Genomic DNA, 144,179 nt, shown 5'->3' on the forward strand with positions numbered 1-144,179 from the left:
TAAGAAGTTAACACCAAGCGTGGTTCTCCCATGTTTCACCTGAGTATGTCCCACACTTAGACATACTGCTGGGGAATTCAGATTGTGAGTAGTGATTGGGTCAGTAGGGATAATGTCTGTACAGCGCTGGGGAATATGATGGCGCTATATAGCCAAAGCATAACAAATTGGTTGCTATTGGCAATAAAGACAGGTTTTACTTTCTTGCCCATAGCAACCAATCAAAGCTCAGCTCTCATTTCTTAAACTACTCTGGGAAAATGGAAGCAGAGTTCTGATTGGTTGCTATGGGCAATGGTGACAATTTAACTGTTAGGCCTCATTTATCAAAACATATGGAATAAAGATTTGTTAAGTTTTTTGGGCCAGTTTTAAGGTACTGTCACACTTAGCGATGTACCAGCGATCCCGACCAGCGATATGACGCGGTCAGGATCGCTGGTGCATCGCTAAGTGGTCGCTAGTGAGCTGCCACACAGGCAGATCTCACCAGCGACATCGCAGGGGTCGGGGATCGCTACTTACCTGTCAGACGAGGCGATCCTGACGTCCTCCCGCCCGCGTCCACGCGTCGCTCGTCTCTCCACAAGAAGCTGACGACGAGAAACGGTCCATGACCTCGCGCGATCAGCGATAACCAGCGGGGGAGCCGGTCGTAGGTAAGTATCAGACACAGGGATATCGCTAGCAATATCGCTGCAACGTCACAAGTTATAGCGATATTGCTAGCGATGTCGCTTAGTGTGACAGTACCTTTACAAAGTGGGCAAGACCCCACAGTGGGTGCTATCAGGCCTGACACATTTATGTCAAAAATTGACCTAAATTTGGGTGGAAATGTGTACATCTTGGTATGTGATGCACGGTCACCTCAAGTTTTTTGCTTAATGAGACGCTACAAGGCCCCTCAGTGGCCCTGGATCCGCACGTTCGCCATCATTAGAGTTGGCAGGAGCTATTGTTTATGGAGGCTCTTCACTATAGTAACCTCCCTGAGGAGATCAACCCCTGGAGCATCATATAACTGAGTTGTTTGAGGCCTGTACGCCCATTTTTATTTATTTTTTTTTTTCTGGTAGAACCTGCAGTTATTTTGACCATGGTTGATGCCATTTTATATAATCTTGGCTCCCTTGCCTTATGTATGACACTAATGCCATAATTTTAGGCCTGGAAAAATGCTACGAGCCAGGTAGTCAATGCGACTAGCAAATCCCATATTTATATTAATGTCAAATGGGCTCCTCGGGGGTATGACTGGCTCCAAAAGTTTAACTGAATGCCTATGAAAACTGATAGGTCTTTGAAACCTGAACTGTAAAGACACCTAGTATGATGTTTAAGGAGGTTCTCCAGGCTTGGTGTCCTCAGCTTAGGCCATCAATGTCCGATTGGGGGGTCTAACACCCGACACCCTCAGCGATCAGCTGTTTTTGGCTCGACCAGTGGCTGTATGTGAATGGAGCCAGAGCAGCACAGCTCTGCACACTGTGTAGTGGTCACTGCCGAGATACTACAGATCAGCTCCTGTGCACTTCAATAGGAGTTGATCTGTAGTATCTGGGAACATCCACTACACAGTGTACAGAGCGGTGCTGTTCTGGCTCCGTTCACCATTTACATCCAGCCGCTGGTGGAGCTGATCACAGCAGATCAGTATACATGTCGAGCAGGGGTGGCTCCAGGTTTATCCTGTTGTTTTTGGTGACCGTTGTCCCTCTTCACTTTAGATTTTGACTCTTCACTAGATTTTTACTTTTTCACTAGTGATGAGCAAGTATACTCGTTGCTCGGGTTTTCCCGAGCATGCTCAGGTGTCCTTGGAGATTCAGTTTCTGTCACCGCAGCTGCATGATTTGCGGCTACTTGACAGCCTGAATAGATGTGGGGATTGCCTGTTTGTTAGGGAATTCCCACATGTATTCAGGCTGTCAAGTAGCTGTAAATCATGCAGCTGCGGTGACAGAAACTGAATCTCAAAGCACTTCCAAATACTCGGAGATCACTAGTTCGAGAACTAGTGTGGTATAATTCTTTTTTTTTTTTTTTTTTTTTTTAATTTATCCCCTATTGGATTTGAAGCTGCGATGACTTGATCTCTTGTATGTTACACCTCAATCCTGTAATGTTAACTATATCCTATGAAGATCAACCACAATCTGGGATACCTAGGTTTACAAACATGGAGGGGACAAAGACCCTGCAATCATGTTATCGGAAAGAACACTTGACCCCCAATTCCTACCTCTTAGATTCTGCTTTCTTGATTTATAGCGGCATCTAACAGGTTAACATCATAAGTCTGGATGACCCCTTTAAGCCTGTTCATTTTACATTGAGTCGTAGAGCTAAAGTCACATTGCAGATGCTTGTTGGGTACGTGGCCTGCTAGGACTATGGCTACAGCTAACTCGCCTCCTCCTATATTGGTAGTAGTAATGGAAATATCTTTGTAATTTTAGTTGTAGTTCAAAAGTTTCCAAAAATGTTCTTAAATGCTCATATCGCACTTTATCTAACCTCGCTCATGTGTTTTTGTTTTTTTTTGTTTTTTTTCCAGTGCATGACCCCTCCACACAGTCCAGAATTTGCTGAACCGTGCACCACACTCCCTCCCGCATCCCAAGTGACCTATTCCAAACCGGTGACCGCAATGGCTAGCGATTCCCATTGTTTGGTGTCCTCCTCAGCTGTGTCCAAGTCATTTGCGCAAGGGATCCACAGCCTGCAGTCTTCTCAAGAGTTGGCCGTTTCTCCAAAGTCTCAGCCTTGCAGGGCAATGGTCACAAGTGTCATACGACACACGGCCGACACTTCTGCCTTTCATCACGTTCCCCAACTACCCTCCATGGGAAGCGTACTGGCTGGTGAAAACTTATCCCATAAGATATGTGAAGTCAAACATTCCAAGCTCACCAAAGAGACAAATGCCCATGAGGATGGGTCACAAAGTTCCTCACCGCTGTACCTTCTTCCACAGACTGATATGCCCTGTCCACACGCAGAAATGGGCAGCCAGAAAGTAGCTAATGCTCCGACAGACATGCCGACGAAATATGAAAATGAACACTTAACTGAGACCAACCCCATGGCTCCTGTCCCCGTTTCGAGCCCCCCTGTCCTTTGCCAGATGATTCCAGTTGCTGCACAAGCTGGTGTTCTTTCCGCTTTCATAAAGCCTTCTCCGCAACCGATGTGCAATACCGTCAAGCCAATCCTACCCCAAACCACCCCGCTTGCACAGCCAGTCCTTATGGGCACGCCTATATCTCAGGGGACCGTAATGTTCGTCCTTCCCCAAGCACCCATTGCACAGCCACCTCCACAATGTTCACAGACTCTAATGACAGTCGGGAGCACAAAGTTACTTCCCCTCGCCCCAGCCCCTGTGTTTATAACTTCCGGCCAATGCAGCCCCCCACTATTGGACTTCTGCCGAAGACGCAATTATGTGTGCAGTTTTACTGGCTGTAAAAAGACTTATTTCAAAAGTTCACATCTTAAAGCACACCTTCGAACCCACACAGGTGAGCTGTGCATTTGCTTCATGACTATGCCAGGCCTCATAGGCCCCGATTTTATAAGTCTGTTGTCTCGTAATGAGGGTTATGCAGAAATAAGATGCTACAAATTCATGAAGAGGTGCATCTTATCAGTGACGTGTTCCTCCCCAGAAATGTTACTGGAGGAACACATCTGGTGAATGCATTGCTGCCACTTTTGATGATTTTGATGGGTGGGTATGGTCACACCCTTTCCCGCTCTGACTTGACTTTGCGTATTTCCAGCCACATTTCAACTAGACGTGTCTGGTCTCCATTGAGGGAGTCTGTGCATGTCTAGTCGGCATGTGACCGCTTTCCCTGGGACCAGTGCTGCAGAATTCTGACAGCGCGCTGTGAGGGTTCACAAGTCTGCAGAATCACAGGGTGACCGTAGACTTGTACCCTAAGGCCAGACAAACCCCTTGGGGTACTGAACGATCCTATTCATTGTACTGAGTCATGTTTGGCCAAGTCACCATTGAAACTGAAGACTTGGTGATAGAGGAGGGAATGTACGTGTTCCAGTTGGATCCCCGCCAACCTCACTTTTTATAGCTTTTTCTAAATTGTCATGTCGTAAACATGTTTTCCGGGACCACCAAATATTTTATCGTTTACTAATTGATGTCTTTTTAACTTGCAGGTGAAAAACCTTTCAGCTGTAACTGGGAAGGATGTGATAAAAAATTTGCCAGATCAGATGAACTTTCTCGACACCGTCGTACACACACAGGGGAAAAGAAGTTTGCCTGCCCCGTGTGTGATCGCCGGTTCATGCGCAGCGACCACCTGACCAAGCACGCCCGGCGGCACATGACGACCAAGAAGGTGCCCACTTGGCAGGCAGAGGTCGGAAAGCTAAACAGAATAACGACGCCAGATCAATCAAGATGCACTGCGCCCCCGCTAGGCATGCTGGTCTCCATGCCTGCACCAGTGTAAATGGGACGGATCAAGCAGGCAAATTCCAACTTTTTACCTTTTAAGCAGCAGAGACTGGACACACATAAAACAATCCTCACTTCTCGGTTGACTTTACCTGTTGCAATTTTGCTTTGAAGTATATTCGCTTTCCACGTGATGCGACTTTTTATCAACCTTCGTTCCCGGCCTTTTATATAGGAGAATAAATCCTGATATTGTGGCAATAAGCATATTATGCATTTGTGTATGATTCCGAGCAGACCACAATTTTGCAAAACAAATTTATAAAAAAAAATTTTTGTGTTTTAAATATTTGAAAAATGTTTCCAACTGTGATTGAGTTACCATATAGGATGTCCGCACTTTGGTTGATTCTTATTAGCATAAGACATGTTTGATACAACAGATCCCCGCGTGGCTTTCACCGCTTGGTATATCATAGCGTTTATCTATATATTTTTTTGCAATGTCTGGACAATCTAAAAATTCCTTTTTATTTGTTTTTGATCAGTCTGTTGTTTACAGTTGCACTGTAGTTGGGATTTGGCATCACCCCTTCCATTTTTTTAGAGGTGTGAGTATGCTTACTAGGGTTCTCCGATGCAGGGCGGCGGTGCGTCAGAAGATGTCTACCAGGACGTTGTCACGATAGGATATAGGTGCAAAATATTTCCAATGTGCACCGGATGCATGCCTGATACTTGTCAATTGTGCAAGTGTCACCTTCCAATGTGGAAGTGAGTGACACTTGGAGACCCCCCACCCCCCATTAAGAGGGAATTGGCCCTTTTTTTTTTTAATCAACATAAAAACAACTTATCCTATTGTGTCATCACAAATTCCAGTATCGCCAGGCGGCCCATGGATCAACGGCGCACCCTCAGCGCTTGGTGGCGGCAGCTACGTGACTGCCCCCTCCTCCGCACGGGAGGTTCTGCCGCTTGTGCAAAAAAGGAAAGGGCAGAGACACGGCCACTCGGTCGTCCATATGGCCACCACCTGCTTTAGTTCTTGGCGGCCACCTCTAATGCTCGGGCAATAGATGATCCTGAAACGCAGCGTCAGGGGGAAGCGATGGGGTATTTACTTACGTCTGCACAACAGTTTAAGGGGTTTTTGTTTTTTTTTGTTTTAGAAATTTGACAAGAAAGTGTCCCAATGCATCTCTTGGAGCATAGTTCACCATTGTGTAGGCTCAGCCAGGTTTACCTAAAGGGATTTTCCTGCTTTGGGGAAGTTGGGATATATGGACAGGAAGTGTTGTCATAGGGACAGGAAGATGAAGTAATTTTAATTTAAGACCTCAAATATTGACACGTCCTGTAAATATGACACCTGTGAAAGCTTGTGATGACATTTTAAGGGGGAATCCTCAAGAACAGTGGATTAGAAGTCACCTGTGGGTGGTCTGGAAGAGCAATTCCAAAATGGACAATCCCTTTAAGATTGCTTCTTATTAATTTCTTGAAGGAATCTTCTGGTTTTAATAAACTTAATGGATGTCATTCATTTTCACTTGATGAGTTTAGTAGCAAGCAACGTCCTCTTTGTACAAATTGACTACACCCCGTATGGTGCATCTGGGAATGGGCTCCAGGCGTCAGATGTCGCTATTGTCTATAAACCCCCCCCCCCCCCCCCCCCGCGCATGCTTATTAAAGGGAATTTGATACTTTGTGTCTATAGCTATTGCACTATACATTGTATGTTATTACGTTTATTTTATTTTAGCTGCATTTTAACAATTGATCTCAAGGCTGGAGAGAGGGGTGACTGTCACATATATGGCGATATAATGGATAGGGTTAACTAGATAAGGCGTAGTTCAGACATGTAGAAAAGTTATCCACTTGTATATGTGCTTGACTGTGTTCATAGTGTGGCTGCTTGTCCACTGTCGCCCCCTGGTGGTCCAATGTGTGAAGTGACACATCCATCTTTTCCACAGTCTTTCCCTTCTGGGTTCACTCAGTATTATTACCTCGTACACTGATTATTATTATTTTTATTTTTTTTTTATCTCAGATGTGTTTTTTTTTTTTTTGTTTTTTTTTCTCGTAATCTATTTTTACTTTGTGTTTCTTATACCTCCATTCAGCCACATAGATAACTTTACTTCCCTTTGGTTTTAGTTGGATAAGTGCAAATCTATTGAATATTTAGCTTCAGTCCCCTACTATAATGGCGATATTACACCTCCACATCAAGAAGGAATTCTTAAACTTTTCTATCCCCAAAATAGTAGATCCACGTTAGATTTTCACCTTTAAAAAGGACCGGTCACCGCTGCTGCCATGTCTGTTTTGATGTGTATTCCCCATGATATAATAGTTCTGGAGCGCCTCCTCTCAGCACTGTGCATTACGCAGTCCCTAGTGTTACTCCTCCTGGAAATATTCTGCCACTTTCCATCTCCAAAAGGGGCGCCGTCCAACGGTCTAATACTTTGAGCACTGATTGGACAGTGCAGGGACGGGCTTCTTGGATGCCAACTCCCAGTTGCCAATTTACTTATACGTTTTCAGGAGGAGTAACAGAGTATAATGGGTCACATAACTTTAATAAAACAGTCCTATGTGTCAGATCCTGTCCATTTTTGAAGTGCAAACATTCTAGAAAGTGACCCCCTGACCTAAGGTATGCAGCTCTTCTGCAAAACATTGTGCCTCCATGCAATCTATCAGGACTTTGTTTTGATTTGCCTCCCTTTTGTAACGATCGTAGGTCAGGTAAAAGAGATGTGATCACAGGATCAGATTGCACAAGATTCTTTTGTATGTAGTCATGGTGACACATAGATTTACACAGGAGCTGCATACACAAAATGTTAGGATTTAAAAAAAAAAAAAAAAATTTTTTTTTTTTTTTGCAAAATTGCTGGGACCTCCACCGATGTGCAGAACTGGGCATTTTTAGAATGGAACGTCAGCGCTCGACCATTACCTCCATTAATGGGGCTGTTGTAAAAAGCCGAGTGCAGCAATAGTTAGTCCCATAGAAGATGAATGCACTGGCAGTCGGTTAAGCGCACCACCGCTCCATTCTAAAAATGAAAGAAAATGTCCCTTTCTGGTGATCAGTGGGGTCCCATTGGTTTGTATCCCCACAATCTGTAATCTTTTGTATCAGTGACAACTTCTTTCCACCAGACTATCCCTCTTAAGACCATTTAATCTTAAAAGGCAACCATAGCATTCTGACATATGGCATCCTACTTTATTTTAATAGAAAAAAATATAGATATAATTTTCAATTGTAATTTTATGATGGCGCCTCCTCCAGCTGCAGACTCAGGAAGCCCCACACCCCTTCTCATCACTCGCCTCTTCCCTCCCCTGTTCAGAGCTTTGGTGACGTCCATGTAAAACTTAGTACAGAAATCTCAGCTTCCATGAGAGCAGACTGTGTGCAGCATGCTCAGAAATGCGATGTTGGCAGGCTATTCTGATTTTTTTTATTTTTTTTTGTACTTTGAGCCTATGGGTATTTCCTTTTTTGTTAAGTATTTCATAACTTTGCTTTTAACAGATATTAAATCCATATGTTTCATAGAAATGTAACATTGTCACTTTTTTTTTTTTTTTTTTTGGAGAATCATAAAAATTTAACATGTTTGCATAGCGATTGGTGTTTTGATTTAATTATTCTTAATGCGTCAACATAGTCCACAGAACCGCTCACGAACCATATCCACTTTTCATAGCTGGGTCCATGCACACATGACAATCGGTGCAGATGGCTGCATCTTATTACTATAGCTGAAAGTGCATGAGACATGAACAGATTTCCTACCCGCTGCAAAAGATTTCTGTGCAGATTTTTTAATTATAGGGAATCTGTCAGAAGGATTGCACACCCAAAACTAAATATCTGTGCATGTAGCTCTTTTAAAGACAAGTCCAGCAACAGCTTTACATGACCATTCCGTTCCTCCATTACTGAGATATCAGCGTTTTAAATGATATGCAAATGATGCTGAAGAGCTATGGTAGATCTGAAACCTCTGTCACTCCAGCTCTATTCCATGCCCATTGCCGCCGTCACCGCCTCCTATTTGACAGCCTCTATACTGTGGGTATTCAGACAAAGGAGTCACGTCACAGATGTTGTGGCCCTTTAAATTGACAGGAATGAAATATATACATTGTCAGACTGTATTTATACGCAGGTGGCATTCACACTGTGTAACATCTGAAGTTGCACCATGTTCCCCACTACAGAAAAGCAACTTTTGTGCAACACTATGATCTGATTATTAACACTCCATAAAACCACAGGAAGAGTAGTAAACTTTCCAATGAATTTGATGTAGGGAAAAGTAATCTCCTGTTTATACATTGAACACCTGACTGGGTGTAGCCCATGTGTCATTCTGTTTATCATGTGTCACTTAATGGTATATAGACATTTACAGCACAGGAACCTTGAAGTGCTATACTCCCTGTTATGACCTCTAGGTAGTGTGCCATTTCTTTTGTTTCCTCCCTCTGCTCTGACCACTAGGGAGTGTGCCGTTTCCTTTGTCTCCTCCCTCTGCTCTGACCACTAGGGAGTGTGCCGTTTCCTTTGTCTCCTCACTCTGCTCTAACTACTAGGGAGTGTGCCGATTCCTTTGTCTCCTCCCCCTGCTCTGAACACTAGGGAGTGTGCCGTTTGCTTTGCCTCCTCCCTCTGCTGTAACTACTAGGGAGTGTGCCGTGTTATGAATGGGTCACCGAGCAGGAAAAAACAAAAAGCTAAGTCACAGAAAACCAGAGAGGTTGGTAGCTATGCAGATTCCTGATCCTAACCACACAACTAGCAGCAGCCGTGGAGCGTTCCTACGATGAACCTAGACGCTTCATCACAGCTGGAGGACTAAATAAGCCTAAAGCAAGAAAAGGGGAAAACTGCCCCAGAGCAGACCCCAAAGGAATAGACAGCCCACACACATGTATTGACAGTGAAACAAGATGAAAACACAAACACAGGCGGGAAAATAGGCTGAGCAAACAATGGGGCCCTACAAAAATAATGTTCAACATTTCTGATAACAAAATTAACCTTGAAGTCACTAGACTTTTCCCACTATATCAGCACTCTGAAATAGTCTAAAGGGGGTTTTACACTAAGCAATATCGCTAGCAATATCGCTAAAACGTCACTGGTTTTGTGACGTTATAGCGATATTGCTAGCGATATCGCTATGTGTGATACTTACCAACGACCGGCTCCCCCGCTGCTCATCGCTGATCGCGCGAGAATGTCCAGCTCCATTTCTCGTCGGGCGCTTCCTGCTGAGACTTCCTGCTGTGACGTCCAGCGACGCGTGGACGCGGGCGGGAGGACGCAGGATCGCTGTGTGTGAATGGTAAGTATCGTGCGCTGCGTCGCTGCTGCATCGCTGTGAGATCTTTCTGTATGAAAGCTCACTAGCGATCATTTAGCGATGCACCAGCGATCCTGACCGGGTCGGATCGCTGGTTGGATCGCTGGTGCATCGCTAAATGTAAAAGGGCCTTAAGACAGAGCAAAAAGAGGCCAATCTAATAAGGGACAAAAAGCAAATTGGCAAATACAGATAAGAGTGGAAATTCAGCACAGCCCCAGCTGGGGCTGGCTGACCACTCAAAAAACTGACTAGACCAACAAAATCAAGTGTGAACATTATCAGAAAAACTTAGCTTGAGCTGACTGGAACAGAGCTGAGAACCAAGACCTGACAAGCCAGAAGGAATCACCAGCACCAGAATAGGGCGTCAGCTGTCTTAAATCCAGTCTGAGATTCCTGAGATCCAATCGTCATCCTCCTTATCATGTGGCAGATCTCTACTGATTAAATCAGCCTCACTACCTCCTGTTACCACCAGAGGGAGCCTGGAAGGAAAAATCACAACTGGTAGACCAGAAAATGAACTCACAACAGTACCCCCCCCCCCTTGAGGAGGGGTTACCGAACTCTCATCCACGCCACCAAGCCAATCAGGATGGGCCCGGTGAAAAGCACGAACCAATCTATTGGCATGAATATCAGAGGCAGAGACCCAAGAATTATCCTCCTGGTCATAACCCTTCCATTTGACCAAATACTGGAGTCTCCGTCTAACCAAACGAGAATCCAATATTTTCTCTACCTCATATTCCACATTGCCTTCAACCAACACAGGGTCAGGAGGTGCTGCCATAGGAAACACTGGCTCAACAAACCTCTTCAACAGAGATTTGTGAAATACGTTATGGATCTTGAACGTAACTGGAAGAGCCAATCGAAAAGAAACAGGATTAAGAATTTCCAAAATCTTATAAGGTCTAATAAATCTTGGCTTAAATTTTGGAGATGCACCCTTCATAGGAATATTCTTAGATGACAACCAAACCATATCACCCACTTTAAACCGGGGACCAATGGTCCTATGCCGGTTGGAAAATCGCTGGGCCTTTTCCTGAGAGAGTGACAACTTATCCACCACTTGGTCCCATATCTGCTGCATTCTCTTGACCACAGTGTCCACACCTGGGCAGGACGAAGATTCCATTTGCCCTGAAGAGAATCGAGGATGAAACCCAAAATTACAGAAAAAGGGTGACATCAAAGTGGCAGAACTAGCTCTATTGTTCAGCGCGAATTCGGCCAAGGGCAAAAATGAGACCCAATCATCCTGATCAGCAGATATAAAACATCTTAAATAAGACTCCAAGGTCTTGTTTGTTCTTTCAGTTTGTCCATTGGTCTGGGGATGAAACGCAGAGGAGAAGGATAACTGAATTCCCAGATGGGAACAAAAGGCTTTCCAGAATCTGGAAACAAACTGGACTCCTCTGTCGGACACACTGTTCTCAGGAATCCCATGTAACCAAACCACCTGTTGTAAAAACAAGGGTACCAACTCAGAGGAAGATGGCAACTTTGGGAGTGGTACAAGATGGACCATCTTCGAAAATCTATCACAAATCACCCAGATAAGTCATTCTCTGAGAGACAGGAAGATCAGAAATAAAATCCATTGAGATATGGGTCCATGGCCTCTAGGGCACCGGCAGGGGCATCAGCAACCTACTAGAACGAGAACAGGGTTTAGACCGAGAACAAGTCCCACAGGACTGCACAAAATTCCTGACATCACGAGATAAGGCAGGCCACCAAAAAGACCGGCTCACCAAATCTCTGGTACCAAAAATACCTGGATGGCCAGACAATGTGGAGCAATGAGTTTCAGACATCACTCTCTTTCTCCACTGGTCAGGGACATACAATTTTCCCATAGGGCAACGCTCAGGTTTATCCTCCTGAAATTCCTCCAGGGCGCGTCTCAAATTGGGCGAAATGGCAGAAAGAACTACCCCCTCACCTAGGATGGTAGTAGGCTCGGTCACATTAAGAGAATTGGCAAAGAAACTCCTAGAAAGGGCGTCTGCCTTAACATTCTTAGTGCCCGGAAGAAAAGAGACCACAAAATTAAAACGCGTGAAAAACAAGGCTCATCTAGCCTGTCTAGGATTCAAGCGTTTGGCCGACTCCAGATAAATCAAATTCTTGTCATCGGTGAGGACCACAACTTGATGTGTAACTCCCTTCAACCAATGTCTCCACTCCTCAAATGCCCATTTCATGGCCAACAATTCCCGATTCCCCACGTCATAGTTGCGTTCAGATGGGGAGAACTTTCGAGAAAAGAAGGCACAGGGATTCATCTTAGAAGTCACAGGGTCTTTTTGGGACAAAACAGCTCCTGCACCAATCTCAGAAGCATCTACCTCCACCTGAAATGGAAGTGAGACATCAGGTTGCTGCAAAACCGGAGCTGAAGTAAATCTCCGCTTAAGCTCCTGAAACGCCGAGACAGCCTCAGGAGACCAATTCAGCACATCAGCGCCCTTCTTGGTCAGATCAGTCAGTGGTTTGACAATACCAGAAAAATTACCTATAAATTTACGATAGAAATTAGCAGAACCCAAAAACTTCTGGAGGGCCTTCAAAGAAGTAGGCTGAACCCAATCATAAATGGCCGGTACCTTGGCCGGGTCCATTTCAATAGTCGACGGAGACAAGATAAATCCCAAAAATGAAATCCTCTGTACACCAAAGAGGCATTTCGATCCCTTAACAAGCAGGGAATTCTCCCTCAAAATCCGGAACACAGTCCGGACGTGTTCCACATGAGAATCCCAATCACTAGAAAAGATCAAAATATCATCCAGATAGATGATCAAAAACTTATCCACAAAGTCACGGAAAATATCATTCATAAAGGACTGGAAGACAGAAGGGGCATTAGTGAGCTCAAAAGGCATCACCAGGTACTCAAAATGTCCCTCCGCAGTTTTAAACGCTGTCTTCCATTCATCCCCGTGCTTGATGCGAATAAGATTATACGCCCCCCTGAGGTCAAGCTTAGTAAACCAGCAGGCACTCTTAACTCTGGAGAATAAATCAGACATCACAGGTAACGGGTACTGATATTTAACCGTCATCTTGTTAAGGGAACGATAATCAATACACGGTCTTAATGAACCATCTTTTTTGGCCACAAAAAAATCCCCAGCACCTAAAGGTGACGAGGATGGTCTAATATGACCCTTCTCCAACGACTCCTTAATATAGGATCGCATAGCATCATGTTCGGGTACTGATAAGTTGAAAAGCCGACCCTTGGGAAATTTACACCCAGGCATCAACTCAATTGCATAGTCATAACTCCTATGAGGAGGCAAAGACGCAGACTTACTCTCACTAAATACATCAGAAAAATCGGCCAGATAATCAGGAATATCATGAGACTGAGGAGAGGTGGAGAAAACAGGAGCGTCCCTAAGAACACAATGACAACCCCAACTCACCACAGACCCAGATTTCCAATCCAAAACTGGATTATGAGTTTGCAATCAGGGAAAACCCAGAACAATAGTATCATGCAAATTATGCAGCACCAAAAATTTACAATTTTCTTGGTGGTCTGGGGAAACTCGCATTATCACCTGGGTCCAAAACTGAGGTTTATTCTCCACCAAAGGAGTAGCATCAATACCCCTCAAAGGAATAGGTGTCCGCAGAGGCGTCATAGAAAAACCACAACGTTTAGCAAAGTCCAAATCCATCAGATTCAACGCTGCTCCTGAATCCACAAAAGCCTTAGTGGAAAACGTGGATAAGGAGCAGATCAGAGTAATTGCCAAATGGAACTTAGTTTGTACACTGCCCACAGCAAATGTGTGTGCAAAACGTTTCTCTCATTTAGGGCAGACAGAATAGTATGAGAGGCATCTCCACAGAAAAAACACAGCTTATTACGCCTTCTAAACTCCTGACATTGCACCCTAGACAAAACCCCATCACATTGCATAGGTTCAGACGTTCGTTCAAAAGGTGGCAGCGCCTCCCGTGTAGTTTTACGTTCACGTAAACGCCAATCAACTTGAATGGCTAATGACATAGAATCATCCAGACCAGAGGGAACAGGAAATCCCACCATAACATCTTTTAAGGTCTCTGATAAACCCGAAAGAGAGCTGCCAATGCACTATCATTCCATGTAGTAAGGACCGCCCACTTTCGGAATTTTTGACAGTATAACTCTGCAGAATCCTGACCCTGGTTTAATGCCAACAGGGTTCTCTCAACTTGATCAACAGCATTAGGTTCATCATACAACAACCCCAAGGCTTGAAAAAATGCTTCCACATTAGTCAGAATAGGATTTTCAGGTGTCAGAGAAAAAGCCCAATCCTGGGGATCGCCGCGCAGCAAGGAGATGACAATTTTAACCTGCTGCACAGAGCTCCCCGATGAATTAGGCTTCAAGGCAAGAAATAATTTACAATTATTCTTAAAATTCAGAAATTTAGACCGATCCCCAGAAAACACATCAGGAGTAGGGATCTTAGGTTCAGCAGCATGTGACTGAATGAGGTAGGTGGAAATTCCCTGCACTTCAGCAGCAAGTTGCTCCACACGATCAGACAATTGCTTAATCTCCATTAGGAAAAAATCCTACGGAGGAAAAAATACATTAAAAAAAAAAAATTCTGACTCTTTTTTTCTTCTTTTTTAACAACTTTTCCCTGCTTTTGAGTACCCTAGAATAAGCGGTATGGTGATTCTGTTATGAATGGGTCACTGAGGAGGAAAAAACAAAAAAGCTAAGTCACAGAAAACCAGAGAGGTTGGTAACTATGCAGATTGCAGATTCCTGATCCTAACCACACAACTAGCAGCAGCCGTGGAGCGTTCCTACGATAAACCTAGACGCTTCGTCACAGCCAGAGGACTAAATAAGCCTTAAGCAAGAAAAGGGGAAAACTAACTGCCCCAGAGCAGACCTCAAAGGAATAGACAGCCCCCACACATGTATTGACGGTGAAACAAGATGAAAACACAAACACAGGCAGGAAAATAGGCTGAGCAAACGATGGGGCCCAAACTAACTAGAAAGGATAAGAAAGGAAAGACACTGTCCTAACCACACAACTAGCAGCAGCCGTGGAGCGTTCCTACGATAAACCTAGACGCTTCGTCACAGCCGGAGGACTAAATAAGCCTTAAGCAAGAAAAGGGGAAAACTAACTGCCCCAGAGCAGACCCCAAAGGAATAGACAGCCCCCACACATGTATTGACGGTGAAACAAGATGAAAACACAAACACAGGCAGGAAAATAGGCTGAGCAAACGATGGGGCCCAAACTAACTAGAAAGGATAGGAAAGGAAAGACACTGTCTGCAATCTGCCAAAACCCTACAAACATAATGTCCAACACTTCTGATAACAAAATTAACCCTGAAGTAACTAGACTTCTCCCACCATATCAGCACTCTGAAATATTCTGAGACAGAGCAAAAAGAGGACAATCTAATAAGGGACAAAAAGCAAATTGGCAAATATAGATAAGTAAGAGTGGAAATTCAGCACAGCCCCAGCCGGGGCTGGCTGACCACGCAAAAAACTGAATAGACCAACAAAATCTAGTGTGAACATTAGCAGAAAAACTTAGCTTGAGCTGACTGGAACAGAGCTGAGAACCAAGACCTGACAAGCCAGAAGGAATCACCAGCACCAGAATAGGGCGTCGGCTGTCTTAAATCCAGTCTGAGATTCCTGAGATCCAATCGTCATCCTCCTTATCATGTGGAAGATCTGTACTGATTAAATCAGCCTCACTACCTCCTGTTACCACCAGAGGGAGCCTGGAAGGTGAACTCACAACTGGTAGACCAGAAAATGAACTCACAACAGTGCCGTTTCCTTTGCTTCCTCCCTCTGCTCTGACCACTAGGGAGTGTGCCGATTCCTTTGTCTCCTCCCTCTGCTCTAACTACTAGGGTGTGTGCCGTTTCCTGTGTCTCCTCCCTCTGCTCTACTAGGGAATGTGCCGTTTCCTTGGTCTCCTCCCTCTGCTCTGAACACTAGGGAGTGTGCCGTTTGCTTTGTCGCCTCCCTCTGCTCTAACTACTAGGGAATGTGCCGTTTCCTTTGTCGCCTCCCTCTGCTCTAACTACTAGGGAGTGTGCCGGTTCCTTTGTCTCCTCCCTCTGCTTTGAACACTAGGGAGTGTGCCGTTTGCTTTGCCTCCTCCCTCTGCTGTAACTACTAGGGAGTGTGCCGTTTCCTTTGTCTCCTCCCTCTGCTCTGACCACTAGGGAGTGTGCTGATTCCTTTGTCTCCTCCCTCTGCTCTAACTACTAGGGAGTGTGCCATTTCATTTGCCTCCTCCCTCTGCTCTGACCACTAGGGAGTGTGCCATTTCCTTTGTCGCCTCCCTCTGCTCTAACTACTAGGGAGTGTGCCGTTTCCTATGTCTCTTCCCTCTGCTCTAACTACTAGGGAGTGTGCCGTTTCCTTTATCGCCTCCCTCTGCTATAACAACTAGGGAGTGTGCTGTTTCTTTTGTCTCCTCCCTCTGCTCTGAACACTAGGGAGTGTGCCGTTTGCTTTGCCTCCTCCCTCTGCTCTAACTACTAGGTAGTGTGCCATTTCATTTGCCTCCTCCCTCTGCTCTGACCACTAGGGAGTGTGCTGTTTCCTTTGCCTCCTCACTCTGCTCTTACTACTAGGGAGTGTGCCGTTTCCTTTGTCGCCTCCCTCTGCTCTAACAACTAGGGAGTGTGCCATTTCCTTTGTCTCCTCCCTCTGCGGTAACTACTAGGGAGTGTGCTGCTTTCTTTATCTCCTCCCTCTGCTTTGACCACTAGGAAGTGTGCTGTTTTCTTTGCCTCCTCACCCTACTCTAACTATTAGGGAGTGTGCCATTTCCTATGTCTCCTCCCTCTGCTGTAACTACTAGGGAGTGTGCCATTTCCTTTGTCTCCTCCCTCTGCGGTAACTACTAGGGAGTGTGCTGCTTTCTTTATCTCCTCCCTCTGCTTTGACCACTAGGAAGTGTGCTGTTTTCTTTGCCTCCTCACCCTACTCTAACTATTAGGGAGTGTGCCATTTCCTATGTCTCCTCCCTCTGCTCTAACTACTAGGGTGTGTGCCGTTTCCTGTGTCTCCTCCCTCTGCTCTACTAGGGAATGTGCCGTTTCCTTGGTCTCCTCCCTCTGCTCTGAACACTAGGGAGTGTGCCGTTTGCTTTGTCGCCTCCCTCTGCTCTAACTACTAGGGAATGTGCCGTTTCCTTTGTCGCCTCCCTCTGCTCTAACTACTAGGGAGTGTGCCGGTTCCTTTGTCTCCTCCCTCTGCTTTGAACACTAGGGAGTGTGCCGTTTGCTTTGCCTCCTCCCTCTGCTGTAACTACTAGGGAGTGTGCCGTTTCCTTTGTCTCCTCCCTCTGCTCTGACCACTAGGGAGTGTGCTGATTCCTTTGTCTCCTCCCTCTGCTCTAACTACTAGGGAGTGTGCCATTTCATTTGCCTCCTCCCTCTGCTCTGACCACTAGGGAGTGTGCCATTTCCTTTGTCGCCTCCCTCTGCTCTAACTACTAGGGAGTGTGCCGTTTCCTATGTCTCTTCCCTCTGCTCTAACTACTAGGGAGTGTGCCGTTTCCTTTATCGCCTCCCTCTGCTATAACAACTAGGGAGTGTGCTGTTTCTTTTGTCTCCTCCCTCTGCTCTGAACACTAGGGAGTGTGCCGTTTGCTTTGCCTCCTCCCTCTGCTCTAACTACTAGGTAGTGTGCCATTTCATTTGCCTCCTCCCTCTGCTCTGACCACTAGGGAGTGTGCTGTTTCCTTTGCCTCCTCACTCTGCTCTTACTACTAGGGAGTGTGCCGTTTCCTTTGTCGCCTCCCTCTGCTCTAACAACTAGGGAGTGTGCCATTTCCTTTGTCTCCTCCCTCTGCGGTAACTACTAGGGAGTGTGCTGCTTTCTTTATCTCCTCCCTCTGCTTTGACCACTAGGAAGTGTGCTGTTTTCTTTGCCTCCTCACCCTACTCTAACTATTAGGGAGTGTGCCATTTCCTATGTCTCCTCCCTCTGCTGTAACTACTAGGGAGTGTGCCGCTTCCTTTATCTCCTCCCTCTGCTCTGACCACTAGGAAGTGTGCTGTTTTCTTTGCCTCCTCACCCTGCTCTGACCACTAGGGAGTGTGCCGTTTCCTTTGTCGCCTCCCTCTGCTCTAACTACTAGGGAGTGTGCCGTTTCCTTTATCTCCTCCCTCTGCTCTGACCACTAGGGAGTGAGCCGTTTCCTTTATCTCCTCCCTCTGCTCTGACCACTAGGGAGTGTGCCGTTTGCTTTGCCTCCTCCCTCTGCTCTTACTACTAGGGAGTGTGCCATTTCCTATGTCTCCTCCCTCTGCTGTAACTACTAGGGAGTGTGCCGTTTCCTTTATCTCCTCCCTCTGCTCTGACCACTAGGGAGTGTGCCGTTTGCTTTGCCTCCTCCCTCTGCTCTAACTACTAGGGAGTGTGCCATTTCCTATGTCTCCTCCCTCTGCTGTAACTACTAGGGAGTGTGCCGTTTCCTTTATCTCCTCCCTCTGCTCTGACTAATAGGAAGTGTGCTGTTTTCTTTGCCTCCTCACCCTGCTCTGACCACTAGGGAGTGTGTCGTTTCATTTGTCGCCTCCCTCTGCTCTAACTACTAGGGAGTGTGCCGTTTCCTTTATCTCCTCCCTCTGCTCTGACCACTAGGGAGTGTGCCGTTTCCTGTCACCTCCCTCTGCGCTAACTACTAGTGAGTGTGCTGTTTTCTTTGCCTCCTCACCCTACTCTGACCACTAGAATGTAGTGATGGGCAAACCCGAATGGTAAAGTTTGGGGTCTATACCAAACACCTAGTGTCCGTGCATGGCCCTGAACACGGACTTCTCCAGGAAGTCCATGTTACTGTTCATGTTTGGAAGCCGTATAAATGAAACCCCCCAAAATGATGGCGGTATTGTAGTTTTTTTTTTTTTCACAATTTCATCACACTTCAAATTTTTTTTCTCCCATTTTCAGTATGTTATATGGTAAAGGAATGGAGGCATTAAACTACAACCTGTCCTGCAAAAGACAAGCCTTTGTACAGCTATTTAGATAGAAGAATATAATAAGCTTATGGGTATTGTAAGGAGGGGAGAATCCAAAATGAAAAATCACACAAGCAAAAATTGGCTGTGGTGGGAAGAGGTTAATTGCATTACTGCATCTCGAACTAAAGGGAATCATTGCAAGAAGCCTTAAAAGGGTTCTCTAGGTTTGGGATGAAAGTCTGCATTCACTCTAGGCCGAGCATGTCTAGTTGGAATGTGGCTGGAATTTTGGAAATCACATAGTTGCAGTCACATCACCACCCTCTCTCAACGTCACTGGTGATTCATGACGGCGTGAGATTCTCCATCCTAATCCTGGACAACCCCTTTAAAGAATCTCTTACCATTTTATGTGCGTTACTCTTATGCAGACTTATGTGACTTCATGCCAAAAAAGCCTATAAACCAGGGGTCTCAAACTTGGTAGGGTAAATGGGCCACAAATGCAAAAAAAATGTGAAATTGATGGGCCGCATTCCTTGCAGGACTAGAAGGTGTTTACTCTAAATACGGTGCAGACACCAGGCAATGCTAACTGCATCTTTGTCAATGTGGTAATATTTTTCTTGGTAATTTTTTATAAAATCACAATGACCAGATAAATTGAATGAGGCGTTAAATAGAGCGAGTGCCTTTTGCGGCTCAAATGGAAGACCTTTATTAAAAAAGTGTAAGGGAAAAGTGGAGCAGTTGCTCATAACATCGATTCAGACTCCACCTTTTTTTTCAGAGGTGTTTTGTGGAGGTAAAATAGTGACCACATACAGAACGTGGCCTTAGAGCTCCATGATTTCACTGCACCAATCTTGATAAATCTAAACCAAATGTTAGGAAAATAAAATCAAATTGTAGATTGAAACTTTTCCATGAAATCACACTGTATGATTACTACAAAATTAATTTGCATTTTATTGCATGGAATAAGTATTTGATACAACAGATAAACAGAACTTAATATTTGGTACAGAAACCTTTGTTTGCAATTACAGAGGTCAGACGTTTCCTGTAGTTCTTGACCAAGTTTGCACACACTGCAGCTGGGATTTTGGCCCCCCTCCTCCATACAGATCTTCTCCAGATCTTTCAGGTTTCGGGGCTTTTGCTGGGCAACATTGAGTTTCAGTTCCCTCCAAAGATTTTCTATTGGGCTCAGGTCTGGAGACTGGCTAGGCCACTCCAGGACCTTAAAATGATTCTTTAAGAGCCACTCCTTAGTTGCCCTGTGTGTGTTTCGGGTCATTGTCATGCTGGAAGGCCCAGCTACGACCCATCTTCAGTGCTCAAATTGAGGGAAGGAGGTTGTTGGTCAAAATCATAGAATCGTAGAGTTGGAAGGGAGTTGTCTGTCCAGCCTCTGTTTGAAGACTTCTATTGAAGGAGAACTCACCACTTCTCATGGCAGCCTGTTCCACTCATTGATCACTCTAACTGTCAAAAAGTTTTTTCTAATGTCTAATCTGTGTCTCCTCCCATTCAGTTTCATCCCATTGCTTCTAGTCTTTCCTTGTGCAAATGAGAATAAAGATGATCCTTCTACAATGTGACAGCCCTTGAGATATTTTTAGACAGCTATTAAGTCTCCTCTCAGTCTTCTCTTTTGCATGCTAAACATTTCCAAATACTGCAACCTTTCCTCATAAATTTCCTCATAAATTCTTGCTGGTTGGTTGATGATCAAATACTTCATGCAATAAAATGCAATTTAATTATGTAAAAATCATACAATGTGATTTTGTGGATTTTTTTAGATTCTTTTATGGTTGAAGTGTACCTACGATAAAAATTACAGGCCTCTACATTCTTTGTAGGTGGGAAAACCTGCAAAATCATCAGTGTATCAAATATTTATTTTTCCACTGTATGAGGATATCCAACATGCCTGATCCTTCTTTCTCTTGATATCTAACAGCAGACTTTCGTTCACATTAGATTGTTAATATTTGAGGATTTCTATGACTTTTATCCAATGTTTATAGATAGATGAACGTCTGATTTTTTTTTAATACATCCATCTTTATTTTTTGGTGGAAAACTGTTTTATTAGACTCCATTGTTCATGGTCTCCTTCATTTGTCTTATCATTTCTTGGTCCGCATTGATGAATCTTGACAAAGTCACAACAGTCCAGAAAAGGAATGCATCGTACAATAGTCTGAATAGCAAATTACATAAATGATTGTCTAGAACGAGACATGTTTAACAAGTTTAATACATATGGAAGGCGAGTACTCACACAATGAGGTCATTTATTAATTGTCAACATCCATCCTGTGGAGAAGGGCTTGTCGAGCGTGAAAAAAATAAAAAAAACACACTGGCACATTCGTAAAAGTCCAATCTAGCAAAATATAAAGGAAATTAATCTGATCGGTAAATGGCATAAGGAGACAAAAAAATCAAAGTGCCAGAATTACGTTTTTTTGGCAGCTGCACCATTGCAATAACATGCAATAACGGGCGATCAAAACAATGTGTTTACCCCAAAATGGTATCAGTAAAAATACAGCTCATGGCGCAAAAAATAAGCCCTCATCCTGCCCTAGATCCTGCAAACTGAAAATGTTATGGGTCTTGAAAAATGGGGACACAAGCAGAAATGTTTTATAAAAATTTCTGATTTTTTTTCAGCAATTTAATTAAAAAAAATATATATATGGTGTATATATATGATATATATATACCGTATATATATATATATACAGTATATATATATTTATTTATATATATATATAATATATATACGGTATACATATATAACAAACTCTATATGTAACAAACTCTCCTTCACTCATGACTTCTTCCTTTCTAATTCTCTTAACTTTCTGGCTCTTACTGAAACCTGGATCCAGCAGTCAGACACTACCGCTGTTGCTGCTCTTTCATATGGTGGACTATACTTTTCTCATACTCCAAGATCAGACAGTAGAGCTGGTGGAGGCATTGGTCTGCTCCTATCACCAAAATGTACCTATAAGGTAATCCCTCAAGTACCCTCACTTGTCTTCCCTTCTTTTGAGGTCCATGCCGTCAGACTCTACACCCACTTCTCCATGCGAGTGGTGGTGGTATATCGTCCTCCCGGCCCCTCCCATCAGTTCCTGGATCATTTTGCCACTTGGCTTCCACATTTTCTCTCCTGTGACATCCCTACCCTCATCATGGGAGATTTCAACATCCCCATTGCTCTTCCCCTCTCCCCATCTGCTACTCACCTTTTATCTCTAACCTCCTCGTTTGGCCTTTCGCAGCTTACTCATTCTCCAACGCATGAAGATGGAAACTCCCTCGTCTTGGTCTTCTCTCGGCTTTGTGCAGTGGATGATTTTGCAAACTCCCCTCTCCCGCTCTCTGACCACAATCTTCTTTCATTCTCTATCAAAAACTGCCAGGCTGCTCAGGTCACTCCCACTGTCCATACTTATAGAAACATACAGGCCATTAACACCCAGAAACTTATGAAGAACTTGCAGTCTTCATTGGCCCCTATCTCCTCCCTCTCATGTCCTGATTCTGCATTGAAGCATTACAATGAAACACTTCAAAGTGCCCTGGATGAATTTGCACCTCCTATACATAGAACACCACAACACAGACGGCGACAACCCTGGCACACCCTGCAAACACGTTTCCTGCAGCGGTGCTCCAGGTGCGCCGAACGTCTGTGGAGAAAATCCAATCTACATGAACATTTCACCCATTATGAGTTAATGCTTAGAACATACAACACTGCCCTTCACTAACAGCTAAATCAAATGGTCATTACTCCATGCTAATTCTCTTAGATCTCTCTGCAGCAATACACACTGTGGATCATCAGCTGCTCCTCACTATGCTCCGTTCCATTGGCCTCAAGGACACAGTTCTCTCCTGGTTCTCCTCCTAGCTCTCTGACCGCTCCTTTACTGTATCTTTTGTTGGTTCCTCCTCTCATCTTCCCCTTACTGTTGGGGTTCCTCAAGGATCAGTCCTAGGCCCCCTCCTCTTCTCTTTGTATACTGCCCCTATTGGTCAAACAATCAGTAGGTTTGGTTTCCAGTACCATCTCTATGCTGATGACACCCAATTATACGTTTCTTCTCCTGATATCACGCCAGCCATTCTAGTAAACACCAGCGATTGTCTAAACGCTGTGTCTAACATCATGTCCTCACTATATCTGAGACTGAACCTGTCAAAGACTGAACTCCTTGTGTTTCCTCCCGCTACTAATGTACTTATACCCGACATTGCCATTTCCGTGTGTGGATCTACTATTACTTCCCAGCAACATGCCCGCTGTCTTGGGGTCATACTTGACTCCGAGCTTTCCTTTGACCCCCACATACGATCACTGGCTCACTCTTGTCATCTGCACCTCAAAAACATTTCTAGAATTCGACCTTTTCCTACTTTTGACTCCGCAAAAACTCTTTCTGTTTCTCTTATTCATTCTCATCTCGACTATTGTAACTCTCTTCTAATTGGTCTCCCTCTTGCCAAACTTTCCCCTCTCCAATCTGTCTTGAATGCTGCAGCCAGGATCATATTCCTCGCCAATCGTTATACCGATGCCTCTACCTTGTGCCAGTCATTACACTGGCTACCCATCCACTCCAGAATCCAGTACAAACTTATTACCCTCACCCACAAAGCCCTCCACGGCTCAGCACCACCCTACATCTCCTCCCTTGTTTCAGTCTACCACCCTACCCGCGCCCTCTGTTCTGCTGATGACCTGAGGTTAGCATCCTCAATAATCAGAACCTCCCACTCCCGTTTCCAAGACTATACACGTGCTGCGCCAATTCTTTGGAATGCACTTTCCAGGTCAAAACGATTAGTCCCCAATTCCCACAATTTTAAGCGTGCCCTGAAAACGCATTTATTCAGACTGGCCTTTCGCCTCAACACATTAACCTAATCTATCCCTGTGTGGCACAGCCAAAAGTTTTACCATAGCCAGGTTCCCCGCATCATGTTCCCACATGCTTTATGCATCCATTAGCCCTCTGTGTACGTACAGTTACACACTTATTATGACTGGTCCAAACAATCAGGGCAACTGTAATCACCCACCTTTCGTGTCTACCTCTTTCCTCATAGATTGTAAGCTTGCGAGCAGGGCCCTCATTCCTCTTGGTATCTGTTATGATCTATGTGATTATTGTTATGCTGTAATGTCTATTGTCTGTACAAATCCCCTCTGATACACATTTGGTATCTGCATAGTTGTTCTGACCTGGAGAATCATATTGCCAGGTTAGTTTTTTTCCCATAAAGTGAACATGGTAAATAAAAAAAAAACTAAAAAAAATTGTGAAATTGAACTTTTTTATTTTTTTTTTTCAATTTCAACACACTTGGAATTGTTTGTCCAGTCTCCAGTGGATCACGTGATAAAATTAACAATGTCATTCAAAAGTACAACTTTCCCTGCAAAAAACAAACCCTCATACGGCTATGGGGGAGGAAACATAGTTACATAGTTATGGCTCTTGGAAGAAGTGGAGGAAAAAAACAAAAATGGAAAATTGCCCAGAGTGAAGGGATTAAAAAATAAATAAATAACCATTTAGTTACTTTTTAACTCCTCCACAAACACACGTTTGGCTGCATTGCTTACATTTTTCCTTATATTTTTCATTCCACATTTACATTAGATTATCGTCATACTTGATCAACAGTACATGGGCAACTAAAAGAGGTTGTCCACCTTTGGGGAGATTTTTTTATTTAAGTGCATGTAAAATCATGTTTTAATTGGGTTTCATTGAATATTTTGCACCATTTGCTTTCTATAGCCTTTATGTTGCACTGTTTATTATTGGCTGCAGAATGAGTTAGCTAAGAATCCATCAGTGAGCTCGTTCTGACTAGAGAGTTTGTATTTTTTTTGTCTTTTTCCGAGCTCCTCTCAGCCGATTTATCTTCAGCTCTCCGTTAGTGTGGTTTGTGATCATAATTCAGCTTTCCCACAAAGTCTTTGTTAACATTTTACTGCCAACAATAGACAATGCAACATAGAGGCTATAAGAAGCAATCGGTGGTACATTTTTAATGAAACACAATTGCAAAACTTATATTTAGTCCAAAATATATGCACTTCAATAAAAAAATAAGAAAAAAATTGCCCCCGAACTCTCCAAATGACCACTTGTTTATGAGGCCAGATTTCCTTTAAGAGGCTTTTCAGTTCTATCATACACTATGCTGGCCTCTTCCTTGAGAGGATCACTCCGCAAAAACACCATCTTTCATTTCTATTTGGGCGGCTGTTTCTAACAGATTTAACCATCCAGAGTAAAAATTAATAATTTTACTTCAGGCAACTTCTGGTGTTTTTGGGTGGTTTCGGTGTCGTTTGGGCTAATATCACTGACTACTCAACCTGGGATTAGTGCTAAATTGGAAGTATTTTTGTACACGTCTGGAATCTGATCTGTTTGAGAATGCAGATCATTGGCCTGCCAGAAGCGGAAGAAGTATTTTCAGTCTATTGCACTACTTCCTCCTGTCCTGCGGGGGCAGCATATAAATATCACGGTCTCTTGCTATTTTCACTCTCACATTTTTCCACAGCACACAGGTGGGACAGGATGGAGTTGTGTGTATTCTTGTTCAATGCTGTCCATCAGGGCTTCCTCTGTGTCATCATATGCTATAGGGGTCGGTGCTTCCGTATGAGCCAGACAAGAGTGTGACTGCCTGAGAATAAACAGGAAAATGCAGAATTTAAGTCACAGTTAAAAAGCACATGGACATGCAGCTTTCCACATTCTCATTGTAAACGTCCTTCATAAAAAGTTTTTTTTTGTTTAAGAATTAAGTATTTATTATAACTTTTTTTGGTGGTGTTTTTCCTGAGCATAACAAATGCTTATGGGAAAACAGCCAGAAAAATGCTGCACCCAAAACATCTGTGTTTAAATAATAATGCCACTGACCTGGAGTGGTCCTTTTATATAGACTTTAAAGAGGGAGGTCATCATCAGTGCTTGACAGCCTTTGTTGTATGATACAAAGATGTCAGTCCTGATTAGAACCACCCACTGGACTCCTGAGCCCAGAATTAGCAGGAATATTAGTAAATAAAATATAAGATGTACGGAGTCTTTTTTCACCAACCTACTGTTGTGCTCAAAAGTTTACACACCCTGGCAGAATTTTTGCTTTCTTGGCCTTTTTTCAGAGAAAATTAACGATAATACCAAAACCTTTTCTCCACTCATGGTTAGTGGTTGGGTGAAGCCATTTATTGTCAAACTACTGTGTCTTTACTTTTTAAGTCATAATGACAACCCAAAACACCCACATGACTCTGATCAAAAGTTCACATACCCCATTTCTTAATACCGTGTATTGCCCCCTCTAACATCAATGACAGCTTGAAGTCTTTTGTGGTACTTGTGGATGAGGTTCTTTATTTTCTCAGATGGTAAAGCTGCCCATTCTTCTTGGCAAAAAGCCTCCAGTTCCTGTAAATTCCTGTAGTACAGTAGTTTTAAAATAAATGGCTTCACCCAACCACTAACCATGAGTGGAGAAAACGTTTTGGTGTTATCATTCATATTTTCTGAAAAAGGCCAAGAAAGCAAAAATTCTTCCGGGGTATGTAAACTTTTGAGCACAATTGTATATATCGTCTCAGCTCTGCAGCATGCTGCTGACAGATTGTACAGCATTTTCAACGCTGGCAGGTTCTCTAAACATATAGTTTTGAACAATTAAAATGGTCTTGAGATACCAAATGAATTGCTCTATGGCAAAGTCCATGGATCTCTTGAACTTCACATTCTACAGCTTTAATTAATATCCGCTTTATCGGGAAAAGTTGGACCATTCTTTTGTCTACCTTTCCTGCAGTTCTGCCACTTACAGAGGCTTGTGAAAGTATTCGCCCCCTTGGCTTTTTTACCTATTTTGTTACATTACAACCTGTGCTTAAATATTTTTGTAATTCGATTTGTGTGTGAGGCATCAGCAGCACTAAATAGTCAAAGTTGGTGAAGTGAAGTGAGAAAAATATAGGCATAAATTAAATTTGTGGGATTAAATAACTAGAAATTGTCATGTGCATCTGTATTCACCCCTTTTGCGATTAAGCCCTTAAAAATGTCTGGTGCAAGCAATTCCCTTCATAAGTCACATGCTTAGTGACAGCACGTCCACCTGTGTGTGATCTAAGTGTCACACATCTGTCAGTATATACACTACAAAAGTTTGGAGTCATCCAGACAATTTTATGTTTTCCATGAAAACTCATACTTTTATTAATCTAATGAGTTGCCAAATGAATTTAAAATCTCGGCCAGACATTGACAAGGATCGAAGAAAAGATTTTTATTTGAAATAATAATTTTCTCCTTCAAACTTTGCTTTCGTCAGAGAATGCTCCCTTTGCAGCAATTCCAGCATTGCAGACCTATGGCATTCTAGCAGTTAATTTGCTGAGGTAATCTGGAGAAATTTCACCCCATGCTTCCAGAAGCCCCTCCCACAAGTTGGTTTGGCTTGATGGGCACTTTTTGCGTACCATACAGTCAAGCTGCTCCCACAACAGCTCAATGGGGTTGAGATCTGGTAACTGAGCTGGCCACTCCATTACAGATAAAATAGCAGCTGTCTGCTTCTTCCCTAAATAGTTCTTGCATAATTTGGAGGTGTGCTTTGGGTCATTGTCCTGTTGTAGGATGAAATTGGTTCTAATAAAGCGCTGTCCACAGGGTATGGCATGGCGTTGCAAAATGGAGCGATAGCCTTTCTTATTCAAAATCCCTTTTACCTTGTACAAATCTCCCACTTTACCAGCATCAAAGCAACCCCAGACCATCACATTACCTCCACCATGCTTGACAGATGGCGTCAGGCACTCTTCCAGCATCTTTTCAGTTGTTCTGCGTCTCACAAATGTTCTTCTGTGTGATCCGAACACCTCAAACTTGGATTAGTTTGTCCATAACACTTTTTTCCAATCTTCCTCTGTCCAATGTCTGTGTTCTTTTGCCCATATTAATCTTTTCCTTTTATTAGCCAGTCTCAGATATGACTTTTTCTTTGCCACTATGCCCTGAAGGCCAGCATCACGGCGTCGCCTCTTCACTGTAGACGTTGACACTGGCGTTTTGCTTGTACTATTTAATGAAGCTGCCAGTTGAGGACCTGTGAGGCGTAGATTTCTCAAATTACAGACTCTAATGTACTTGTCTTGTTGCTCAGTTGTGCAGCGGGGCCTCCCACTTCTCTTTCTACTCTGGTTAGAGCCTGTTTGTGCTCTCCTCTGAACGGAGTAGTACATACTGTTGTAGGAAATCTTCAGTTTCTTGGCAATTTCTCGCATGGAATAGCCTTCATTTCTAAGAACAAGAATAGACTGTCGAGTTTCACATGAAAGTTTTTTTCTGGTCATTTTGAGAGTTTAATGGAACCAACAAATGTAATGAATTTAAGAAAGGAATGGATGCTTTTCTTGTGAGTAACAGTATAGAAGGTTACGAATAACAGAATATTATAGGTAGATGGTTGACCCAGCTTAGGGGAAGGAATTTTTTCCCTTTGGAGAAAATTGGCTTCTACTCTGTGGGTTTTTTTGCCTTCCCCAGGATCAACAATGCAGAACAGTTGCACTAAAAATAGGCTGAACTAGATGGACATAAGGTCTTCCTTCAGCCTTCAAAACTATGTTACTATGTTAATGCTCCAGATTCTCAACTAGCTCAAAGGTAGGTCAGGTTTATAGCTTCTCTAATCAGCCAAACTGTTTTCAGCTGTGTTAACATACTTGCACAAGGGTTTTCAAGGGTATTCTAACCATCCATTAGCCTTCTTACACAGTTAGCAAACACAAAGTACCATAAGAACACCGGAGTGATGGTTGTTGGAAATGGGCCTCTATACACCTATGATGATAATGCTGCAACCCCCCAACCTACTGTCTCCTTCCCCACCATCCTGTAGAATGTAAACCCGAAAGGACAGGGTCCTCTCCCCTCTGTATCAGTCTGTGATTGTTACTTTGTTTACTGTAAATGATATCTGTAATTTGTATGTAATCCCTTCTCATGCACAGCATCATGGAATCAATAGTGCTATATAAATAAATAATAATAATAATGCATTACAAACCAGACGTTTGCAGCTAGAATAGTCATTTATCACATTAACAATGTATAGAGTGTATTTCTAAATCATTTAATGTTAGCTTCATTGGAAAAAAAACTGTGCTTTTCTTTAAAAAATAAGGAAATTTCTAAGTGACCCTAAACTTTTGAATGGTAGTGTACACTTTACCTTTCCTGAAAGGCCACAGAGGCTGCAACGCCAATAAGAAAGAGGCTCCACTAACCAAACAACACCATGAAGGAGATCTCCAAACACGTCAGGGACAAAGTTGTTGAGAAATACAAGTCAGGGTTGGGTTATAAAAAATATCCCAATCTCTGATGATCCCCAGGGGCACTATCAAATCCAATATCATCAAATGGAAACACATGTTGCCACAACAAACCTGCCAAGAGAGGGACGCCCACCAAAACTCTCAGCATGGACAAGGAATGCATTAATCAGAGAGGCAGCACAGAGACCAAAGGTAACCCTGAAGGAGCTGCAGAGTACCCAAGCAGAGAGTGGAGTATCTGTGCATACGACCACAATACGCCATACACTGAATAGACTTGACCTTTATGGAAGAGTGGGCAGAAAAAGCTGTTACTTAAACACAAACATTTTAAAGCTTGTTTTGAGTTTGCCAAAAGTCATGTGGGAGACTTCCCAAATGTATGGAGGAAGGCGCTGTGGTCAGATGAGACCAAAATTGAACTTTGTGGCCACCAAGGTAAATGCTATGTCTGGCACCAAACCAACACAGCTCATCACCCCAAGAACACCATCCCCACAGTGAAACATGGTGGTGGCAGCATCATTCTGTAAAGAGATTTTTTTTTGTCACCAGGGAAATCGAAAATAGTCCAAGTCAAGGGAAAATGGGTGGTGTGGAATACAATGATATTCTTGAGCATATCCTGTTTCAGTTTGTCAGTGATTTGAGACTGGTAAGGAAGTACTGACTTTAGGGGGATGAATAATTATGCACAATGAAGTTTTCAGTTTTTTTGTCCTATTTGTTGGTTGCTTCACTATAAAAAGAAAACCAAATGTTCACAGTTGTAGGAATGTTCTTTACATTAACTGATGCAAACCCTCAAAAAAAGTTCTGAGGTCTCAAAACACAAAAAGAATACGTTCACAAGCCACTGTATATAGAAAAAAGACCTTACAAGAATCACTGAGAATTTTTTTCATACGTACATGGGTAAGTTGTTGTTTTCAAGTTTAAAGACCATGCTGGTTCCTGGGGCCTAAAACGGAGAAAGCATTGTTAATATGTTGAATCAGGTTGACTTTGGTAACCATTTGTGGTTGACATATCATCCAGAAAACACAATTCAATGGGCGCTGATATGATCCAGTCTGTCAATAGCTTGGAGGATTCCCTACTCTATAAAACATAACCTTTAATCAGTCATTAAAATCCTGAGACAACACATTTAAGCACAATAAACAAAATAGTGCTTATGCAGATCAGTGCTCATAAAAAAAATGGTTCTGTCTCACCACTTGTTACGGACATAGACATCCTGGTCTGTTTCCAAATATATCTTGCCGAGTTCTGGGTCCAACACGAGGGAAAAAGGAGAGGATAAGGGAGAGGGATATAAGTGTGCAATAAATCCCTATCTCCCTGTCGTGCCCCGGTGTTGCTCCTGTCCTCACAAGGACAGGCCCCAAGTGGACCCTATATTGACACCCCCCAAAAGATGAAAAGGGGGGTTGGTTCCTCCCTACGCGTTTCCTCTCCAAACTTTTCTTTTGGCAGCAACATGGACAGTCATTCTGTCATTGAGGCAACTAGCCACTGCAGGGCCTGCTTTCATTTACGGACCACAGAAAACAATTTCTCTTTACCCCCTGCAATTATATTTCAAACTCCCCTATTAAATCCCCGCTATTGGGGAGGAAATGCGTAGGGAGGAACTAACCCCCCTTTTCATCTTTTGGGGTGTCAATATAGGGTCCACTTGGGGCCTGTCCTTGTGAGGACAGGAGCAACACCGGGGCACGACAGGGAGATAGGGATTTATTGCACACTTATATCCCTCTCCCTTATCCTCTCCTTTTTCCCTCGTGTTGGACCCAGAACCCGGCAAGATATATTTGTAAACAGACCGGGATGTCTATGTCCGTAACAAGTGGTGAGACCGAACCATTTTTTTAATGAGCACTGATCTGCACGAGCACTATTTTGTTTATTGTGTTTAAATGTGTTGTTTCAGGTTTTTAATGACTGATTAAAGGTTATGTTTTATAGAGTAGGGAATCCTCCAAGCTGTTGATATACTAACCCCTGAGGGTTTTTTGTATGATGGTAATAAATTTGCACCATAGCTGATTTTATGATCCAGTCTGCCCTGACAAACATGCTGCTTTTCTTGAGCTTCCATTTTATATTTAAAGGAGTTGTCTGGTGAAAACAAGCTAACACCTATCCAAAACAGCATAACTTATAGATTGATAGGAGTCCGACTGCTGGGACCTGCACCGATTGGCAGGGCAAATAATTTTTTATCTCCTACGGGGCACTTTTATCCCCATTAGAATGGAGCAGAGGAGCACATGCCCAACCAATGCTCCATTTATTCATCATGGGGCTGCAATGACAAGTCAAGCCTATGGCCTTAGGGAATTAATGCGCTAGTTGTCAGACATACGTATCGTCACATCATTCAAATGGAGATAAGAGTGCACCATCAGGGATAAATATTTCCCAATATTAGGAAGTAGAATGCTTTTTTCACAGTGAAATCTTGTAGAGGAGTTATAAGTTGTTCATTGTTATAAGTGTTGATAATGATATTTCTCAATTTTGTTGTTAATTAGAAACACACGTGGATCATTCAATGAATCTCACTCATTTGGTGCGGTCACCCCGATGCGCGCTTCTGCCAAAAGCCTTTGTGTGTGAGGGGGAAGTTACAGAATAAAAGAGGAGACTCCAGCCAATCATATCGCACACGTCACCATGGTAACCGGAACGCTCGGCGGCATCACATGCCGAGTGACGTCAGGACCACACAAATCATGTGATCCGACGTCAGTCGGTACGAGAGAAGCCGAAGGCTGGCGTACATGCAGGGACCATGGTTCCATGTGTGCTGGTGTATCCGCTGCAGGTAAAGGATTCAATTGTACCTGCAGCATAAATTGCACAAATGTGGAAAGATAGTGAATTATACGATGAAGCCTTTTGTGTCCTGGATTACACAGCAATATTGCAAGTGAACGAATAAAAAAGTCACGTATATGTGTAACACTATGCAAATACATCATCCATAAAGATATAATAATTACATCATATGCATAAAATATACATGGCAATCGGTATGGACAGAGGGTCACATGTCAAGCAATAAAATTATAGTTCTCCCATGGATGTCCTCAAGAGTATCCATAGACACCCACTTTTGGATCATAGAGATTATTTTGAATATATGATAAATTATACATATCTGAAATCTAGTGCATCTGCAAAATTACGATCCGCCACAAATTATACACTATATATAAAAGAGAGGTGTGTGTAAACACGAATCAAAAGGCGCATCCGAGAGACGAATCATAACCAAGCACTTGTTACATCGGTAATGGCCTACAAATCTTATACATGATCGCAAAGTTTCACAGGTGCATATAATTACTGCATAATCCCAGAATACTTAATCAATGGTATAATCCCAAATTAATACAGAAAAAATAATAACAACCATAAGCACACACAATGATGCTACGCAGTACAGGACACAATTGAATATTTGGAGCTTCCCAACACCATTATCAACATATGATGTGTAGTGGTTCATGACATCGATTCACATAGAGAGAGGCAGAGGCTACTATAAAGACAAAACAATAATTAAAACCAAATTAAAAAAACGAGCAAACGTGCATGTACCACAGTGAGATTTTAAAGAAATGGAACAAAGATAAAGTTTTCATTTAAACCCTTAGGGCAGGGATGGGGAATCTTTTTTCTGCCAAGTGCCATTTGGATATTTATACCATCCTTCGGGGGCCGTACAAACTCCGCCCACAAAGTACATCCTGACTCTGGCACTGGTTTCATGGCGTAATCTTTCATTGCATGCCCTTCAATGTTCAGTAGTGAACACTGCGTGTGTGTGCTAACAGAGCAAGAAGAAATTAATGAGATTGTGGCAATCAAAATACAGCTCCCTGCCCAAGAATGTGGTCCCTGAGAATCTGCTCAGGGGCCTGGTAAAAGGTCATCGAGGGCCGTAAATGGCCCTGGGGCCTGAGGTTCCCCACCCCTGCCTTAGGGTGTAGTGTGTCCAGGGTCAAAATCCAACTGGTTTCCAGTTGTGCCAATCTCTGGCTAATTTTACCTCAGTGAATACCAATATTGATTTGATCTATCCCTCCAGCTCTCAAAAGTGAGATGTGACAACTATTGAAGTGACGTGAAATGGTCCTGAGTGGATCTAGATGGAAGATAGATAGATGAATTTCTTGATTAATATTCTTTTCTCATGTCACTTTGGATACACAAATGGCTGAAGAAATAGCTACCAGAAAGAGACTTTTAGGTTGGCTTCTAGTATATTCAAACAGAAGGCCCATTAAAGATTCAAGGGCTAGGGATAAGTGGCACATTTGTGCTTGGTACCTGACAGCAGGGTACACATTTTTTATAGCTGTAAAAAAAATCTTCTTATCAAAGGCTGGATGGAAAAAATACAAGGAGGGCATTTATTGCTGAAAAATGAACCTTCAAAGTGTTTGGTTGTAGCCCCGTTTGAATTTCATCCTGAAAAAATTCTAAAAACTTTAAAACAGAATGACCAGCAACTTCTTTATCAGAACCCCAGTTCTTGAAGATTCCCTAAATCCTGTGTTAAGCTTTATTAATGGATGATTTAAAAGAATGCTATTGATGATAGATTTCAAGAGACCATTGCTACCCTTTATTAATCGTTGCTTTTAAATTTCCAGGCAGTCAGATGATAAAGCTCTAGATGAGGATGAGCAAGTCCTCCTTGAAGACGAACACCTGCTCTGTGATGAAGCTTTCACAGTATTTCAATCTACAGGATCTCTGCGAGGCCAGAATGGTCTGATTGCAATTAAAAAGACTTTTTTGACTTGTATCTTTTTTAGAATTCTTGGGATTAGAAGAATGGAGGGAGGAGACACATAGAAAAATATCCTGGACCAGCTTAATGAAAGACCATCCACTCTGTAGGGATTGTCCTGGTGATTGAGGGAACAAAACCACTGCAGTTATCCTCTGCTGACACCATGAGATGCATTTGAGGAAGACCTCATATCTTTGTTAATTGTAAGGACAGTACATTGTCCAGTCACCATTCTCCTGCTTTTATTCTGTACCTGTGAAGCCAGTCTCCTTGTATGTTCAGAGCATCTTGAAAATGGGCTGCTGTAAGGTTCCTAGTATTCTTCTGAGCCCAATACATGATCTCTCTGCATAGTTTTGATAAGGTGTCGGACGTTGTTCCCACTTGTTTCTTCAGATCGAATACTGCCGTCAAATTAAATGTTTGAACAATCAGTGAATGACCTCTTAAACTTGACTAGAAATGGCAAAGAGCAAGGAATATGGCCCGATTTCTCTGAGGTTTGATGACATTTGTTTTGTCTGCTATAGACCTCAGCCTAAGCACCCAGTGATTATGAAGACGGGCTCCACACCCTTGAGAAGATGCACCTGTGGTTAAGGTCAAGGAAGATATCGGTGGAAGGCTTTTCCCCCTTGATTATCTGTTCATCTGAATCCACAAGTCTAGTTTTGTCTTTGGGTTTATTAAAATCAGGCGATCTAAGGCCTGAGGCATGTGATTCCATATAGATAGAATATGGGATTGGAGAATGCGTATATGGGCCTTTACCCACTGCCTTGGAGTCCACCAGAAATCCAAGACAAGAGACTGAAAGTGGATTAGAACTGATTTCTCTAAATTAATTAAAAATCCATGCAGCTAAAGAAACTCCAGTGAAAGACAGAAGATATGCCAGTTTAAAAGTTCTTTTAAAGGCGACTAAATCGTCTAGATATGAGATTATGTAGATCCCCTTCAATATAAGAGCAGCAGCCAATACGACCATCAGTTTGGTAAAGACCCTGGGAGCAGAGTCAAGAGAGTAAATTGTAAATGATCAACAGTACCTTGTATTGGAACAACAATACTAAGAAATATTCTGTGTGCTGATAAGACTGGTACATGGAGATATGCATCCAACAGATCTATTTTTCTTAAGTCTCCTTGCTGAAGAACATTCAAAAAAGATCTGATTGTTTCTATTTTAAAGTGTGTTTTCTTAACAAGTATGTTGAAGTAAGTCAGATCTACTATTAGCCTCCACTTGTTTTGTGACTTTTGTACTGCAAAATTTCTTCAGTGGACCCCTATGATCCTTTGTGCTGGAAGGACTGGTTCTAAAGCTCCTTTCTTTATGAAATCTTCTATTAGTTGATTAATGTGAGACTTTGCTTCTGAATCCAAGAGAAATATGTCTGAAGGCACAATCTTTAGTTCCAGGGAACATTCTCTGTGCATCCAAAAATTGACTCGGCAATCTGAGTTAGCATTTTCCAAAATTGAGAATTTTAAAAGACTCGCCCCTACAGGAGAGATTGCATCATAATTCTGTTTATTTACTCTTCCCATAGTTCTTTTTAAAAGTAGGGATGAAAACCTTTTGTTCCTGAATCTCTTTCCCTGATCGTTGTAGAAGTTTTTTTCTGTTCTTTGTGGAATTTCAGAAAAACTTAGCTTGAGCTGACTGGAACAGAGCTGAGAACCAAGACCTGACAAGCCAGAAGGAATCACCAGCACCAGAATAGGGCGTCAGCTGTCTTAAATCCAGTCTGAGATTCCTGAGATCCAATCGTCATCCTCCTTATCATGTGGCAGATCTCTACTGATTAAATCAGCCTCACTACCTCCTGTTACCACCAGAGGGAGCCTGGAAGGAAGTCTCACAACTGGTAGACCAGAAAATGAACTCACAACAGTACCCCCCCCCTTGAGGAGGGGTTACCGAACTCTCATCCACGCCACCAAGCCAATCAGGATGGGCCCGGTGAAAAGCACGAACCAATCTATTGGCATGAATATCAGAGGCAGAGACCCAATAATTATCCTCCTGGTCATAACCCTTCCATTTGACCAAATACTGGAGTCTCCGTCTAACCAAACGAGAATCCAATATTTTCTCTACCTCATATTCCACATTGCCTTCAACCAACACAGGGTCAGGAGGTGCTGCCATAGGAACCACTGGCTCAACAAACCTCTTCAACAGAGATTTGTGAAATACGTTATGGATCTTGAACGTAACTGGAAGAGCCAATCGAAAAGAAACAGGATTAAGAATCTCCAAAATCTTATAAGGTCTAATAAATCTTGGCTTAAATTTTGGAGATGCACCCTTCATAGGAATATTCTTAGATGACAACCAAACCATATCACCCACTTTAAACCGGGGACCAATGGTCCTATGCCGGTTGGAAAATCGCTGGGCCTTTTCCTGAGAGAGTGACAACTTATCCACCACTTGGTCCCATATCTGCTGCATTCTCTTGACCACAGTGTCCACACCTGGGCAGGACGAAGATTCCATTTGCCCTGAAGAGAATCGAGGATGAAACCCAAAATTACAGAAAAAGGGTGACATCAAAGTGGCAGAACTAGCTCTATTGTTCAGCGCGAATTCGGCCAAGGGCAAAAATGAGACCCAATCATCCTGATCAGCAGATATAAAACATCTTAAATAAGACTCCAAGGTCTTGTTTGTTCTTTCAGTTTGTCCATTGGTCTGGGGATGAAACGCAGAGGAGAAGGATAACTGAATTCCCAGATGGGAACAAAAGGCTTTCCAGAATCTGGAAACAAACTGGACTCCTCTGTCGGACACACTGTTCTCAGGAATCCCATGTAACCAAACCACCTGTTGTAAAAACAAGGGTACCAACTCAGAGGAAGATGGCAACTTTGGGAGTGGTACAAGATGGACCATCTTCGAAAATCTATCACAAATCACCCAGATAAGTCATTCTCTGAGAGACAGGAAGATCAGAAATAAAATCCATTGAGATATGGGTCCATGGCCTCTAGGGCACCGGCAGGGGCATCAGCAACCTACTAGAACGAGAACAGGGTTTAGACCGAGAACAAGTCCCACAGGACTGCACAAAATTCCTGACATCACGAGATAAGGCAGGCCACCAAAAAGACCGGCTCACCAAATCTCTGGTACCAAAAATACCTGGATGGCCAGACAATGTGGAGCAATGAGTTTCAGACATCACTCTCTTTCTCCACTGGTCAGGGACATACAATTTTCCCATAGGGCAACGCTCAGGTTTATCCTCCTGAAATTCCCCCAGGGCGCGTCTCAAATCGGGCGAAATGGCAGAAAGAACTACCCCCTCACCTAGGATGGTAGTAGGCTCGGTCACATTAAGAGAATTGGCAAAGAAACTCCTAGAAAGGGCGTCTGCCTTAACATTCTTAGTGCCCGGAAGAAAAGAGACCACAAAATTAAAACGCGTGAAAAACAAGGCTCATCTAGCCTGTCTAGGATTCAAGCGTTTGGCCGACTCCAGATAAATCAAATTCTTGTGATCGGTGAGGACCACAACTTGATGTGTAACTCCCTTCAACCAATGTCTCCACTCCTCAAATGCCCATTTCATGGCCAACAATTCCCGATTCCCCACGTCATAGTTGCGTTCAGATGGGGAGAACTTTCGAGAAAAGAAGGCACAGGGATTCATCTTAGAAGTCACAGGGTCTTTTTGGGACAAAACAGCTCCTGCACCAATCTCAGAAGCATCTACCTCCACCTGAAATGGAAGTGAGACATCAGGTTGCTGCAAAACCGGAGCTGAAGTAAATCTCCGCTTAAGCTCCTGAAACGCCGAGACAGCCTCAGGAGACCAATTCAGCACATCAGCGCCCTTCTTGGTCAGATCAGTCAGTGGTTTGACAATACCAGAAAAATTACCTATAAATTTACGATAGAAATTAGCAGAACCCAAAAACTTCTGGAGGGCCTTCAAAGAAGTAGGCTGAACCCAATCATAAATGGCCGGTACCTTGGCCGGGTCCATTTCAATAGTCGACGGAGACAAGATAAATCCCAAAAATGAAATCCTCTGTACACCAAAGAGGCATTTCGATCCCTTAACAAGCAGGGAATTCTCCCTCAAAATCCGGAACACAGTCCGGACGTGTTCCACATGAGAATCCCAATCACTAGAAAAGATCAAAATATCATCCAGATAGATGATCAAAAACTTATCCACAAAGTCACGGAAAATATCATTCATAAAGGACTGGAAGACAGAAGGGGCATTAGTGAGCTCAAAAGGCATCACCAGGTACTCAAAATGTCCCTCCGCAGTATTAAACGCTGTCTTCCATTCATCCCCGTGCTTGATGCGAATAAGATTATACGCCCCCCTGAGGTCAAGCTTAGTAAACCAGCAGGCACTCTTAACTCTGGAGAATAAATCAGACATCACAGGTAACGGGTACTGATATTTAACCGTCATCTTGTTAAGGGAACGATAATCAATACACGGTCTTAATGAACCATCTTTTTTGGCCACAAAAAAATCCCCAGCACCTAAAGGTGACGAGGATGGTCTAATATGACCCTTCTCCAACGACTCCTTAATATAGGATCGCATAGCATCATGTTCGGGTACTGATAAGTTGAAAAGCCGACCCTTGGGAAATTTACACCCAGGCATCAACTCAATTGCATAGTCATAACTCCTATGAGGAGGCAAAGACGCAGACTTACTCTCACTAAATACATCAGAAAAATCGGCCAGATAATCAGGAATATCATGAGACTGAGGAGAGGTGGAGAAAACAGGAGCGTCCCTAAGAACACAATGACAACCCCAACTCACCACAGACCCAGATTTCCAATCCAAAACTGGATTATGAGTTTGCAATCAGGGAAAACCCAGAACAATAGTATCATGCAAATTATGCAGCACCAAAAATTTACAATTTTCTTGGTGGTCTGGGGAAACTCGCATTATCACCTGGGTCCAAAACTGAGGTTTATTCTCCACCAAAGGAGTAGCATCAATACCCCTCAAAGGAATAGGTGTCCGCAGAGGTGTCATAGAAAAACCACAACGTTTAGCAAAGTCCAAATCCATCAGATTCAACGCTGCTCCTGAATCCACAAAAGCCTTAGTGGAAAATGTGGATAAGGAGCAGATCAGAGTAATTGCCAAATGGAACTTAGTTTGTACACTGCCCACAGCAAATGTGTGTGCAAAACGTTTCTCTCATTTAGGGCAGACAGAAATAGTATGAGAGGCATCTCCACAGAAAAAACACAGCTTATTACGCCTTCTAAACTCCTGACATTGCACCCTAGACAAAACCCCATCACATTGCATAGGTTCAGACGTTTGTTCAAAAGGTGGCAGCGCCTCCCGTGTAGTTTTACGTTCACGTAAAGGCCAATCAACTTGAATGGCTAATGACATAGAATCATCCAGACCAGAGGGAACAGGAAATCCCACCATAACATCTTTTAAGGTCTCTGATAAACCCTTCTGAAAGAGACCTGCCAATGCACTATCATTCCATGTAGTAAGGACCGCCCACTTTCGGAATTTTTGACAGTATAACTCTGCAGAATCCTGACCCTGGTTTAATGCCAACAGGGTTCTCTCAGCTTGATCAACAGCATTAGGTTCATCATACAACAACCCCAAGGCTTGAAAAAATGCTTCCACATTAGTCAGAATAGGATTTTCAGGTGTCAGAGAAAAAGCCCAATCCTGAGGATCGCCGCGCAGCAAGGAGATGACAATTTTAACCTGCTGCACAGAGCTCCCCGATGAGTTAGGCTTCAAGGCAAGAAATAATTTACAATTATTCTTAAAATTCAGAAATTTAGACCGATCCCCAGAAAACGCATCAGGAGTAGGGATCTTAGGTTCAGCAGCATGTGACTGAATGAGGTAGGTGGAAATTCCCTGCACTTCAGCAGCAAGTTGCTCCACACGATCAGACAATTGCTTAATCTCCATTAGGAAAAAATCCTACGGAGGAAAAAATACATTAAAAAAAAAAAATTCTGACTCTTTTTTTCTTCTTTTTTAACAACTTTTCCCTGCTTTTGAGTACCCTAGAATCTGCGGTATGGTGATTCTGTTATGAATGGGTCACTGAGGAGGAAAAAACAAAAAAGCTAAGTCACAGAAAACCAGAGAGGTTGGTAACTATGCAGATTGCAGATTCCTGATCCTAACCACACAACTAGCAGCAGCCGTGGAGTGTTCCTACGATAAACCTAGACGCTTCGTCACAGCCGGAGGACTAAATAAGCCTTAAGCAAGAAAAAGGGAAAACTAACTGCTCCAGAGCAGACCTCAAAGGAATAGACAGCCCCCACACATGTATTGACGGTGAAACAAGATGAAAACACAAACACATGCAGGAAAATAGGCTGAGCAAACGATGGGGCCCAAACTAACTAGAAAGGATAAGAAAGGAAAGACACTGTCCTAACCACACAACTAGCAGCAGCCGTGGAGCGTTCCTACGATAAACCTAGACGCTTCGTCACAGCCGGAGGACTAAATAAGCCTTAAGCAAGAAAAGGGGAAAACTAACTGCCCCAGAGCAGACCCCAAAGGAATAGACAGCCCCCACACATGTATTGACGGTGAAACAAGATGAAAACACAAACACAGGCAGGAAAATAGGCTGAGCAAACGATGGGGCCCAAACTAACTAGAAAGGATAGGAAAGGAAAGACACTGTCTGCAATCTGCCAAAACCCTACAAAAATAATGTCCAACACTTCTGATAACAAAATTAACCCTGAAGTAACTAGACTTCTCCCACCATATCAGCACTCTGAAATATTCTGAGACAGAGCAAAAAGAGGACAATCTAATAAGGGACAAAAAGCAAATTGGCAAATATAGATAAGTAAGAGTGGAAATTCAGCACAGCCCCAGCTGGGGCTGGCTGACCACGCAAAAAACTGAATAGACCAACAAAATCTAGTGTGAGCATTAGCAGAAAAACTTAGCTTGAGCTGACTGGAACAGAGCTGAGAACCAAGACCTGACAAGCCAGAAGGAATCACCAGCACCAGAATAGGGCGTCGGCTGTCTTAAATCCAGTCTGAGATTCCTGAGATCCAATCGTCATCCTCCTTATCATGTGGAAGATCTGTAGTGATTAAATCAGCCTCACTACCTCCTGTTACCACCAGAGGGAGCCTGGAAGGTGAACTCACAACTGGTAGACCAGAAAATGAACTCACAACAGTGCCGTTTCCTTTGCTTCCTCCCTCTGCTCTGACCACTAGGGAGTGTGCCGATTCCTTTGTCTCCTCCCTCTGCTCTAACTACTAGGGTGTGTGCCGTTTCCTGTGTCTCCTCCCTCTGCTCTACTAGGGAATGTGCCGTTTCCTTGGTCTCCTCCCTCTGCTCTGAACACTAGGGAGTGTGCCGTTTGCTTTGCCGCCTCCCTCTGCTCTAACTACTAGGGAATGTGCCGTTTCCTTTGTCGCCTCCCTCTGCTCTAACTACTAGGGAGTGTGCCGGTTCCTTTGTCTCCTCCCTCTGCTGTAACTACTAGGGAGTGTGCCGTTTCCTTTGTCTCCTCCCTCTGCTCTGACCACTAGGGAGTGTGCTGATTCCTTTGTCTCCTCCCTCTGCTCTAACTACTAGGGAGTGTGCCATTTCATTTGCCTCCTCCCTCTGCTCTGACCACTAGGGAGTGTGCCATTTCCTTTGTCGCCTCCCTCTGCTCTAACTACTAGGGAGTGTGCCGTTTCCTTTGTCGCCTCCCTCTGCTCTAACAACTAGGGAGTGTGCTGTTTCTTTTGTCTCCTCCCTCTGCTCTGAACACTAGGGAGTGTGCCGTTTGCTTTGCCTCCTCCCTCTGCTCTAACTACTAGGTAGTGTGCCATTTCATTTGCCTCCTCCCTCTGCTCTGACCACTAGGGAGTGTGCTGTTTCCTTTGCCTCCTCACTCTGCTCTTACTACTAGGGAGTGTGCCGTTTCCTTTGTCACCTCCCTCTGCTCTAACAACTAGGGAGTGTGCCATTTCCTTTGTCTCCTCCCTCTGCGGTAACTACTAGGGAGTGTGCTGCTTTCTTTATCTCCTCCCTCTGCTTTGACCACTAGGAAGTGTGCTGTTTTCTTTGCCTCCTCACCCTGCTCTAACTATTAGGGAGTGTGCCATTTCCTATGTCTCCTCCCTCTGCTGTAACTACTAGGGAGTGTGCCGCTTCCTTTATCTCCTCCCTCTGCTCTGACCACTAGGAAGTGTGCTGTTTTCTTTGCCTCCTCACCCTGCTCTGACCACTAGGGAGTGTGCCGTTTCCTTTGTCGCCTCCCTCTGCTCTAACTACTAGGGAGTGTGCCGTTTCCTTTATCTCCTCCCTCTGCTCTGACCACTAGGGAGTGAGCCGTTTCCTTTATCTCCTCCCTCTGCTCTGACACTAGGGAGTGTGCCGTTTGCTTTGCCTCCTCCCTCTGCTCTAACTACTAGGGAGTGTGCCATTTCCTATGTCTCCTCCCTCTGCTGTAACTACTAGGGAGTGTGCCGTTTCCTTTATCTCCTCCCTCTGCTCTGACTAATAGGAAGTGTGCTGTTTTCTTTGCCTCCTCACCCTGCTCTGACCACTAGGGAGTGTGTCGTTTCCTTTGTCGCCTCCCTCTGCTCTAACTACTAGGGAGTGTGCCGTTTCCTTTATCTCCTCCCTCTGCTCTGACCACTAGGGAGTGAGCCGTTTCCTTTATCTCCTCCCTCTGCTCTGACTAATAGGAAGTGTGCTGTTTTCTTTGCCTCCTCACCCTGCTCTGACCACTAGGGAGTGTGCCGTTTCCTTTGTCGCCTCCCTCTGCTCTAACTACTAGGGAGTGTGCCGTTTCCTTTATCTCCTCCCTCTGCTCTGACCACTAGGGAGTGAGCCGTTTCCTTTATCTCCTCCCTCTGCTCTGACACTAGGGAGTGTGCCGTTTGCTTTGCCTCCTCCCTCTGCTCTAACTACTAGGGAGTGTGCCATTTCCTATGTCTCCTCCCTCTGCTGTAACTACTAGGGAGTGTGCCGTTTCCTTTATCTCCTCCCTCTGCTCTGACTAATAGGAAGTGTGCTGTTTTCTTTGCCTCCTCACCCTGCTCTGACCACTAGGGAGTGTGCCGTTTCCTTTGTCGCCTCCCTCTGCTCTAACTACTAGGGAGTGTGCCGTTTCCTTTATCTCCTCCCTCTGCTCTGACCACTAGGGAGTGAGCCGTTTCCTTTATCTCCTCCCTCTGCTCTGACACTAGGGAGTGTGCCGTTTGCTTTGCCTCCTCCCTCTGCTCTAACTACTAGGGAGTGTGCCATTTCCTATGTCTCCTCCCTCTGCTGTAACTACTAGGGAGTGTGCCGTTTCCTTTATCTCCTCCCTCTGCTCTGACTAATAGGAAGTGTGCTGTTTTCTTTGCCTCCTCACCCTGCTCTGACCACTAGGGAGTGTGCCGTTTCCTTTATCTCCTCCCTCTGCTCTGACCACTAGGGAGTGTGCCGTTTCCTTTGTCACCTCCCTCTGCGCTAACTACTAGTGAGTGTGCTGTTTTCTTTGCCTCCTCACCCTACTCTGACCACTAGAATGTAGTGATGGGCAAACCCGAATGGTAAAGTTTGGGGTCTATACCAAACACCTAGTGTCCGTGCATGGCCCTGAACACGGACTTCTCCAGGAAGTCCATGTTACTGTTCGTGTTTGGAAGCCGTATAAATGAAACCCCCCAAAATGATGGCGGTATTGTAGTTTTTTTTTTTTCACAATTTCATCACACTTCAAATTTTTTTTCTCCCATTTTCAGTATGTTATATGGTAAAGGAATGGAGGCATTAAACTACAACCTGTCCTGCAAAAGACAAGCCTTTGTACAGCTATTTAGATAGAAGAATACAATAAGCTTATGGGTATTGTAAGGAGGGGAGAATCCAAAATGAAAAATCACACAAGCAAAAATTGGCTGTGGTGGGAAGAGGTTAATTGCATTACTGCATCTCGAACTAAAGGGAATCATTGCAAGAAGCCTTAAAAGGGTTCTCTAGGTTTGGGATGAAAGTCTGCATTCACTCTAGGCCGAGCATGTCTAGTTGGAATGTGGCTGGAATTTTGGAAATCACATAGTTGCAGTCACATCACCACCCTCTCTCAACGTCACTGGTGATTCATGACGGCGTGAGATTCTCCATCCTAATCCTGGACAACCCCTTTAAAGAATCTCTTACCATTTTATGTGCGTTACTCTTATGCAGACTTATGTGACTTCATGCCAAAAAAGCCTATAAACCAGGGGTCTCAAACTTGGTAGGGTAAATGGGCCACAAATGCAAAAAAAATGTGAAATTGATGGGCCGCATTCCTTGCAGGACTAGAAGGTGTTTACTCTATATACGGTGCAGACACCAGGCAACGCTAACTGCATCTTTGTCAATGTGGTAATATTTTTCTTGGTAATTTTTTATAAAATCACAATGACCAGATAAATTGAATGAGGCGTTAAATAGAGCGAGTGCCTTCTGCGGCTCAAATGGAAGACCTTTATTAAAAAAGTGTAAGGGAAAAGTGGAGCAGTTGCTCATAACATCGATTCAGACTCCACCTTTTTTTTCAGAGGTGTTTTGTGGAGGTAAAATAGTGACCACATACAGAACGTGGCCTTAGAGCTCCATGATTTCACTGCACCAATCTTGATAAATCTAAACCAAATGTTAGGAAAATAAAATCAAATTGTAGATTGAAACTTTTCCATGAAATCACACTGTATGATTACTACAAAATTAATTTGCATTTTATTGCATGGAATAAGTATTTGATACAACAGATAAACAGAACTTAATATTTGGTACAGAAACCTTTGTTTGCAATTACAGAGGTCAGACGTTTCCTGTAGTTCTTGACCAAGTTTGCACACACTGCAGCTGGGATTTTGGCCCCCCTCCTCCATACAGATCTTCTCCAGATCTTTCAGGTTTCGGGGCTTTTGCTGGGCAACATTGAGTTTCAGTTCCCTCCAAAGATTTTCTATTGGGCTCAGGTCTGGAGACTGGCTAGGCCACTCCAGGACCTTAAAATGATTCTTTAAGAGCCACTCCTTAGTTGCCCTGTGTGTGTTTCGGGTCATTGTCATGCTGGAAGGCCCAGCTACGACCCATCTTCAGTGCTCAAATTGAGGGAAGGAGGTTGTTGGTCAAAATCATAGAATCGTAGAGTTGGAAGGGAGTTGTCTGTCCAGCCTCTGTTTGAAGACTTCTATTGAAGGAGAACTCACCACTTCTCATGGCAGCCTGTTCCACTCATTGATCACTCTAACTGTCAAAAAGTTTTTTCTAATGTCTAATCTGTGTCTCCTCCCATTCAGTTTCATCCCATTGCTTCTAGTCTTTCCTTGTGCAAATGAGAATAAAGATGATCCTTCTACAATGTGACAGCCCTTGAGATATTTTTAGACAGCTATTAAGTCTCCTCTCAGTCTTCTCTTTTGCATGCTAAACATTTCCAAATACTGCAACCTTTCCTCATAAATTTCCTCATAAATTCTTGCTGGTTGGTTGATGATCAAATACTTCATGCAATAAAATGCAATTTAATTATGTAAAAATCATACAATGTGATTTTGTGGATTTTTTTAGATTCTTTTATGGTTGAAGTGTACCTACGATAAAAATTACAGGCCTCTACATTCTTTGTAGGTGGGAAAACCTGCAAAATCATCAGTGTATCAAATATTTATTTTTCCACTGTATGAGGATATCCAACATGCCTGATCCTTCTTTCTCTTGATATCTAACAGCAGACTTTCGTTCACATTAGATTGTTAATATTTGAGGATTTCTATGACTTTTATCCAATGTTTATAGATAGATGAACGTCTGATTTTTTTTTAATACATCCATCTTTATTTTTTGGTGGAAAACTGTTTTATTAGACTCCATTGTTCATGGTCTCCTTCATTTGTCTTATCATTTCTTGGTCCGCATTGATGAATCTTGACAAAGTCACAACAGTCCAGAAAAGGAATGCATCGTACAATAGTCTGAATAGCAAATTACATAAATGATTGTCTAGAACGAGACATGTTTAACAAGTTTAATACATATGGAAGGCGAGTACTCACACAATGAGGTCATTTATTAATTGTCAACATCCATCCTGTGGAGAAGGGCTTGTCGAGCGTGAAAAAAATAAAAAAAACACACTGGCACATTCGTAAAAGTCCAATCTAGCAAAATATAAAGGAAATTAATCTGATCGGTAAATGGCATAAGGAGACAAAAAAATCAAAGTGCCAGAATTACGTTTTTTTGGCAGCTGCACCATTGCAATAACATGCAATAACGGGCGATCAAAACAATGTGTTTACCCCAAAATGGTATCAGTAAAAATACAGCTCATGGCGCAAAAAATAAGCCCTCATCCTGCCCTAGATCCTGCAAACTGAAAATGTTATGGGTCTTGAAAAATGGGGACACAAGCAGAAATGTTTTATAAAAATTTCTGATTTTTTTTCAGCAATTTAATTAAAAAAAAAATATATATGGTGTATATATATGATATATATATACCGTATATATATATATATACAGTATATATATATTTATTTATATATATATATAATATATATACGGTATACATATATAACAAACTCTATATGTAACAAACTCTCCTTCACTCATGACTTCTTCCTTTCTAATTCTCTTAACTTTCTGGCTCTTACTGAAACCTGGATCCAGCAGTCAGACACTACCGCTGTTGCTGCTCTTTCATATGGTGGACTATACTTTTCTCATACTCCAAGATCAGACAGTAGAGCTGGTGGAGGCATTGGTCTGCTCCTATCACCAAAATGTACCTATAAGGTAATCCCTCAAGTACCCTCACTTGTCTTCCCTTCTTTTGAGGTCCATGCCGTCAGACTCTACACCCACTTCTCCATGCGAGTGGTGGTGGTATATCGTCCTCCCGGCCCCTCCCATCAGTTCCTGGATCATTTTGCCACTTGGCTTCCACATTTTCTCTCCTGTGACATCCCTACCCTCATCATGGGAGATTTCAACATCCCCATTGCTCTTCCCCTCTCCCCATCTGCTACTCACCTTTTATCTCTAACCTCCTCGTTTGGCCTTTCGCAGCTTACTCATTCTCCAACGCATGAAGATGGAAACTCCCTCGTCTTGGTCTTCTCTCGGCTTTGTGCAGTGGATGATTTTGCAAACTCCCCTCTCCCGCTCTCTGACCACAATCTTCTTTCATTCTCTATCAAAAACTGCCAGGCTGCTCAGGTCACTCCCACTGTCCATACTTATAGAAACATACAGGCCATTAACACCCAGAAACTTATGAAGAACTTGCAGTCTTCATTGGCCCCTATCTCCTCCCTCTCATGTCCTGATTCTGCATTGAAGCATTACAATGAAACACTTCAAAGTGCCCTGGATGAATTTGCACCTCCTATACATAGAACACCACAACACAGATGGCGACAACCCTGGCACACCCTGCAAACACGTTTCCTGCAGCGGTGCTCCAGGTGCGCCGAACGTCTGTGGAGAAAATCCAATCTACATGAACATTTCACCCATTATGAGTTAATGCTTAGAACATACAACACTGCCCTTCACTAACAGCTAAATCAAATGGTCATTACTCCATGCTAATTCTCTTAGATCTCTCTGCAGCAATACACACTGTGGATCATCAGCTGCTCCTCACTATGCTCCGTTCCATTGGCCTCAAGGACACAGTTCTCTCCTGGTTCTCCTCCTAGCTCTCTGACCGCTCCTTTACTGTATCTTTTGTTGGTTCCTCCTCTCATCTTCCCCTTACTGTTGGGGTTCCTCAAGGATCAGTCCTAGGCCCCCTCCTCTTCTCTTTGTATACTGCCCCTATTGGTCAAACAATCAGTAGATTTGGTTTCCAGTACCATCTCTATGCTGATGACACCCAATTATACGTTTCTTCTCCTGATATCACGCCAGCCATTCTAGTAAACACCAGCGATTGTCTAAACGCTGTGTCTAACATCATGTCCTCACTATATCTGAGACTGAACCTGTCAAAGACTGAACTCCTTGTGTTTCCTCCCGCTACTAATGTACTTATACCCGACATTGCCATTTCCGTGTGTGGATCTACTATTACTTCCCAGCAACATGCCCGCTGTCTTGGGGTCATACTTGACTCCGAGCTTTCCTTTGACCCCCACATACGATCACTGGCTCACTCTTGTCATCTGCACCTCAAAAACATTTCTAGAATTCGACCTTTTCCTACTTTTGACTCCGCAAAAACTCTTTCTGTTTCTCTTATTCATTCTCATCTCGACTATTGTAACTCTCTTCTAATTGGTCTCCCTCTTGCCAAACTTTCCCCTCTCCAATCTGTCTTGAATGCTGCAGCCAGGATCATATTCCTCGCCAATCGTTATACCGATGCCTCTACCTTGTGCCAGTCATTACACTGGCTACCCATCCACTCCAGAATCCAGTACAAACTTATTACCCTCACCCACAAAGCCCTCCACGGCTCAGCACCACCCTACATCTCCTCCCTTGTTTCAGTCTACCACCCTACCCGCGCCCTCTGTTCTGCTGATGACCTGAGGTTAGCATCCTCAATAATCAGAACCTCCCACTCCCGTTTCCAAGACTATACACGTGCTGCGCCAATTCTTTGGAATGCACTTTCCAGGTCAAAACGATTAGTCCCCAATTCCCACAATTTTAAGCGTGCCCTGAAAACGCATTTATTCAGACTGGCCTTTCGCCTCAACACATTAACCTAATCTATCCCTGTGTGGCACAGCCAAAAGTTTTACCATAGCCAGGTTCCCCGCATCATGTTCCCACATGCTTTATGCATCCATTAGCCCTCTGTGTACGTACAGTTACACACTTATTATGACTGGTCCAAACAATCAGGGCAACTGTAATCACCCACCTTTCGTGTCTACCTCTTTCCTCATAGATTGTAAGCTTGCGAGCAGGGCCCTCATTCCTCTTGGTATCTGTTATGATCTATGTGATTATTGTTATGCTGTAATGTCTATTGTCTGTACAAATCCCCTCTGATACACATTTGGTATCTGCATAGTTGTTCTGACCTGGAGAATCATATTGCCAGGTTAGTTTTTTTCCCATAAAGTGAACATGGTAAATAAAAAAAAAACTAAAAAAAATTGTGAAATTGAACTTTTTTATTTTTTTTTTTCAATTTCAACACACTTGGAATTGTTTGTCCAGTCTCCAGTGGATCACGTGATAAAATTAACAATGTCATTCAAAAGTACAACTTTCCCTGCAAAAAACAAACCCTCATACGGCTATGGGGGAGGAAACATAGTTACATAGTTATGGCTCTTGGAAGAAGTGGAGGAAAAAAACAAAAATGGAAAATTGCCCAGAGTGAAGGGATTAAAAAATAAATAAATAACCATTTAGTTACTTTTTAACTCCTCCACAAACACACGTTTGGCTGCATTGCTTACATTTTTCCTTATATTTTTCATTCCACATTTACATTAGATTATCGTCATACTTGATCAACAGTACATGGGCAACTAAAAGAGGTTGTCCACCTTTGGGGAGATTTTTTTATTTAAGTGCATGTAAAATCATGTTTTAATTGGGTTTCATTGAATATTTTGCACCATTTGCTTTCTATAGCCTTTATGTTGCACTGTTTATTATTGGCTGCAGAATGAGTTAGCTAAGAATCCATCAGTGAGCTCGTTCTGACTAGAGAGTTTGTATTTTTTTTGTCTTTTTCCGAGCTCCTCTCAGCCGATTTATCTTCAGCTCTCCGTTAGTGTGGTTTGTGATCATAATTCAGCTTTCCCACAAAGTCTTTGTTAACATTTTACTGCCAACAATAGACAATGCAACATAGAGGCTATAAGAAGCAATCGGTGGTACATTTTTAATGAAACACAATTGCAAAACTTATATTTAGTCCAAAATATATGCACTTCAATAAAAAAATAAGAAAAAAATTGCCCCCGAACTCTCCAAATGACCACTTGTTTATGAGGCCAGATTTCCTTTAAGAGGCTTTTCAGTTCTATCATACACTATGCTGGCCTCTTCCTTGAGAGGATCACTCCGCAAAAACACCATCTTTCATTTCTATTTGGGCGGCTGTTTCTAACAGATTTAACCATCCAGAGTAAAAATTAATAATTTTACTTCAGGCAACTTCTGGTGTTTTTGGGTGGTTTCGGTGTCGTTTGGGCTAATATCACTGACTACTCAACCTGGGATTAGTGCTAAATTGGAAGTATTTTTGTACACGTCTGGAATCTGATCTGTTTGAGAATGCAGATCATTGGCCTGCCAGAAGCGGAAGAAGTATTTTCAGTCTATTGCACTACTTCCTCCTGTCCTGCGGGGGCAGCATATAAATATCACGGTCTCTTGCTATTTTCACTCTCACATTTTTCCACAGCACACAGGTGGGACAGGATGGAGTTGTGTGTATTCTTGTTCAATGCTGTCCATCAGGGCTTCCTCTGTGTCATCATATGCTATAGGGGTCGGTGCTTCCGTATGAGCCAGACAAGAGTGTGACTGCCTGAGAATAAACAGGAAAATGCAGAATTTAAGTCACAGTTAAAAAGCACATGGACATGCAGCTTTCCACATTCTCATTGTAAACGTCCTTCATAAAAAGTTTTTTTTTGTTTAAGAATTAAGTATTTATTATAACTTTTTTTGGTGGTGTTTTTCCTGAGCATAACAAATGCTTATGGGAAAACAGCCAGAAAAATGCTGCACCCAAAACATCTGTGTTTAAATAATAATGCCACTGACCTGGAGTGGTCCTTTTATATAGACTTTAAAGAGGGAGGTCATCATCAGTGCTTGACAGCCTTTGTTGTATGATACAAAGATGTCAGTCCTGATTAGAACCACCCACTGGACTCCTGAGCCCAGAATTAGCAGGAATATTAGTAAATAAAATATAAGATGTACGGAGTCTTTTTTCACCAACCTACTGTTGTGCTCAAAAGTTTACACACCCTGGCAGAATTTTTGCTTTCTTGGCCTTTTTTCAGAGAAAATTAACGATAATACCAAAACCTTTTCTCCACTCATGGTTAGTGGTTGGGTGAAGCCATTTATTGTCAAACTACTGTGTCTTTACTTTTTAAGTCATAATGACAACCCAAAACACCCACATGACTCTGATCAAAAGTTCACATACCCCATTTCTTAATACCGTGTATTGCCCCCTCTAACATCAATGACAGCTTGAAGTCTTTTGTGGTACTTGTGGATGAGGTTCTTTATTTTCTCAGATGGTAAAGCTGCCCATTCTTCTTGGCAAAAAGCCTCCAGTTCCTGTAAATTCCTGTAGTACAGTAGTTTTAAAATAAATGGCTTCACCCAACCACTAACCATGAGTGGAGAAAACGTTTTGGTGTTATCATTCATATTTTCTGAAAAAGGCCAAGAAAGCAAAAATTCTTCCGGGGTATGTAAACTTTTGAGCACAATTGTATATATCGTCTCAGCTCTGCAGCATGCTGCTGACAGATTGTACAGCATTTTCAACGCTGGCAGGTTCTCTAAACATATAGTTTTGAACAATTAAAATGGTCTTGAGATACCAAATGAATTGCTCTATGGCAAAGTCCATGGATCTCTTGAACTTCACATTCTACAGCTTTAATTAATATCCGCTTTATCGGGAAAAGTTGGACCATTCTTTTGTCTACCTTTCCTGCAGTTCTGCCACTTACAGAGGCTTGTGAAAGTATTCGCCCCCTTGGCTTTTTTACCTATTTTGTTACATTACAACCTGTGCTTAAATATTTTTGTAATTCGATTTGTGTGTGAGGCATCAGCAGCACTAAATAGTCAAAGTTGGTGAAGTGAAGTGAGAAAAATATAGGCATAAATTAAATTTGTGGGATTAAATAACTAGAAATTGTCATGTGCATCTGTATTCACCCCTTTTGCGATTAAGCCCTTAAAAATGTCTGGTGCAAGCAATTCCCTTCATAAGTCACATGCTTAGTGACAGCACGTCCACCTGTGTGTGATCTAAGTGTCACACATCTGTCAGTATATACACTACAAAAGTTTGGAGTCATCCAGACAATTTTATGTTTTCCATGAAAACTCATACTTTTATTAATCTAATGAGTTGCCAAATGAATTTAAAATCTCGGCCAGACATTGACAAGGATCGAAGAAAAGATTTTTATTTGAAATAATAATTTTCTCCTTCAAACTTTGCTTTCGTCAGAGAATGCTCCCTTTGCAGCAATTCCAGCATTGCAGACCTATGGCATTCTAGCAGTTAATTTGCTGAGGTAATCTGGAGAAATTTCACCCCATGCTTCCAGAAGCCCCTCCCACAAGTTGGTTTGGCTTGATGGGCACTTTTTGCGTACCATACAGTCAAGCTGCTCCCACAACAGCTCAATGGGGTTGAGATCTGGTAACTGAGCTGGCCACTCCATTACAGATAAAATAGCAGCTGTCTGCTTCTTCCCTAAATAGTTCTTGCATAATTTGGAGGTGTGCTTTGGGTCATTGTCCTGTTGTAGGATGAAATTGGTTCTAATAAAGCGCTGTCCACAGGGTATGGCATGGCGTTGCAAAATGGAGCGATAGCCTTTCTTATTCAAAATCCCTTTTACCTTGTACAAATCTCCCACTTTACCAGCATCAAAGCAACCCCAGACCATCACATTACCTCCACCATGCTTGACAGATGGCGTCAGGCACTCTTCCAGCATCTTTTCAGTTGTTCTGCGTCTCACAAATGTTCTTCTGTGTGATCCGAACACCTCAAACTTGGATTAGTTTGTCCATAACACTTTTTTCCAATCTTCCTCTGTCCAATGTCTGTGTTCTTTTGCCCATATTAATCTTTTCCTTTTATTAGCCAGTCTCAGATATGACTTTTTCTTTGCCACTATGCCCTGAAGGCCAGCATCACGGCGTCGCCTCTTCACTGTAGACGTTGACACTGGCGTTTTGCTTGTACTATTTAATGAAGCTGCCAGTTGAGGACCTGTGAGGCGTAGATTTCTCAAATTACAGACTCTAATGTACTTGTCTTGTTGCTCAGTTGTGCAGCGGGGCCTCCCACTTCTCTTTCTACTCTGGTTAGAGCCTGTTTGTGCTCTCCTCTGAACGGAGTAGTACATACTGTTGTAGGAAATCTTCAGTTTCTTGGCAATTTCTCGCATGGAATAGCCTTCATTTCTAAGAACAAGAATAGACTGTCGAGTTTCACATGAAAGTTTTTTTCTGGTCATTTTGAGAGTTTAATGGAACCAACAAATGTAATGAATTTAAGAAAGGAATGGATGCTTTTCTTGTGAGTAACAGTATAGAAGGTTACGAATAACAGAATATTATAGGTAGATGGTTGACCCAGCTTAGGGGAAGGAATTTTTTCCCTTTGGAGAAAATTGGCTTCTACTCTGTGGGTTTTTTTGCCTTCCCCAGGATCAACAATGCAGAACAGTTGCACTAAAAATAGGCTGAACTAGATGGACATAAGGTCTTCCTTCAGCCTTCAAAACTATGTTACTATGTTAATGCTCCAGATTCTCAACTAGCTCAAAGGTAGGTCAGGTTTATAGCTTCTCTAATCAGCCAAACTGTTTTCAGCTGTGTTAACATACTTGCACAAGGGTTTTCAAGGGTATTCTAACCATCCATTAGCCTTCTTACACAGTTAGCAAACACAAAGTACCATAAGAACACCGGAGTGATGGTTGTTGGAAATGGGCCTCTATACACCTATGATGATAATGCTGCAACCCCCCAACCTACTGTCTCCTTCCCCACCATCCTGTAGAATGTAAACCCGAAAGGACAGGGTCCTCTCCCCTCTGTATCAGTCTGTGATTGTTACTTTGTTTACTGTAAATGATATCTGTAATTTGTATGTAATCCCTTCTCATGCACAGCATCATGGAATCAATGGTGCTATATAAATAAATAATAATAATAATGCATTACAAACCAGACGTTTGCAGCTAGAATAGTCATTTATCACATTAACAATGTATAGAGTGTATTTCTAAATCATTTAATGTTAGCTTCATTGGAAAAAAAACTGTGCTTTTCTTTAAAAAATAAGGAAATTTCTAAGTGACCCTAAACTTTTGAATGGTAGTGTACACTTTACCTTTCCTGAAAGGCCACAGAGGCTGCAACGCCAATAAGAAAGAGGCTCCACTAACCAAACAACACCATGAAGGAGATCTCCAAACACGTCAGGGACAAAGTTGTTGAGAAATACAAGTCAGGGTTGGGTTATAAAAAATATCCCAATCTCTGATGATCCCCAGGGGCACTATCAAATCCAATATCATCAAATGGAAACACATGTTGCCACAACAAACCTGCCAAGAGAGGGACGCCCACCAAAACTCTCAGCATGGACAAGGAATGCATTAATCAGAGAGGCAGCACAGAGACCAAAGGTAACCCTGAAGGAGCTGCAGAGTACCCAAGCAGAGAGTGGAGTATCTGTGCATACGACCACAATACGCCATACACTGAATAGACTTGACCTTTATGGAAGAGTGGGCAGAAAAAGCTGTTACTTAAACACAAACATTTTAAAGCTTGTTTTGAGTTTGCCAAAAGTCATGTGGGAGACTTCCCAAATGTATGGAGGAAGGCGCTGTGGTCAGATGAGACCAAAATTGAACTTTGTGGCCACCAAGGTAAATGCTATGTCTGGCACCAAACCAACACAGCTCATCACCCCAAGAACACCATCCCCACAGTGAAACATGGTGGTGGCAGCATCATTCTGTAAAGAGATTTTTTTTGTCACCAGGGAAATCGAAAATAGTCCAAGTCAAGGGAAAATGGGTGGTGTGGAATACAATGATATTCTTGAGCATATCCTGTTTCAGTTTGTCAGTGATTTGAGACTGGTAAGGAAGTACTGACTTTAGGGGGATGAATAATTATGCACAATGAAGTTTTCAGTTTTTTTGTCCTATTTGTTGGTTGCTTCACTATAAAAAGAAAACCAAATGTTCACAGTTGTAGGAATGTTCTTTACATTAACTGATGCAAACCCTCAAAAAAAGTTCTGAGGTCTCAAAACACAAAAAGAATACGTTCACAAGCCACTGTATATAGAAAAAAGACCTTACAAGAATCACTGAGAATTTTTTTCATACGTACATGGGTAAGTTGTTGTTTTCAAGTTTAAAGACCATGCTGGTTCCTGGGGCCTAAAACGGAGAAAGCATTGTTAATATGTTGAATCAGGTTGACTTTGGTAACCATTTGTGGTTGACATATCATCCAGAAAACACAATTCAATGGGCGCTGATATGATCCAGTCTGTCAATAGCTTGGAGGATTCCCTACTCTATAAAACATAACCTTTAATCAGTCATTAAAATCCTGAGACAACACATTTAAGCACAATAAACAAAATAGTGCTTATGCAGATCAGTGCTCATAAAAAAAATGGTTCTGTCTCACCACTTGTTACGGACATAGACATCCTGGTCTGTTTCCAAATATATCTTGCCGAGTTCTGGGTCCAACACGAGGGAAAAAGGAGAGGATAAGGGAGAGGGATATAAGTGTGCAATAAATCCCTATCTCCCTGTCGTGCCCCGGTGTTGCTCCTGTCCTCACAAGGACAGGCCCCAAGTGGACCCTATATTGACACCCCCCAAAAGATGAAAAGGGGGGTTGGTTCCTCCCTACGCGTTTCCTCTCCAAACTTTTCTTTTGGCAGCAACATGGACAGTCATTCTGTCATTGAGGCAACTAGCCACTGCAGGGCCTGCTTTCATTTACGGACCACAGAAAACAATTTCTCTTTACCCCCTGCAATTATATTTCAAACTCCCCTATTAAATCCCCGCTATTGGGGAGGAAATGCGTAGGGAGGAACTAACCCCCCTTTTCATCTTTTGGGGTGTCAATATAGGGTCCACTTGGGGCCTGTCCTTGTGAGGACAGGAGCAACACCGGGGCACGACAGGGAGATAGGGATTTATTGCACACTTATATCCCTCTCCCTTATCCTCTCCTTTTTCCCTCGTGTTGGACCCAGAACCCGGCAAGATATATTTGTAAACAGACCGGGATGTCTATGTCCGTAACAAGTGGTGAGACCGAACCATTTTTTTAATGAGCACTGATCTGCACGAGCACTATTTTGTTTATTGTGTTTAAATGTGTTGTTTCAGGTTTTTAATGACTGATTAAAGGTTATGTTTTATAGAGTAGGGAATCCTCCAAGCTGTTGATATACTAACCCCTGAGGGTTTTTTGTATGATGGTAATAAATTTGCACCATAGCTGATTTTATGATCCAGTCTGCCCTGACAAACATGCTGCTTTTCTTGAGCTTCCATTTTATATTTAAAGGAGTTGTCTGGTGAAAACAAGCTAACACCTATCCAAAACAGCATAACTTATAGATTGATAGGAGTCCGACTGCTGGGACCTGCACCGATTGGCAGGGCAAATAATTTTTTATCTCCTACGGGGCACTTTTATCCCCATTAGAATGGAGCAGAGGAGCACATGCCCAACCAATGCTCCATTTATTCATCATGGGGCTGCAATGACAAGTCAAGCCTATGGCCTTAGGGAATTAATGCGCTAGTTGTCAGACATACGTATCGTCACATCATTCAAATGGAGATAAGAGTGCACCATCAGGGATAAATATTTCCCAATATTAGGAAGTAGAATGCTTTTTTCACAGTGAAATCTTGTAGAGGAGTTATAAGTTGTTCATTGTTATAAGTGTTGATAATGATATTTCTCAATTTTGTTGTTAATTAGAAACACACGTGGATCATTCAATGAATCTCACTCATTTGGTGCGGTCACCCCGATGCGCGCTTCTGCCAAAAGCCTTTGTGTGTGAGGGGGAAGTTACAGAATAAAAGAGGAGACTCCAGCCAATCATATCGCACACGTCACCATGGTAACCGGAACGCTCGGCGGCATCACATGCCGAGTGACGTCAGGACCACACAAATCATGTGATCCGACGTCAGTCGGTACGAGAGAAGCCGAAGGCTGGCGTACATGCAGGGACCATGGTTCCATGTGTGCTGGTGTATCCGCTGCAGGTAAAGGATTCAATTGTACCTGCAGCATAAATTGCACAAATGTGGAAAGATAGTGAATTATACGATGAAGCCTTTTGTGTCCTGGATTACACAGCAATATTGCAAGTGAACGAATAAAAAAGTCACGTATATGTGTAACACTATGCAAATACATCATCCATAAAGATATAATAATTACATCATATGCATAAAATATACATGGCAATCGGTATGGACAGAGGGTCACATGTCAAGCAATAAAATTATAGTTCTCCCATGGATGTCCTCAAGAGTATCCATAGACACCCACTTTTGGATCATAGAGATTATTTTGAATATATGATAAATTATACATATCTGAAATCTAGTGCATCTGCAAAATTACGATCCGCCACAAATTATACACTATATATAAAAGAGAGGTGTGTGTAAACACGAATCAAAAGGCGCATCCGAGAGACGAATCATAACCAAGCACTTGTTACATCGGTAATGGCCTACAAATCTTATACATGATCGCAAAGTTTCACAGGTGCATATAATTACTGCATAATCCCAGAATACTTAATCAATGGTATAATCCCAAATTAATACAGAAAAAATAATAACAACCATAAGCACACACAATGATGCTACGCAGTACAGGACACAATTGAATATTTGGAGCTTCCCAACACCATTATCAACATATGATGTGTAGTGGTTCATGACATCGATTCACATAGAGAGAGGCAGAGGCTACTATAAAGACAAAACAATAATTAAAACCAAATTAAAAAAACGAGCAAACGTGCATGTACCACAGTGAGATTTTAAAGAAATGGAACAAAGATAAAGTTTTCATTTAAACCCTTAGGGCAGGGATGGGGAATCTTTTTTCTGCCAAGTGCCATTTGGATATTTATACCATCCTTCGGGGGCCGTACAAACTCCGCCCACAAAGTACATCCTGACTCTGGCACTGGTTTCATGGCGTAATCTTTCATTGCATGCCCTTCAATGTTCAGTAGTGAACACTGCGTGTGTGTGCTAACAGAGCAAGAAGAAATTAATGAGATTGTGGCAATCAAAATACAGCTCCCTGCCCAAGAATGTGGTCCCTGAGAATCTGCTCAGGGGCCTGGTAAAAGGTCATCGAGGGCCGTAAATGGCCCTGGGGCCTGAGGTTCCCCACCCCTGCCTTAGGGTGTAGTGTGTCCAGGGTCAAAATCCAACTGGTTTCCAGTTGTGCCAATCTCTGGCTAATTTTACCTCAGTGAATACCAATATTGATTTGATCTATCCCTCCAGCTCTCAAAAGTGAGATGTGACAACTATTGAAGTGACGTGAAATGGTCCTGAGTGGATCTAGATGGAAGATAGATAGATGAATTTCTTGATTAATATTCTTTTCTCATGTCACTTTGGATACACAAATGGCTGAAGAAATAGCTACCAGAAAGAGACTTTTAGGTTGGCTTCTAGTATATTCAAACAGAAGGCCCATTAAAGATTCAAGGGCTAGGGATAAGTGGCACATTTGTGCTTGGTACCTGACAGCAGGGTACACATTTTTTATAGCTGTAAAAAAAATCTTCTTATCAAAGGCTGGATGGAAAAAATACAAGGAGGGCATTTATTGCTGAAAAATGAACCTTCAAAGTGTTTGGTTGTAGCCCCGTTTGAATTTCATCCTGAAAAAATTCTAAAAACTTTAAAACAGAATGACCAGCAACTTCTTTATCAGAACCCCAGTTCTTGAAGATTCCCTAAATCCTGTGTTAAGCTTTATTAATGGATGATTTAAAAGAATGCTATTGATGATAGATTTCAAGAGACCATTGCTACCCTTTATTAATCGTTGCTTTTAAATTTCCAGGCAGTCAGATGATAAAGCTCTAGATGAGGATGAGCAAGTCCTCCTTGAAGACGAACACCTGCTCTGTGATGAAGCTTTCACAGTATTTCAATCTACAGGATCTCTGCGAGGCCAGAATGGTCTGATTGCAATTAAAAAGACTTTTTTGACTTGTATCTTTTTTAGAATTCTTGGGATTAGAAGAATGGAGGGAGGAGACACATAGAAAAATATCCTGGACCAGCTTAATGAAAGACCATCCACTCTGTAGGGATTGTCCTGGTGATTGAGGGAACAAAACCACTGCAGTTATCCTCTGCTGACACCATGAGATGCATTTGAGGAAGACCTCATATCTTTGTTAATTGTAAGGACAGTACATTGTCCAGTCACCATTCTCCTGCTTTTATTCTGTACCTGTGAAGCCAGTCTCCTTGTATGTTCAGAGCATCTTGAAAATGGGCTGCTGTAAGGTTCCTAGTATTCTTCTGAGCCCAATACATGATCTCTCTGCATAGTTTTGATAAGGTGTCGGACGTTGTTCCCACTTGTTTCTTCAGATCGAATACTGCCGTCAAATTAAATGTTTGAACAATCAGTGAATGACCTCTTAAACTTGACTAGAAATGGCAAAGAGCAAGGAATATGGCCCGATTTCTCTGAGGTTTGATGACATTTGTTTTGTCTGCTATAGACCTCAGCCTAAGCACCCAGTGATTATGAAGACGGGCTCCACACCCTTGAGAAGATGCACCTGTGGTTAAGGTCAAGGAAGATATCGGTGGAAGGCTTTTCCCCCTTGATTATCTGTTCATCTGAATCCACAAGTCTAGTTTTGTCTTTGGGTTTATTAAAATCAGGCGATCTAAGGCCTGAGGCATGTGATTCCATATAGATAGAATATGGGATTGGAGAATGCGTATATGGGCCTTTACCCACTGCCTTGGAGTCCACCAGAAATCCAAGACAAGAGACTGAAAGTGGATTAGAACTGATTTCTCTAAATTAATTAAAAATCCATGCAGCTAAAGAAACTCCAGTGAAAGACAGAAGATATGCCAGTTTAAAAGTTCTTTTAAAGGCGACTAAATCGTCTAGATATGAGATTATGTAGATCCCCTTCAATATAAGAGCAGCAGCCAATACGACCATCAGTTTGGTAAAGACCCTGGGAGCAGAGTCAAGAGAGTAAATTGTAAATGATCAACAGTACCTTGTATTGGAACAACAATACTAAGAAATATTCTGTGTGCTGATAAGACTGGTACATGGAGATATGCATCCAACAGATCTATTTTTCTTAAGTCTCCTTGCTGAAGAACATTCAAAAAAGATCTGATTGTTTCTATTTTAAAGTGTGTTTTCTTAACAAGTATGTTGAAGTAAGTCAGATCTACTATTAGCCTCCACTTGTTTTGTGACTTTTGTACTGCAAAATTTCTTCAGTGGACCCCTATGATCCTTTGTGCTGGAAGGACTGGTTCTAAAGCTCCTTTCTTTATGAAATCTTCTATTAGTTGATTAATGTGAGACTTTGCTTCTGAATCCAAGAGAAATATGTCTGAAGGCACAATCTTTAGTTCCAGGGAACATTCTCTGTGCATCCAAAAATTGACTCGGCAATCTGAGTTAGCATTTTCCAAAATTGAGAATTTTAAAAGACTCGCCCCTACAGGAGAGATTGCATCATAATTCTGTTTATTTACTCTTCCCGTAGTTCTTTTTAAAAGTAGGGATGAAAACCTTTTGTTCCTGAATCTCTTTCCCTGATCGTTGTAGAAGTTTTTTTCTGTTCTTTGTGGAATTTCTCCTTTGAAAACGAAAGATCTGACACTTCTGTTTCAATGCAGACTGAAAAAAAAGACATTCATTTACTATTTGATAAAGATTCAAGCATAGACGTCAACTTGAGACAATAAAGACTTGAAGGCTGGAAAGGCAAAGAGCAGAAATGATGTTTAGATGGAATGTCTCCTGACCAGTGTTTTAGTAGTAAGGCTCTTCTGGCTGAGTTGGTGAGAGCAAGATTTCTAGAGGAGAGTTTATTGGTATAGACATGCTTCGCATGTCATTCTCCGCAAGGAGAAATGATACTTCTTGGATATCGGTCAGATGCCTCTCTCACAGCCAAACCAGTTCTCACACTTTGCACTGACGAGGGGCAGTACCCCGAAACACAGTGTCTGCAAATTGAGATTCTGGCTTGGCTTTTATCCTAAGTCATGTAACAAGGCTCGCTAAAGGGTCAACATTGACTTTTAGGATTGCTACTTCCAAAAGGTGGCACTAGAGTTCTAGTCCTCTTCCTCTCTGAAGAGACAATTTGCATAATTAGCATATTTCCCAGAGGAGCATTGCGGCTTTAAGTCTCCTCACCTTGACATGCTTAGCATGTCATTCTTCGCAAGGAGAAATGATACTTCTTGGATATTGGTATCTAAGGCAAAAGTTTGTTCCTGGAAATATCTCTGGAAAGCTGACTCAGCCAAATTCTTAGTGCACAAGCTACAGGAACTGTCGCTATCTTCCTTTCCATTTAATCTTTAAAGAAGAGTAGGTTCTTCAGCCTCAAATATTAAAACCTTTTCACAAGACATGCCACCATCAAATCAACATTTGAAAGATCTTCACCATTCTCCAAAAAAGGTAAGACCTAATAGATAAATGTCTTTAAATCTTGCTTCAACATCAAGTTTATTTTCTAGATGTTTCTAATCTGCCTACAAGAGTCCATTTAGGACCGGATGATCTGAAATAATTTTCTCTTTCTTTTTAGGAAAATAGAAAAGTCTTTCCTTCTTTGGCCTGTTATCTTTGGTTTCTTCTAACTCTACTGTAAGTTTAACAATTTTTTTAGGAGCGATGGTAATTTGTCCTTAAGGAAAAGGAAGAGGTCATTAGAAAAATCTTCATTAGAAGGATCTGAAAGGAGCGAACCTCAGAAAACGACTGAATTTTTGTAACTGAATCATCACACCGGCATGCCAGGCTTGGCATGTTACTCTCCACAAGGAGAAACCTTACCTTTTGGATCTCTGTCAGAATGCTCATCTAACCAAACCAGATCTCATACTCTGCACTGATTAGGGGCACCACCCCAAAACTTCATGTCTGCAAATTGAGATTCTGGTTTGGCTTTTATTCTAAGTCAGGTGGCAAGGTTCGATAAAGGTCAATTTTGACTTTTAGGATTACTACTTCCAATAGGTAGCACAAAAGTTCTAGTTCTCTTCCTCTCTGAAGAGGCAATTAGCATATTTAATTTCCCAGAGGAGCTTTGTAAGGTTTAAAATTCTGCTCACATTGGCATGCCAGGCTTGGCATGTCACTCTCCACAAGGAGAAAAGTTGGATCCTGGTTAGAAGCAGAAGAAAATTCATCAAAGGTTTCAGAAAATTACATTTTAGAACAATTGACGAACTGTCTAGCTTTAGACTGCATATAAGTTTCTTCAGCAGAACTGCATAATAGACAAATATCGCCTTCATTATCCTGAGGTAAAGGTTGTGAGTAGAGTTGAGCGACTTTTGTTTTTTTAGGGTCGAGTTTCGTTTCGTGAAACCCGACTTTTCCAAAAGTCGGGTCGAGCAAGATCGGCCGATTATAGGGAAAAGTCGGGGTCGTCCCGAAACACGAAACCCAATGTAAGTCAATGGGGAATAAAAGTCGGCAGTGAGAGGAGGACAGGAAACACACCTACAGTGCCCATTTGAATGCCAAAAGCATCAATTCTTCTTACTTAAGCTTGTCAACCTTAATTAACTTCATAATACAAGTTACGCACTGAAAAATGGGGGTTATTTGGCTAAAGTTGTGGGGGGTAGGGCTTGCTCCAGGTTTTCATGTGCCCTGGGCGAAAGAGCGCCCCTTTAACGCATACCACAACTCATCATGCTCCGATACGGCAGAGAAATAGCGGTATAGTACAATGAAAAATACTTCAATTTTTACATCTCATGACGAGGCCCATCTATTTCTCCATACAGAATCATTGGTCCCATATAATGTTTGAAACAGTATATGATGAGCTCCACATAATGCTACAGTATATGTTGGTCCCCATGGATGAAGTTCCACTGTCTTATGGGCCCAAATAATGCTCCAAACTTGATAAGAAAAGAAATACACCCCCAAACTTAATGGGCCCCATTTCTAATGCTCTAGTGTATAATGGGCCCTGTAAATGCTGCTCCAGTGTCTGATGTCCACCTTTGGAATGTTCCAGTGTATGGTGGGCCCCATCTATCATTCTCCAGAGTATAGTGCTCCCCAAAAATTGCTGTCCCAACATTGAAAACAATCAAATAAGTCTCCTCGCTAGAGAATCCCTGTACTAGTCTGGACTCCTCGTCGTCCCCATCTTCCATCTCACTGCACAGTATTTCAACCTTGCAAGTGCTGTGATCCTGAGCAAGCAGGGGGGGCCCACTCGTTGGCGACGGCACTGGCACAGGGCCCCTGATAGTACGGTGGTGTGTCTGATGGCGGGTGGGCCGAACCTGCACTTTCATCTGCAGCTTCCTCTTTGTCACCGTGTAAGATGGAACTGTATATGGGAAGGGTAACCTGAGTTTCATCAGGGTCAGATTCAGGCCGTGTAGCGTGCGAGGGGAATGTAGTGGTCTGGGTCAATGTACCAGCAGATTCATCGAGCAGTGGCTGGGCATCAGTGCACTTGTGTCGCCCCCAGGAGTACGGTCGCCACAGTGGCATTACCTTCCTCCTAGGGAGTGTGATGTCATGCTTGGGAGCAACGAAGGATCTCTCTAGCAGGTTAACTGATTGGGCGGCGTTATTCCCATGAGTCATGACCCTCCAAACAGCGTTCATGAAGGCAAAGTGTTTGTTTTACGTGGGCAGTATGGTTGCAAAGCTGAACCTTAAAGGAATGCCCAGAAGGGCACCACCAGGAGTGGAGCCTACGGTTAAATTCGACTCCACCTGGGAAACCTCAACCATGCCAGCTACAGAAAAGATGCACACATTGCAAGCTTAATTCCGTTAACGAACGAGACTCCGTCATGCCCCGCGGTCCGAGTCCGGCTTACTAGAGGGACACGTGAGGCTCTGGCACATGAGATTGGCCAATAACTGGTGTGTCATGCCCTTACATGTCCGTGGCTGCATGTGCGCTACACTGAAAAGGCCAGCGTTTGTCGCTTACAGGTGCAGATAACCCGCTGAACAACGTTAGTGATGGGGATCACTGATTACAATTATTACCCGCGAACGATGATTTCCCAGTAAGTGCAGGTCAACCGCAGTTCCGGAATTAGGCCTAACCGTCATTCCTCAAAAAATGAAAAACTTACGTGTGCAAACCACAGGTGCTGTAGCTTGCTTAACAGCTCGTCAGCCGTTCTCACGCCCAGTATGGATTACACGTGATTGCACAAAGGTGAGAAAGGGTACCGTATCCCCGGATAACATGTATGGATAGCGTACACATTCAAAATATATGTCAATACATCAGGAGGCAGGCTCAGACGGTGTTAGGCCCAGTATGGCTTGCACGTGATTGCACAAAGGTGAGAAAGGGTACCGTATCCCCGGATAACATGTATGGATAGCGTACACATTCAAAATATATGTCTATACATCAGGAGGCAGGCTCAGACGGTGTCAGGCACAGTATGGATTTGACGGCCCAGACTACACAGCGGAGGAGCAGGGAGAGGTAAAGATTGCAAATGCTGGGGCCCTGCCCAAGCAAGGGGGGCCCACTCGTGGGCGTCGGTACTGGCACTGGGCCCCTCATAGTACGGCGGTGTGTCTGACGGCGGGTGTGCACCACCACCGTCAGAGACACTTGATTGCACTATGAGGGACCCTGTGCCAGTGCCCGCGCCCAAGAGTCGGCCTACCCACCTGTCCAGGGCAACGGCACTCGCACGGTGTCGTGCGCTAGGTGGTGACCCCAGCCATGGGGGGGGAGGCAGCACAGTTAGGGAGTTTTAGAAAGTGGCATATGTTGATGTTGGACATTCAGCTGATGCAAAAGGCGAAATAGGTCAAGTCCCAGGAAGAGGTGGACCAAAGCAAGCCATTTTTCTGTCACCCTATGTGTCATCAGGGGAAGGTGGGACAAAATCCTTGGAAACCCATGCATGGTTCTGTCATGTCGGACACTGTTCACACCAGGGTGTCCGGCAGACAGCGGTAATACCCTATTCCACTACAGTATTGTCATGTCGGACACTGTTCACACCAGGGTGTCCGGCAGACAGCGGTAATACCCTATTCCACTACAGTATGCTCTGGGACTTTGTTGGGTATTCTGTTCCAGTCGGGATAGGGTTAACCAGGTTGTCATGCTGGCTGAGGGCTGGGCCATGCCCTTGGTCTTTAAATAGTCCGTCCTGACTATGGGCGTCGCCGACTATAGCTTTTGCCTAGTGCTAGCAATACCGGTCAGCAGTGGTGGTTTTGGAGCGTCTGATATCTGGTGCAGTATATCTCTCAGTTGTTCTTTCTCCTATCTGTTATATATATATATTTGGTTGCCCTTGCACATTATTGTATTCCCTTGTGTATTAACGGTGTGGTGTTTCTTTTACCCCTGTCCATACGTATTTGTGGGGTCTGGTGTCTGGTCCCCTCACTGGGTGGAGGGTGGTGGGTTCAGCTTAGGGCTGGACAGGAGACAGGGACAGGGTGGAGGCCCAGGCAGGCACACCTTCAGTGTAAACCCTGGGTTGAGGGACAGACAGGGTTTTCCCTAGTCTGAGGGACACCGCAGGGGTCCCGGGGTTTTAGCCTAAAGTAACCTAGGCATACCATGACATTATAGTCGTCCCAAATACTAAAGTGAAAAAAAAAAGTATAGATAGGGAATATAGGGGTTACTTACTATGGATCCTATACTTTCCCTAACCAAGCAGCTGGAGGCTCTTTCCATACAGGTCACTGAACTTAGGGGGGGCGGTCCAGCAACAAGGCCTGTCAGCTCCTGCAGTACCTGCTGAGGCTGCAGCCAGGGCAGCTGAACCCAAGTTTCCCCTTCCTGAACGATTTGCTGGTGATCGTGGTAAGTTCACGGTTTTTCGTGAATCATGCAAATTGTATTTCCGTATGCGTCCACATTCCTCAGGTAATGAGGCTCAACGCGTGGGCTTGGTGATTTCTTTGCTGAGTGATGATCCACAGGCTTGGGCCTTTTCACTCCCTTCTGACTCACCGGCATTTGAGTCTGTAGATTTTTTTTTCTCTGCTCTGGGTTTGATCTATGACGATCCGGATAGATTAAACTTGGCAGAGTCTAAGATACGCTCACTACTACAGGGTGAGCGACCAGCTGAGGATTACTGCACGGAATTCCGGCGCTGGGCGGTGGACATGCAGTGGAATGACCCTGCGCTTAGAAGTCAATTTTTGCATGGGGTTTCTGGAAGGGTTAAACAGACTCTCCTAATGTACGAGACTCCCGCCTCTCTGGAGGCTGCGATGGCACTTGTAGTTCGCATAGACCGCCGTCTCCGTCAGGGGGCGCTGGTTTCGTTGCCTCCGGGAGGTGGGGGAGTTGTAGGTGAGGTTGCCTCGGGTGAATCCGTGGAACCCATGCAGATCGCTGGTATAGCACAGTCACCGAGTAACAAGCCTAAACGTCCTTGGCACAGAAGGCAGGGGGTTTGTTTTTTTTGTGGCAAAGGAGGACATTTTATTAACGCTTGCCCCCTGGTACCTAAGAAGGGCGCGCCGGCGGAAAACTGATAGGCTCAGAGGGTTTGGAGGAGTCTAGTCTGAGCCTTTGTGTATCCTCCATCATGGTTTCCCACTGTATGCTCCCTGCTAGGGTAGCACTTGGGGGGCAAATGCTCTCTATTACAGTGTTTGTTGATAGTGGCTCAGCTGCCAATCTCATTGATGAGAAGTTCGCGCATACAGCGGGATTTCCGGTGGAGAAATTGCCGAACCCCATCCGGGTGGTTACCATCAATGCTTCCCCGTTGTCTCAAGGGGAGATCACAGAGTGTGTGTTGGATATACAACTCCACATTGGAGTATTACACTCAGAGCGGGTAACTTGTAAGGTGCTTAGTAACTTACCGGCTCAGATGGTTCTGGGCTTTCCATGGTTGTCAATGCATAATCCTGTTATTGATTGGAAGACCCAGGACATAATTCAGTGGAGCAGGGAGTGTCAGGAGAGGTGCCTGGCTACATGTATTTCCGCTTTGACTCCCAGTATCCCGGAGCCGTTGCTGGACTATGCGGATGTGTTTTCTGAGAAAGGTTGTTCAGAACTACCACCGCATCGCCCCTATGACTGTGCTATTAGGTTGAAACCAGGGGCCAAGTTACCTAAAGCTAGAATGTTTAATATCTCAGGTCCCGAGAGGCTAGCTCTCAAGGAGTACATTGCGGATAGTCTGAGCAAGGGTCATATTAGACCTTCCTCTTCTCCTCTGGCTGCTGGCTTCTTCTTTGTTAAAAAGAAGGACGGCGGTTTACGCCCGTGTCTGGATTTCAGAGAACTCAACCAGATTACGGTTCGTGATACTTACCCTATGCCACTTATACCCGATTTGTTCAACCAAGTGGTAGGTGCCAAGTGGTTCTCCAAACTGGACCTCAGGGGGGCGTACAATCTTATAAGAGTCCGTCAGGGGGATGAGTGGAAGACGGCATTCAATACCCCCGAGGGTCACTTTGAGAGTTTGGTAATGCCGTTTGGGTTGACTATGGCACCGGCGGTCTTTCAACATTTCATAAATGATGTCTTCTCTCATTTGTTGGGTAGATTTGTTATAATTTATCTAGACGACATCCTCATTTTCTCTCGCGACCATGATACACATATAGAGCATGTTAGACAGGTCCTGCAGTTGCTCAGGGAAAACAGGCTCTATGTCAAGCTTGAAAAATGTGTGTTTGTCGTACAGGAGCTACCGTTCTTGGGTTATATAATCTCCACCTCAGGGTTTAAGATGGACACCGCAAAGGTGCAGGCGGTACTACATTGGGATCGGCCTGATAATCTTAAGGCGCTTCAGCGATTTCTTGGCTTCTCCAATTACTATAGGAAATTTATTAAGAATTTCTCTATGATTGCCAAACCACTTACTGACATGACTAAGAAGGGTACCGACTTTTCTGACTGGTCTGAGCCTGCGGTACAGGCATTTGAATTCCTCAAGAATAGTTTTGCCTCAGCGCCCATTCTGGTGCAGCCCGATGTCTCCTTACCGTTTGTCGTGGAGGTGGATGCGTCGGAGGTTGGAGTGGGGGCTGTACTGTCTCAGGGCCCATCTTGGGCCAAGTTGCATCCGTGTGCCTACTTCTCCAAGAAGCTGTCGCCTGCGGAGCGTAATTATGATATTGGCAACAGGGAATTGTTGGCCATCAAATTGGCATTTGAGGAGTGGCGACACTTCTTGGAGGGGGCTGTTCATCAGATTACTGTGATAACCGACCATAAGAATTTGCTGTATTTAGAATCTGCTAAGCGCCTGTCCTCCAGACAGGCTCGCTGGGCATTATTCTTCACCCGGTTCAACTTCATTGTTACCTATCGACCTGGTTCGAAGAATATTAAGGCAGACGCTTTATCCAGGTGTTTTCCTGGTGGAGAGTTATGTGAAGAGCCGGTGCCTATTCTCCAAAAGGGTTTGGTGGTATCTGCCATCACGACAGAAATTGAGGCAGAGATTGCGGAGGCTCAGGAGGAGGTACCGCCGGGGTTGCCTGCTAATAAATCTTTTGTGCCACTACATCTACGCTCTAGAGTATTAGGCGAACATCACGACACGGTACTGGCAGGTCATCCAGGGGTTAAGAGCACTCTGGAACTGGTATCGCGTCGTTTTTGGTGGCCTAAAATCCGGCAGGATGTGGCCTCATATGTGTCTGCCTGTACCACGTGCGCACGGGCCAAGACTCCTCGTTCCCGTCCCGCTGGTAGGTTGAAGCCTCTCGGGGTGCCCAGTAAGCCATGGACTGAGATTTCCATGGATTTTATTACAGACTTGCCCGCCTCGGCGGGGAACTCGGTCATTTTGGTAATTGTTGATAGGTTCTCCAAAATGTCACATTTCGTTGCTTTACCATCTTTGCCCAATGCTAAGACTCTTGCTCAGATATTTATTCGCGAGGTGGTCAGACTTCATGGTGTCCCGTCTGACATTGTGTCTGATCGAGGTACGCAGTTTGTGGCAAAGTTTTGGAGAGCTTTTTGTTCTCGCCTTGGGATCAAATTATCTCATTCATCGGCTTTCCACCCTCAGTCGAATGGGCAGACTGAGCGGATGAACCAAAACCTGGAGCAATACTTGCGCTGCTTTGTTTCCGACAATCAGGAAGAGTGGTCAGCGTTTCTTCCTCTGGCAGAATTCGCAATAAACAACCATTGCCAGGAATCGTCTGGGGAATCTCCTTTTTTTTGTGTGTATGGTCAACATCCTCAATTTTGCACCTTGCGTCAGGGGTGCTCGGTTGGCGTCCCTGAGGAGGACCAGTTGGGAGCTCAATTGTCGTCTGTTTGGAGGAGAGTCAAGCAGCGCTTGTTGAAGGTGGGTTTCAGGTACAAACGGGTGGCTGACTGCAGACGTGTGCCAGGTCCGGACCTGTGTGTGGGTGATTGGGTGTGGTTATCTACAAGGAACATCAAGCTCAAGATACCGTCACTTAAGTTGGGTCCCAGGTTCATTGGCCCATTTAGGATCTCCGCAGTGATCAACCCTGTGGCATTTCGTTTGGAGTTGCCGGCTGTGTATAAGATTCATAATGTGTTTCACAAAGCATTGCTAAAAAAGGTCGTGGGTTTGGTGGATGGTCCTCCCGGGCCACCACCTCCCGTCTTGGTGGATGGCACGTTGGAATTTGAGGTGTCCAAAGTGGAGGACTCTAGGGTTGTGCGTCGCACTCTACAGTACCTGGTCCACTGGCGTGGCTATGGTCCTGAGGAGAGGACATGGGTGCCGGCCTCAGACATTCATGCGGACCGACTGGTTACTATGTTCCATTGTCGCCATCCGGACAAGCCAGGTCCTCGACATGGTGAGGTTCCAGAGGTCCCTCGTAGAAGGCGGGGTACTGTCATGTCGGACACTGTTCACACCAGGGTGTCCGGCAGACAGCAGTAATACCCTATTCCACTACAGTATTGTCATGTCGGACACTGTTCACACCAGGGTGTCCGGCAGACAGCGGTAATACCCTATTCCACTACAGTATGCTCAGGGACTTTGTTGGGTATTCTGTTCCAGTCGGGATAGGGTTAACCAGGTTGTCATGCTGGCTGAGGGCTGGGCCACGCCCTTGGTCTTTAAATAGTCCGTCCTGACTATGGGCGTCGCCGACTATAGCTTTTGCCTAGTGCTAGCAATACCGGTCAGCAGTGGTGGTTTTGGAGCGTCTGATATCTGGTGCAGTATATCTCTCAGTTGTTCTTTCTCCTATCTGTTATATATATATATTTGGTTGCCCTTGCACATTATTGTATTCCCTTGTGTATTAACGGTGTGGTGTTTCTTTTACCCCTGTCCATACGTATTTGTGGGGTCTGGTGTCTGGTCCCCTCACTGGGTGGAGGGTGGTGGGTTCAGCTTAGGGCTGGACAGGAGACAGGGACAGGGTGGAGGCCCAGGCAGGCACACCTTCAGTGTAAACCCTGGGTTGAGGGACAGACAGGGTTTTCCCTAGTCTGAGGGACACCGCAGGGGTCCCGGGGTTTTAGCCTAAAGTAACCTAGGCATACCATGACAGGTTCATTTTAATGAAGGTTAGATCATCCACATTTTGGGTTGACAGACGGGTCCTTTTTTCTGTCAGGATTGATCCAGCTGCACTGAAGACTCTTTCCGATAGCACACTTGCAGCTGGGCAAGCGAGCTCCTGTAAGGCATATTGTGCCAATTCAGGCCAGGTGTCCAGTTTAGCGGCCCAATAGTCAAAGGGGAATGACCTGTGTGGGAGAACATCGATATGGGAGGAAAAGTAGTTTGTAACCATAGTTGACAACTGTGGTCTCCTGTCACTTTCCATCGATGCAGTATTACCAGTTGTGTGAGCGGTACTTGAAAAATCAGTCCACAACATTGTCATGAAACCCCTGTCTCCAACGCCACTTCTGCTGTGTGCACCATGAACACCTCTGCCAAGCTGCCCCCGGCCCGTACGGCTCGTGCGAGAACCATCACCGCTGCTGTGTGCTGGGAATACCTCAAGCAACTGATTTACCAGAGTTGCTTGTTTATTAGCCAATATTAGGTCAAGGTTCTCCTGTGGCATGATGTTTTGTAATTTGCCTTTATAGCGTGGATCCAGAATGCTGGCCAACCAGTAGTCGTCATCGTTCATCATTTTGGCAATGCGGGGGTCCCTTTTTAGGATCTGCAAGGCATAATCTGACATGTGGGCCAATGTTCCCGGTGTCAATGATGCACTGCGAGTGCTGGTTGGAGGAGCACTTTCTGGCAAATCCACATCCCTCCAGTCACGCACAAACCCTGTACCAGACCTTGCCACGCCAACATTTTCACTTGCCCCACGAGATGCATCCTCCTCCCCTAAGTAATCATCCCCATCATCATCCTCCTCCTCCTCTTCTTCCTCCACCTCGTCCAGGAGAGGTCCCTGAGCAGACAATGGCTGAATGTCATCAAGGATTCCCTCCTCCTCTTCCTCCTCATCAACATTGGCTGCAGACGCCTGCTCCTTAAGGTGCGTCAAAGTTTGCATGAGCAGACGCATAAGTGGGATGCTCATGCTTAGGATGGCGTTGTCTGCGCTTACCAGCCGTGTGCATTCCTCAAAACACTGAAGGACTTTACAGAGGTCTTTCAGCTTCGACCACTGCACACCTGTCAACTCCATGTCTGCTCTCAAAGTGCCTGGCCGTGTATCCTCCCACAAATGCATTATGGCCTGCCTCTGCTCGCACAGCCGCTCCACCATGTGCAGGGTGGAGTTCCACCTTGTTGCAATGTCGATAATGAGGCGGTGGTTGGGAAGGTGGAGCAATCGCTGCAGCTTCTGCATACGAACGGAGTGTACAGGTGACCGGCGGATGTGCGCGCACAGTCTTCGCACCTTCTGGAGCAGGGCTGTTAACTCCGGATAATTTTTGAGGAAGCACTGCACCACCAGGTTCAAGGTGTGAGCCAAGCAAGGTATGTGGCTGAGTTTTGAAAGGGCTATGGCTCCCACAAAATTACGGCCGTTATAACTAACTACCTTGCCTGCCTCAAGATGTACACTGCCCAGCCATGACTCAGTTTGTCGCTTCAAGTACTCGGCCAGCACCTCGGCGATGTGTCTGTCGCCCAAACACATCATCTGCAACACAGCCTGCTGACGCTTTCCACTAGCTGCTCGATAGGGGGACACCTCGTGTGCAACAGTGGCAGCTGCAGATGGAGTGCTCGTACGACTGCGCTCTGAGGACGAGCTTTCGCTTCTGGAGGAGGAGGAGGAGGAGGGTCGAACGCCTACAGCCAACTGTTTCCTATACCGTGGGCTAGGCAGCACTGTCCCACCACCGCTGTCCCCTGTGGACCCTGCATCCACCACATTAACCCAGTGCGCAGTGATGGACACGTAACGGCCCTGGCCATGCCGACTGGACCATGCATCAGTTGTGAGGTGCACCTTTCCACTCACTGACTGCTTGAGTGCATGGACAATGCGGTCTTTTACATGATGGTGGAGGGCTGGGATGGCTTTGCGAGAGAAGAAGTGGCGACTGGGTAGGTCATAGCGTGGTACTGCATAGGCCATGAGTTCGCGGAAAGCTGCGCTTTCCACCAACCGATAGGGCATCATCTCAAACGAGATTAGTTTGGCAATGTGGGCGTTCAAACCCAGTGTACGCGGATGAGAGACTGAGTACTTTCTTGACCTACTCATAGTGTCTGGGAGGGTGAGCTGGACTTGAGAGCTGCATATGGTGGAAGTAGCGGTGGACAGGGCGGACTGAGAGAGGGTTGATTATGGTGATGGAGTTGGTGTTCTTTCTGATGGCCTTGATTCAGTATTTCGTTGATATAACAGTGGGATTCCCTGACTGCTGTGGCCTTGCAACGACACCTCAACATTTGCTGCTGTGCTAACCGGTGGGCTTACAGAGGGGGAAACAATGTAGCGTTGCTGACTACCTTCTTTGTGATCAGTTGCACATGTGGCACTTGAGGTTTGGTGTTGTGTCCACGCTTGCAAGTGCATGGTGGTTAAATGTCTAAGCATGCAACTGGTATTCAAATTTTTCAGATTTTTCCCTCGGCTGAAGGTCTTTGCGCACTTCTTACAGATAACCTTGGCCTGATCATGAGGATTTTGTTCAAAAAAGTGCCACACTGCACTCTTCCTACTTTGGCAGACATTTTGCGGCCTAGCACGCTGTGATCTTTTGACCCTCTGGACAAGCTGTCCAGCAACTCTTTTGATTTTTGGAACCTGTCTTTAGAGTGCTCCGGGCCTGCCAGATAACAGCTGTTGCGATGTCGATGTCTGCTGTGGATGCTCCTCATCTAAGCTATTGGAAGCAGCACCATCTTCCCCCAATGGATGCCAATCTGGGTCAACAACTGGGTCATCCATCACCTCCTCTTCAATGTCATGTGCACCTTCCTCTGTGTCACCGTGTATGGTGGTATAGTGTGCGGGAAGGGGCACCTGAGTCTCATCAGGGTCAGAATCTGGCTCTGTACACTGCGAGGACAATGTAGTGCTCTGAGTGAATGTACCAGCAGAATCATCTATCAGCGGCTGTGCATCAGTGCACTCCATGTTAGATTCATCTTGGCCTGGGTAATTCACCATTTCACTTGATAATCCAGGCATGGTATGTGAAAACAGCTCCATGGAGTAATCAGTAGTATGGCCTGCGTCATCCTTCAATCTTGGTTGGGGTGAAGGACACAAGGAAAGGTGTGGTTCATGAACATGAGCCTCCAATGACGACTTAGTGCTTTTACTTTTTACAACTTCAGAAGAGGAGGCGATAGAGCTGGAGGCTGAGTCAGCAATGTAAGACAAAACTTTTTCCTGATGCTCTGGCTTTAAAAGCGGTTTGCCAACTCCTAGAAAACTAAGCCTTCGAAGCCTTATGGAGCCAGACGATGACGCAGGCTCAACACCTCCTGCATTCGGTCCTATTTTGCTCTTGCCACTACCATCAGATCCACCACCAACACCATCATTACCAGCTGCCAACCCCCGCCCAATTCCACGGCCTCTTCCACCAGCCTTCCTCATTTTTTGTAGAAATGTAGACAAAATCCAACAAACTATATAGTAATGTAAAACAAGGTACAAGGTGTCTATAGGACAGGGGAGATTTTGAATTTCTGCACACACTTGTGGACACTGGACACTTATGGATTGTGTGAGGCCCACTGAATATCACAGCGCTATGTCACAGGCTCGATGGCACAGGTGTGAAAAAAGTGACTACAGGATAAGGGAGATTTTGAATTTCTGCACACACTAGTGGACACTGGACACTTTTGGATTGTGTGAGGCCCACTGAATATCAGAGCGCTATGTCACAGGCTCGATGGCACAGGTGTGAAAAAAGTGACTACAGGATCACAGAGATTTTGAATTTCTGCACACACTTGTGGACACTGGACACTTATGGATTGTGTGAGGCCCACTGAATATCAGAGCGCTATGTCACAGGCTCAATGGCACAGGTGTGAAAAAAGTGACTACATGATAAGGGAGATTTTGAATTTCTGCACACACTAGTGGACACTGGACACTTTTGGATTGTGTGATGCCCACTGAATATCAGAGCGCTATGTCACAGGCTCGATGGCACAGGTGTGAAAAAAGTGACTACAGGATAAGGGAGATTTTGAATTTCTGCACACACTAGTGGACACTGGACACTTTTGGATTGTGTGAGGCCCACTGAATATCAGAGCGCTATGTCACAGGCTCGATGGCACAGGTGTGAAAAAAGTGACTACAGGATCACAGAGATTTTGAATTTCTGCACACACTAGTGGACACTGGACACTTTTGGATTGTGTGAGGCCCACTGAATATCAGAGCGCTATGTCACAGGCTCGATGGCACAGGTGTGAAAAAAGTGACAACAGGATAAGGGAGATTTTGAATTTCTGCACACACTAGTGGACACTGGACACTTTTGGATTGTGTGAGGCCCACTGAATATCAGAGCGCTATGTCACAGGCTCGATGGCACAGGTGTGAAAAAAGTGACTACAGGATCACAGAGATTTTGAATTTCTGCACACACTTGTGGACACTGGACACTTATGGATTGTGTGAGGCCCACTGAATATCAGAGCGCTATGTCACAGGCTCGATGGCACGGGTGTGAAAAAAGTGACTACAGGATAAGGGAGATTTTGAATTTCTGCACACACTAGTGGACACTGGACACTTTTGGATTGTGTGAGGCCCACTGAATATCAGAGCGCTATGTCACAGGCTCGATGGCACAGGTGTGAAAAAAGTGACTACAGGATCACAGAGATTTTGAATTTCTGCACACACTAGTGGACACTGGACACTTTTGGATTGTGTGAGGCCCACTGAATATCAGAGCGCTATGTCACAGGCTCGATGGCACAGGTGTGAAAAAAGTGACTACAGGATAAGGGAGATTTTGAATTTCTGCACACACTAGTGGACACTGGACACTTTTGGATTGTGTGAGGCCCACTGAATATCAGAGCGATATGTCACAGGCTCGATGGCACAGGTGTGAAAAAAGTGACTACATGATAAGGGAGATTTTGAATTTCTGCACACACTAGTGGACACTGGACACTTTTGGATTGTGTGAGGCCCACTGAATATCAGAGCACTATGTCACAGGCAGAAATTGGCTAGTGTATCACAAACTACAAGGTGTATGTAGAATTGGGCAGAATAGGAATCTCCCTAGAGTGTAGGTCTGTAAGAACGGAACAAGTCCTCCGCTTATCCTTCCACAGTGACACACAGATAGCTTCACTGTGGCCGTGATAACAGCCGTTACACGGTACTGAGAGGAGCGTGCGCGTACACGGCTGTCCGGTGTACGTAAAATTGTCAAGCTCCGTGTTTTTTAAGTATACGGACTGACACACGCTGTCTCTCTATAGTCTTGAATGTGATCAAACAGCAAATATATTTAACTGTTTGAAAGCTAGACAAAACTAGTAGGTGCAGGTCTGTAAGAACGGAACATGTCCTCGACTTATTCTCACAGAGTGACACACAGATAGCTTCACTGTGGCCGTGATAACAGCCGTTACACGGTACTGAGAGGAGCGTGCACGTACACGGCTGTCCGGTGTACGTAAAATTGTCAAGCTCCGTGTTTTTTAAGTATACGGACTGACACACGCTGTCTCTCTATAGTTTGAATGTGATCAAACAGCAAATATATTTAACTGTTTGAAAGCTAGACAAAACTAGTAGGTGCAGGTCTGTAAGAACGGAACATGTCCTCGACTTATTCTCACAGAGTGACACACAGATAGCTTCACTGTGGCTGTGATAACAGCCGTTACACGGTACTGTGTGAGGAGCGAACACTGCTGTATGGTGTGAAAAAATGCACGCTCAGTACCTCAGCAGGACAAAAAAAAAAATTGGGATTGCTTTTAAAAAAAGCAGTTTGCAGAGCAGTGGGTAAACAGCAATGCAGCTGTCAGGAAGCCTTAGAAGGCAGCCTAAGGGTATGTGCACACGCTGCGGATTCTGCTGCGTTTCCGCAGCGTTTTTGGCTCTGCAGAAACGCAGCAGATTCTGCTGCGTTGTACAGTACCTTTATTTCCTATGGAAATAAAAAAAAGCTGTGCACATGCTGCGTTTTTTTCCGCGCGGTTTTGCTGCGGTTTACAATCCGCAGCATGTCAATTATTTGGTGCAGAAACGCTGCGGTTTTACACCTCATCCATTATGAGGTGTAAAACCACAGGGCAAAACCGCAGAAAAAACGCAGATAATCCGCAGATAAACCGCAGAAAAACCGCAGCACTTTGTCCTGCGGATTTCCTGCGGTTTTCTCTACAAAATCCGCAGAGACTAAAAACTACGTGTGCACATACCCTAACAACCAACACCGCTGATCCACCACAATATAGCCTCCCCTTGCACTGCACACACAGTGACTGGTGTGTTGTACAGGCAAAATCGATAGCAGCAGAAGCAGTTTTTTTTTCTTCTTCCCTGCCTAACGCTCTCCCTACAGAATCAGCAGCAGCAACCTCTCCCTATGCTAAGATCGGCAGAAGTAAGATGGCGGTCGGCGTGCACGCCCTTTTATAACCCCTGTGACGCCCACCAAAGCAAGCCAATCACTTGCATGCCCTTGTGAAAGATGGTGGTGACCCCTGCCTATGTCATCACGTTGCCCACAGTGTCCGTGGATCCTGATTGGCTGAAAAAGAGCGCAAAACAAACTTTTGAAACGCGACTTTGGCGCGTAAGTCGCCGACCTCGTGGCCGACCTCATCCTAGGGTCGGGTTTCGTTTCATGAAACCTGACTTTGCCAAAAGTCGGCGACTTTTGAAATTTTTCGACCCGTTTCGCTCAACTCTAGTGATAATAATGATTAACAGCAATGTCTGCACAATCAAATTGAAATAAGCTTTATTGGCAGGATCAAATAAATATTAGTTTTGCCAAAGCATGTGTACAGTAGGGAATAGGGAGTTGGGACTATGGGGATAATGGGACGGGACTGAGGGAATGATGGATGGGGCACAGGGTGGGGGTAAGGAAGTCCATGGCATATCATGGTTGTCTCTCTCGCAGCCTATGGCATGCGCTCATGGTTCGCCCTCCCAGGGCCGTGGGGTACTCGGTACCGGGCCGGTATCAGCAGTGGGCGGGGGGTGGGCCATGTTGCTGTCACATAGTAATTCAGGCAGGGGAGGCCCAAGACTGTTCGCGGTCTTTTCCTAGGACCTCCCATCTCGTCACGCCCTTCTTTTCCACACCAACGGCCATTTTTAATGTTCATTTTACAGTCTATTAAATTGGGTCTTCTGCACATTCCCAAAAGTTTTAAGTCCAACAAATCTTAGGCACACAGAACCCGATGGCATCGGGTCTTGTCATCCTGTTCGTGACACCAAGTTGGGTCACCCTCCCAGGGCCGTGGGGTACTCGGTACCGGGCCGGTATCAGCGGGATGTGTCACAGCAGCGGTGACCCGGACCGTGGCCCTGGGCACCCAACCAATGGCTGGAGATGTGAATGGTGGAATGTAATTAATGGAATAGTTTGTGACGCCACCTGTGGTGTTCGGCAAGGGAGGTGTTAAGCCGACGCTGCAGACAGATCCTCCGGGACAGATGGTGTGGTGCAGCAATGATGTTATAGCCCTCCACAGGCAGGGCTGTTGTCCCAGGGCAGGATAGGTGAAGAGACACTTAGATGGTGTAGTGTTTGGCGCAGGGGATGTAGCAGTGCCAGGCGGACATACGCAGGAAGGAATGGAGGACACCAGGGCATGTAGTTCCAAAGCTTTATTCACAGTCTGTAGTGCCCGCTTCTGTGCCATGTCCTCCGGGTCAGGGACTCAGTCAACCTCCAGGCAAGATGGAATGCTCCCTTCCAACACTCCGCCAACTTATGTGTCTTTTCTGTACGTCTCCTCTATAGCACCTTTAAGTGTGAAGATCTCCTAGTACTGAGTTACACTGGAGTTCCTCCTGACAGATGTTCCCAAGAACTCTACTTGTATGGCAGACAGCTGTAGCCTGCTTCGGGGACTCCCTACTCCTGAGTCCCGGCTCTCTATCCATGTTGCTGTTGTGCCCTCAAGTCTTAGATGGGAGTAGTGCATTTACAGCCCACTACTCCACCGGTGTCTGCTGCAGAACCATTAGTGTCCATACAACCTCAGGGACTGGGCCCCGGCCTTGCGCTTAGAACTTCTAGGCAGGGTTCTTCCTCTAACCCACGTGCTCTGTGTTCCCTTTCACTCCTACGTTCCGTACTTGTCTTTCCCTCCTATGAAAGCTCAGGCTTCGGTTCAATGTCTTTCTCCTTCTTTCCTTTCCCGTGCCAGCTGGCTCAGATCACTGAGGCAGCTGCAGCACTCCTTCCTCCATCCCTCTTCCAGGGATCCCCACTCCTCTCCGAGTGGCTTCCTCTTCCAGACTCTCCGTCTGACTGAACCTCAATCCTAAAACCTTCCCGCTCTTTTATGTGTTTTCTCATCTCCACCCACATCCAAGCACGTTTAGTGTTCTGACCAGGGAACCACCAAAGGTGCTCTGCTTCTCTTTAAGCAAGGAGCCGCAATGTGGTTTTGCTGAACTACTCTATTGTGTGGGGTGCGAGTGTTGGAGCGTGGTCAGGAGCCTCCAACTTACCTGGATGGTGGGGCACCACACCTTAGGAGAAGGTGCAGTACCTCTGTGGCGACTGAGCCTCAGGGGCGCCACACTCACATACTGCGCTGCTATCTCCACCGTGCTTTCTTCTTCCCCCAGCAGGATATATGTTTTCTCTTTCTCCTTCATGGAGCTGAAATTCGGGAAGAGATTGGATAGTCTCCTGAGCTGAGTATCCCTCACTGCTGAGTGGTGCAATGTAGCAGGAAGTGGGTCTCATCCTCCAGGGCCTCCAGGTCACAGTGTAGGCACAGTCTTTCCTCCCTGTTTGTAACTGTGTGCCGGCCGACCTCGATGGGCAGATTGTGGGCACTGAGTCTATACCGGCTCAGGATCTGTTGGTCTCTGGGGTCCGAGGGTTTCTCCAGATATGGAGCCAGTCTGTAGTCTCTGGTACATGATCAGTTTCTGAGAGCTGCTGATCTCGTTCTTCCAGTCACTGACATACCTCTCCTCGTCTACTATCTTCCTGATTCTGGCTTTTGTCAGGTTGCTTTGGTTGACGGTTCTATCAGGTTGGGTTTGGGTGAGCTGTTCCAGGGGTACTGGTTTTTAGGGACCACCTACATGTAGCATGGATTTGTGGTGATGGGAGTTTGGGTTGCTACTCTGTAGGTGAGCCTGGAAGGACAGCGCCCTCTTCAGGACCGCTAGGTGCAGTGGGAACCTGCCCAGCTCAGCCCGGTAGGCACTGTTGATGGTGCTCTGATGGAGCTGGAGAAGCTGTTTACAGAATTCCAGGTGGAATATTTCTGTTGGACTGGAATCCCACTTTGACCAGTCTGGGTATGTGTGAGGGCCCCAGACTTCACTGTCGTACTTGAGGATTGGGGTAATTATGGCATTGAAGATTTTTAGCTAGACCCTAACTGGCGGCTTCAGATGGTAAAGTTTCCTTTGGATGGCATAGAGGGTTTTGCAGACCTTGTCCTTCAGGGTCTCTATGGCTTGTTTGAAGCCCCCTTACTGGTGAATTTCCAGGCCCAGGTAGGTGTATTTGTCCATTTCTGTAAGAATGCAGTTGCTTAGAACAAATGGAAGGTGCTGGTTCGATCTTGGCTTTCTCCTCTGGAACACCATGATGTTGGTTTTCTTTGCATTGATCGGTAGTGCCCATGTGGAGCTAAATTTCTCCAAGAATTTCAGGTTTTCTTGGAGACCTTTCTCAGTTGGTGACAGCAGCATTAATTCACCTGCATACAGCAAAAATTTCACCTGGGCATCATGGATTGTGAAACCTGGTGCTGTGGAAGATTCCAAAGCGGTGGCCAGCTCATTGATGTAAATATTGAAGAGCGTTGGACTTAGGGTGCAGTCCTGCCTTACTCCGTGACTCTGCTGGAAATCAGCCGTTCTTCTACCATTCACGCTCACGCTGCAGCGGTTCTCGGTGTAGGAGCTTTTGATGACATCATAGGTCTTTCCGCCTATTCCGCTCTCCAGCAGTTTCAGTAACAGGCTCGGGTGCCACACTGAGTCAAAAGCCTTTCTAAAATCCACAAAACAAGCGTACATCTTCCCCTGATTTGTATTGTAGACGTGGCTCTGAATGAGGCTGTGCAGGGTGTAGATGTGGTCGGCAGTGCAGTGGCTTGGCATGAACTCAGCTTGACTTTTGCTGAGGATGTTATGCTCAGTGAGGAAACTGAGGATCCTCTTGTTCAGGATGCTGTTGAACAGTTTTCCCAGGTTGCTGCTGACACATGTGCCTCTGTATGTGTTGGCAGGGTCGTATCTGTCCCCACTCTTGTGAAAGGGTGAGATGAAGCCTTGATTCCAGGTACGAGGGAAGTAGACAGCACGCAGCGCAATATTGAACAGTTTAACCATTGCTGCCTGTATTTCCGGTGGGCTGTATTTCAGCATTTCTGGTGGGATTCCATCTGGGCACCTGGCTTTTCTACACCTTATGGAAGAGATTCTCTCTGTGACTTCCTGTAGTGTGATTGGTGCATCCAGTGGGTTTTAGAAATGTTTGACTTTTTCCTCCATTGCTTTTAGTTTTTAAGTTATGTTTTTCTGTTGTTGGTTTAGTTCTTCCTTTGGGATGTCTTTGTAGAGGTCTCCGAATTACTGAAGCCAGATATTGCCATTTTGGATCTGGATGTTGTTTTTCTTGCTTTTTGTGTCCATGTGGTTTCATAGTTCCCAGAAGGAGTTGTTTTGGAAGGCGTCTTGGAGTTGGTTAAGTTTGGTGGAGATGTAACTCTGCTTCTTCCTCTTAAGGATGGTTTTGTACTGCCTTTGTATGGTGTCATAGGCATCTCTCAGACCTGGATGGTTGGGGTCTCTGTGTTTCTAGCTTGAGGCAGTTCTCAGGGTCTTTCGCACGGCTTTACATTCTCTGTGAAACCAACCATTGGTTTGTTTTTCTTTTGGTCTTTTATAGTTCACTTTTTTAAGGTCGGATGATTCGGCCATGGTGTAGAATATATCACTGAGGTCTTTTGTAGCTTGGTTCACTCCTTCTGGGTTAGGCTTGTACTCGTAGTTGTAGAAGTGGTGGAGCATATCCTGTATTCTGGGTCTGCTGGGAGCCTCTTGATATTTTATCGCTGATGTCTTGGACCATTTATAGGATGGAGGCAGGTTGAAGAGGCGGCTCTGCTTTGGCTTTTGTGCCGATGGTTTCTTTGTAGATTTCATGTGTGGCGCCCCTGAGGCTCAGTCGCCACAGAGGTACTGCACCTCATCCTGAGGTGTGGTACCCCACCATCCAGGTAAGTTGGAGGCTCCTGACCACGCTCCAACACCTGCATCCCACACAACAAGGTAGTTCAGCAAAGCCACATTGTGGCTCCCTGCTTGGAGTGTAGCAGAGCACCTTTGGTGGCTCCCTGCTTGGAACATGAAACGTGCTGTGAGGCGGGTGGAGTGAGAATAAATAAAACAGCGGGAGGGTTTAGGATTAGAGGTCAGTCAGTCGGAGAGAGTCACTCAGAGAGGAGTGAGGAAAGGAGATCCCTGGAAGAGGGATGGAGAAAGGAGGTGCTGCAGCAGATCTCAGTGACCTGGGTCTGCTGGCACGGGAAAGGAAAGAAGGAGAAAGACATTGAACCGAAACCTGATCTTCCATAGGAAGGAAAGACTAGTACGGAACGTAGGAGTAAAAAGGAACAGAGGACATGGGTTAGAGGAAGAACCCTGCCTAGAAGTTCTAAGCACAAGGCTGGGGCCCGGTCCCCGAGGTTGTATGGACACTAATGGTTCTACAGCAGACACCGGTGGAGTAGTGGGCTGTAAATGCACTACTCCCATCTAAGACTTGGGGGCACAACAGCAACATTGATAGTGAGGCGGGATTCAGGAGTAAGGAGTCCCCGAAGCAGGCTACAGCTGTCTGCCGTACAAGTAGAGTTCTTGGGAACATCTGTCAGGAGGCACTCCAGTGTAGCTCAGTACTGGGAGTACTTCACACTTAATGGCGCTATAGAGGAGACGTTCAGAAAGGCACATGTTGGCGGAACGTTGGAAGGGAGCATACCATCTTGCCTTGAGGTTGACTGAGTCCCTGACCCGGAGGACACGGCACAGAGGCAGGCACCTGTGTGTACTACAGACTGTGAGTAAAGCTTTGGAACTGCAAGCCCTGGTGTCCTCCATTCATTCTTGCGCCAACGCATCCAGCACCGCTACATCTGGGTACCAGCTTCTACACCGCTTGTGCCTCTCCTCTTCCCCTACATCTACACTGCCCTGGGGCTACAGCTCCACCTGTGGGGAGCTTCACCATCTTGGCTGCAACACACCACCAGCCTCAGAGGATCTGCATGCAGCGTCGGCCTAACATCTCACTTACCGAACAGCACAGGTGGCGTCACGAACTATTCATTCAAACCATTACATTTCCCCCCATTACTTGGGCGCCCAGGGCCACGAACCGGGTCCCCGCTGCTGTGACACATCCCGCTGATACCGGCCCGGTACCCCCACAGCCCTGGGAGGGCGACCCACATGTATAGGAAAAGTTGGCTGTGATCTAACAGGTGCATTTGTGGGGTGACGCTGATATTTACCATGTCCATATCTTTAATAGCGTAGTCTACTACACTCCTTCTAAAGTGGGAGTTTAATGTATATCTTCCTAGGGAGTCTCCCTTGGTACGGCCATTAAGAATATGAAGTCCTAAACTTCTACATACCGTAGGTTCAGGATTGTTTTGCCACTTTTGTTGACTGTACTGTCATAGCTGTTTCTGTCCATGTGTACTGAGTCATGGCCGTCAGTCTCTGCTCCAAATATGTAGATGTTTCCATCCGTGGTCAGAAAGTTTTTTTTCTCTACCATTTCGTGCATTGAGGTCTCCAAAGATGAGAAATTTGCCCAGGGCCTGATAATGGGTGGCTTCTCCTTGTAAGATCTCAAAGCTCTCTGGATTGAGGTAGGGTGACTCTGGTGGTGGTATATAGGTGGCAAAGACATAGACGTCAGACTGAGCGGTAAGGATGGAGCTGCTGATTCTAAGCCATATGTGGTTGTTGCCATGATCCAGCGTGGATCTGACAGATTTAAATGGATAAGTGAACTTTTTTTCCTTTGGCTAGGTGCCAAAGTGGGTTGATTGCCCCCGGTGGCCATTAGAATTATTACACGTGGTGTTTCATTCTAAGTTGCCCAGTGGTGGTTAGTGGTATCGCACCTTAGTTTTAGGGTTAATGTGCACGCAATTACAAATCAGGTGTTAGGCTCTATGAAAGGGAGCCAGGTGGGTTCAAGCACTGTTGGTGATATTGATTGTGTGTTAGTCATTCACAAGGAAGCCTGGGTGAATGAAAGAGCTGAACATGAGTCCTGCGCAGCCCAGCCAGAGGGGACGAGTGGCAGCTAGGTGGTCTGCAAGAAGGGCTGGCATGGCGTGGTGGAGTCACAGTTTATGGTGTCGGCAGGAGGTATTTGCATGGCTTGGTGGAGTGGCGACGATGGTGAGAGTTGCACTCACCATGCTGGACCTGGTTCTGAGAGTTGGACTTAAGCATGCTTGACTTTTTGGGCAGAAGCTGAACTCATCATTGGGACTCTGTTACTGGACTGCTGCAATTGGTGGTGGACTCTGCTCCAAGGCTGCACTATGGTGAAGGATCCAGTTATGGTGATGGATCCGGGTGGAGGAGAAGATGTACGCAGGTGGTGGGCTCTGTTGCTAGGAGCATACGCAACAGAGCAAAGCTAAATGGTGTTTCCCCTGTATTGTCATCTTTCCTCATGTGTGTTTTAGTGCAGTGGTGGGATTAGTTTCCGCACCGACCAATTCCCTAGTGAGGGTTTAGGTCAGGGCGAGCTAGGGTTTTTAGGTTCCTGTTGCGCGCCCGGTGCGGAACCGGCATAGGGAACGTTAGGAGTGCAGGGACACTGGCTCAGAGGAGCTCAGGAGGTCTCCACTTCCCTATTCCCTGTCGTAGGGCCCACCATTGTTAATGTTTCCCAGGTTTCCCTTATTGTTTAATTCCGCCTTACTGGAGGCGGGGTTTCCAGACTTGTATATACGTGTAATGTCTAAATTCGCCAGTTGGAGGCGGTGTATCCAGCTGCACGTGTTTATTTAAATTCGCCCCAGTGGAGGCGGTGTATCCAGGGTCACGTGCGTGACATGGGTTCGCCTTGCGGTACTCGCTGCGTCCAGACACACGTGACCGTGACAGTTGTCTCCTCTCTTCATCTGTTTGATGTACTGGTGGACCTCTTCTTTATGCCAGATCAATCACCGCAAACAACAGCAATGCCTGCACACCTACTGCTCACAACAGCAATGCCTGAACACCCACCACACACAAAAGCAATGCCTGCACATCCACCACACACAACAGCAGTGCCTGCACTCCCACTTAACATAACAGCAGTGCCTGCACACAATAGTATTTTGTATTTAAAGGGCAATCTTCCTCACTGGTCCAACCTACCATTAGTTTTAAAGGATATGTCTTCTGTAACGGTTGTAATCAGGGCTGAGCCTGCTCTGAAAGTCGCCCTGTACAAAATTGCCCTTTGATGCCACAAATATATTTTTATATTGTACGAAAACTAATTTAGTCTTTCTTCACCTAGTTTTTTTTTTTCCTGACATGAAATGACCCCCGACATGTATTGTTCTATAAACTACTCCGAATATCTGGTGTGAAATATGTGTGAATGCCATCATGTCTGAACTTATGCTTAAAGGGATTGTCATGATCTGACAGTTTTAAATTGCACTGGGTGAACTTTTTTTTACTTTGTCAGGTTCAGGGTGTCTTGACTGTCCCCGGTGGTGGTGAGTGGTATCGCACCTTAGCTTTAGTTTTAGGTTAATGTGCACGATAATTACATGACAGGTGTTAGGCTCTATAAAGGACAGCCAGGGGTTTTCAATCATTGTTGGTGTTAGTTGTTCATTTGCAACCAACCTTGGTGGTGGAAGGAGCTGAAGAGAGTGCTCAGCTCAATCTGAGTCCTGGTGTGGAAGGAGTCACAGAAGGGAGTTCTTGGCAGCTATTCAGGAGGAAGGCTGCAGTCGGTCGCTGGACTCTGTGCTGGAGCTTTAGCACAGAGAGAGCTAAGTTTTCTTTTTCCCCTGTTTGTGACTTTCCTTATGTGTGTTCTAGTGCAGTGGTGGGATTAGTCTCCGCACCGACCTATTCCCTAGTTAGGGTTTAGGTTTAGGGCTTGCTAGGGTATTAAGGCATGCGTGCGGCGACAGGCGAGGATCCTGTATAGGGAATGTGAGGAGTGCAGGGACACTGGCTCAGGGGAGCTTAGGAGGTCTCCACGTCCCCCATTCCCTATCGCAGGGCCCACCACTGTAATTGTTCCCTGTGTTTACCCTTATTATTTAAATTCGCCAGCTGGAGGCGGGGTATCCAGTTTTACGTGTATTTCTTAAATTCGCCAGCTGGAGGCGGTATATCCGGCTGCACGTCCCATTATTGTTTAAATTCGCCCTGCTGGAGGCGCTGTATCCAGGATCACGTGTGTCATAAATTCGCCCTGCTGGAGGCGCTGTGTCCAGTCACACGTGATCATTACAGGGATATTCTGACCCTGTACATTTATGCTGTATCCATGGTTATTACATAAGGGATAGTACATGTGGATCTCATCAGTGGGACCCACATGTATCTCAGGATTGAGGCGCTGTTGCATTTTGTGGATAGTTAGTCATATTTTCTATACAGATGAATGGGAAGTCTCCCATCTCTTGGCTGAGAGGGGAGCATGTCATGGCCACAGTGGTGGGATCCGCATCTACTATACATTTCTCTCATATCCTACAGACATGCCCTAAATCATAGAATCGTAGAGTTGGAAGGGACCTCCTGGGTCATCTGGTCCAACCCCCTGCTCAAAGCAGGATTCACTAAATCATCCAAGACAGATGTCTGTCCAGCCTCTGTTTGAAGACTTCCATTGAAGGAGAACTCACCACCTCTCGTGGCAGCCTGTTCCACTCATTGATCACCCTGTCAAAAAGTTTTTTCTAATATCTAATCTGTGTCTCCTCCCATTCAGTTTTATCCCATTGCTCCTAGTCTTTCCTTGTGCAAACGAGAATAAAGTTGATCCTTCTACAATGCGACAGCCCTTGAGATATTTGTAGACAGCTATTACGTCTCCTCTCAGTCTTCGATTTTGCAAGCTAAACATTCCCAAATCCTGCAACCTTTCCTCATAAGACATGGTTTGCAGACCGGTCACCATTCTGGTCGCTCTTTTCTGAATTTACTCCAGTTTGTTGATGTCTTTTTTAAAATGTGGTGCCCAAAACTGGACACAGTATTACAGATGAGGTCTGACCAAAGAGGAGTAGAGGGGGATAATGACTTCAAATGATCTAGACTGTATGCTTCTGTTAATACATCCTAGAATTGCATTTGCCTTTTTTGTTGCTGCATCACACTGTTGACTCACGTTCAGTCTGTGATCTATTAGTATACCCAAGTCTTTTTCACATGTGCTGTTGCTTAGCCCTATTCCTCCCATTCTGTATATGCTTTTTTCATTTTTATTGCCCAGATGTAGTACTTTGCATTTTTCCCTGTTAAAAACCATTCTGTTAGTTGCTGCCCACTGCTCCAGTTTATCTTTTTGAATCCTCTCTCTCTCTTTTCTAGTATTAGCTATCCCTCCTAGCTTTGTGTCATCAGCAAATTTAATCAGTTTACCCTCAATTCCTTCATCTAAATCGTTGATAAAGATGTTGAACAATACAGGACCCAGGACAGAGCCCTGTGGTACCCCACTTGAGACATTCTTCCAACTGGATGTGCAGCCATTTACGACCACTCTTTGGGTCTGATCACTAAGCCAGTTATGAATCCACCTAACAGTTGCCTTGTCCATCCATACTTAGTCATTTTTTTAATAAGGATTGCTGAAGTCAAGATATACTATATCTACAGCAAATGTACAAGGTGAGAACCCCAGATGCTCCACAATGTAGCTAGTGGCCCTGCACTGCATTTACTCAGGGTCAAAAAAGCCAAAATACAGATATCAAAGGGGATTGTACAAAATTAGGAAAAAAGTATCTGCTTTCTTGTATAATAAAGTGTCCTGTGGTTATATCTGGTGATTCCTCTCAGCTTCATTGACCGAAACAAGGCTGAGGTGCAGTACCATATACACAACATGAGGAGGCGCTGTTTGTGGTAGAGTACCGCCATATTAATTCGGATTGACTCTTTTATTAATAAGTCTGTGCTCACACCAGTTGGTAATGTGGCAAATAATTGTGCAGGAAATCTGTAAGGCTGGGATCATACATGCGAGGAATTCGGCCGAGTCTCACATGTTAATACCCGGCACTGCCGCCGACACTCAGGAGCGGAGTGTGTGGCTCAATGTATTGCTATGCAGCCGCACGCTCCGATCCAAATGCTGGCGGCAGTGCCAGGTATTAACATGTGAGACTCGGCCGTATTCCTCGCATGTGTGATCCCGGCCTAAGACAAAGCCACACCCAATCATGTGGATATGAGGGAACATTTCCCTCTGATTTTCTTGTGTGTTATTAAAAGAAAAAGTCAATGATTTTATAATAAACAGAAAAATATTCAATATATTGTACATAATACTCCTCAGCAACTGCAGAACATCATATCATATACCTCAGCTGCTGCAGAACATCATATCATAAACCTCAGCTGCTGCAGAATCTCATATCAGATACCTCAGCTGCTGCAGAACCTCATATTAGACACGTCAACTGCTGCAGAACCTCATAATACACCTCAGCTGCTCTGTTGCAGAATCTCATAACGAACACCTCAGCTACTGCAGAACCTCATAATACACATCAGCTGCTTCTGAACATCATGATACACACGTCAGCTGCTGCAGAACCTCATAATACACACCTCAGCTGCTGCAGAACCTCATAATACACATCAGCTGCAGCAGAATATCATAATGCACACTTCAGCTGCTGAACCTCATAATACACCTCAGCTGCTCTGCTGCGGAACCTCATAACAATCACCTCAGCTGCTGCAGAACCTCATGATACACACCTTAGCTGACTATAGGAGCCCCTTATACACATTAATCCCTAATAAATATAAGGGTCGTGTACCGCAGAGGTGCTGGGATTCAGTAATGCTGTCGTTTCCCACAGCAAAACTTCTAGGAAGGATTATCTCTGTTATATGGGATTGGGTGGAGCAGGAGCTTTGTGCGGAGGCCTCCAAATGAAATCTGAGGTGTACTTGATCCCATAGGTGAATAAGATGGACGTGTATTACGGCGTTGTGCACTAAGCCTCAGATTCTCCACCAGGTGGCGCTAGAAGCATTTATTTTGTTCAGTCCCGGACCGTCTGTCCATACAGATGTAATAGATTTCCTCTACATTGCAGCCAATCCTGCATATTTGTGTTCCCAGTGAAGGCCTCAGTTTCCAGTCACCTGTGACATCTCTACACACTGGACGTTATTAGATCACAATGAAGATTAACAAAAATATCTCATTAGGTTTATTTGCTGTTCAAGATCCTGGGAAAATTGGGTAGAAAAACAACGATAGCTGTCGTAGCGGTCATATTATTTATTACCGTCTTTTTTTTTCCCGTCGAAGGAGTTTTTTTACTTTTGTGTGTCAAGCTGTAGTTTTTATTACGACCATTGTGGGGTGCATATGATGTTTTGATCACAGTTTATTCCATTTTTTGCAGGAGATGCGGCGTCCAGTCAACTGAAGTTCTGGCATTTTGATTGCTTTTACTTTTTGGCATTTACCATATGAGTTATATCATTTTATATTTTGACAGAATTGACTTATCCGAATATGGTGATACTAAATTGGTTTATTTTTTAGATTTTTTTTAATGGGGGTTTAATGGGGTGGATTCAAATTTGTAGTTTTTTGTTGTTTATTTATTTATTTTACTTTGCAAGTTAGCAATCAAACTATTGGAACCTAATGAGTCAACTTTTTTAAGCTCAAGTGGGTGTTATCAAATAGCAACTCATACAGGGAGAAGTGCCCGCCCCCAGTGAAAACTGTCTGATAACACCCACTTCAGCTTAAAGTGAACCTGACAGCTGATCCATGCTGCCTAATCCATGAGTAGCATGTAGTATCAGACAACGGCTGTATGATCTCAGCTAAGTAGGTTTGACGCTGCGGCATTTCAGAGAAAAGCTGCCAGGGATCGAGCTGCGCTGCTATGGATCCTCGTATGTATTGGTTGACCACTTTCTAGATTACAGTACATCCTTTTTACATAACCTTGCTAGGTTATTGGTGGTTTTCCCTTCAGCAGAGTCCAGTGATATACTGCTAGATTCTGGTACAAAACATGGAGCAGGGAAATGAGAACTCACTATAGGATTTCCCTAACTCGTAACAACTGATTACATGGGGCTCAGCAGGAAACCTACAGGTTTAATTTGCTTCCTGACATAGATTGTGCTATGTCAGGAGCAGGGTCAGAAACTGAGTGCAGTCCACACATGGCAGGTGCTGGCTGTAAATCACATTTAAAAGCTTCCCCTGGTTGGTGTCCTTAGGTCAGGACCTGATCCTTTTGTCTACCCTTATTCACACACTGGGGTCGACTTTGACACATGGTAAGGTTTAAATATTAGACAATGTAGGACCGTCTCGATCAAGGTCACCTTGGCGACGGTGAGATGAACTTTCATGCTTTTTTTGATCAAATATCGTATTACTAAGAACCCTGTGTTATTTAAACGCACTTGCTTTTTACTTATTTAGTTGTAGCAGGGTTTTTGTTTATTTTGCTTCTTGTAGCTCTTTCCAAAGTTTAAAACTGAGTGCAGGCCACACATGGCAGGTGCTGGCTGTGTTATACAGCTGGCTTCTGCTACTAACCAAAGCTTGCAGTATCGCTGGATAAAGAACAAGCCATACGATTGCAGATTCAATAAAGTAATTCAAAAATGTAAAAAAAGGTTTTGGAATATTCAACAGCTAAAAAAGCTAAAATTAGCATCATCCAACTCTTCTTCCATCTCTATATATAAAAGTGAATGTATGTATGTGTGTATCACCAACCAATCACGAAGCATCTTTCATTTCACCAGAGCTGTTCAAAAGAAGCTGAGCTGTGATTGGTTGCTATGAGCGAATTTTCCCACTTGACAACACCTCAACAGACACTGACATGGTGGGAGAAATCTAGCATCCCCGGGAACATAAGCTCCCAGCCATTGTCTGCCCCCCTGAAAGGAGCAGAGAGCACATAATAAAAATAATAATCTCTATTTTTATATAGCGCTAACATATTCCGCAGCGCTTTACAGTTTGCAAACATTATCATCACTGTCCCCGATGGGGCTCACAATCTAAATTCTCTATCAGTATGTCTTTGGAACATGACAGAAATGAATCCCCCTCCCTGCCCATATCCCCATCACACATCCTCCATCCCGTAGACACATCTTCCCTCTTAAAGGGATCATTGGTATGGAAGTCAGAGCAAATCCATCCAGCACTTTGGTTTTGACCTCAGGCCTCTCTTAAAGGGATCCCTGGTATGGAAGTTAGGACCGTTCCACTCAGCTCTGTGGTTCTGTCCCCAGACTCTCTTAAAGGGATCTCCTGTATGGAAGTTAGGGAAAATCCCTCAGTGCTCTGATTCTGACCCCAGGGTTCTATTAAAGGGATCATTGGTATGCAAGTCACGGCAAATCCACTCAGCGCTCTGGTTCTGATCCCAGTCTCTTAAAGGGATCCCCGGTATGGAATTAAGGGCAAATCCACTCAGCACTCTGGTTCTGACCCAAGGCCCCTCTTAAAGGGATCCCCGGTATGGAAGTGAGGGCAAATCCACTATGCGCTTTGGTACTGACCTCAGGCCTTTCTTAAAGGAATCTCCGGTATGGAAGTTAGGGTAAATCCCTCAGCGCTCTGATTCTCACCCCAGGATTCTATTAAAGGGATCATTGGTATGGAAGTCAGGGCAAATCCACCCAGCGCTCTGGTTCTGATCCCAGTCGCTCTTAAAGGGATCCCCGGTATGGAATTGAGGCCAAATCCACTCAGCACTCTGGTTCTGACACAGGCCTCTCTTAAAGGAATCCCCGGTATGGAATTTAGGACCGTTCCACTCAGCGCTCTGGTTCTGACCCAAGGCTGACGGGATGATGTGGGATATTAGGGGTAGTAGTCCAGTGGCTCTGGCTGACGGGATGATGTGGGATATTAGGGGTAGTAGTCTGGTAGCTCTGGCTGATGAGATGATGTGAGACATTAGGGGTAGAAGTCCAGTGGCTCTGGCTGACAGGATGATGTGGGATATTAGTGGTAGTTGTCTGGTGGCTCTGGCTGACGGGATGATGTGGGATATTAGGGGTTGTAGTCCGGTAGCTCTGGCTGACAAGATGATGTGGGATATTATAGTGAATGTGGCTATGCGGAGTGGGCGGGGCTCTACACTCAGCTTTATATATATATATATATATATATATATAGATAGATATAATCATAACTTGCTATAACTAACAGCAGTTAGTTACTATCCCCGGGCAGCGCCGGGCTCTTCAGCTAGTTAAGAATAAAGAAATATAAAAAAAAATAGGCTGTATTGGGGTATCGCTGTGTCCACAGAAGTCCCATTTCTCAAAATATAACATTTTTTAACCTGTGTGGCATATCCCGTAAAACAAAAAAAAAGATTGAAATGCTATAATAGCTGTTTTTTGGTTCTCACACTTTCCCCCCAAAATGGATTACATGTACCCCAAAATGCCACAGAAAAAAGAAGCCCTCCGACAGCTCCATCAATGGGTCAAAATGTTAAGGATCTCAGAAAATGGTCAAACAAACAAAGCAATTTTTTTTTGTTTTTACAAGTTTCCGAATTGCATTATACTGACCTGGAGAATTTTTACCGGACAATAAACTGTGAAAATGAAACCCAAAAAACATTAGCAGCATTTTGTTTTTTCCCTATTTTGCCGCACTTGGAATTTTTTTTTACCATTTCTCAGTACATTATGATAAACTGAATGGGGTCATTGAAAACTACAACTTGTCCCTCAATAAAAAAAAGCCCTCATCTGGCTACATCGATGGAAAAAAGAAGTATTGACTCTTGTTAGAAGGGGAAGAAGAAAAGCGCAAAAAATAAAATTGGCTTTGATGGAAAGGGTTTAAGGAAGATGCAGAATTTGGAATGCGTTGTCGAAAAAATATGACCATTTTATGGCACATTCAATGACAGATTAGATGCAGGAGCTCAGCAGGAAAGTATCCTCAGCAGTTATTGGAATTAGTTGTAACTAGAGCCCTCAGCTTTTAGCATTGTGAAGCTGTCACCCTCTTTCATTAGGTAGGTTTTTTTCTACTCACTGTTTTGCTGTCTTCTGTATGTTGCGGTCTGTGTTGGGTTTCTCTACTCTCAGAAGGTTCAGGTTGTAGTTCTGGTGTGGTTTGTAGCATCCTTGGAACTTTTTTACCCTGTTTTTTATTTTCTTGGCATTGTGACAGCAAGTCAGGATGATAATCAGTATGGGGTGAGGTTGTCATCTTCTGTCCTTTACATATGGGCTCATGCCAAGACAAGGAATCTTCAGACTCAGTCAGTAAGTCATCTAGTAGCTGAAGATCTGGGTCATCTGGAGGGGACCTGATGTCTTTTATCTCCAGACCAGGCTGGGTGGTTTTTGGTGTCCTCCCGTCATCTTTTTCATTTTGCTTAAAGGCAACTCTTCCTTGTATAGCACTTTCATCTTTGATAATCTCTGTAGGTGGTAGGGGCTGTTGGGTGCAGAAGTTGATGACTCTTCTTTTGCTCTTACTGCTGGCACTGCCCATAGCAGCTCAACACACAACCGTGGAGTCCTACATGAAGCACGTCTTGTCAAATATCCTTACTTTTTAGTATTTGTTTTAGAATGTGTCCTTGAAGAACCATAAAATTAATAAAAATATCTTCAGCGGATCCAACCATCCATGTTTAAGTCTTCAGAATTCTTACAAAATCACAGCTCCTTCTGCACAGGCGAATTCTCAATTTGAAAATATGCATTTCTTGGTTTGACTTGTGTTACCACCTCTCTTCCTTTCTCTCTCTCTCCTACACAATATCCAGGGTCTCTGTCAGACACCAGCCTCACATAGTTAAATATTAAAGTCAGCCTGGAAGGAAAGCACTTTGCTCTGAAGCCAGAAGCTGCAGTAAAAAGTTAACTCAGACAGAGGAGTGTCTGGGCCAACAACAGGCGGAGCAGGGACAAGAGCCTGAGATAATACAGCATGGAAAATTTGAAACCTTGGAATTTAGGCTTAAAACAGGAACGGAAATTGGGTGGAACTGGTGGATTTTCCCCCAAAGTAAAAATGTGTAAAACACATTGCTGACATTTCCCTGCACCTGTGAAATGTATATGTATGTGTATTCTGGAAGTGAAATATAAGCTATTGAGCACAAAAGATGATTTGACGTAAATATGAAATGGCCCAAAGTATGGCCAAAAAGTGCATCTATTGTAGAATAACCTTGGGCCTGAAAAAATGGACATTGCAAACAGCTCACACGATAATACCAGATCTCAACGATATAAATAAATGAAGTACAAGCAAACATAAAATGAAAAGTGCACAGTGAAGCTGGGGCTCCATAATGACACCCAATAACTGCAATGTGGCCTCAAGGATACCCAATAGAGTTGAGCAAAAAATAGTTCACGGCCTGAGCCCTGCAAAGCTTCTACTATCTCCAGCATCCCTAACGCCTCTTCTGATGAGTAGGTTCCACAGCATCAATTATGCTATAGCACTATGCACATGTGGGGTCCGACTAATCTGTTAGGTGGAGGTGCTTCGGAAGGCTCTAGTCTGGCGATCATGAAGTTTTTGTTCAACTCTAAACTCTAATACCCAATAGAAAAATGGGTTTATTTCACCATTGCAAAAAAAAAAAAATTGACAAGGCTGAATTTTTTGCAATACTCACAATCTTTTCCCTATAGAGGAGATCCGGGCAAGAAATGTTTATCATGCTTTGCAACTCCTACTGACAATTTAATATTACTAATGTTTTCTGCAGCGATGTACAGATATTATCCCCACTCACAGATATGGTTACCATTCACCATCAGTCCCTGTTACCTGTGGAGAGGACAATGCGGCAAATTTCTTGGGTTAGGAACATTAGTGAAATATACAGTGGGGAAAATAAGTATGTGATACACCGCCGATTTTGCAAGTTTTCCCACCTACAAAGAATGGAGAGGTCTGTAATTTTTATAGTAGGTACACTTCACCTGTGAGAGATAGAATCTTAAAAAAAATCCAGAAAATTAAATTGTATAATTTTACATAATCAATTGGCATTTTATTGCATGAAATAAGTATTGATAAAATAGAAAAACAGAACTTTATATTTTGTCCAGAAACCTTTGTTTGCAATCACAGAGGTCAGACGTTTCCTGTAGTTCTTGACCAAGTTTGCTCACACTGCAGCAGGGATTCTGGCCCACTCCTCCATACAGATCTTCTCCAGATCTTTCAGGTTTCAGGGCTGTCGCTGGGCAACAATGAGTTTCAGCTCTCTCCAAAGATTTTCTATTGGGTTCAGGTCTGGAGACTGGCTAGGCCACTCCAGAACCTGAAATGCTTCTTACGGAGCTATTCCTTAGTTTCTTTCCCTGGCTATGTGTTTATGGTAACTGTCATGTTGAAAGACCCAACCATGACCCATCTTCAATGCTCTTACTGAGGGAAGGAGGTTGTTGGCCAAAATCTCAAAATACATGACCCCATCAATCCTCCCTTCAATATGGTGCAGTCGTCCTGTCCCCTTTGTATAAAAGCACCCCCCAAGTATGATGTGATGTTTCGCCCACCATGCTTAACGGTTGGGGCATTGTATATGGGCTTGTACTCATCCTTCTTCCTCCAAATACGGTGAGTGGAGTTGATACCAAAAAAGTTTCATTTTGGTATCATCTGACCTCATGACCTTCTACCATGCCTCCTCTGGATCATCCAGATGGTCATTGGAAAACTTCAAACAGGCCTGGACATGTGCTGGCATGAGTAGGGGGACCTTGCTTGTCTTGCAGGATTTTAATCCATAACTGTGTAATGTGTTACTAATGGTAATGTTTGAGATTGTGGTCCCAGCTCTCTTCAAGTCATTGACCAGGTCCTCCTGTGTAGTTCTGGGCTGATTCCTGACCTTTCTCAGAATCATATTTACCCCAAGATGCGAGATCTTGCATGGAACCCCAGACCGAGGAAGATTGACAGTCATCTTGTGTTTCTTCCATTTTCTAATAATTGCGCCAACAGTTGTTGCCTTCTCACCAAGCTGCTTGCCTATTGTCCTGCAGCCAATCCCAGGCTTGTGGAGGTCTACAAATTTGTCCCTGATAGCCTTAGATAACGCTTTGTTCCAGGCCTTGGTTGAGAGGTTGGAGTGTGTGATTGATTGAGTGTGTGGAAAGGTGTCTTTTATACAGGTACCAAGATCAAACACATGCAATTAATAGATTTGTGTCTCTCACAGTTGAAGTGTACCTATGATAAAAATGACAGACCTCTCCATTCTTTGTAGATGAGAAAACTTGCAAAATTGTCAGTGTATCAAATACTTATACACATACACAATGCATCAGCACACTGCGATGAATGAATACATGAACTCCAATATAGCTGCATATGTTAAAAGCGTAAGATAGTGTTTTTTTTAATAAAAGACCACGCCAAGGTGTACCTTTTAAATATGGATGGTCCCTAACCACTAAATATCCTATCTATCTATGTGCCAGACCTGGCCTCAAGTGAATGGGGAGTGAAGAGAAAACCAGACATAGCTCGCTATTAAAATCTTGTATGGGAAAGATGTGTAGACAAGGGTACTGCTGAGCCCTGGAAAACTGGAAAAGGGGGTACTACAAAAAAATAAAAAAAATAAGGCCTGAACACCTTTAGTATTAAATTGGTGCACAAATACGCTATGTGGCCAATATATAGACACGATGCGCCAGCATACTGCTGTAGAGGTGTGGGCCGAGCTGGGGGGGTGGTCCCTCTTCTTACCGCGCAGAGATAAAAACAGAGACACGATGGAGGCAGGTTCTGGGTGCAACAGGTCCAAGTTTATTTCACTTGCCGTCCGTCTGACGGCCTCAGAGCACACCGCACTTTCTTTACCTCATGGCCCCCCGTTTCCAGGGCCGCTTCTTACACACCGCACGTTACACTGGGGGACGTGTATGCATACACCGTCCCCTCTTCACTCATTGACACTCCTGTCAGATCCGTCACTGTGGCCGCCCTAGGCCTGTAACCAACAGTACTTTTACTGAACAGTAGTCTCTCTCAGTACGATGTGCTTTACCTCGATGCCTCGTCTATTCTGCGGTACTTTCCTGTCAGGACCACCCCCGTGACGTTCTCTCTCCTCAGTCCCCCTGGTTTGGATTCTCCTCAGAGTGCACAGACTGTCGCAGTCCTCCTGTCACTGGAGCTCCCCCTGGGGACTGGAACCTTCTGGAACCCTCCCTCAGTATTTATAGCTCTCCCGGTCCCCTGTCACTGTAACTCCACCCCCCATGACCAACGGTTTCTAAAGCCCTAAGCTGTTGTCAAGTCCTTTGCTCACACTCCTCCCTGCCATCTAATGGTCAACCCAAGGTACTGCACGTCCACTACACTTTCCTAGCTGTTTGCCCACTGTAATAACTGACACCTACCTACACTGCGCAAACCTTTCCTTCTTCACTCTGACTAGTCCGTCCGTCCGTCAGGTCACCTTCCCTACACTGCGACTAATGAATGCATGTACTCCAATATCGCTGTAAACTGTTTTTATTGCAATTGTGAAATGTCTCATGCTAATTATTCATATTTACCGGTATTTTATTTCACAAATGCATATAGATATATTTTGATGCAATCCAGGACAACAACTATCATACTCCAAACACAGTGGCTAATAATTGCCAGCCTATTAACCCCTTTGAGACGAAGCCTATTTTCACTTTTATGACCGGGCCAATTTTTACCATTCTGACCACTGTGACTTTGTGAGGTCATAACTCTGGAACTGTTCAACGGATCCTGGTGATTCTGAGATTGGTTTCTCGTGACATATTGTATCGTAGCGATAAAATTTCTTTGATAAATATTTTGCGTTTATTTGTAAAAAAAAATGGAAACTTAGCAAAAATGTTGAAAAATTTTGCAATTTTCAAACTTTTAATTTTTATTCCCATAAATCAGAGAGATACGTCATACAAAATACTTAATAACATTTCCCACATGTTTACTTTACATCAGCACAATTTTGGAATCAACTTTTTTTGCTAGGAAGTTACAAGGGTTAAAAGTTGACCAGCGATTTCTCATTTTTACAACAAAATTTGCAAAACCATTTTTTTAGGGATCACCTCACACTTGAAGCGACTTTGAGGGGCCTATATGACAGAAAATCCCAAAAATGACACCATTTAAAAAACTGAACCTCTCAAGGTACTCAAAACCACATTCAAGAAGTTTATTAACCCTTCAGGTGCTTCACAGGAATTTTTGGAATGTGGAAGGAAAAAATAAACATTTACTTTAATTTCATAAAAAGTTTCCTTTAGACCTATTTTTTTTTCACTTTAGCAAGGGTAACAAGAGAAAATGGACCATATATTTTGTTGTGCAATTTCTTCTGAGCATGCCAATGCCCCATATATGGGGGAAATCTACTGTTTGGGCACACGGCAGGGCTCAGAAGGGAAGGAGCGCCATTTGACTTTTTGAATGTAAAATATGCTGGAATAATTAGCGGTTGCCATGTCGCGTTTGGAGAGCCCCTGTATGCCTAAACAATGGAAACCCCCCAAAAGTGACACCATTTTGGAAACTAAACCCCTTAGGGAACTTATCTAGATGTGTATTGAGCACCTTGAACCCACAAATGCTTCACAGAAGTTTATAGCGTAGAGCTGTGGAAATAAAAAAAAAAAAAAATCACATTTTTCCAAATAAATCTTTTTTAGCTCCATATTTTGCATTTTCATAAGGGTAACGGGAGAAATTGCTCCACACAATTGGTTGTGCCATTTCTCCTGAGTATGCCAATACCGCATATGTGGGGGAAAACCACTGTTTGGGCGCACGGCAAAGCTTGGAAGGGAAGGAGTGCCATTTGACTTTTTGAATGCAAAATTTAATGGAATAATTAGCGGACGCCATGTTTCGCTCGAAAAGCCCCTGATGTGCCTAAACTGTGTAAACTCACCCCCCACAAGTGGCACCATTTTGGAAACTAGACCCCTTTGGGACTTTATCTAGATGTGTATTGAGCACCTTGAACCCCAGGTGCTTCATAGAAGTTTTTAATGTTAAGCCGTAAAATAAAAAAAATTAAATTTTTCCCACAAAAATCTTTTTTAGCTACAAATTTTGTATTTTCACAAGTGCAGAAAGAGAATATGGACCCCAAAGTTTGTTGTGCAATTTATCCTGAGTTCACCGATACCCCATATGTGGTCGAAAACTACTTATGAGGAAAGCTCAGAAGGGAAGTAGTGAAATATTACAGTGCAGATGTACCCCCCATAAGTGACCCCATTTTGGAAATTATAACCCTTTGTGAATTTATCTATAGATGTAATGACGATTTTGACTCCACGGGTGTTTTCCATAAACAGCCAGCAGTGGATGTTGCTGAGTGAAAATTGCAAACTGCCGCTGTAGTGACTAGTGATGAGCGAGCGAGTATACTCATTGCTCGGGTTTTCCCGAGCATGCTCGGGTGTCCTCCGAGTATTTTGGCGTGCTCAGAGATTTAGTTTTCGTCATCTAATCTGCATGATTTGCGACTTGTATACAGGCTGAATACATGTGGGAATTCCCTAACAAACAGGCATTCCACACATGTATTCATGCTGTCTAGCAGTCGCAAATCATGCAGATGAGATGACAAAATCTAAAGTTCCGAGCAAGCCAAAATACTCGGAGGATACCCGAGCATGCTCGGGAAAACCCGAGCAACGAGTATACTCGCTCATCACTAGTAGTGCCCAGTACGCTGCTGTGAACAGTATGTTATGCCCAGCTCATGCTTCTGGAGATACGTACCTGTAAATTAGGCGGCCTCTCATCACTACAGAGATGCCAAACATATGGGCACTATAGAGAATTTTCTGAATTGCTTTTGGTGGGCGAGGAGCCATTTCGCTTTTGTAGAGTCTTTGTGCTACCAGTAAGGTGGAAGCCCCCTGACAGATCCGAGTGAGGGCTTGTTTTTTTTTGTGGATTGAGTGGAAGCTTTTATTGAGAACATTTTACATAACGTTAGGGATTACAGTTATCTGGTGCTGTACGCTGAGCACTTACTTTGCGGTCTCCATCTAAATCTCTGAGTGACGTGATTGTTCTGTCCCCACATGAGGTGAATGGAGGTGTAGTTGATTGGGGCTGGGAGAGATTCCTACCTTCCATTTCCTCAGTGCAGAGCAGACAGGACCATTGTTGCTGTTTTGCTTCCGGAGAGATGATACACACCAGATATTGTGAAGTCCAGACTTGTTTATTGGAAATCTGGACATACAGAGTATGATTGGTAATGCAGTACTTCTCCAGAAATGCAGGTGTAACAACCCAAGTGGTACAGCAATGTGTGTGCAGCAAGGGATGCAAGATGATTCAGCAAATATAGCAAATTGTGGTAAAAAAAAAACTGATGCCTTCCATAGCCTGGTAAGCGTGTCTCTCTCAGGTGAAAAAGAAACTAGTAATGGCCTCCGACAGGAAGAGAAGGAGTCATCTGACTGACCTGGAAGTGGGAGGCATGTACTAGAATTAATTAGCTGCCGTCTGCTATACAGAAAAGGTCAGGAGGTGGCAGCAGACCAAATGCAAAACTGAATGCAAAGAAAGGTAACATAACACAATTATATAAGCATACAATCATAACCTTAGATGGAACAGCACAGTGATTCAGACGAAACTCCCGATGGATCAATGCCACTATAGTGAGGTATCAGAGTTACTCTGGACTCCGCCTGGCCTCTGTTCCGTGGTTTCCTTTTTTTTCAGAAGTGTACAAAATGTGGCTGACAGTATTTTTATGCAATCCTAAAAAGATGGAAACCGCCAGACCAAAGGTCCTATGGCGTCCACAGTGCCTCCATCTGCCTCATTATAGGGAATCTTCCGCCGAGTGTTCTGTTTGAATCATGTATTTCAGAGATTTACATGGAAACCCTGGTATAAGCACTCAGCGCAGAGTGCTGGATAAATGTGCGCCGAGCCTTACTGCAATCTTTGGGAGGCAGAATGAAAAAAAATCAACAGATTGTGAAGAATTGGTTTTATTTATTTTTTATGCCGTACCTCGTGTGGTATAAGTGATTAGGCGACTTTATTCTTCGGGTCGGTGTGATTACAGCGATACCAGATTTATATCGGGTTTGTTCGGCGGTATGATAATAAAGCATTCTTTTTTGCCTCGCTTTTTATTTTTTTACAGTGTTCACTGAAGTGGTTAAATAGTGAGACAGTTTTATAGAGCGAGTCATTACGGTGCCCCCGGAAGAAGCTACCTAGCGAAACAGCGCTCATCGGGCAAGGGGAACGCTCCGCAGCAGTCAACCCCTTACACACCACAATTACAGCACCATCCTGGGCATCCATTTAACAGCAGGTAAAAATTCCTTACTAAATTGAACCATATACCTGCATGCTTAAGCGCACATATATTCCTTTTGGATTAACCTTTTTGGTGTATTTATTGATAACCCTTGTGCTACCAGCACTGGTGAACACTTTATTGTCACTCCATTCTTATCTCCCATCCTCCCTGAGCAGCACAAATATTGTCTTTGCAAAACTTGGTAGTAGAAAACAATTACATATATTGTCCTCATCAAGTGGCCTCTCCTTCCTCTCAGCACGTTTGGGAAATCTCTTACATATACCAGTACAACTTTACAGGGTTTACCTGCAATTTAACTGCATTTGAAATATCTATAATATAACCGAGGGAGCGTCGCTCTGTCTGAAGTCTTTATAGACTGCGCAAGCGCGACACGCCTGCTCAATCTGGACCCAGAGTTACGCATCCACCCAGGAAATCGCGGTATGCGTAAGCACTGAACGCATACCGCGATCTCTGCAACACCTTACCGAACCTGGTGTTGCTGTTGCCGGCGGGGTCTTGCGTCTTCAGGTGACGTCTGGAGTGGACGTATTGCAGCGCCGGAATTGGCGCCAGCGCAATCCGCGCTTACCGCCGCCATTTTCTTGAAGACACACTGCAGTGTGTCTTCAAGAACATGGCGGCGGAAAGCGAGGACAGCGCAGGCACCGTGTCCGGCACCATAACACGCCCAGAACAGGACAGCGCTGGACACAGGGAAGAAAAGGTGAGTATAAATGGTTTTTTTATTTTAAGGTGTGCAGTTTAATAGGGGTGAGGGGGACCATTCATATCAGGATTGGGGGGTGAAGGGACCATGCATACCACGAAAGGGGGGTGAGGGGACTATGCATACCACGAAAGGGGGGTGAGGGGACCATGCATACCATGAAAGGGGGGTGAGGGGACCATGCATACCAGGATAGCGGGGTGAGGGGACCATGCATACCAGGAAAGGGGGGTAAGAGGACCATGCATATTAGGATAGGGGAGTGAGAGGACCATGCATACCAGGATTGGGGGATGAGGGGACCATGAATACCACGAAAGGGGGGTGAGGGGACTATGCATACCACGAAAGGGGGGTGAGGGGACCATGCATACCATGAAAGGGGGGTGAGGGGACCATGCATACCAGGATAGCGGGGTGAGGGGACCATGTATACCAGGAAAGGGGGGTAAGAGGACCATGCATATTAGGATAGGGGAGTGAGAGGACCATGCATACCAGGATTGGGGGGTGAGGGGACCATGAATACCACGAAAGGGGGGTGAGGGGACTATGCATACCACGAAAGGGGGGTGAGGGGACCATGCATACCATGAAAGGGGGGTGAGGGGACCATGCATACCAGGATAGCGGGGTGAGGGGACCATGCATACCAGGAAAGGGGGGTAAGAGGACCATGCATATTAGGATAGGGGAGTGAGAGGACCATGCATACCAGGATTGGGGGGTGAGGGGACCATGCATACCACGAAAGGGGGGTGAGGGGACCATGCATACCAGGATAGGGGGGTGAGAGGACCATGCATACCAGGATAGGGAGGTGAGGGGACCATTCATACCAGGATTGGGGGGTGAGGGGACCATGCATACCACGAAAGGGGGGTGAGGGGACCATGCATACCACGAAAGGGGGGTGAAGGGACCATGCATACCACGAAAGGGGGGTGAAGGGACCATGCATACCACGAAAGGGGGGTGAGAGGACCATGCATACCAGGATAGGGAGGTGAGGGGACCATTCATACAAGGATTGGGGGGTGAGGGGACCATGCATACCACGAAAGGGGGGTGAGGGGACCATGCATACCACGAAAGGGGGGTGAGGGGACCATGCATACCAGGATAGGGGGGTGAGAGGACCATGCATATTTGGATAGGGGAGTGAAAAGACCATGCATACCAGGATTGGGGGAGTGAGAGGACCATGCATACCAGGATTGGGGGGGGTGAGAGGACCATGCATACCAGGATTGGGGGGGTGAGAGGACCATGCATTCCAGGATAGGGGGGTGAGAGGACCATGCATACCAGGATAGGGGGGTGAGGGAACCATGCATACCAGGATAGGGGGTGAGGGGACCATGCATACCAGGATTTGGGGGTGAGAGGACCATGCATACCAGGATAGGGGGGTGAGGGGACCATACATCCTAGGACTGGGGGGTGAGAGGATCATGCATACCAGGATAGGGATGAGGGGTACAATGCATACCAGAATAGGGATGAGGGGTGCTATGCATACCAGAAAAGGGAGGTGAGGGGACCATGCATACCAGGAAAGGGGGGTGAGGGGACCATGCACATTAGGATAGGAGAGTGAGGGGACCATGCATACCAGGATTGGGGGGTGAGGGGACCATGCATACAAGGATTGGGGGGGTGAGGGCACCATGCATACCATGATAGGGATGAGGGGTACAATGCATATCAGGATAGGGATGAGGGGGTGCCATGCATACCAGGATTGGGGGGTGAGGGTACCATACATACCAGGATAGGGATGAGGGGTGCAGCACATACCAGGATGGGAGACCATATACCAATAAAAATGCCCGCTACCAGGGCGTAGAACGAGTTCATAGCTAATAATATATATTGTTCTCTGCTGTGGACCATCCCCCTTCTATTTGGAGGCTTATTACCCTGTCTTTTTAGCTTGTTTCAGATTTTAATGTTACCCAATAAAGATAATGATTTTATTTCACCTTTTGACCTTCCTTCACTTCATTTTTTGCATGGTAACAACCATCACGAAACATGTTGAACCAGTTGTTCGCATCTTGGCACTGTCCAGGTTGAAAACTGTTTATCCCCCAGACATGGATTATGGCGTGGGACAGAACGACGGACAGGTATGGTATATTGTTGGTTTTTTATTTTACTTTTATTACAGGAGCTTTGCTGGAATTAGGCATTTAAATAAAAATGGAAAACTGTGTTTTGTTTTATTTCTAATAAAGGACATTATTCTGGCTGTGTCTTTCTTTACCATATAGCTATAGGATTAGTAATGGATAGGTGTCTTATAGATGCCTCTCCATTACTAGGCCGTGGGCTTGAGGTCAACAGACAATATAAAGGTGATAGCAACCCCACAAAAATTACCCCACTTGCCACCACTACAGGGCAAGTGGGAAGAGCCGGGCAAAGCACCAGATTTGGTGCATCTAATAGATGTCCCTTTTTTGGACAGCTGCGCGCTGCTATTTCTAGGCGGGGGGGGCAATATCCATGGCCCCTTAGCAGCCTGAGAATACCAGCCCCCAGCTGTCTGCTTTAGCAAGGCTGGTTGTGAAAAATGAAGGGGGACCCCACAACGTTTTTTTTAATTATTTATTTAAATAATTTTAAAAAACAGCATGACCTCTATTATTGATAAGAAGCCTTGCTGAAGCGGACACCTGAGGGTTGCAGCCCCCAGCTGTGAGTTTTGTCTGTCTGGTTAGCAAAAATACAGGGGAACCCACGCCATTTTTTTTTTAATTACTGAACACCCCCATCTGCCGCTCCATTCCTCACTGTAATTAGCGGCAGCAGGTGTCGGATGATGGGATCAGTAGTCCCATCAGCTGACACCAGTGACCGGAGGTAAACTTTATACCTCAGATTACAGCTGTGGGCTTACGCTGTCTTTTGACAGGGTGGGAACCGCAGCTCTCTGACTGGCGGGGGATTTCACTGCCGATCAGAAGCGGTGTTTACCGCGCTGCCATGTACATAACAGCACGTCAAACACCCGGTGTTCAGGCAGCCAAATCCGAACAGTAAGGCTATGTGCCCACGTAGCGTTTTTCAAGCGTTTTTTTCCTGAGCAGAAACGCATGCCCTTGCCAGGGAAAATGCATGCGCTTTTTGACACGCGTTTTTGACGCGATTGTCAAGCGTTTTGACATGCGTTTTTGCAATTATAGTGTATGTATGCGGAATTGCATGCGATTCCGCACAATTAATGAACATGCTGCGTTTTTTTCCGCTAAGCGTTTCCGCAGCGGAAAAAAAACGCACCATTAGCACAACATGTGCGTTTTCCATTCTATTACATTAGATGCTTTTCTTAAGCGTTTCCGCAGCAGAAACGCTTGTCTAAAAGCGCTGCGGAAACGCTTAAAAAAAGCAACGTGCGCACACAGCCTAACACGGACTTCCTGGTGAAGTCCATGTTCGGTGTCCGTGCCCGAATAGTGGCTGGTTTGAACAATGAAGGCAACTGTTACCACCCACCTTTCGTGTCTACCTTTTTTCCTTATACATTGTAGCTTGCGAGCAGGGCCCTCATTCCTCTTGGTATCTGTTATGATCTATGTGACTATTGTTATGCTGTAATGTCTATCGTCAGTACAAGTCCCCTCTGAAATGTAAAGTGCTGCGGAATATGTCGGCGCTATAGAAATAAAATTATTATTATTTAGTAGGTGTTCGGTACGGACGCCGAACTTTACTGTTCGGGTTCGTCCATCTCTAATTAAGACCAGTGATTTTATTGCCGGTCTTGATGATGGGATGTGCTGAAGTCAGATGCTCCTGATTTATTTAGAGGTGTAAAACTCTTAATGAGCATCTGACAAATGGTATGTGCCTTCGTAGATCACAAGTCTTACTCATGTCAGAGAACGCAGTACAATTTGCTATGTATGTATGGAACACCATGGCTTGTCATGAATTTGATTAGCTGTGGCATCATGATGCCACTGTGCCCTCTTCTCAATCCAGCTTTGCCCATTTTGGTGGAGCTGGGAGAAACTTTTGTGAGAACACAAAGTCGCAAACGTTTTTTTGACTTTTCAAAGCAATTTACCCCAGAATTCTAGCAAAATTGCCTTGATGAATCGGGGCCTTAGAGGCCTTGTTGGTGTTGTTGTTCAGTCATAGGGTAATGATCTTGGTTGGGTGAAATTGCCAGTTATTGTCCAATATATAAGTAGATATGGGTCACTTTAAGGAGTCATTCAATAATTGTGCAATGGTTTTGTCTGGAGAAGATGCTACAAAAATTTTGAGGGTGTTGAGGAATCCTTTCGGTTTGTCAGTTCTCTTGGGGGGGGAGGGGGCAGGTTTGCAGTTTGCCATCATATGTTAGATGGAGATAATGGTAATGTGTTGAGGAGGGAAGGGATCCATTTGAATGATGTAGGGACAGATGTGCTTCTGTCGGTTTATTCAAAATGATATGGAAGGGGCTTTTGTTTTTTTGGGTGGAGAATGGTAAAGTAGCTGAGTAGATGTCTTGGTTTCCCTCCTCTGCAGTTTTGATCTCAGAAAGTGTCACGAATTTGTAACCTTCTTAGTGTCTCCCAGTGGTCGGCAGAATAGGAACTGTGGAATTTTATAAATGACAAGAATTGAATATTTGTCTTTTTCTGGGAATGTTTAGGAAATTAATAAAGCGTCATCAATGAATGTTAAAGGGGATGGCAGGCTAAATATGTAGCCTACATTCATCTGGATGGTGATACCAAATATATGTACAGTTGTGGCCAAAAGTATCGACACCCCTGCAATTCTGTCAGATAACACTCAGCTTCTTCCTGAAAATGATTGCAAACACAAATTCTTTGGTATTATTATCTTCAATTAATTTGTCTTAAATGAAAAAACACAAAAAGAATTGTCCTAAAGCCAAATTGGATATAATTCCACACCAAACATATAAAAGAGGGTGGACAAAAGTATTGGCACTGTTCAAAACATCATGTGATGTTTCTCTAATTTGTGTAATTAACAGCACCTGTAACTTACCTGTGGCACCTAACAGGTGTTGGCAATAACTAAATCACACTTACAGCCAGTTGACATGGATTAAAGTTGACTCAACCGCTGTCCTGTGTCCTTGTGTGTACCACATTGAGCATGGAGAAAAGAAAGAAGAAAGCACTAGAAAATGGTTTGAGAGTGGCCAGCAATGAGTCCAGACCTGAATCCCATAGAACACCTGTGGAGAGATCTAAAAATGGCAGTTTGGAGAAGGCACCCTTCAAATATCAGGGACCTGGAGCAGTTTGCCAAAGAAGAATGGTCTAAAATTCTAGCAGAGCATTGTAAGAAACTCATTGATGGTTACCGGAAGTGGTTGGTTGCAGTTATTTTGGCTAAAGGTTGTGCAACCAAGTATTAGGCTGAGGGTGCCAATACTTTTGTCTGGCCCATTTTTGGAGTTTTGTGTGAAATGATCAATGTTTTGCTTTTTGCTTCATTCTCTTTTGTGTTTTTTCATTTAAGACAATTTAAATGAAGATAATAATACCAAAGAATTTGTGTTTGCAATTATTTTCAGGAACGATCGACAGGATCAGGGCATCAGGCTGCGGACATCAGCTCCGGACATCAGGCCGCAGTCGTCAGGCTTACGATCTCTGGCAGCGATCGGCAGGTTCAGGCAAAGCAGGGCTCAGGCAAGGAGGCACGACAGAGCTCCAGACATGGTTCGTGTTAGGGAACACGCCAAGGTCCAAGGCAAGGTTCCAGGCAGGGTGCGTGCTAGGAGCACACCAGGGTCCAGGGCAAGATGCAAGGCAAGGTGCGTGTGTAGGGGACACGCCAGGTTCAAAGTACAAGACATAGTGCGTGCGTAGGGACACGCCAGGGTTCAAGATCCAAGGCAAGGTCCTGCGCATGCCGAAGGACATGCCAGGGTCAGGGTACAAGGCACAGTAGTCCTGCGCGCGCAGAGGGGCGTGCCAGGTTCAAGTCAGGGGCCTGCGCGTGCTAGGAGACACGCCAGGGTTCAGGCTAAGGCAAGGGCCTGCGTGTGCAAGAGGGCACGACAGGGTACAGGTAGGGCCTGTGCGTGCAAGAGGGCACGACAGGCTACATGGCAAGACCTGCGTGTACTTTTACAGAAGCACGGGGAGGTATGCCAAGGAGCAGGCTAGGGCCTGTGCGTGCTATTAGAGAAGCACGCAATGCACAGTGCGGGGCAGCATGGGTGCAAGGAAGCACAGAGTACAGCTGGGGCACTGGCTAGCTGGTCGGGCTGAGGCACAGACAGACGGGCAAGACTAAGGCGAACCCGGCTGAGGCATAACAGGCGACACAGCTGTCACTGGCCGACGAGCACAGCTGAGGCACAGACAGGCGGGCACATATAGCGTGGCACGGCTGAGGCACAAACAGGCGGGCGAGGGAAGGCTAGGCACGAGCAAAGGGCACGTGAAGAAACAAGGCAAGGGAAAACAAGAAACAAGGCAAAGCAAGGCTAGGCAAAGTGTGCTGTTCCATGCATGTTTCTAGTTAAAGAAATGTATTTATGTTTTTTCGCTTGTCTCTGCTGCCATCTACTGGCCAGACCATTTAGTTCCTCGGTCTTTCCTTGTTCAGCCTATGGGGAGGGGCTTCTCTTCAGCCTCTTCTCTTCCTGTTTGCTCAGTCATCGGCAGACATCTTACCTGAGAGAACTGTTCTCCCTCATGAGCTGAGGAAGCAGTCTTTTGACCCGCAAGTAGCGACTCCAGAGACAAGCTCCATGCAAGAGACTCAGTGTAATGTTTGGATCGTTATCTACGGAATAAACCAACATTGTTCTTCATCACAACGCGTGTATGCTTATCTGAGAAGCTGCTAAGGGTCATGTCTGCCTCGCTTATTGGATACACAAAGGTAGGAACTTCTCTCACTTACATGTCTGCATACCTTTAATCGCCATTAAGTGGGGACAGAACAGTCAAAAGACTAGCTTGTCGGCCCATACAAGTCAGAAGACTACTTTTAAAGCTCATAAGCAGCTAGAAAACCTCCTTATAGCCCAGCACCCCAGCTACAGATCTCCATCTGCCCCGTCTCCCTATGTGTAATCTGCCCAGCAACAAGCCTCGCACACCAGTCTGCCTGCAGCAGTGCACGTCTGGACAAGCCTAGAAGTAGCTCCACCACCTGCCACATCTTGCAATAACTCTGCTCGTACTGTTAATGAGGACTGTCTATGCACCTGCTGTTTCCTTCTGGCCACATCGCTCCTAAAGGCCTGCAGTACTCCATACCTCATTACCGCGCATCAGCGATCCGCGAACCCCCAAGTTTCGCCAAAGCCACTCTGGGAATCTCATCTGGGACCTCCCGCAGAGCCGCACAGCGATTTTCGGACCCCGATTCAAAAGTTGAATTTTTTAAAGAGACAGTACACCTTTATTCAAAATGGCCGAAAAAGACCTCAGACAGGTCCCTACTGATGAAACAGTGCAAATACAACCTGATACCGTCCACGATGAAGCCCAGGAGGCAGACCCCACATCTCAAGCAGACCAAGTCACCCGACCAAAACGTTCTGCCAAACCAACTATAAAGGTGCTTGAAAACTATCACAATATGAAAGATGAGCTATGTGATCACCTGGAAGAACAGTGGGAATGCGTCACCTCTTATATGTCAAGACTCGAATCCTCATCAGGCAACGCCGCAAGCTTGCAATCCGTCATGGAGCGGCTGAACACCGCCCGTGAAAGGTACAAGAGACTATCAGCAAAGTACATCGCTCTTCTAAAAGATTTTAATTCTGATGAAGCTCTTCCAGACCTCAGTGAGGCGCTAGGGACGGACAAGGAGAGAGACGCCAAGGTCCAACATGCCATAAACAAGGCTGAACACCGTATCTCTCACCTGCAAGAAACCAGGTCACACCGATCGACCTCATCTAAACGTTCCTCTCGGTCATCCAGGGCATCGTCCTCAAGAAGTTCAACCATGAGCGACAGGATACTAGAGGCCCGCATAAAGGCAGAGGAATCCAGAGTGAGACGTTCTTTCACTGAGAGAGAAGCTAAGGCAGAGGCAAAAAGGGCAGAAGCAGACATGGAAGCAAAAAGGGCAGAAGTGGAAGCAAAAAGGGCAGAAGTGGAAGCAAAAAGGGCAGAAGTGGAAGCCAAGAGAGCAGAAGCAGAAGCGGAGGCTCAGCTGAAGATTCTTCGGTCACAGATGGAAGAGGAGGTCGCACTAGCTAAAGTGAGACTACTTGAGCAGGCGTTGATCCAAGGTCCTGATGCAGCTAACTTGCCACCACTGGAATCAGACGATCCAGTCAATCGCACGAAAGACTATGTACTAAACCAGCTACCTGTAGCAACCCCGGTCTACAGTACCGTCCAAGTCGACGACACCAAAACCTCCAACGTACTCCCAGAGATACCTTCTCAAACACAGTCACCACAAGATGGCAACCAAGTGTTTCCTGACCCACCTTTACAGCTCAAGCGGTATTCGTCAGATTCTTCAAGGGCTAAACCACAGCTCAACCCTGCAGCAACATCATTCTATCCGGGAACAGCTCATCCATTCACACCAGGCGGCCCATACGCCCCAGGGGCATCACGAGTCGTCGTGGCAACGAGTGGTGAGAAGTCGGATATGTCCGAGTTCGCCAGGTTCATGGTGAGCAGAGAGCTAATCAACACCAGTCTTACGAAGTTTGATGATCGTGCAGAGAGCTACAGGGCCTGGAAAGCAACCTTTAAGGCAGCCATCGCCAATCTCAACCTAACTGAAGAACAGGAACTTGACCTCCTGATAAAGTGGTTAGGTCCAAGCTCTTCAACCCGCGTCAGGAGCCTCAGAGCGGTCCACGTGGAAGCAGAAGCAGGTCTCGCTGCCGCATGGCAAAGGCTGGAACGCACCTTTGGCAGCGCAGAGGCAATAGAGAAAGCCCTATTCAAGAGACTGCAGGATTTCCAAAAGATCAACCTTAAAGACGTCCACAAGCTGCAAGACCTAAGTGACCTGCTAATGGAGCTGGAGCTCGCCAAAAGAGACCCTCGTCTGTCTGGGCTGTGCTATCTGGATTCAGCCCATGGAGTAAACCCGATCGTGGTGAAGCTGCCATACAGCCTGCAGGAAAAGTGGGCAATGTCAGTATCAAGATACAAAGGAGTGAACGACGTTACCTTCCCTCCATTCATCCACTTCTGCAGGTTCATCGATGAACAGGCCCAGATGAGGAATGACCCCAGCCTCGACTTCCTAGAGTCCAACGCTTCGACAGCCGCACCAACTCCTGCGCCAAGGTATGAAAACACCACATACAAACGCAGAGACACTAAGAGAGCTGTGAGCGTTAGGAAGACCGAGCTACCGTCACCTGCAACGCCCACAGACGAACAGAACATCGTCTCAACACGAGATAAATCCTTTAATCGTGAATGTCCCATCCACAAGAAGCCACACTCGTTGACCAAGTGCAAAGGGTTTAGATCCAAAACCCTACAGGAGCGCAAGGAGATCCTCACAGAGCTCGGGGTTTGCTTCAAATGCTGCGCATCACTTGAGCACATGGCCAAGGACTGCAAATCCACAGCCAAGTGTGGGGAGTGCTACAGCGAAAAGCATGTTTCAGCCATGCACTCAACCCGAATAGCTAGAGACACACCGGCTGCAGTCACCACTGCTCCCGCTCCAAGTCATGGCGGGGAGCCACAGAATCAGACCGACACCGCCACAACTGTCTCCTGCTCATGCTCAGAAGTATGTGGAGAGGGCCGCATGGAGAAATGTTGCGCCCGAATATGCCTCATCAAGGTTTACCCCGAAGGACATCCAGAAAAGGCAATGAAGGTGTATGCCATCATAGACGACCAAAGCAACCGGTCCCTGGCAGGAGCCAAATTCTTTGAAGCCTTCGGAATTAGTGGACCATCAGAGCCCTACACCTTGAACACCTGCTCAGGCCGCATAGAGACTAGCGGCAGAAGAGCCCAGGGATTCATCGCTTCTCCTATCAACGGGAAGACTGAAATACCTCTGCCAACGCTAGTTGAATGTAACCAAATACCCAGCCATAGGAGTGAAATTCCTACCCCAGAAGCTGTACTTCATCAGCCGCACCTGAAGCACCTCGTAAGCGTCATCCCACCTATGGACAACAACGCGGAGATTCTACTCCTGCTCGGCAGAGACAACCTGAGGGTACACAAGGTGCGACAACAGTGCAACGGACCTGACTACGCACCATACGCCCAGAGACTGGACCTCGGATGGGTAGTCATAGGAAACGTGTGCGTTGATCGATCAGAAATCGACTCCTTCAGGACCTACGTCCATGGAGACGCACAACCTGCCTAAGGCCATGTCCTCATCACTATGAAGTGAAAGAGAAGCCCCCAGACTCAATACAGCTGCCTGACATCGCTTCTTCTCTGCGTACCGACAACTTGGGAAGATCAGTCTTTCACATCACCAAGGACGACGATAAAGTAGCCTTGTCAGTGGAGGACAGAGAATTCATCGACATAATGGACCGTGAGTTCTCTAAGGACAAAACCGACCACTGGGTCTCTCCATTACCCTTCCGATCCACCAGGGTAAGACTGCCAAACAACCGAGACCAAGCTCAGAACAGATTCAACTCTCTTCAACGTTCAATGAACCACAAACCTGAAATGAGGGAGCACATTGTCGCCTTTATGGACAGAATATTTCGCAACAACCACGCGGAACCCGCTCCTCCCGTGAAGAAGAACGAAGAGTGCTGGTATCTGCCTTCATTTGGTGTCTACCACCCACGGAAACCGAACCAAATCAGGGTTGTCTTTGACTCCAGCGCCAAACATGGAGGCGTATCACTCAACGATGTCCTCCTCACAGGTCCCAACCTGACGAACAACTTAGTAGGAGTGTTGCTGAGGTTCAGGAAAGAACTCGTCGCCATCACTGCCGATATCGAACAGATGTTCCACTGTTTCCTAGTCAGGGAGGACCACCGGAACTTCCTCAGATTCCTGTGGTTCAAGGACAACGACACCAACAAAGAGATGGTGGAATACCGTATGAGAGTCCATGTCTTTGGGAACAGCCCTTCACCCGCAGTAGCAACCTACGGTCTCCGAAGGACCGAATCAGAGGGAGAGTCTGAGTATGGCACAGACGCAAGAGACTTCGTTGAAAGAGACTTCTATGTAGACGACGGGCTCAAATCACTGCCCACTGAAGAAGCAGCCATTGATTTGCTCAAGAGGACCCAAGGTATGCTGGCCCAGGCAAGGCTCAGGCTTCATAAAATCGCTTCAAACAGCCCGACCGTAATGAGAGCCTTTGATTCGGGTGATCATGCCCCTGGATTCAAGGACATTGACTTGGGGCTAGACAGCCCACCCGTGCAGAGGAGCCTAGGCATCAGATGGGATCTCGCAGCCGACTCCTTCGGGTTTCAAGTGAATTGCTCGGACAAACCGTTCACAAAACGTGGTGTCCTCTCCATAGTGAACAGCTTATTTGACCCGCTGGGGTTCGTGGCGCCCATCACCATACAAGGCAAATCCTTGTTGAGACAACTATCTGAAACTGTCAAGGATTGGGATACCCCGCTCCCCTCCGACAAAGAGAAAAAATGGGAAACTTGGAAACAGTCGTTGTGCGGATTGAACAATATTCACATCCCGAGATGCTACACCAAAATCTCCCTTGCCTCTAGCGGAAGGAAAGAACTCCACGTCTTTTCAGACGCCTCCACAGAAGCCATAGCGGCGGTTGCATACCTGAAGGTGATGGACGCCAGCGGGCAAAGCTACGTCGGATTGGTGTTCGGCAAGGCGAAGCTAGCCCCGAAGCCTGACCACACCATCCCCAGACTCGAACTCTGTGGAGCCGTCTTGGCAGTGGAAATTGCTGACTTCATACTACAAGAACTGTGTATCGAAATAGATGAGGTCCAATTCTACACCGACAGCAAGGTCGTTTTGGGTTACATCTACAATACATCGAGACGATTCTACGTGTATGTCAGTAACCGCATCGAAAGGATCAGGAGATCCTCCAAACCGGAACAATGGCGTTACGTACCATCGGAGCTGAATCCAGCAGATCTTGCAACCAGACCCATGTCTATATCTTCTTTCGTTAACTCTTCTTGGCTTACACGTCCAGAGTTCCTGCTGAGACGGTCAGAAGAAGGTGTCCAGGAAGACTTCAGCATCCTAGATCCAGACAACGATCCAGATGTCCGAACTGAGGTCCATACCCTGACCACCAGTGCTGAGAAAACATCCTACCTCGGCTGCCAACGTTTTGAACGTTTCTCCAGCTGGTTAAGACTCGTCAGGACTGTTGCCAGGTTAGTGCACATCGCCAGATGTTATCGTGCAGACTTTAAAGACAAGGACTGTCATCGCTGGCATGTATGCCACAGACCTCTTTCTGCTGAGGACATCTCCCGTAGTGAGTCCCTCATTATACGCCACCTCCAACAGAGCGAATTCGCCACCGAATGGAAGTGCTTAAATAACAAACAGCAGATTCCATTAAGAAGCCCCCTCGCCAATTTAAACCCAGTAATGGACAGCTTCGGCTTACTGAGGGTTGGCGGTCGTTTAAGCCAGGCTCGTTTCGGTGTCGCAGAGCAAAATCCTCTCATCATTCCCAACAAACACCACGTTACAGTCTTACTGATCCGTCATCATCATGAAAGGGCTGAACACCAAGGCAGGCAAATTACAGAGGGCACTCTACGGTCTGCAGGCCTCTGGATTGTCGGGATGAAGAGACGTGTAGCACAAATACTTCACGATTGTGTGCACTGTCGCAAAGTGAGAGGAAAGCAACTGTGCCAACAAATGGCCGACCTACCTACAGATAGACTTTCCATGGAACCCTTTCACCTATGTGGGCCTAGACGTTTTCGGACCATGGATGGTATCCACACGCAGAACTCGTAGCAGCCGTGCGGACAGTAAGCGGTGGGCTGTGCTATTCACCTGCTTGAGCATCCGAGCCGTTCACATCGAGGTGTTAGAGTCCATGGATACCTCCTGCCTGATTAACGCCTTGAGAAGATTCCTCGCCATCAGAGGACCAGTAAAGCAGCTGAGGTCCGACCGCGGCAGCAACTTCGTCGGTGCATGTAGAGAGCTGAACATCGACACCAAGCCAATCCAAGACCAGCTGGCAGACAAGGGTTGCACCTGGATCTTCAATTCTCCTCACAGTTCTCACATGGGAGGCTCCTGGGAGAGGATGATCGGAATCTCACGCAACATCCTGAACTCCATGCTAAAGGACGCCAACTCCTCGAGACTCACGCACGAGACTCTAGTGACTCTTTTAGCCGAAGTCTCAGCCATCATCAACTCGAGACCCCTTGTGCCGGTGTCAATGGATCCAGAGGTACCAACCATGTTGACTCCCAACATCCTTCTTACTCAGAAGATCGACAACGCGGTAATTCCCAGCGGAGATTTCACTCATGCCAACACCTACCAAAGACACTGGAAACGAGTCCAATATTTGGCCGACTACTTCTGGAACCGATGGAGGAAGGAATACCTTACCATTCTTCAAGGGAGAAGGAAGTGGCGACATCCCAAGCCGAATATCAAGGAAGGAGATCTGGTCCTCATGAAAGACCAGACCACTGAAAGGACTGACTGGCCTCTGGGACTTGTTACCAGGACACTGCCTAGCCAGGACGGCAACGTGCGGAAGGTGGAGCTGAGGGTCTTTAGGAAGGGTGAGACGAAGATCTTTGCGAGGCCAATCCATGAACTCGTCCTCTTACTGCCTATCGAGAGCGCCACTACGGGATGAGCGTTCTGCACCCGAAGTTTGGCCGTTTTTTCTGATTTTTTGAACTTTAATTGTTGCATTTAACATGCCCTTTCTTTTAGGTTTATTATTGTTATGGACAATAGTGGAATCCCCATAGTGAATTCCAGACGGGGAGTGTGCTGTTCCATGCATGTTTCTAGTTAAAGAAATGTATTTATGTTTTTTCGCTTGTCTCTGCTGCCATCTACTGGCCAGACCATTTAGTTCCTCGGTCTTTCCTTGTTCAGCCTATGGGGAGGGGCTTCTCTTCAGCCTCTTCTCTTCCTGTTTGCTCAGTCATCGGCAGACATCTTACCTGAGAGAACTGTTCTCCCTCATGAGCTGAGGAAGCAAAGTCTTTTGACCCGCAAGTAGCGACTCCAGAGACAAGCTCCATGCAAGAGACTCAGTGTAATGTTTGGATCGTTATCTACGGAATAAACCAACATTGTTCTTCATCACAACGCGTGTATGCTTATCTGAGAAGCTGCTAAGGGTCATGTCTGCCTCGCTTATTGGATACACAAAGGTAGGAACTTCTCTCACTTACATGTCTGCATACCTTTAATCGCCATTAAGTGGGGACAGAACACAAAGTACGGAATAAGGAGCGGAACGTAGGCAGAAGCACTGAGCCAGTTCAGAGAGAGTATAGGGCTAGCAGCGGAGCATAGGCCGAAGCACAGAGCCAGATCTAGGGAGAACCTTGAGACTAGCCATGGAATGTGCTAGCGAGCACCAGAAGAGTAAGGAAAGCGAGGCAAAGGCAGGAAGCATGAGAAGTACTACAAGGCTCAGAATAGCAAAGACCAGACTTGGCGAAACAGGCAAGGCAGAGAACATAGGAAGTACTACAAGGCAAAGCATAGCAAGGACAAAACATGGCGAAAACAGGCAAAGGCAGAGAACATAGGAAGTACTACAAGGCAAAGCATAGCAAGGACACAACATGGCGAAAACAGGCAAAAGGCAGAGAACATAGTAAGTACTACAAGTCAAAGCATAGCAAGACATGGCACAAAAGACATCACAAGATATAGCACGAGACAAGAGGCAGAATACAAGCACAGAGCGTGTGCAGAGAAGCACTACAGGGCAGAGTGCAAGGGCACAGAATACAGAGAGGCCCCGACCATAGAAAGGGGCGGTCTGATATAGGGCATTAGCACCTGCACTTCCGGATCAGGACCAGGGGAGGACTTTCGGTTCAGTCCTCCAGGATCATAGAGAAGATCACATGGTCGAGTCCTCCAAGACCATAGAGAGGACCATAGGAAAGGTCACATGGTCAGGGTCTCCAGGATCACAGAGAGGATAGCTGGATCAGACTGTGCTGGAACATAGGAAAGGTCACATGATCAGGGTCTCCAGGATCACAGAGTGGATTGCTGCAGGCAGAGCAGAGACGGCTGGTCACACAGCAATGGCGTGTAGCCATGAGGTAAAAACACACATGCGCACTGGCAATGGCAGGCAGCCATGAGATGAGGGGCGCGTGCACACTGCTCCAGGCATCTTGCAGCACAACAGTCACGAGGTGCGTGTGCACACTGCTTCCAGGGATCTTACAGCATAAGACATAATGGGCATGATAGTTTGATGCGCGTGCACACTGCTCCAGGAGACATGCGACATATCAGACATGGCGGGCATGATAGTTTGGTGCGCCTACACACTGCTCCAGGGTTCATGCGGCATAACAGACATGGCGGGCATGACAGGTTTATTATTTTTCAATAATAAATACACTCTTTAAAAATATGATTTGTTTCTGGGTCGCTATATGGTGAAAACACGGATTAAACTCGTACTTGAAAAACTGAGAAGTAGCACATTAGTATAATGGCAGACATGGAGGCCATTGTTAGCTATGATTATTACCATCTTTATTTTTGAAGATTATTAAAAAGATAATCTAAATTTGGGATAGCTACACAAATGAAACCACCAAAGGGTTGCATAGGATAAATAGTACAAATTCAGAGGATTAAATTATATTGTAAACGAATACTGATCACCAGGTAAACATATCATATGCATGCATAAGCCCTAGGGTAGGAGACTATGAGGACTAGTGGGTACAGTTTACAAATAACTGGCCTAATGTGCTATAATGTAAGTAGCAAACCCCTTTTAATACATACCAAACGGTTAATCAACCCAGCATATAACATGGTCAGAGTGTAAATCAGTCATTACATATCTCACACTGGTAACCCCTCCATTCATTTACAATTAGCTATGGAGACAGAGTCTCAGGGAGATCTATGTCTGGCCCATAGATCTTAACAGCTCATTTACTGTATATATTAAGAAAAACGTGAATTTCTCAGGAATACGACCTCAGATCGCAGATACCAAGATATGATTTTATTCAACTTTCTATGACCTACATGTACATACAGAAGACTTAGGAAGGTTCATTTTACTGACAGATGTCCTTACAAGCAGTCTCCTGATTACATTGGTAATACAAAACCTATATTAGCAGTGCTATATATTACACTACACTGTCAGTGCTTGACAGATATTTAGCCTATCTGATTGGCTATAGTATATGACAGACTCGTAGGCCTTTGTCAGGCCTCTGATTGCCATTAAAATTGCAATTCATCAGCACTAGAGATTGCACTGCGGGGATACAGATGAGATGCCAGAGGGATCATTTTCCACTGTCTTACTCATGTGCTGGTCTCACTGTTGAAAACAACATATGAGGGGTTAAACTGCTAAGATATGTGAGAACACCAGGAGCCTGTAACGCTCAATCGGCAGGAGCTGTAACGTGCAGGAGCCTGTACCATGCGATCAGCAGGAGCTGTAACGTGCAGGAGCCTGTACCATGCGATCAGCAGGAGCTGTAACGTGCAGGAGCCTGTACCATGCGATCAGCAGGAGCTGTAATGTGCAGGAGCCTGTACCATGCGATCAGCAGGAGCTGTAACGTGCAGGAGCCTGTACCATGCGATCAGCAGGAGCTGTAACGTGCAGGAGCCTGTACCATGCGATCAGCAGGAGCTGTAACGTGCAGGAGCCTGTACCATGCGATCAGCAGGAGCTGTAACGTGCAGGAGCCTGTACCATGCGATCAGCAGGAGCTGTAACGTGCAGGAGCCTGTACCATGCGATCAGCAGGAGCTGTAACGTGCAGGAGCCTGTACCATGCGATCAGCAGGAGCTGTAACGTGCAGGAGCCTGTACCATGTGATCAGCAGGAGCCTGTACCATGTGATCAGCAGGAGCTGTAACGTGCAGGAGCCTGTACCATGCGATCAGCAGGAGCTGTAACGTGCAGGAGCCTGTACCATGCGATCAGCAGGAGCTGTAACGTGCAGGAGCCTGTACCATGCGATCAGCAGGAGCTGTAACGTGCAGGAGCCTGTACCATGCGATCAGCAGGAGCTGTAACGTGCAGGAGCCTGTACCATGTGATCAGCAGGAGCTGTAACGTGCAGGAGCCTGTACCATGTGATCAGCAGGAGCTGTACCATGTGATCAGCAGGAGCTGTACCATGTGATCAGCAGGAGCTGTACAGTGCATGACTTGTACCATACGATCAGCAGGAGCTGTACCGTGTAGGAGCCTGTACTGTGTGATCAGCAGGAGTTGTACTGTGCAATAGCCTGTACCGACCAGGAGCCTATACCGTGTGATCATCAGGAGCTGTACCATGAAGGAGACTGTATCGTGTGATCAGCAGGAGCTGTACCGAGCAGGAGCCTGTACTGTGTAATCAACAGGATCTGTACATTGTATGTAGTCTAAAATAGTGTCAATATAAACATCTCATCACCATGTACAAAAACAAGCCCTCATACAAGTCCACTAATGGAAAAATAATAAAGTTATGGATCTTAGAAAATGGCGACACAAGCTAAAACAAGTTTTTCTACAAAGTTTTTACTTTTTTTAGTTACTAAAATATAAAAAACAATACAAGGTTGGGTTCACTGTAATCGTTCTGATCAGAAGAATCATGTTGCCATGTGTGAAGGACAAGGGAGACTCCATTTTGGATTAAAGGTTCAGGACATCTCACTCCACTCCTGAAATGTGCCCCCACCCTTGGGATTCCAAAGGATCATTGTTTTGCTTTAATTAACTCCAAGAACAAGCCCTTTGAAGCTCTGGTCCCCACCAATTAGCACAAGGGTGTGAGTTCGAGTGCAGTTACAGCCAAACTGGATTCCTTTGTCTGACACAAACACATGGAGACATCATGGCACTACAGATTACAGCAAGGCTCTGAGGTATTGAATCTGGAAAATGACCTATAATAACAGAATTCAATATCTCTGAGCCTAGCCGAGCACATTCTCAAAACCGGAATTCCTTCCTCAACACGCCCGTGCCCGACAGCCACCTATAGCACTCTGCATTATGGAGCTATGAAGCGTAGCTACCAGGGATTACATACAGTAGGCATATTTGGTCTCCTTGCACAGATAAAATCCAATGGAACCCAGTGGCGGTGCCGCCAACCAAATTGGAGCTATGGGAGGAAAGTTATGGACCATCCATGGCTCTGCCTGGAAAACAATTCTCTCAGAGATTTGAGGAGAGAGGCTGCACAAGCCAAGGGGTGGGCACAGAGTGTGGGAGGGAACAGCCTAGGAGTTAAGAGACAGCTACTCATTTTGTGCTTAGTTTTCTACTGGCAGGAGGATCCATTATCTGATGCGACTGGGATAACCATGTAACTAAGATTTGGACCTGTGATCTATCAGCGCCTCCCTGTGGTCACATGCTACATAACACGGTAATTGCAACCTATCTATACCCTATCCTATTACTACACTCTTGACTGTATACCTTGTGGTGTAGTGACCACTGTGTCCGCTAGAGGGCGCTGTGTGGGTGTCCCAGGAGCGAGGATGAGTTGTAGGATACTGAATGACCGTTATGTATCTCAAGGTGGGTGGCCTTGGGATGGAAGCTTGAACATGTGTGTTGGTCAGCAGAGGTACTGCTGAGCTTCTGTTACACGGTATCAGGGAGAGCATTCCAGGTAGCTGGTGAGACGCGCGAGACCAGCTACCTACAAATCCACCCAGGGGTGTGTCTAGAGCGCCATAGTAAAGAATGTATGAATGCTTGTAGGACCTGTGATGAGGTCATAGCCATGTGACTACGGACCATATAAGGTGGCCAGGGTAGGTCACATGAGTGAATGCTTGGACCCGGTTGGTCCGTTTGGAAGGTCTCGCTGAAAGATGTCTGCCTTCCTGAAGTGTCTGTGTGTAATGGCTGCAAGTATCTGAGAGTTCCCAGGGGAGGGAATGAACGTCTGAAGTATGAAGCAGCTGTGAGGTAACCCGGCCACGGGGTGAGCTAACTGTGGTTAGGCGAGAGCCTGCGTACTGGACATTGTATAACCTGTGTGACCACAGGGTTAACAGAGGGAAGCTCTGTCATGGACGTTATGCTGTTTAATATGAACTTTCTGTTGCATATGGCTTTGGTTTATATTGCATAATAAACCGAATGGACTGAGTTTATGTTGAGAAACCTGTGCCGGACCTGGTTTTCTGCAGCAAAGTGAGTGTCCCCAACATGTATAACAAGCGCTACCTTACAACCTGTATATTGTTCTGTAAATATATGCCTGTATTTTTCTAGTGTGCCTTTCGGCGATTAAATATAAAATTAATCTTGGGCAGCTCTTTTATCTCGATACACGAATCCCCACCTCCGCACGCTTCGTTGGTTATTATGCGCTACCCGGGTTGATTTCTGACCTGATATAAGCCTGCTGACGGACGGGGCTTATTTTGATCGAGGAACTGTTGGCAGCAAACCGTACTGTTTTAGTGAGGAACTCTGGCAGTGACGGCCGGGAGGTATATTATATATATATATATATATATATATATCCCCAGCCTGGACGGGTGAAATATATCCACCCTCAGTGGGAACGCCTCATTAACTCACTCATATAGGGGAAGCCTTTCCAGCGACTATTTGCCCTCGGTGCAGTTCCCTGACTGACCTGGGGGAAGTGGTGGCACCAGAGCCTTCTCTCCCCTCCCCTGAGGTGAGTGAAGTAGACACCCCCTTCCCCTGTGCGATCCATCACACCAGGTCAATCTTACTGCACAATGAAAGCTGTTAAAACCAAACTTAAAAAAAGACAGAATCATGTTTTTGTTTTGTTTTTTTGACCATTTCACTGCATTGGTGAATTTTTTTCTCCCACTATTCAGTACATTATATGGTAAAATGGATGATGTAATTCAAAAATACTATTTTTCCTGCAAAAAATGAGCTCTCAAACGGATATATTGGTGAAAAAATGAAGTTGTTATGGCCCTTAGACAATGGAGAGAAAAAATAAAGCGAAACAAGCAAACACAAAACATCATCTGTATAAAGTTTTTTTTTTTTCATTTTATTTTGACTCATGTTTATTCTTTCCATCAAACTGATGAAAATATGATCTGTGCTAACACTGTGTCCCTTCATATGCACATGTTGCTCGGTGTCCCAGTGGTAGCTGACTGAAATTCCCATTGTGTAGAGTTAAATTGGTGCATTCCATCCCGGGACCTGGAGCTTCCAGGAGATCAGAGAACAAAAACTCATTCAGCTACCTCTTTAAAAAGAAAATATGAGTGAATTCCTGCTCTGTCCCAACTTTTCATGACCGGTAGGCCTAACATCACAGCAAGGCAGTTGATGACATAAGTCACTTTAAGGTTATGTGCACATGCCATCTTTTTCAGGCGGATTCCTCCTGGAACCAGCTGAAAAAGTTCTTAACAAAATGTCAAAAATAATGAACATATGCATATGCACTGCAATGTAAAAAATACTCTCTCTGCACATGTTTCATCCCCCTTTAACATCTTTCAAACGTTTCAAGCTTCGAAAGTCATGAATTGGCTAAAAAAGTGACCTTTCCATTCTTCACGTTGGTTTTACCTATTTTATATATAAAATTTGTAAAAAAGACACCTCAAAAACACCCAGAAATATAACAAAGAATGTGCCTTAGGAAAAACATAATCCATAAGACATCTATAAGACAAAATATGCACACGTCCTTAGGATCACTTTATGTTTCTCAATCTCTGATCACTTAGCCTAAATGACAGCTCCTCAGCGTCCCTCCTCCCTGCCAAGATCCCACAGAGTCACGCTTACTGGGTAGAGGCCAAATACACTTGGTTTCATGGTATGATAAAAATTACAGACCTCTCCATTCTTTGTAGGTGGGAAAACTTGCAAAATCGGCAGTGTATCAAACACTTATTTTCCCCACTGTATAGACAGCAGTCTCAGCAGTGTGTCCAATGTGATGTATACAGCGTGTCCTATGTGATGTATGCAGCAGGGTCAGTGTGTCCTATGTGATATATATAGCAGTTGTAGTGTCTCAGATGTGATGTATACAGCAGTCTGAGTATCTCCTACATGATGCATACCGCAGAGTCTCGGTGTCCTATGTGAGGTAAATACAACAGTCTCAGTGTCTCCTTTATGATGTGTATACACCAGACTCAGTGTATCCTGTGTGATGTTAAAAGGGTGAAATAGAAAATTGGTGATGTGTACAATATTAAAGTAAATATATTTCTATATATAATCTATCCAATCCACACAGGCAAAGAAATAAAACCATAGATGTCCATAAATTAAGTTATATGTAATAATGAGAAATGAAACGGGATAAAAGTATTGAACACACTTACTGAAATTTAATTAATACTTTGTACAGAAGCCTTTGTTCGTGATGACTGCTTCAAGATGCCTCCCGTATGGAGAAACTAGTCACAGGCATTGCTCAGCTGTGATTTTGACCAATTCTTCCACACAAACACTCTTCAAATCCTGGAGGATCCGTGGGTTCCTGGATCTAAGTTCAGAACAACTTACTGCTGTGAGTTCTTTTCAAAACTTGGTCTGTGCTCCAGTCCAACTCAAACCTTGAAAGCAGTTGCAAGTAGAAACATGGTTATTACCAGCTAACATCACAGCCACACAAAAGAGAAGCACCAAAGAGAACCATAACGTTAGGGGTGAGTTATGTGAATGTTTGAACAAAAAAAGCAGGATAATTTTCAAGTTGATAATTTTGTATGATGATATGAATATCCAAATGGCCATTGACAGGAAAAAGGTTCCTCACATCTGGTGTAAACTCTAATCATGATTCCTCCATTGTTGCTGTTTCTTCAGCTCACATTAAATCCTGTGGTGTACAGGGACAGATTGTGCAGTGATGTTTCCACAGTTCTGGAGTGTGCCAGTTAAGAACTCAATTCTAGTATGGGATCTGGCGAGACAAATGTTTACTCAAAGCCCATAGCAGCCGCTCAAACACAGGGAGGTGAAATCATTGGAAAATCAACACTGCAATAAAAGTGCAAATGATGACAAGGTAATTGATTAAGCCTTAAAGGGAATGAATTATTAGAAAATGACCCATTGCTTAAAGGGAACCTGTCAGCAGGTTATGTCCGATATAAGATACGGCCATCACCTTTAAGTGCTTATGCACAACAATCTATAATGCTGTATATTAGCCCCCAAAGCGACCTGGATGAACTGAAAAATAAATTTTATTATACTAACCTGCGGGGCAGTCCAGTCTGATGGGTGTCGCTGGTCTTGGTCCGCTGTCTCCCGTCTTCTTACGATCGCTGCCCTCCTGCTTGCTTCTTGTGGATGATGCGACCCTGGCATCATCCATACAGGCTCCCCAGCATCGCGCTGCTGTGCAGATGTACATCTCTGCCCTGTTGAGGGCAGCGCAAAGTACTGCAGTGCACAGGTGCCGGAAAAGGTCAAAGAGCCCCAGCAACTGTGCACTGCAGTACTCTGCTCTGCCCTCAACATGGCAGAGAAGTACGTCTGCGCAGGAGCGCAATGCCGGGGAGCCTGTGTGGATGATGCAGGGTCAGGTCAACCACAAGAAGCAAGCAGGAGAGTGACGATCATAAGAAGATGGCAGGCGCCCGACCAAGACCAGCAACACCCATCGGACCCCCCACAATTGAGTATAATAAAAGTTATTTTTCTCCTCTTCCAGGTCGGGATCGGAGCAGATATACAGCATTATAGAATGCTGTGTATAAGGCCTGAAAGGTGGTGGCCGCATCTTATATCGGCCAAAACTGCTGACAGGTTCCCTTTAAATCAGACTTTTGTGTTGAAATTTTTTTATATTTTTATTAAAGTTCACAATTCGTATTAAAAAAAATAAATCTTGCAGTTTCCACATGGGACTCTGGAACTGTTTTAGACTTTAACTTTCTATTTCAGGAAACAACACATATGCAGTGCCTCTAAAAGGTCTACAGATCAATGTTAAAATGTAAGGTTTTTGTCATGCAAAAAAAAAATCATACCAAGAAGAATGATTTCAGAACTTTTTCTACTTTTAAGGTCACCCATAATCTGTACAAATCTATAAATAACAAAAATATTGTGGTTGCATAAGTGTAAACTATAATATGGGGTTGTGGTTGTGTTCACATTTAGCCAATCACATTTACACACATGTTAAATAGTTGTATTGCCATCACTTACAGTGACTCTGATTAACTCCATATCAAGTTTAGCTGTTCTAGGAGGATTTTCCTGAAATTTTCTTAGTTGCCTTTTACAGGAAAAGCCATGGTCCATAAACAGCTTACAACATAGCAAAGGATCTCATTGTTGAAAGTTATCAGTCAGCAGAAGGGTGCAATGTTTTTTCCAAAGCATTAGATATACCATGAGATATCAAACAGGGGCTTTAATTTAGTGAAACATTGTTTAAAAAAAGGCATTTAAATGCTTTACCTCACAAAAATAATCAGCTGTTATCCCGTGCTGTCCTGTCTGCATACTCTTTTCCTTTCCTTACCTTATGAGTCCCCCCAGTGTAAGCACTCTGCGCTGCGGGGATTAACCTGTTTCTGACCCGGGACCGGAGTTTATGAGTTATACATACTCCCACCCACTGGGAGCAGCCTCGCTTTCCACACACTTGTATGCCATTCCCACTAGATGGGTGCAGCCTCACTCAGCACAAGTGTGTGGAGAGCAAGGCTGCTCCCAGTGGGTGGGAGTATGTATAGCTCATACATACTCTCCAGTCCTGGGTCAGAAACAGGTGAATCTCCGCAGCGCACAATGCATGCACTGGGGTAACTAATAAGTCCGCAGTCACACACAGAGTGACTGCAGACTTGTCGGTTTAGACCGAACAACCCCTTTAACATGAGACCCAGATTAGCTGTGCCGAACTGTCACTGCGCCTTTGTATGAACACACCGGTCAGACCCATTAGAATACACTGAATTCACAACATTGCGACTTTAGTGCAACCACAGCACAAATGAACAATGCATTTTGTGCAACATTTAGCTTCCACTTTTATCAAAGAAGGTAGAAACTAGTTGTAGTTGCGTCTCACTTCTACAGTAGGTAAAGTAAGATTCTGCTTTGATCGCTTGCATGGATTAATAGTGGACAGAGGTTGGAGAGCGGAGACCTAACCAGGACATAGCACAATACATGGTGTAATTTCACGAGGACGGTGGTGGCCTATGTGAAGGTCAGTGTTATTTCACATGGGTTAATATTAAACCAGTTGTGGAGTCAGGAGAGGGGGAGGTAGTGAACTGGAAAATGTTATGATAGATCTCATCACTATAAAGTTACCAGTGTTCCGTTTTTTTTTTTTCCTACATTCCTTTTGTCCAGTAGGGTAATCATTGTGCTAAATGAAAAAATGTCCTCTTTTGGGACCATGGTTAAGCACACTGGCGGACACAGACAGGAGAGGGCCCCTGTGGAAGAACATTACATGGGCCCTTAGCAGCCCAAGAGCTTGTGATAATGCTTTGGATGTGATAATGGGCCCCCTCACTGCTCGGGCCCTTGTGCAGCTACACAGGTTGCACCAATGATATGTCCGCCCCTTTTTAACCAGACAAACAAGATTTTGGAAGCACAGACCACACTTCCAAAATTCTGTCTGGCTATGGGTAGGTTCACACAACTGTATAGAAATATCAATCAGATCATTATCTAGAAAAGTTGGACGATTCTTTTTCTCACTTGTCATCTGTGTACAATGTTTTTTTTTACAGCAGATATTAATCATTTACAGTTTCCTATGTTACAGAATTGCAATGTATCTATAAAAATCAGTGCTATACTGTGGCATCCCCTTTTTTTAACACTCACATTGACTTGAATCAGTGACTCTCATCCGATTTCCGTAAAAAAAAATTGTGCACACTGCAATTTTTTTCACACACAAATTCGGTCAGTGAAAAAAAAAAAAATCGCTCATTTGCAATGCCCTATTGAATAACATTGGTCCATTTTTTTAACGGATAGCACTCGGACTGATACTGCGGCCGTGTGCACGAGCCCTATCTGATGTGCCGACTCTGCCATGATGGCTTTTTCAATGATTGATATAACAGATCAATTTTGATCGATTTTGAGCGGACTCATCCAATTTTCTGAGATCTGTACCTTTTTTGTTTTTCTGTCACTAGACCTATATGAGCATTTTTCTTTATTTGCTTGGCGAACTGATGATTTTAGAGACACTGTTTTGGAGTACATATGATGTTTTCATTTGGTTTTTCATGCATTTTGTGGAAAACTGTGGCAAACTGGAAAATGGCAATTCTGGAGTTTTGCTTAGTTTTTTTTGCCTAATAGTGTTTACCTTATGGGTTAAATATTTTTATTTTTTCATAGATCTGACTTTTATGAACACATGGTTATGGTTTAGATTTCTTTTCTCTTACATTTGGAAAAAAAGGGGTGGTTTAAAATTTTATTTTATTCATAGCACAGGCTTCCAGTATCCGTTGTTTCAGATGCTGCACATCTCGTATCTTCACAGCATAGACAATTGCCTTCAGATGACCCCAAAGATAAAAGTCTAAGGGGGTCAGATCGGGAGACCTTGGTGGCCATTCAACTGGCCCACGGCGACCAATCCACTTTCCAGGAAACTGTTCATGTAAGAATGCTCGGACCTGACACCCATAATTGATGGTATGGTGTGGTATATGGGGTACAAAGATAGTGGGACCATTCTTCATCAATGGTAACCTCAATGCCACTGGATATCTGAAATTGCTACATGATGATGTGTTGCCCTTTTTATGCACTGAAGATGGCACGTCCCCTGCGTTTTTCCAGCAAAGATGGTAAACCACCACATTATGGGTGTCAGGTCCGAGCATTCCTACAAGGAATCTGACCCCCATAGACTAGCATTTCTTCTGCGGTGTTGCTATCAGTCTTTCAAGAGTGGGAGAAGAGGGATGCATTGACAATCCAACACAATGGGCAGCACTTTGAACACATTTTATAAGTGGTCATGAACTTGTAAATAACTCATGAAAGAATAAAGTTACGCTAAAACCAAGCACTCCTCTGTTTTTCTTGTGAAATTCTCAATAAGTTTGATGTGTCACATGACCCTCTTCCCATTGGAAAAAATAAAGTTGGATCCAAAATGGCCAACTTCAAAATGGCTGCCATGATAACCACCCATCTTGAAAAGTTTCCCCCCTCCCATATACTAATGTGCCACAAATAGGAAGTTGATATAACTAACCATTCCCATTTTATTTAGGTGTATCCATATAAATGGCCCACCCTGTATAATGAGGCCTAAGGGGAGTGCATTAGACTATATATTGGCCTATGGGGAGTGCATTATACTATATAGATGTCTATTGGGAGTGCATTATTTTATTTAGAGGCCTATGGGGAGTGAATTTTCCCATATAAAGGCCTATGGGGAGTACATTATACTATATAGAGGGCTATGGAGAGTGCATTATACTATATAGAGCCCTATAGGAGTGCATTATACCATATAGAGGACTATGGGCAGTACATTATACTATATAGAGGACTATGGGGAGTGCACTACACTATATAAAGGATGGGGAGTGCATTATACTAAATAGAAGCCTATTGGGAGTGCATTATACTTTACATATATATGCCTATGGGGAGTGCATTATACTATATAGAGGCATATGGGGAGTACATTATACTAGAGGAATATGGGGAGTGGATTATACTATATAGAGGCATATGGGAAGTGCAATACACTACATGGAGGCCTATGTGGAGTGCATTATACTATATAGAGGCCTATGGGGAGTGCATGATATTATACAGATGCCTAGAGGGAGTGTATTATACTATAAAAAGACCTAGGGTGAGTGCATTATACTGTATGGAGGCCTATGGGGAGTGCTTTTACTATAGAGGCCTATGGGGAGTGAATTATACTACATAGAGGCCAAAGAGGAGTGCATTATACTTTACATAGGCCTATGAGGAGTGCATAATACTATATATAGGCCTATGAGGAGTGCATTATACTATATAAAGACCTATGGGGAGTGTTCTTCCCTCTGACATAGGGCAGTCTGTTGTGTTATGTGCTCTGAATAGGGCAATATGTTTGCATTATGTGCTGGTTTAGTTATAGCACCATCTAGTGGTGGATGAATTTATATGTGTCTTAAATAGCATTTACAACCTGTGCCTTTAACAAAAGCAATGCACATGGGATTGAAGCAATGCATTGTGGGAACAAAGCAATGTATTCTGGGATGAGGGAGATGCCATTTTCCTTATGTGTATCTCATAGGACGCACGTGTTATTTTTGTCCTCCTGTTAAACTTTGTTTTCCTGTAACTTCTCCACTTGAGTCGCTATTTGGGTAAAGAATATCTGGTAAGAATCAATGTTTTCTTGCAATGCAGTGATTTACAGAGGTGCGCTGAACGTCTGTGGAGAAAATCCAGTCTACACGAAGATTTCATCCATTATAAGTTTATGCTTAGAACATACAACACTGCCCTTCACCTCTCCAAACAAACCTATTTTAACACCCTCATCACCTCACTATCCAATAACCCTAAACGTCTCTTTGACACTTTTCATTCCCTGCTCAACCCAAGAGTGCAGGTCCCAACCACGAGCTTCGAGCTGACGATCTGGCCAATTACTTCAAAGAAAAAATTGACCATATCCAACAGGAAATTATCTCCCAATCACCTCATACCATGCACTGTCCTCCCTCCCCCACTGCATCTAGCTCAGTCTCTGATTTTGAACCAGTCACAGAAGAAGTAAGCAGGCTCCTTGCATCTTCTCGCCCAACCACTTGCACCAGTGACCCATTTCCGTCGCATCTCCTCCAGTCCCTTTCCCCTGCTGTCACCACTCACCTAACTAAAATATTTAACCTCTCTCTTCTGGTATCTTTCCATCCTCATTTAAGCATGCCATCATACATCCACTACTTAAAAAACAATACCTCGACCAAAACTGTGCCGCTAACTATAGACCTGTCTCTAATCTTCCCTTCATCTCTAAACTCCTGGAACGCCTGGTCCATTCCCGTCTTATCCGCTATCTCTCTGATAACTCTCTTCTTGACCCTCTCCAATCCGGTTTCCGCTCTTTGCACTCTACTGAAACTGCCTTCACTAAAGTCTCTAATGATCTTCTAATAGCTAAATCTAATGGTCACTACTCCATGATAATTCTCTTGGATCTCTCTGCAGTATTCGAGACTGTGGATCATCAGCTCCTCCTCACCATGCTCTGCTCCATCGGCATCAAGGACACCGTTCTCTCCTGGTTTTCTTCCTATCTCTCTGACCGCTCCTTTACTGTATCTTTCGCTGGTTCCTCCTCTCATCTTCCCCTTACTGTTGGGGTTCCTCAAGGATCAGTCCTAGGCCCCCTCCTCTTCTCTTTGTATACTGCCCCTATTGGTCAAACAATCAGTAGATTTGGTTTCCACTACCATCTCTATGGTGATGACACCCAATTATACACTTCTCCTGATATCATGCCTGCCTTTTTAGAAAACACCAGCGATTGTCTAAACGCTGTGTCTAACATCATGTCCTCACTATATCTAAAACTGAACCTGTCAAAGACTGAACTCCTTGTGTTACCTCCCTCTACTAATGTACCTATACCCAACATTGCCATTTCTGTGTGTGGTTCCACTATTACTCCCCAGCAACATGCCCGCTGTATTGGGGTCATACTTGACTCCGAACTTTCATTCGCCCCCCACATCCAATCACTGTCTCGCTCTTGTTATCTGCACCTCAAAAACATTTCTAGAATTCGACCTTTTCTTACTTTTGATTCCGCAAAAACTCTTACTGTTTCTCTTATTCATTCTTATCTAGACTATTGTAACTCTCTTCTAATCGGTCTCCCTCTTGCCAAACTCTCCCCTCTCCAATCTGTCTTGAATGCTGCAGCCAGGATCATATTCCTTGCCAATCGTTACACCGATGACTCTACCTTGTGCCAGTCATTACACTGGCTACCCATCCACTCCAGAATCCAGTACAAACTTATTACCATCACCCACAAAGCTCTCCATGGCTCAGCACCACCCTACATCTCCTCCCTCGTTTCAGTCTACCACCGTACCCGTGCCCTCCGTTCTGCTCATGACCTGAGGTTAGCATCCTCAATAATCAGAACCTCCCACTCCCGTCTCCAAGACTATACACGTGCTGCGCCAATTCTTTGGAATGCACTTCCCAGGTCATTACGATTAGTCCCCAATCCCTTCAATTTATACGTGCCCTCAAAACGCATTTATTCAGACTGGCCTAGCACCTCAACACATTAACCTTATCTATCCCTGTGTGGCACAGCCAAAAGTGTTACCATAACCAGGTTCCCTGCATCATGTTCCCACATGCTTTATGCATCCATTAGCCCTCTGTGTCTGTACTGTTACACACTTAACATTATGGCTGGTCCATACAATCAGGGCAATTGTTACCACCCACCTTTCCTGTCTACCTTTCTCCTCATAGATTGTAGCTTGCGAGCAGGTCCCTCATTCCTCTAGATATCTGTTATGATCTATGTGTTATTGTTATGCTGTAATATCTATCGTCTGTACAAGTCCCCTCTGAAATGTAAAGTGCTGCGGAATATGTCGGCGCTATAGAAATAAAATTTATTATTATTATTAGAGGTGTTAGTTACTGTTTAGCAGTCAGGAGATGTTATGAGATGTTATTAACTGTTTAGCTGCCAGTTCACAGTGAATGTAATAAGAGACTCATGTATTCCTATGTAATGTTTGCATCACTGTACACTTTCTATAATTGTTAGCTGTGTGATCATCTGCCCAATTCTTACCCATGTTGTTTGTATTCCTTATAGTATTACCGCGCATATTCTATACAGTTCAACAATAAACAAGTTAGACTACAGAGAACAGTCTGCTTATTTGGAACACAGAACAGTGGTTTATGCTGTATGCTGAATTGCACACCGTGTCAACGTGTATGAAGGCAGAACAGGGAGTACATTATACTATATGGAGGCATATGAGGAGTGCATTATGCTATATACATTCCTATGGGGAGTGCATTATATAGAGGCCTATGGGAAGTGCATTATACTGTATAGAGGCATATGGGGAGTGCATTCTACCGTATGGAGGCCTATGGGGAGTGCATTATACTATAGAGGGTGAATAATACCCAAAATTTTACATGCCATGTAGCTTAAAACAGGCTCAGTGTTCGACATGAAGTGACAAACAGTCGGCTTTCCTCACTGCAGAGTAATGACTTGCTGAAGCATAGCAGAACCAATGGTGATTAACAGCTTTTCTCTCCAGAAGTCAGTTTGGGGAGAGGGACAGTACAATAGAGTTCAATATCATTGCAAACACTTCTAGTATATCTCCTACTACACATTAGCATTGCCAAAGCAAGCAGAGTTGCAACTCTGATGGACTGCCACTGTCACCACACTTAAGGCCCTTTTACATTTAGCGATGCACCAGCGATCCGACCAGCGATCCGACCCGGTCAGGATCGCTGGTGCATCGCTAAATGATCGCTAGTGAGCTTTCATACAGAAAGATCTCACAGCGATGCAGCATTGACGCAGCGCACGATACTCACCTTTCACACACAGCGATCCTGCGTCCTCCCGCCCGCGCCCAGCGTCGCTCGTCTCACACAGCAGGAAGCCCAGCAGGAAGCGCCCGACGAGAAATGGAGCCGGACATTCTCGCGCGATCAGCGATGGACAGCGGGGGAGTGGTCGGAAGTAAGTATCACACATAGCGATATCGCTATAACGTCACAAAACCAGTGACGTTTTAGCGATATTGCTAGCGATATCACTATGTGTAAAACCCCCTTTACTGTTAGAGACAAAAGTCATTAATCACACTCAGATCTGCTGTAGTCTGGCACATGTAATTACTCTGCAGTGAGAAGAGCAGACTGTATCATTAGATCTCATACTGAGCTTGTTTTAAGCTGTTGGGGGGGTGTTCTTCATTCCCAGTTTGTTGCTGCTTGCTTATAATTGGTCAGCGTCAGAAAGAGAAAGATTTTACTGGAGGCGTCTACTTCTATCTGGTAATGCCCGCTTGGACAAAAATGAAAAAACAAAATCAACCGTTTAGGAGCCAAATACTTTAATCGCTAATATCTCTGCAATAGAAAGCAAAATAAATAAAAACAACAACAAAGGTTTTATTTATACTTTGGGGCCTAGTAAGAGTGGTGGACTAGTGGTGCACTATTGTATTTCCGCCCCTTGTGAGGCAGTGAGGAGGATCATATGCGAGGATCGATATGTATCCCCCAGAATGCGCTTAGAAGTGTATTAAACCCGCTGGAGTGCATTGCAGTCACAGGCATAGCTGTAGCTGCAGTGCAAAATAAAAGTAAGTGTGGACCTGGTCAAGTTATTTGGCCAAGGCAATGTTTAGGAAAACCCGATAAGGGCTTTTATTTTTGGAGTGAACTACAGGATGGTAGTGGGGCAGTTCGCTTCCTTCAGACTGGGTCTTACAAGTGGCCCATGGCCACAGATTCCATTTAAACCATGCAGCAAAGGGTTGGGTGTGTCAGTCTTGGTTTGCAAACTGCAGAGCAGGCGGCTCTGCAGGATTCAGCTTGTGTAACATGGAGCCAAGCGAAGCCAAAAGTCCTGGCACCCCTCAGCGGGACACGGCGGTGCAGTCGCCCACGGAAACAGGTCTCAGATACGGACTGTCTTGACGCCCCTGCTGTGATCTGGAGGACACCGTTTGTTTTCCAGTTGTGAGTTTCTTTGGACATTAAAAGACATTTGCTTTGAACTTTTCTGTGGTCCCTGCCTATCTGTTGCACTGCACTACACCCTGAAGTCATCAATCTTGCTGTAAAATAGTGTGAATAAGGTTATGCGTCATATATTGTAGTAATGTTTAGTGTACAGTATAGGAGGGGCATAGGTTAATATTTAGGACATAAGAGACTGGGTAAGCAACATAGGTGTAATAGGTTTTGGCAGAAAGGAATTGTAATGCAAAATGATGTGAAGGAGTTACATATTGTAGGGACAGACATAATTAATTAAAAAAAAGAGACTTGTGCTTAAAAAATGGCAAAGTTTTATTTAGTCAAAACTAGTAACATACAATATTACAAATAAATTAAAGGCAACAAAGTAGTACAAGAAACACCAGACCATGAGGCATACCCTTGAATGTGTACAGCAAATGCCCGACAGTGTGATAAATATATGGCGCTTTCCAAAGGCACAACATCCTTATATGCGTGATTCCCTTATAGTATGCTGTAATCAGCTTAGTATAATACAATATATAAATAGTATCAGAAAGAAATCATAAAATGCCTTGTGCAATATACTATGCTGTTTGTGGGATATTACCAAATTGTTGATGCTCCACCAAAGGGTAAGAATAAAATGTTAAGTGCAAAGAAAATGTGTAATTATGGTCTGTCGGATAATCCTACAAAAAGAATTGGAACTGGAATAAGTATCAATGCCAGTATTGAACGCCATCTAGTGGTCTACAAAAATATATCTCAAGTGAAATGAGAATGGAAGTGAGTCCCAAACTTGTGCACATTTAATATGTCGGACTGGGGTGCCAAGGGCCCACCAGTAACCAACTCCACGACTCCACTTTTCAACTACATGCAAATGTGACATTATCCTCAAGCACAAGTTTATATAACAATGCACTGGGTAGATTGATAAATGAAGAAGATGCTGCCTTTATCTGTACATAGTGATTCAAGTGTATTGTGACAAGGACTGCTCACTCTTGCACAGGGGCCCAAAAGATGATTCTCCTGTGGGCCAGTCTGAGTTTGTGCTTACCCATATGCATAAGGTATAAAATAGAGATAATTCTCCAATAATCCTATATACATCAGCACAGGCAGTACATTATCTAATTAACAGTTGTCAAGCTATAGCTCCATGACAAAAGTCAGAAAGTGCCTGGTGCAGAATACATATACATTTAGTAATAGGAATTTCTAAGTATATAATGCTGCATAGGTGATGTTACCTAAGTGTAATTGGGCCAGTGGGTGCCCTAAATAATGATCCACTAAAAAGTTAGATAAAGCGCTAAGTGCAAAAAATGGGTATTTATGTATAATACGTTTGCTAATCCTACAAAGTTACCTGGGACTAAATCAATGTCAATACAAGTAATGAACTCTATATAATGGCTGCCTATATAAATCTCGTGAGATGGAGTAATGGAAGTGAAAGGTTTGCGTGACTAAAGATACTGAATGTACACCTTATTTAGTCTAGTAAATGCATAAGATGTGGAATAGAGACAATTCCCAGTAACCCCCTACATTTCAGCAGTCAGCACATATAATTGCTAGCTGTAAGTCTATTGGCGAAATGCACACAGGATCCCCATGACGCGCATTTCGCTTGAGCTTCTACTTGAGGGGTGTGTTGTGACTCAGATAGAGGATCTTTATATTATTATTATTATTACAGCACCATTTATTCCATGGCGCTTTACATGTGACGAGAGGTATACATAATAAAAAAAAGTACAGTAATCTTAAACAATATAAGTCACGACTGGTACAGGATGAGAGAGGACCCTGCCCGCGAGGGCTCATAATCTACAAGGGATGGGTGAGGATACAGTACAGGAGTTACCTAAGGTGCGTCAGGTACCTCGACGCTGCAATCATGACTGCAGGGTCGGCGTCATGCTCTCAAGCCCCTTCAGGCGCGTCAGAGTGGGGGGGTGGATCGCATGATGTTATTTGTGTTGATAACATCTCCTGTGATGAGCAAAGTAAAACTGATGTGACTACTGTATATATATATATATTAAGTATGTGACACACAGAGATGGCATAAAAAAAATAAACAAAAAGCTTCAAAGAAATCATTCTAAAAAAAATCCTTATTTTACACCATAAACCAGTCCTATTGGTCTCAATTTTGGTGCTCTGGTATGAGTGTCCACATTTGGCAAAGAGTACTGCTAAGAAACTATTTGTGTGCAAAATGTAATCTATAATGTGACCATGGAAACTGTTATAATAATTGTAATAAAGTCCTTTTATGTGCATGTGTATATGTGTATATATGTATGTATATATGTATCTATGCACATGACTGCATATATGCAATTTATTTTTGCTTAAGACTTTGAAACTCTTTTCAGCTGACTGTAAAGACATGGGTGTTACTTTTGGGCGTTACTTTTTGTGAACGTTAGCTGCTTTCCTTGTCTTGCGTGACTTCTCTGGTAACGTAGATAAGAATTTCTAACAAGCTAAGCATATTCCATGTACTCTTCTGCAAATGCAATGTTTCAACACCCTTTCGGCTTTGCTATTTAAACTCTTAAGAATATGTATTGAGTTAGACAGAGGACGGCCCACACCTGGTGTGGCCGTCATTCTCTCTCCATGCCGGCATGTCCAATAAAGAAGCATCTTACTCATTCAGGTCTGGACGATTTCTAATTGGAAGACTGAAACTACCTTGACATTTTGGTGCATTGGCCGGGAATCCAACACCTTTCCCTCACCGGTGAGTACTGTAAACCGTGCACGGGGGAGTCTGGGACTCCTTAAGTAAGTCCTCCGCCTTGACATTAGGCGTCACCAGGGGCATTAATCAGTTATCCCGGTCTGAGGGAAAGTGACGGATTTCGTATAGTCTAAGCATCTCTGGGAATCATCTGTATCTGAATACAGGTAAGAACATTTAATAATTTTCATTATATTCGGTAACCTTGTTAATCCAGTATGAATGTTATTCTTAGAATTGAATGGGAACTGTCATTGTAGACTTTTCCAACTGGGGTTTGTGAGAGGCTCCTGTAAATTGGAAGTTTACATGCAATTGGAGTTATAAGAACTCCTGTAAATTGCTAAGCTCCATAGTGTATGGGGTTTGTTTGTTCTTGTAAAATATTCCGAAGAATAATAGTAATCTTTATTTTTTTATTTTTGAATGGGATGAATGTTATTTTAGGAATTGAATAGGGAACTGGTAGACTTTTCCAATTGGGGTTAGTGAGAGGCTCCTGTATGTTGGAGGTTTACATGCAATTGGAGTTATAAGAACTCCTGTAAGTTGCGAAGCTCCATAGATTTGGGGTTTGTTGTTTGTTCTTTTAAGATATTCCTCTGAATAACAATAATCTTTATTTTTTATTTTTTTGAATGGGTACAAAGCCAGTGTGAGAAGGCTACTGTGGAATAAAAAAATACTTGTGCACGTGAAATTGATTTAGATGGGAGAATCGAGGGAGATTCTCGTTGGATTAACCCCTTAATGACAGCCAATATGTCTTTTTACTGACCTGAGATATAAGAGAATATCATCCCCACACAGGTGACGATCCAGCAGCTGTCGGCTGTCTACTATAGCTGACAACTTGCTGTATCCTGCTATACCACTTTGCATTAATTCCTGTAAATCACCTGAAGGGTTAATAAACTATCTGACGGAAGTTTTCAATATGTCAGGGGGTGCTGTTTTTAAAAAGGGCTACTAAGGGGTTAAGGAATCCGGTATAAAATGAATTTTTGCCGGTATTGTTTTGTCTTCTGTACTTTGTTGAATGTTGTTTTCTGTTATGTGTGCTGTTTTGTCTGTCTTTTAAAATTACATAGAACTAAAACGACATAAATATATGATTTATGTTACACATCAGACTCCTTGAATGTTATCTTGAGTGAATGTAAATGAGGGAGTCCAGTAGGCGTGGTCAACAGTCATCTGTGGACTGGAGACAAATCATAGGTTATTATAGTGGTATAAATCACCTAGGTACATGTCACCTGATCCCCATAGAGAATATTCTATGTTGTTTTGTTATGTGTTTTTCTTTTAATAACACAGAGTGACTGAACCCTCCTCGTTTTACTGAGGAGAGTCTGAACCTGTGGTGCTCTGAATACCTGATATTAAGAATGGGAATGTCTCTGTATATAAAGAGGCGGTGTCATTGGACTTTATCTCAGCACTTCAGGAATAGGAGTACGAGGGAACCTTACTCTCCTGTCTTATGTCTCTGTGTACGTGTGTCTGTCCAGTCTCTAACTGTGAAGAGTGTTGTATGTTGTGTGTTTGCACTGTTACACTGGTCAGAAGTCCCTGTGAGCATATTTATCTCGTTCAGATCAGTGACCACATTTATCATCGTGACCCCATTCCTTGGGGACCGTTCACGTTTGTCACACTGTGTTGTCATACTAGGCCCCTACAGGCCTTCATTGGACGGAGATGGCAAGATATAGAGATACAAGCTGGTAAATATCTAGGACATAGTGTAATCAGTGAGGATTATTTAGATCCTGGATATTAGTAGCAGTAATTGAATTGTTGCTGTTGGTTTTTTATCTTCTTGTTGACTTATGAATTCCACTGATATTTGTCAAACTTCTTATAAGTGGGTAAAAATCCATTGTGCTCCAGGGTTTATATTGTGTTTAGTCCTCATCTTGTTTGTCTTTTTGTGTTTAAGAATTTTATGTAGCATCATTATGGGACTTTATCCCATAGATATATATTTTATGATCTTGTCCTCATTGTAAGGCAGGATTGTTATTGACCATTTCATCTAAAGGCTAGAAAGTTATTAAGATTATACAAAGGAGGTGTCTTTTGAATGAAACTGGATATAGTCCTTTTTCATCAGGTACCCAGAGAGAACAGTCTTCAGATTAAATGTGCAATGTGTTCTTTTTGCTTATAGATTGATAAGCCTAACTTTTGCACCATATAGAGAGTAAAATTGTGTGTCTTTGAAAATAGAACATTCAGATGTCCCTTTCATCTTGAATAACCAGTAGAAGGTACTATAAAATCTAAACTAACAGTTTTTGAGATTGTAAGATAAGCTGTGAACATGGGGAACTTAATGGATAGCGTAAGGACAAGGTACACAGGTACAGCAAATTGGACAGAAATTAATAGGACTATACAGCAGGATGACGAGGATGTCGATAGATATTATCACAGAATTAAAGAGGTATTTGACATCCATAGTGGCATAGTCCCACCTGCTAATATGATGAATGATACCCCCTATGAACAGCAATTAAAAAACACCTTCTTAAAGGGTTGTCAGTCCCAAATAGGTGGGTATATTACCAAACACATGGTTACACACAGGACAGCCCGACTGACTGAAGTTTTAGATTACGCCAGGCATGCAGTACGATACTTCAAAGACAAGAAAAAAGCTAAAAAGGGTCAGGTATTTTTAGTTGATGATAGGTGTGAGATCTTCTTTGCCCAAAAAGATCCAAATAAAGGACAAGGACACAGGGGTAGAGGTAGGGGGAGAGGTAAGAGAGTAGAAGACAGACTATCTTGTTGGCATTGTGGGAAAACTGGAAACCTTATCCGACAATGCCCAGATAGACAATACGCCCCAAATATACAAAACCAATGACTAAATGCAACTGATAAAAACAACATCACATCACAAATATCAGATCCTTTTTGCCAGAGGAAAAAAGTAAGATTCCTGAAGTAATATTTAACTTGGATGAAATAGAAATGTATATATAGAACACTGTATTTCCAGAAGTAACCGTACTTGTGGGAAGCCATGAGGTCACTTTTCTTGTTGATTCAGGAGCCACTAGAACCTTAGTACATCCAGAAGAGATACCGACTATTGGACTGTCTGCTGCCTGCATAATGGTAAAAGGAGCAAGTGGTAAGACACAGAGAACCATTGTCTACGCCTGTGGAGACACCGGGCCCTCGGCACAGGTAAAAGTGCAATTACACAAATTATATTATCAGCTGTGTGGGAGGGATATGATGCAAGCCCTGAGCCTGGGAATAATTCCTACTGCTGCCGGACTATAGGTGAAATCCATGGCTGAGACAATGGTGATCCAGGGGTATGGAGAATCTAAATATTATTACAGTCTAGATCTAATAACTGCAGGACCATCCTTTATTACCAAGTCCTTCATCAAGGAAGCAATAGATAAAGGTATACAAATGTACACACACCTGAAGAACTACACTGCTCCATGTACTACAGGTATTTCAGGGGTCCTGATATAAAATATGGGAATTTTCATGCTCTAGATTGTTCTTTGCACACCATATACTGGAATTATAAAGGGAACTGTGCCGTCAGTTGTAAACTGTCAGGACAAATTAAATTGTTGTTTTTGCTTTTTAGAGGTACTGTGCCACGTTTCCCTCTCCAGATGTAAAGGTAGATCATGGAAATTCCTGGGTGATTTTGTTGAAGAGTGTAAGGAAAGTAACAATGGGAGGATTTGGGTGATGGCTAGTGTTGAGCATTCCGATACCGCAAGTATCGGGTATCGGACGATATTAGCTGTATCGGAATTCCGATACTTAGTTCCGATACTTTTTTCATATCGAATACCGGAATCGGAAGTTCCCATAATGCTAGGAGCCCGCTCGATTTGATTCAGCCAATGGGGATCCTCAGAAGTGTGGGCACATCCTGTTAGGCATGTTAACTACTGGCATGGCTGTGATTGGCTGCTGAAATGATGTCATGATGCACTATAAAAACCGCTGCAGCCGCCATTTCTGGTCACTCTGCTGTGAATTCAGTTAGGGACAGGCTGCTGTTGAAGACTGTGAGGGACAGTTAGAAATAGCGATTCTAAAAACAATATTGTGCTTTATCCAGGCTACATAAACCACCACTGTAGCTTTCTTTTGCCTAGCAGCAGTGTTCACAGCTGTCTGCAAGGGCTGTGTGAGTGCAGACCCACGCTGTGTAGTGTGTCCTGCAGGCACGTCTGCTTGTAGGCCGCCCAGCGTGTGTCTCTGCCTCATACACATTTTTCTTTTATTGCTGCTTTTTTTTTCTCCTGTATAGTGTGCTTCCATACGTATCCATATACGTTGGTTCCAAACACTAAAGGAGGGGACAGCGGAGCCTTTCAGCAGCCTTTCATTGCTATAGCCCATTTCTCTGCACTGTTTTTGGCTGTCTGATAGGTCTCTCTGTGTGTGAGTGCAGCTCACGTTGCAGTGTGTTCTACAGCCACCGCTAGCTGTAGTCCGCTCAGCGTGCGTCACTGCCTCATACATAGTCCTTTTTTTGCAGCTAATTTAGCCAGATTTTTGCTCCTATATTAGTGTGCTTCCAACCGCATCCATTGTCATTGGTTGGTTGCAAACACTATATAGGATTAGATAGAGGAGCCTTTTTGCTGGCTTGTGCCCTTCAGGGCCAGCCAGACTAGTATCACCCTATTTTTTGGAGCCTCATCAATTGCATTGTAGGTTAGCTTCCTGCATTGTAATCGCTCCAAAAAGTTTGTGATACTATAGCTTTCAAACTTTGGTCACATCCTTTTCTTCCCCCCCCCCCAAAAAAAAAGGAAATAAAGTTCACCAAACACTCCACTTTACAGTTGTCTAGGCCACATTAGATCATATTAAAGTGTAGTACACACACTCTTAGCCAAATTAGTGTTTCTTATACTGGTTAGCAGGTGTTCAGGAATAAGAACACTAAGCCACCCCTTTTTTACTTTTCTGCCTATCTTTATCAGTCTACCAGGATGAAGAAGGCAGGGAGTAAGGCACGTGGTCGTGGCCGTGTAGTTTCAGCAGGGAGAGGTTGGGGGGATGCAGCAGGGAGAGGACGTGGGGATTCGGTGTCTGCTGCGGCCACCAGTGACCCGGCATCCCCCACTTTTACCAGGCAACAGTCCTTCATGCGCAGCTTTGTAGGACCTCGCCGTACTCCACTGCTGCGTGACGAACAAATTGAAGCCGTTGTCGGATGGATGGCAGCTAACGCATCCACTTCAATGACTTCCGCATCCTCTCAAGGCCAGAGCACTGAAGAGCAACCATCTGTCTCTTCACCACCTGCCAAATTGCCCAGGCAGTCTGAGAGCCCTGGACAGGAGCCATCTCAATCTTTACTTCTGTTCTCAGAATCTGTTGGCTTGGAAAGAGGTGGCCAGCCAAGCAGCATTCTAGAGCGTGAAGAAGAGGGAGTATGCAGTGATGCGCAACTGCTTTGTCCCTCTGAATCTGAAGAGGCGGGTGGGCCAGTGCCTATTGTCAGCACACCTCAGTGCTCATCTGATGATGATGAGACTCAGTTGCCAATTTCTGGTGCGTACGGTGCTGGCGAGACAACCCAGGACCAGCCGGTGCTTGAAGAGGGGAGTGGAGATGATGAGGTCCTTGACCCATCATGGCGTCAGCCACGGGAAGGTGGTGGGAACAGCTCTGAGGAAGAGATTCCCCGAACGGCCAAAAGAGGAGGGAGAGGGCGGGGGCAGACTTGGTTGCCTGTAGCCTCCACTTTGGCACCCGTGAGGAGCAATCCTCTTCCAAAACACAAAACGGGCGCTCCCAGGACTTGCAGTGCGTGGTCTTTTTTTGACACAGTTGCAGATGACATTTGCTTTGTCAAATGCAAGCTGTGTCATCAGAAAGTGAAACGAGGGAAAAATGTGAGCAACCTCAATACCACAAATATGTGGAAACATGTGCGTACCAAGCACGAGGTGGAGTTACACAGACACACTGAAGATGTAGGCCAACCTTCAGCAGCACCTACCACCTCTTCAGCTCGTGTTGGGGCCTCTTCCTCCAGCTCACACACAGCTGGTTCGGCTTCCTCACTGGAACGCCATGGAAGAACCACTGCCACTGTTGTCCAGAGACCCAGTGAAATTCCACCCACTGAACCACGTTCGCAGTCATCAGCACACTCCCAGGCCACTCACCAGCAATCGGTAGCACAGGCATGGGAGAAAAAGCGGCCATACTCGGCAAACCATCCCCGAGCACTGGCTCTGAATGCCGGCATTGCCAAACTACTGGCCCTTGAGATGCTGTCATTCAGGCTGGTGGAGACTGACACCTTCCAGAACTTTATGTCATTGGCAGTTCCACAATACAATGTGCCCAGCCGCTTTTATTTCAGCAGGCAAGCCGTCCCTGCCCTGCAAAAGCATGTGGAGGGAAAAATTAAAAATGCGCTACTAAATGCCGTCAGTAGCAAGGTCCACCTGACCACCGATGTGTGGACCAGTAGCCATGGACAGGGACGATACCTTTCCCTCACTGCCCATTGGGTCAATGTTGTGGAGCCGGGTACAGATCTGGAGAGTGGCTCTGTACGTATTCTGCCAACTCCAAGGATTGCAGGAATGCAGTCTGTACATATTGAGTCCTCCTCCTACTCTAGTTCCTCGGAATCAGCACTGCGTGAGCCTGTTAGACCAGATATGAGCACAGGTGTGGCCAAACGTCAACAGGCCGTCCTTAAATTAATTTCTTTGGGGAATCGGAGCCACACAGCACAGGAGCTCTGGAATGCCATCAAGCAGGAGAGCGATGTGTGGTTTGTGCCAGCGAATCTCCAGCCAGGTTTGGTAGTGAGTGACAATGGCCGAAATCTAGTGGCAGCTCTGGGCCTAGGCAACCTCACTCACATACCATGTCTGGCACACGTGCTCAATTTGGTCGTGCAGAGCTTTCTGAGGGACTATCCGGATCTTGATGCACTGCTGCACAAGGTTCGCCTAGAGTGTGCTCACTTGCGGCGTTCCAGCATGGCAAGATCGCGCATTGCATCTCTGCAACGACGATTCCGCCTGCCAGAACATCGCATCATATGTGACATCCCCACCAGGTGGAATTCAACGTTACATATGTTGGAGCGGTTGTGTGAGCAGCAGGCAGCAGTAATGGAGTACCAGCTGCATCAGGCGCAAACAAGTCGCACTGTGCACCGGACACACTTCACCACCACTGAGTGGGCCACTATGAGGGACATCTGCCAAGTTTTGCGTGCCTTCGATGACTCCACGCGGATGGCCAGTGCAGATGATGCACTAATCAGCATGACTGTCCCCCTCATCTGTCTGCTTCAAAAAACCTTACAAGCACTAAGTGAGGAGGTTTTTGAAGAGGTCGAGGATGAGCAGTCAGAAATGCCATCTGCTTCTGGCAAATCTGCGCAACATGCTTCCACACAAAGGCCCAGGCAGGGGACACTTAGTGAGGAGGATGACGAGGAGTCA

General features: G+C 44.6%; 2 protein-coding genes and 1 long non-coding RNA gene across 3 annotated transcripts in view; 2 read left to right on the forward strand and 1 right to left on the reverse strand.

Moving 5' to 3' along the window:
• Nucleotides 1-4,697, forward strand: part of KLF11 (KLF transcription factor 11) — a 13,646-nt gene extending 8,949 nt beyond the window's left edge. The window contains exons 3-4 of the mRNA XM_073568213.1: nucleotides 2,561-3,527; nucleotides 4,189-4,697. Of these exons, the coding sequence (XP_073424314.1) occupies nucleotides 2,561-3,527; nucleotides 4,189-4,487 (1,266 nt within the window). The 3' untranslated portion in view covers nucleotides 4,488-4,697. The remainder of the gene's footprint in view (nucleotides 1-2,560; nucleotides 3,528-4,188) is intronic.
• Nucleotides 4,698-21,088: 16,391 nt separating this feature from the next.
• LOC141083791 (uncharacterized) lies at nucleotides 21,089-93,801 on the reverse strand. Its single transcript, XM_073568214.1, has 5 exons — nucleotides 93,024-93,801; nucleotides 55,193-55,242; nucleotides 50,457-50,594; nucleotides 30,181-30,230; nucleotides 21,089-25,581 (listed from the first exon to the last, which is right to left on the reverse strand). The coding sequence occupies exons 1-5, from the start codon at nucleotides 93,486-93,488 to the stop codon at nucleotides 25,535-25,537; spliced, it is 750 nt and encodes a 249-aa protein (XP_073424315.1). The 5' UTR covers nucleotides 93,489-93,801; the 3' UTR covers nucleotides 21,089-25,534.
• Nucleotides 93,802-100,464: 6,663 nt separating this feature from the next.
• LOC141083792 (uncharacterized) lies at nucleotides 100,465-124,290 on the forward strand. Its single transcript, XR_012230828.1, has 3 exons — nucleotides 100,465-100,556; nucleotides 101,149-101,322; nucleotides 123,541-124,290. It is a non-coding gene; the product is annotated as an uncharacterized lncRNA (long non-coding RNA).
• Nucleotides 124,291-144,179: the final 19,889 nt, after the last annotated feature.

The sequence above is a fragment of the Dendrobates tinctorius genome, unplaced genomic scaffold (assembly GCF_039654945.1).
Source record: "Dendrobates tinctorius isolate UK_male_01 unplaced genomic scaffold, ASM3965494v1 ptg000021l, whole genome shotgun sequence".
NCBI lineage: Eukaryota > Metazoa > Chordata > Amphibia > Anura > Dendrobatidae > Dendrobates > Dendrobates tinctorius.

Coding starts and splice junctions, on each gene's coding strand:
- LOC141083791 (XM_073568214.1), bottom strand. CDS start 93,488: ATGGGCAGTGCCAGCAGTAAGAGCAAAAGAAGAGTCATCAACTTCTGC. Junction 50,595..55,192: donor GAAAACAACAACTTACCCAT/GTACGTATGAAA, acceptor GTTTATTCTCAG/GCAGTCACACTCTTGTCTGG. Junction 30,231..50,456: donor CCTGTGTGCTGTGGAAAAAT/GTGAGAGTGAAA, acceptor TCTCCGTTTTAG/GCCCCAGGAACCAGCATGGT.